Source organism: Bos grunniens, chromosome 18, assembly GCF_055505025.1.
Source record: "Bos grunniens cultivar Pamir isolate PY7600 chromosome 18, Bosgru_T2T1.0, whole genome shotgun sequence".
Classification (NCBI taxonomy): domain Eukaryota; kingdom Metazoa; phylum Chordata; class Mammalia; order Artiodactyla; family Bovidae; genus Bos; species Bos grunniens.
In genome coordinates, this window is record NC_141182.1 from 52,136,963 (window position 1) to 52,274,462 (window position 137,500).

At 50.8% G+C, this 137,500-nt stretch overlaps 8 protein-coding genes and 4 long non-coding RNA genes across 28 annotated transcripts; 5 read left to right on the forward strand and 7 right to left on the reverse strand.

Moving 5' to 3' along the window:
- Positions 1 to 389: 389 nt before the first annotated feature.
- Positions 390 to 13,726, reverse strand: PLAUR (plasminogen activator, urokinase receptor). Of its 5 annotated transcripts, none has more exons than XM_086352927.1 (7): positions 13,571 to 13,726; positions 11,652 to 11,762; positions 10,129 to 10,272; positions 4,310 to 4,462; positions 3,413 to 3,547; positions 1,840 to 1,986; positions 390 to 939 (listed from the first exon to the last, which is right to left on the reverse strand). In XM_086352927.1, exons 1-7 carry the CDS (start codon positions 13,617 to 13,619, stop codon positions 686 to 688), a joined length of 993 nt encoding a protein of 330 aa, XP_086209053.1. In that variant the 5' UTR covers positions 13,620 to 13,726; the 3' UTR covers positions 390 to 685. The 5 variants fall into 5 exon arrangements, with proteins under 5 accessions (XP_086209053.1, XP_086209054.1, XP_086209055.1 ...); XM_086352928.1 differs by lacking the exon at positions 13,571 to 13,726 and adding an exon at positions 12,261 to 12,410; XM_086352929.1 differs by lacking the exon at positions 13,571 to 13,726 and adding an exon at positions 11,864 to 12,393.
- Positions 13,727 to 15,493: 1,767 nt separating this feature from the next.
- LOC147353979 (uncharacterized) lies at positions 15,494 to 40,072 on the forward strand. Its single transcript, XM_086352924.1, has 10 exons — positions 15,494 to 15,660; positions 25,145 to 25,276; positions 27,126 to 27,224; positions 27,531 to 27,677; positions 30,071 to 30,214; positions 32,855 to 32,995; positions 34,807 to 34,932; positions 35,579 to 35,743; positions 36,000 to 36,146; positions 39,119 to 40,072. The coding sequence occupies exons 2-10, from the start codon at positions 25,222 to 25,224 to the stop codon at positions 39,334 to 39,336; spliced, it is 1,242 nt and encodes a 413-aa protein (XP_086209050.1). The 5' UTR covers positions 15,494 to 15,660; positions 25,145 to 25,221; the 3' UTR covers positions 39,337 to 40,072.
- Positions 40,073 to 45,670: 5,598 nt separating this feature from the next.
- On the reverse strand, positions 45,671 to 46,158 carry LOC147353980 (histone H2B type 1-H-like). Its single transcript, XM_086352931.1, has one exon. It carries the CDS (start codon positions 46,156 to 46,158, stop codon positions 45,781 to 45,783), a length of 378 nt encoding a protein of 125 aa, XP_086209057.1. The 3' UTR covers positions 45,671 to 45,780.
- Positions 46,159 to 51,743: 5,585 nt separating this feature from the next.
- IRGC (immunity related GTPase cinema) lies at positions 51,744 to 62,886 on the forward strand. Its single transcript, XM_086352937.1, has 2 exons — positions 51,744 to 51,882; positions 61,332 to 62,886. The coding sequence occupies exon 2, from the start codon at positions 61,401 to 61,403 to the stop codon at positions 62,796 to 62,798; it is 1,398 nt and encodes a 465-aa protein (XP_086209063.1). The 5' UTR covers positions 51,744 to 51,882; positions 61,332 to 61,400; the 3' UTR covers positions 62,799 to 62,886.
- Positions 51,757 to 69,053, forward strand: LOC147353982 (interferon-inducible GTPase 5-like). Of its 3 annotated transcripts, none has more exons than XM_086352942.1 (3): positions 51,757 to 51,882; positions 66,128 to 66,774; positions 68,285 to 69,053. In XM_086352942.1, exons 2-3 carry the CDS (start codon positions 66,171 to 66,173, stop codon positions 68,938 to 68,940), a joined length of 1,260 nt encoding a protein of 419 aa, XP_086209068.1. In that variant the 5' UTR covers positions 51,757 to 51,882; positions 66,128 to 66,170; the 3' UTR covers positions 68,941 to 69,053. The 3 variants fall into 3 exon arrangements, with proteins under 3 accessions (XP_086209068.1, XP_086209070.1, XP_086209069.1); XM_086352944.1 differs by lacking the exon at positions 51,757 to 51,882 and adding an exon at positions 63,355 to 63,603; XM_086352943.1 differs by lacking the exon at positions 51,757 to 51,882 and having other exon boundaries at positions 65,985 to 66,774.
- Positions 62,473 to 68,356, reverse strand: LOC147353983 (uncharacterized). The gene is made up of 2 exons (XR_015146153.1): positions 68,261 to 68,356; positions 62,473 to 62,609 (listed from the first exon to the last, which is right to left on the reverse strand). It is a non-coding gene; the product is annotated as an uncharacterized LOC147353983 (long non-coding RNA).
- Positions 69,054 to 70,993: 1,940 nt separating the features above from the next.
- SMG9 (SMG9 nonsense mediated mRNA decay factor) lies at positions 70,994 to 91,412 on the reverse strand. Of its 4 annotated transcripts, none has more exons than XM_086352932.1 (14): positions 91,220 to 91,412; positions 87,809 to 87,964; positions 85,175 to 85,249; positions 84,816 to 85,080; positions 84,622 to 84,719; positions 82,779 to 82,891; positions 79,554 to 79,665; positions 77,438 to 77,533; positions 76,967 to 77,052; positions 74,314 to 74,420; positions 73,491 to 73,598; positions 73,163 to 73,291; positions 72,739 to 72,883; positions 70,994 to 71,500 (listed from the first exon to the last, which is right to left on the reverse strand). In XM_086352932.1, exons 2-14 carry the CDS (start codon positions 87,956 to 87,958, stop codon positions 71,422 to 71,424), a joined length of 1,563 nt encoding a protein of 520 aa, XP_086209058.1. In that variant the 5' UTR covers positions 87,959 to 87,964; positions 91,220 to 91,412; the 3' UTR covers positions 70,994 to 71,421. The 4 variants fall into 4 exon arrangements, with proteins under 4 accessions (XP_086209058.1, XP_086209059.1, XP_086209060.1 ...); XM_086352933.1 differs by having other exon boundaries at positions 87,809 to 88,380; XM_086352934.1 differs by having other exon boundaries at positions 86,633 to 88,380.
- LOC147353985 (uncharacterized) lies at positions 91,222 to 96,553 on the forward strand. The gene is made up of 2 exons (XR_015146151.1): positions 91,222 to 91,579; positions 96,308 to 96,553. It is a non-coding gene; the product is annotated as an uncharacterized LOC147353985 (long non-coding RNA).
- On the forward strand, positions 91,597 to 92,809 carry LOC147353986 (uncharacterized). Of its 2 annotated transcripts, none has more exons than XR_015146150.1 (2): positions 91,597 to 91,821; positions 92,459 to 92,809. It is a non-coding gene; the product is annotated as an uncharacterized LOC147353986 (long non-coding RNA). The 2 variants fall into 2 exon arrangements; XR_015146149.1 differs by having other exon boundaries at positions 91,638 to 91,939.
- Positions 96,554 to 99,374: 2,821 nt separating the features above from the next.
- Positions 99,375 to 100,961, reverse strand: LOC147353987 (uncharacterized). Its single transcript, XR_015146152.1, has 3 exons — positions 100,871 to 100,961; positions 100,242 to 100,321; positions 99,375 to 99,482 (listed from the first exon to the last, which is right to left on the reverse strand). It is a non-coding gene; the product is annotated as an uncharacterized LOC147353987 (long non-coding RNA).
- Positions 100,962 to 101,216: 255 nt separating this feature from the next.
- Positions 101,217 to 114,728, reverse strand: KCNN4 (potassium calcium-activated channel subfamily N member 4). 4 transcript variants are annotated; one of them, XM_086352938.1, is made up of 9 exons: positions 114,426 to 114,728; positions 111,244 to 111,339; positions 109,513 to 109,943; positions 107,202 to 107,337; positions 104,151 to 104,261; positions 103,909 to 104,027; positions 103,434 to 103,503; positions 102,052 to 102,219; positions 101,217 to 101,794 (listed from the first exon to the last, which is right to left on the reverse strand). In XM_086352938.1, exons 1-8 carry the CDS (start codon positions 114,582 to 114,584, stop codon positions 102,055 to 102,057), a joined length of 1,287 nt encoding a protein of 428 aa, XP_086209064.1. In that variant the 5' UTR covers positions 114,585 to 114,728; the 3' UTR covers positions 101,217 to 101,794; positions 102,052 to 102,054. The 4 variants fall into 4 exon arrangements, with proteins under 4 accessions (XP_086209064.1, XP_086209065.1, XP_086209067.1 ...); XM_086352939.1 differs by lacking the exon at positions 114,426 to 114,728 and adding an exon at positions 113,528 to 113,654; XM_086352941.1 differs by lacking the exons at positions 107,202 to 107,337; positions 109,513 to 109,943.
- Positions 114,729 to 128,886: 14,158 nt separating this feature from the next.
- LYPD5 (LY6/PLAUR domain containing 5) lies at positions 128,887 to 134,028 on the reverse strand. Of its 4 annotated transcripts, XM_086352950.1 has the most exons (6): positions 133,902 to 134,028; positions 133,202 to 133,298; positions 131,095 to 131,223; positions 130,345 to 130,521; positions 129,991 to 130,137; positions 128,887 to 129,727 (listed from the first exon to the last, which is right to left on the reverse strand). In XM_086352950.1, the coding sequence occupies exons 2-6, from the start codon at positions 133,287 to 133,289 to the stop codon at positions 129,468 to 129,470; spliced, it is 801 nt and encodes a 266-aa protein (XP_086209076.1). In that variant the 5' UTR covers positions 133,290 to 133,298; positions 133,902 to 134,028; the 3' UTR covers positions 128,887 to 129,467. The 4 variants fall into 4 exon arrangements, with proteins under 4 accessions (XP_086209076.1, XP_086209072.1, XP_086209074.1 ...); XM_086352946.1 differs by lacking the exon at positions 133,902 to 134,028 and having other exon boundaries at positions 133,202 to 133,356; XM_086352948.1 differs by lacking the exons at positions 131,095 to 131,223; positions 133,902 to 134,028 and having other exon boundaries at positions 133,202 to 133,356.
- Positions 134,029 to 137,500: the final 3,472 nt, after the last annotated feature.

Sequence of the window (137,500 nt, forward strand, 5' to 3'; positions counted from 1 at the left end):
CTCCTGCCCACAGAGCAGCAGGGGGATGAAGTCTTGTCCTTAGTCCTCATGGCAGGGCTCCCAGGGGTCATCTCCTATTCATCTCCTGTCTCAGAGCCCCCTAGGAAACACAGATGTGTCCCTTTAGAGCAACAAAATAGTCTTGACCTTTGGATGTGGGAGAAGAGACTGGAAGGTTAATGCCTGGGTCAGTGAGTTGGAAAGTTGAATTTGGAGGCCAGAAATAGATGTGGAGGTGGCTTTGGGTGGAAGGCTGTGTGGGACAGCTCCCAAGGCCAGGGTCTCGAATGCCTGGGTCCTACAATATGACCCCCTAATTCCAGGAGCCTGTGAAAAAGTGGCCCCCCCTCATTCATCCTCTGTTGAGAAGGGCAGATATGGCCTTGTTCGCTGGTTCAAAAATCTTTATTTCAGTATAAAATATTAAATAAAACATATATTAATTAATAATAACAATAGCCGCAACGCTATCAATAATCACATGAACTCTCTCCTGCTGGCCTGCAGCTTTTGCTAGCTTTTCTCCTCTGGTTCTCACAGCCCTCTCTCTGGACAGCTGGGAAAATTAAAGCCCAGAGAGGGCAGCCCACTGACCTGAGGTCACACAGCAATTTGGTAGGGCTGGGAACTGAGGGAAGGGCAAAGGGATCCCCTGAATCCAGCCAGTGTGGTGGGAATGTGGGGTTCAAGTGCAGAGGAGAGTGGCTCCCCAAAGTCTGGCAGTCAAGAGCAGGCTGACAAAGAAGCTGAGGTGGGCAGGGCTGGTCTTGGGGGCACCCCCCTTGCCGGGCTGGTCATCCCTGGCTGGCTGGTTACAGCCACTTCCAGTACAGCAGGAGACGTTGACGTGGGTGAGGTCGAAGGCTTCAGCCACGTGGAGGCTTTGGCACCACGAGGGGGCTGCGCAGCCTCTGATGGTGTAGCTTGGGTTCCTCAGTCCTGAAGAGAGAGAAGGACCACGTGAGACTCCGAGTTCTCGGGACTGGAAACTGGAATTCTCACTGCGTGACGCGCCACCTTGTGGTGGGTACCACCTGGAAAAGCAGCTGTTCTAAGCCTGGTCCGGGGACTCCTGGGCTTTCCCTCAGACCCTTCCAGGGGCTCTGTGAAGTCAAAATTATTCTCATAATAATGCTACAACCTCACTTGCATTTTTTCTTTTTTTGCTCTCACAAGGGGTTTCCTAGAAACCCAAGGGCATGTGATCTTGCAACAGACTGAATGCAGAGGCAGATACGAGGGTCCAGCTGTCTTCTATTAAGCCAGACATTAAAGAGATTGCAAAGAACAATGTCCATCTTCTCGCTCACTTTTTTTTTCATTTTGGAAAATGTCTCCTTTTTTCCCCCCCATAGAAATATGTTCACATGTCATGAGTTTTCAATTGTTCTTTTAAAATGAATAAGTACATTTTAAAAAGGTTCGTGGTTTTCATTTCTAGTGCAGTAAATAGCTAAAGATGTAACTGACATAAACAATAAGTTTTAAGAGCATCAAGGAATCTTGAGACCCCAAAGTTTGAAAAGCTCTGGAATAGAGGAACCTGCCCTGGACATCTCAGGATGGAATCTCATGAGGTCCACAGAAGTCCCACCCACCCACGGAAGTTCCACTCCCCCACAAAGAAATCCACTTGTCTGTAGTGAAGATATCCACTTCCTAACGAAGGAGTCCTAAGTCCTTGCTACACTTTGCACCCTCCTGAAGGAAGTCCTACCTTTTCCAACAAGACGATCCACCTCAAGTAAGTCCAGTTTCATAGGAGGTTACCTCTTGCAGAACCTCCCCCCCCGCGCCCCGCCCACTCCCCACCCACCTCAAGCATCCAAGTATCCTCACCTTTAGTGCCTGTCGCTTCCAGACATTGATTCATAGGGCCGCGGCAGTCAATGAGGAAAGTTTCTTCAGAGGAACACCTGTGGGCGCCGTTCCCCTCACAGCTGTAACACTGCAAGCCGTTTGGTGGCAGGTTTTGAAGCTCCAGGACTTGGGAGATCAGTGACAGAGAAACCAAGGAAATTAGCCCAAAGGGTTTCCCACCTTTAGGTCTCCAGGACTCCCACCTCTCAGCCAGAGATGTCATGGCGCCCCCTTGTGGTCAGACCTTGGAACAGCACCCTCTTTGGGCGGGGGTGGGGGTTGGGGTGGGGGATGGTTCTCTGAGGCTTGTGACAGAAATCTCCCCATGAGCCCTCACCTGCCTAGACTCTGGGTAAGGCGAAACAGTCCCTGCCTTCAGAGAACTTACGATTTAGAGCTACACTGTCCCCGGACTTCCCTAGTGGTCCAGTGGTTAAGAATCCACCTGCCAACGCAGGGTACCTGGGTTCGATCCCTGGTCCAAGAAGATCCCACATGCCGCGGAGCAACTAAGCGTGGGCGCCACGCTTTGGAGTCTGGGCTCTAGAGCTGGAGAACCACTGACTACTGAACCCGTGTGCCCTAGAGCCCGTGCCCCGCAACAGAAGAAGCCACTGCAAGGAGAAGCCCACACACTGGAACTAGAGAGTAGCCCTCTCTCTGCAGCTAGAGAAAGCCCATGGGTAGCAACAAAGATCCAGTGCGGCCATAAAAAGAAATAATAAATAGATAATAGAGCTACACTGTCCCATATGATAGGCACTAGCCACCTGTGGTTATTTACACTGACACTAAAATGAATATGGAATGAAATCCAAAATTCAGTTCAACTGCTCAATAGCCATATGTAGTAGAGGCTACTCTATTGGGCAATACAGATACAGAAATTTCCATCACCATCGAAAGTCCTGTTGGCCAATCATTGTTTGCAGAGACAGAGAAACACAAAGGATCTAGATTATACTTAGGAGGGCAGAGTTAGGGACATCTTTCCTGAGAATGATGCTTTAAAGCTGAGACCTGATGAAGGAGAAATAGCCAGCCAGGCAAACTCCTAGGGGAGATGTGTTCCTGGTGGAGGGTACTGTATGTGCAAAGGCCATGAGGCAGACACATGCTGGGTTACAGAGAGCATAATAGAACCTGCGGATAGCATTTTAAAAGCAAGCGGAAGGCATTGAAATGTTTGAGGAAGAGGGACGTGCTTTGATTTATATAAAAAAAAAATCACTCTTGCTGCTGTGTTGAATGTAGGGTAGCAGGAGGGCTAGCAAGGTCATTGCAACAATCTAGGTGAGAGGCCATGATGGCGGGGACCAGCGTGGTGAGCAGCAGAAGGATTCAAGATGTAGAAGCATAAAGCACAGGTCTTGGTGAGGCTTTGATGGTCTCCTTGAATTCCCACAAAATCTTTCTTGAGAAAGGGCTTAATAGGTCCTTTTTTTTTTTTTCCAGAGGAGAAAGCAGAGTGGAGGGATAAGCAAGCAGCCTGAATGCACCTCTCTGCCCCCAGTCCTAGGTAGGTCTTATGCCAGGTCCCCTGCCCCCTTACCTGAGCCTGCATTGCATTTGGTGGTGTTGCAGCACCGCAGGAAGTGGAAGGTGTGGTTGTTGTGGAATCCGGTGGGGCCTGGGCAGCCAGGAAGGATGCCACAGCCTCTGATGTGGCGCTCATCACCTGGATTCTCTGTGGGGACAGAGGAGGTTAGACTGTTGCTGAGGAGCTGGGACTGGATTTGTCACCTGTCCATCTTCTGCTTCATCCTTCACTATAGGACTCTCACTGTATGAGGGCAGCCATATATCTAACCAAGAGACACAGATTCCAGCCTCCGTGGGTATAGTCAGGGCTTCCCAAGTGGCACTAGTGGTAAAGAACCCGCCTGGCAATGCAAGAGATATAAGAGATGTGGGTTCGATCCCTGGGTTGGGAAAATCCCCTGAAGGAGGGCACAGCAACCCACTCCAGTATTCATGCCTAGAGACTCCCAAGGACAGAGGAGCCTGGCGGGCTACGGTCCATAGGGTAGCCAAGAGTCAGACGTGACTGAAGTGACTTAGCGTGCACACATGGGTATAGTCATGTGGCTAAGTTCTGGTCAATATGATCTAAGTAAAAAGGCTTATGGGACTTGCAGAAAGGAGAAGCTTTACAAAAGCAGGGCCACCCCGCTTTTGCCCTTTCTTTGGGGCACAAGGTCTGGTGCTCAGGCAACCATCTGGGACTGTGAGGCAATCTTGCAAATGGAAGCCGCATGTAAGAAATGAGAAGGCATCTGGTGACTGTGGAACTGTCTTAGTGGCCCTAGACTTCCCTTCACTGGGCTTCCTGTGTGAGTACTAACTTTCAACCTTGCTTACCTCCCTGTTATTCGGGGGGTTGTTGTTAAGAGCAGCCTTTGGGAGGAACAAAGCTGGGAAGGGGAGTTGCTGGCACGTTGGGGCTCACCTTTCAGGCTCCGGTGGGTTATCACATCCACGCACTGATCTCTAGATTTGAGGCATTGCATGGTCTGGTCCCAGCCCCTCTCACAGCTGAGGTCTGTCGAGGAACAGGAAGCACATTCGAGGTAGCGGTTTCTGGAAACAGTAGCATCTCGGCCTGTTTTGAGAGGAGCAGGAGGGTGAGACCCCACGGGAGGAGTCCTAGAGACCTGTCTTGCTAGAGGACTCACCTGCACATCAGTTCTTCCTTATCCCACTCTTCAGCCAGTCAGCAAGTTCTGCCCATCCTATCTCCTAAATCTTCCTAGGGTCCATCCCTTCCTTTGCAGCTCCATGACCAGGTCAGACCTCCTTCAATACCAGCTTCCTCCCTGGCCTCCTGGTTTCCATTCTGGCCCTTCCCGCCCCAGTGCCTCCCACATGGCCCTAGAAGGATGCTTCTAATACTCAAATTGAACCCAGTCTCTCCTCTGCTCAGCTCTTCCATGGGTCTCCAGTGCCTTCAGAATAAAATCCAAGAAACTCAGCGTGGCATTCAAGGCCCATCAAAGACTGGTTCCTGGCCACCCTTCCTGCCTCATTTCTCTCCATCTCCTCAGACTCTATACCAGCTTCCCTCAGTCCCCAAGTGTAAGTGCTGAGTCCCACCCAGCCTTTGCTTCTGCACAACACTTTACCCTGCTCCCTAATTTCCCTATCTCCTACTCATTCTTCAGGAGTCATCTTCCCTAATTTTTACCTCCTCCAAGAAGCCCTCCTTGACCTCCCGGGCTGGATTAGGTGCCCCTCTGGGCTCTCCAATCCCAGCTCCGTCTACTTTGGATCATCTCTGTTTGTACTAAGTCCCAGGTAGAGCCTGGGCTATCTTGTGTGCCAACATGACCCAGCACAGGGCCAGGGCCAGATAAAATAGTCAATAAATGTTTATTAATTATTATTATTATTTTTTGGCTGTGCTATCAGCATATGAGATCTTAGTTCCCCGAACAAGGATCAAACCCGCATTCCAAGCACTGGAAGCACAGAGTCTTAACCACTGAACCATCAAGGAAGTCCTACAGCAATAGGACTTCCCAATCATGTGGTAGGTCAAAGTCTCACTTGACTAATCGGTGATAACTTTGCCTCCCACATGGACCTTCCCGTCCAGGCCAAGTGGATGAATTAGTTTTTCCTGGAAACACCAGAGTCATTCCTCTGCCCAGACCTTGGCTCACACCATCCCCAAGCCTGGCATGCCCTCTCCTTCCTGACCCCAGATATCCAAGTTTGAGTTTGAGCCAAGTCTTAGAGAAATTAGAGGGCTCTCTCAGCCAAGACACTTAACCGGCAGGCCAGCAGCTGTAATTAGGTGAAGCACTTACCTTCAAAGCCAAATCTTCCCCACCCCCCTCCGCAAAGAAAAATAACTTAAAAGGCCAACAACCCACGTCTTCTCATATGAACCACCATGAAAAGGAAAATACAAATTGCCATCATTGCCAACATAGCTGTCTCACATCACCCATGGGTCTCCTTTGTGAGTTCTTCTTCTTACGTCACTCTTCTAAATGTGGATGATACCCAGGCTCTGTCTGAGGTCCTCTTTTCATTTCTCATGGTATATACTCTCTCCCATTGGATGTTATCCACTGACATTGCGTCATCTCCACCTATCTGTGGAGAAATCACGAATCTCTCTCCAGGCAAGACTTTCCTCTGCACTCCACACCTGTACGCCCACGGGCCTCCTGGCGGTCCCCTGGCTATCTGTCAAACACCTGAATGTCTACCTGGCCCCAACACGACTCTCCATCTTCTCCAAACTGCTGCTTCTCCTGAATTCCACGTCTCTGAGGTAGCCCCATCTGGTCTCCCAGGGTAGACACTTGGCAGACTCCTTGATCTTCCATATCTAGGCATCAATCTAATTACTCCAACTTCCCTATCTTCTGTAATCCTTTTGCCATATTGCTTCTGATCTCCATTAAGCATGTTCTATTGAGATCTTAATTTTAGACCCTGTTCTCTATTTCCTGTTGGACTCATTTTAAAATGGTTTCCAGATTTCTGCTAAAAATTATCCTTTCTTCTGTTTTCTTAAAGATATTGATCATAGCTATTTTAGACCTCCCCTGTCTAATAACTCCAATATCGGATTCACGACAAGTCTGTTTTTGTTGCAGGATTTTTCTCTTGGTTTCCCCAGTCGATTTGTCCTGTTTATTTTCTTCAGGATACCTTGTATGTTTTGATTAGATGCCAGACATAGATAACAACTTGTAAAGGCTTTAAATGATTTTATCTTCTGCCAAAGAGAGATTAGGTTTTCTTCCTGTAGAAATTGGATGTAGGCATTTTTGTGCTGTGCTTAGGTCATTCAGTCATGTCCGACTCTTTGCGAATCCCACGTACTGCAGCCCACCAGGCTCCTCTGTCCACGGGGATTCTTCAGGCTGGAGTGGGTTGCCATGTCCGCTTCCAGGGGATCTTCCCAACCCAGGGATCGAACCCAGGTCTCCTGCATTGCAGGCGGATTCTTTACTGACCGAGGCTGGTCAATTTCTGGTTTTGCCCTTATTCTTAGGGTGTGGTCTCAGAGGAAAGCCTGAGACTTCTCTTTCCAATTTGGCAGCTTCAGTCTCCCAGCATCACATGCTCGCTGGAATTCCTTTTTGGTTCTGTAGTTTCCCAGATACTATTTTCTGTAGAGTTTCTTGGAGTCTAATGCTATGCATGTACGGCTTGCCAATGAGTTGAAGGAAATCTGCAGATTTGGGGACTCCCTTTTCTGTGGTTCCATGCATTCCATGATTTTACTTCTCGTTTTCCAGACACTCTGGCAGCCCCAGATTTCAACCTCTGCCTTCTCAGTCTAGCGACAATCTCTTTCTATCTGCGTTCTACTTCCCTTCCAGAGCAGTGAATTGGCAAGTGCACTCAAGGTAAAAGCCAGCTTGTCTCTGGAATTCAATTTCTGTGCTTCCCTTATTTCAAGGATTGGAGCACCTCTACTTCCTCTCTCCATTTGCTGCTCTTGAGTGACTTCAATGATTGTTTATAATTCATCCAGCTTTTGTAACTATCATTGGTGGTGGAGAGTGGGGAGCGGGGGAGTTGGTCTGAGACAAGTAACTCCACATGACCAGAACTGCATATCTGCCCTCACCATCTAACCCATCATTAAGTTATGCTTATCTGCCTGCTAAATAGCTCTTAAATCCATCCACTTTTCTCCATCTGCTGATCAGACAGATACTGTCTTCTTCTTTTTTTGTTTTTAGCCACGCCATGTGGCATATGGAATCTTAGTTCCCGGACCAAGGATTGAGCCCATATCCTCTGCAGTGGAAACATGAGGTCTTAACCACTGGATTGCCAAGGAAGTCGTACACTCCCTTCTTTATCTGGACAACCTCACACACCTCCAGGTTGGTCTCCCTTAATCTACCTTCCCTCTATCATTTCTTCCTTCCAATCTGTCTTCCCCTCTGAGGTCAGAATGCGTGCCTGCTAAGTCGCTTCAGTCTTGTCCTACTCTTTGCAACCTAATGGACTGTAGCCCACCAGGCTCCTCTGTCCATGGGATTCTCCAGGCAAGAATACTGGAGTGGGCTGTCATGTTCTCCTTCAAGGGATCTTCCCGACCCAGGGATTGAACCCACATCTCTTACGTCTCCTGCATCGGCAGTTGGGTTCTTTACCAATAGTGCCACCTGGGAAGCCAGAGGTCAGAATAACTTGTGCACAAATACAAATCTGATAGTGACCCTGTAGCCTTTCATGACCTCCCAGTGTTCCCCGGATGAAGTCTACATTCCCCACCACAGTCTAGAAGGCCTTGTATATGTGACCTTGCCGATTTCATCAGTTCCTCTTGCCCTATCTTGTCCTTCCTTCAGCCATGCTAGTTTCACTCTCTTCTGTTGCTTTTGTATCTGTTGCTCCTTCTGTCTGGATAAACCCTTTCCACCATCTTTTTAACAGCCTGACTCCTCCTCCCTCAAGATCCAGCTTAGCTGTTGCTTCCTGTAGGAAACCTCCTCTGACCTGAGTCATTTATCTCCTCTAGGGTCCTACAGCCCCTACTCATAGTTATCCCAGCTCTGATCACTCTCTGGTCTCTGTTTGCCCCATCTCAGCCCTGATGATTCTGGACTGTGCTTCCCTATTACAGCTCTGACCTCTCTGGTCTGTTTCCTCTGTCAGGGTCCTGACACCTTTCTCCGTGCTTCCCTGATCCCAGCTCTGACTGGGGGCAGGGCAGTCACTGTCTGGTGATGGTCTATCCTGCCCCTCCCCCACCTCCCACCCCTGCCATATAGACACACATTACCGGACTATGAGCCCCAGAGGGGCAGGGTTCAAGGCTGTCTTGGCCATTGCTATGTCCCCAGCATCACAGAAGAACAGTTGTGTCTGACTCTTGTGATACCATGGACTGTAACCCTCCAGGCTCCTGTGTCCATGGGATTCTCCAGGCAAGAAAAATGGGTTGCCATTTCCTCCTCTGGGGAATCGTCCCGATCCAGGGATTGAACCCATGTCTGTTACATCTCCTGCACTGACAGGTGGGTTCTTTACCACTATCTCCCCTGGGAAGCCCATTAAAATCCCTAAAGGGGAACACCAGACCCAGTAGGAGGCCTTGAGGGAAATAGGTCCCGACTGGTCAAAGTCCTCTGCACTGACCAGTGCTGTTAACTATTTTGGTTGTTATCTCTGATTACAAGTGTTCCTGAGACTCAACTGTTACTGCTTTCCTTTGGCACATCTAACAGAAAGAGGAAGCCAACATCCTCTCTCTTGTCACTTCCTTGAAAATAAACATCTGACTCAATTCCCACCAACGGATGAAAGTCTGAGGTCAGAATCAGTGAAAATCTAGCAGAATCAGGGCAGATGCAAAACAGGGCAAAACTGAGTGCAGACGCAGGTGCTCTATTTTCTGACGTCATTGTGACTGGACTGGTCTTAACACATTTCCTTTCTCCCTGGGGCCAGAAAGAGGAATCTCTGCTTGACCCTGTACCATGGTCTCCTTCCTATCCTTCCTCTCCTGTGAGAACTCGGAGGAATTTGAGCCTTTCTAAGTCTTTTTCTTACACTGACAGACCAGAGCCTAAAGTCATGAAACTCTACAAAAAGCCTTGCAAAAGTTTCTTCGCATTCTTTTTTCATTGCCCAACTCAAGAATTGAGTCTAGGGAACTTTACCAGCCCATGGAAGCCTGTCTGGCTCCCTCCTCTTTTGACTTTAAGGACTTTGAGTCACTGGCCTCACTGGTCTTTGTATCTTGGTCCCTTGCTAAGATACAAAGCATCTGTTGCCTGAACCATCTCCTGTCCCATGAGAAAAATGAGATGGCAAAATGTCAGTGAAATGACTCACCCACCACTCAAGTGGGTGTATGTATATACAGCTTCTTAAAGGCCGGTGATGCATCTTATAAATGACAACCACACACACACAGACACATAAGCAGTGCAGGATGAGATAGGAGGAGATGAGTTTGTAGTTGGGAGTGGGGCCAGTGACGGTTTGAGATGAGTTGGGATTGATTGGGGGATGGGATTAGTGATGTGTTCAGGAGGAGGATCGGTTTGAGTTGGAGAGTGTTGGGGATAAAATGAAGTTGGGGAAGGGATTGGGGTTGGGGATGGAAATGGAGTCAGGTTGGAGATTTGTTTAGGATAAGGAAAGGTTTGAGCTGGGGGATCGGTCCTGGGGTAAGGCATGGAGCTGGGGTTGGGGTGGCCCCAGATTGGGGATAAGACCAGGGTGATGTTGAGGCTGGGATGGGGATGTTTTGGGGTTGGGGATGGCAAGGGCTGCCCTACTCACCAGGGTTGGGCTTGTTGCACAAGTCTGACCTGCACACGGTCTCTGAAAGGGTGATGATCTGATCGGCAGCCCGATAGCTCATGGACCTGTTGGTCTTGTCCAGATGGGTACAGCCTTTTCTCATCACGTTCATCTCATTGCCACCTATGAGGAATGTCTCTTTGTTACCCCCAGAAGCTCCCCCGGACCCAACCAGCCTCTGACACTCCTGGTTTATAAAGTCACCTGCTCCCAGGACCGACCCCTGACAGGCCTCTTCTCTTACTTGAGTCCAACTCTGTCTTTTCTAGACTTACCCATCCTCCCCATCAACCTCTTATACCAGAAGCCTACTCTCTCCTCTTAGTGACAACACTGTACCTGGGACATTCTGGATCCATCAACTCCTCCCTCCCAGCTTGGAGATCTTAACAGAGAGAGGCCTCTAGTAGGAATCTTTAAAGGAAAATGCTTTGAGCTCACCAAAAAGTACAAGTGAATGATATAATAAATACTGTACATTAGTCATAAAACTTTATAAAATATTAATATTTTGTTATATTTGTTTCAGATTTTTTTTAAAAAAGAGAAACCAAGTTTAAAAGATAGTTAAAGCCTCCTGCTTACTGCCCTCCTCCAAATCCCATTTCTCTTATTCCCTGTCTGAAGGCAACCACTGATATAAGTAATTCTCACACCTGTGTATGCAGAATATATGTTATTGCTTATTTTGACTGTTAAATACTATTTCTAGTAAAAGGTGTCCAACTCTGTAACATGTTTTTTTTTTCTCTTTTAATCTTACATTTTTGAGATGTATCCAGGTTAATACTTACAGCCTTGTGTGTGTGTGTGTGTGTGTGTGTGTGTGTTAGTTGTTCAGTCGTGTCGACTCTTTGTGACCCCCATGGACTGTAGCTCGCCAGGCTCCTTTGTCCATGGAATTCTCCAGGCAAGAATACTGGAGTGGGTTGCCACTCCCTTCTCCAGGGGATCTTCCCAGGGATTGAACCTGGGTCTTCCACATTTCAGGCAGATTCTTTATTATCTGAGCCGCCAGGGAAGTCCCCTGTTCCTAGGACAGCCCTAGTTCCTTCATTTCAGCTGCTGTGGGGTATAATGTGTGATTATACTTTAAGGTTTCTCCTCTGCTGCCCCTAAGTTCAGTCTTTCCAGTTTTCTGTGTCACAAATACGAGGACTAGGAACATCCTTTTACATGTGTCTCAAGGCAAGTGTAGCTAAGGTTCTTTGGGGTCTCTACATTCCTTGAAGTTTAACTGCTGCTGGTAGGTTATGTTAATCTTTATTTGTATCAGATATTGCCACTTGGCTCTGTTCCGTGGATGAACAAACTTACCTCCCTAACAGCAGAGCCCGCAGTTCCACAACCTCATCGATCTCAGTACTGTCAGATTCTTAAATGCTCCTCCATCTGGTGGGCGTGTTACGGGTCTCAGTGTCTTTTTTTTTTTTTGCTATTTGCCTGATAACTCGTGAGATAAGGTTTCTCGGTCCCTCGTTTTCCCTGCCCCACACACTCACCTTCCCACACACTCAGGACCGTGGTCCTGCAGAGGTCCTGACCAGGAGTACACTCTTCAACACTGCAGCTCGTCATGTTCTTACACTGTAAGCACCGCAGGCCCCAAGAGCCTGGGGGCAGAGGGAGGAGAGGAAAGAAGAGGTGTTATTGCTCTGAGCCACCCCCGCCACCCCCACCGTCCCCCACCCCGGCCCCCTTTAAGCGGCAACACCTGGACCAAATCTCCAGGCCTTGTGCACTCAGGTTCAGGCTCCACTTTTGCCCTGCCTGGGTTCCAAGGCTGGGTTCCAGCCTGCTATGCTATCTTTAGGCCAACGTTTTGTCTTTGTCTTTTACCCTGATGTTTTTTTCCCCCTGCCCACAGGTCCTTCCTAAGTCCAGTCCTCGCTCCCTTTCCCTTTAATTCTAACGGAACGCCGGAGCCATCCGGAAAGTGAGATTCCCACCCTCTCCGCGGGTGCAGACTTGTAGCCTAGTCCTTTCCTCTACCCCCACCCGCCTGGGCCTATTCCACCTCGCGTGTTCCGACTTCCGCCGATCTTTTCGTTCTACCTTCGTGCCTGGAGCTCCCCCAACTAACGCCCACAGGTTCTCCTCCCTTTCCTAACCTCTTCCCAACTTTCTCCCGCCACGCAGAAGTCCGAGAACTTCCAACTCCGCCCATCAGCCCTGCGGAGATTCTAACCCCACCTACTGGGGCCTCCCCCGACGTTTTCCCCCGCCCCCCAGCGGCTCTTGAGCAGTTTTAACCCCGCCCACTAGGGGCTCGGGACCTGTCAGCCCCACCCACTGGTTCAGCCCCGAAGTTCTCACCCCGCCCACCACCTCCGCCCCGATGTTATAATCCCGCCCTCTAGCTCCCCAGCCAAGGCTCAACCTTGCCATCACACCTCCCTTGTGGTCCCTTGAAGTGAAGAAGTGAAGTGAAGTCGCTCAGTCTTTCCGACTCTTTGCGGCCCCGTGGACTGTAGCCTACCAGGCTTCTCCGTCCATGGGATTCTCCAGGCAAGAATACTGGAGTGGGTTACCATTTCCTTCTCCAGGGGATCTTCCCAACCCAGGGATCGAACCTGGGTCTCCCGTATTGGAGGCAGACGCTTTAACCTCTGAGCCACCAGGGTTCTTTGCCCGCTCCAAACTCGGAGTCCCCAACCGAGTTATTACTCATTCTAGGCCTCCCGCGGTTGGTTCATTACCGAACCAACTCTCAACTCCTACCCGCCCCCGCTCCGCCCTCACAGTTCCAACTCAACTTCCTTTCATTTTTCGACCCGTTTTCCATTTTCCAAAGAAGAGGTAAGAGGTCCCGTCGTCTAGAGTATAGTGAACGGGAAGGAGCCTCGGTACGAGCCCCGCTTCCCTAGCCCCAGGCTCTGCCCGACTCAGCCTGACTCTCCTTAGACCTTGTGTAAAGTGAGGCGCTGTCCTCCCTGTCTTACGAATGTGTGTGTGGCGGGGCGGGGGTTGGAGGGGGAGGGATCTGATAGAGTGGAGAGGGCTGTAGGAGCCACTGCGGGTCAGAATCCCACTTACAAAGGCTGGCTGTGTGACCTCGGACCAGTTAGTTAACCTCTCTTTGCCTGTTTCTCTGTAAAAAGGGGTTAAAATAGTTCTGCCCACCCAGTCGGAAGTTGCAGAAGCTTAGAAGAGTGTCTGGCATAAAGAGCGTATTCCCCAGATGATGGCTGTCGTTAAGCTCCTTTGCTCAATAAATATTTCCTGAGCGGCTACTGTGTGCCCGGTTCTGTACCGCGGGGGGCGGGGCGCCGAGAACAGGAGAATTATTTGATTGTGGGGTGGGGGCTGGGGATTAAGCCGCCCTTCTCCGAGTCATCAGATTCTGAGCTCTCTTCCCCTCTCCCTTTCCCGCCGTCAGACCCCAGTCCCCAGCTTAGAGGTCCGGGCACCTTGCCCCTACCTGGAATGTAGGTGTAAACCAACAGCAGTAGCAGCAGCGGTTGGCCCATGTCCGACGGTGGCTCCTGCTCGCGATCTCCCTGCACCTCTCAGTCTGGCCCCCGGAAGGAGACAGTTTTGTGGCCCTGGGGGCTCCTCCCAGAAGTTTGCGAAAGAGCGAGTCAGCCCCAGATGTGTAGGTCATTCCTTGCCTCCCCCTCCCCCGCCTCCCCTACCCACCCCTCCCGGACCTTCCTCAAAAACTTCCTTTACCAGGGTGTGGCTAGCTGGGGGTACCGGGGGCTGACCCTACTCTGACTCACGTTGGCGGTAGTCACAGCTGTCCCTGGACTGCCTGGGTGTGAATTCCACTTTTCTCTCAATGCCACATCACCTAGGGGAAGGGACCTCACTCTTTAAATTAAAACTTATCCCTTTGGGAAATGTGTGGCTATTAGATATTACAGGGCTTTCCTTAGTCTTGTTAGGAAGGATCGTGGTTATATGGGAAAGTGTCTTTCTCATTTAGAGCTGCAGGCTGAAATATTTGGGGATGAAATAATACACTGTCTCCAATTTACTTTAAAACACTTCAGCCAAGAAGCAGATATTGCTGTTATGACAATAGTTTTGTGGTTATGCGGAAAACTTGTTCTTGTATTCTACAGATGCTGAAATATTTAGAGGCTGAATGTCATTGTTGCATTCGCATTTGCCTTAAAATACTTTAGGAAAAAAAGGCAAAATATCATTGTTTAGTTGCTAAGTCGTGTCTGACTTGTTGCAACCCCACAGACTGTAGCCCACCAGGCTCCTCTGTCCATGGGATTTCCCAAGCAAGAATACTGGAGTGGGTTGCCATTTCCTCCTCCAGGGGATCTTCCCAACCCAGGGATTGAACCCAAATCTCTGCACTGGAAGGCAGATTCTTTACCACTGAGCCACAGTTGATTATTTATTTTAATATTTATTTGGCTTCACTGGGTCTTAGTTCTGGCACGCAGGATCTCCAACCTTCTGTGTGGCATGAGACTGTGGGGGTTCCAGTTTCAGCTAGTCATTAGCTGTGTGACCTTGGGTATTTTACTAAACCTCTGAGATTTTGAGTTGTAGCATGTGGGATCTAATTCCCTGACCAAGGATTGAACCCAGGCTCCCTGAATTGGGAGCATGGAGTTTTAGCCACTGAAACACCAGGGAAGTCCCCATAATAAGCTTTTAAAAGAGAAAAATAAAATACAAAACATGAAATAGCCTCTCCCTCCCAATCAGAGCAATTTAATGCGGTAGAATTAAATGCCTGAAATGGTCACTGGCCCACATGGAGTGCCTCAACAACCTCTGTCAACATTTACCAAGGACCTGCTCTCTGCCAGGCACTGGTCCAGAAGCTGTGGACCCAGCAGAAAAGTCCCTGACCTTGTGACAGTAGGGAGTAAATATGTATCACCTGGTCTATCGCTGTCAGACTGTGATAAGTAAAATGCAGAAAAACAAATTGAGTTGAAGGAGGTGCAAGGGTACAAGTGAGGTGAGATTTGTTTTAGGCCAGGTAATCCTGGAGGGCTTTCCTGAGGAGGTGACATTTGAACAGAGGCTGAATGTAGTGAGAATAGACGTTCAGACAGATGGTCCAGGAAGAGTTCCAGGGAAAGGAAACAATTAGTACAAAGGCCCTGGGGTGGGAACGGACCTGATGAGACCTAGGAACAGCAGAGAGGCCAGTGTAACTGGAACAGAATCAAGAGGGACACAGTAGTAGGCTGTAAGTAAGCAGTAGCTACCTCTACCATGGCAATAATGATTAAACTATCATTATTCTTACTAACGTATCAAAGCCTTAAGGTAATCATTTTAAGATAAGATAAGAAAAGGACTTCCCTTGTGGTCCAGTGGTTAAGAATCCGACTGCTAATGGAGGGAACATGACTTCATTCCCCGGTCCAGGAAGATTCCACATGCTTTGGGGCAACTAAGCCCTTGCCCTGCAAGTACTGAGCTCGAGTGCCACAACTGGACAGTAGCCCTGGATCTCTGCCACTGGAGAAAGCCCACGTGCAGCCACGAACACCCAGTCCAGGCAAAAATGAATGAATGAATTAAAAAGATAAGGTAAGAAAAGTCTCCAAGAAATTTTCTTTTCTAAGAGACAGTATACCTAGTGGTTCAGAGTGTGGGGGCTGAGACCAGGCTGTGGGGGTTCCAGTTTCAGCTACTCATTAGCTGTGTGGCCTTGGGCAGGTTACTTAACCTCTCTGGGCCTCAAGTCCCCTATCTGGAAAGGGAAGCTAATTGCCTCCCTCCCACAGCTGGTGAGCTAGAGACAGAAAAGTGTACATTCTTGCACAGTGCCTGGCGCCGTGCTAGTGCTCAATAATAATAATAATAGCAAGTGCTCAATAAAAGAGTCACTGCCATTGTTATCCCTGTTGGGTCCAGATTCTAGACTCTGGTCCTGCATTTCCTCTCCGTGGGTAGGATAGGGCAGGAGGTAGAACTGTCATGTTGACACATGAGGACAGCAATTGTGCTGACGACAGCAGGATAGTACAGCCCAACCGATATCCTCATCGCCAAGCGTCAGTCTCCTCATGTGGAAAATCTAGCCCCTCTTGGGGCTGGCGTGAAGACTGAATGAGATACTGATGCAGATGAGGTGGGGAGATAGAAAGTCGGGGTGTTGGCCCAGGTGGCCTTGAGACCCAGTTCAGCCCCTTGCTTCTGGGGGACCCTGGGCAGGTGGCTTCACTCCATGGATCCTTGCTTTTCCCAGCTGTGAAATGGGTCTGGGGTGGGTGGAAGCATCTCTCGGTGAAAAGTAGCTTCAGGTTCGTTAGTTCATGGAGCTTGTGGTCTGGCGCTGCCGCTTCCTGGCCAGATGATGTCATCGCTATGGACTATGAGTTCCTCTTTTATTTGAAGACAGAGAAATAACTCGGAGGCCTCCCATCCTCCCACCCCAGACTGCTCTAGTTTCCTGAAATCTGTCCATCTGTCTCTCCCTTTCTGTGTCTTTGCCTTTTTTTATTTGGCTGTGCAGCATATGGGACCATAGTTCCTGGACCTCACCCCTGCAGTGGAGGCACAGTCTTACCACTGGATGGCCAGGGGGAGTCCTTCTTTGTCTTTTTCAATATGTCCGTTTTGCTCCTGTCTTTCTTTCTTTCTTTTTAATATTGATTTATTTGGCTACACCAGGTCTTTGTTGCAGCAGGAGAACTCTTACTGTAGCATGTGGGATCCAGTTCCCTGATCAGGGATTGAACCCGGGGCCCCTGTATTAGAAGCATGGAGTCTTAACCACTGGATCACCAGGGAAGTCCCGCTCCTTTTCTTTGTCTCTCCCTGTTTCTCTGACTCCGTCCTCCAGTTGTATGTTTCTCTTTCTCCCTCGCTGTCTCTGTCTCTGACTTGCTCTCTCCAAGTGACACACACTGTGAGGTCCAGTGACGTGTTATGGGAGGAGAAGGGCAGGAGGCTGGGCTGTGGACAGTTCCAGAAAAAAAACTGCAGGAATGTCAGCTCTTTCCTCCTCTGACTCACCTGGGCCTCACCCAGCTCCTACCTGCCTGTGGGGTCCTGGGTGAGGCCCAAGGGTTTCGGGGGTTTCCCAGGGCTGGGGAGAGGAAAATCTCCTGTAGAAATATAGAGGGAGAGGGATCGAGAGAGATAGAGACAGAAAAGGAGAGAGAATGAGAGAGCTAGGGGCCAAACACAGCCAGACTCAGGGGAAATCAGAGAGGGACACAGAGACTCGACATACACTTTAAAATATGGCTTCTCTAGTGGCTCAGTGGTAAAGAATCCTCCTGCCAATGCAGGAGACCCAGGTTCAGTCCCTGGGTCGGGAAGATCCCCTGGAGAAGGAAATAGCAACCTACTCCAGTATTCTTGCCTGGAGAATTCCATGGACAGAGATGCCTGGTGGGCTATACAGTCCATGGCCTCTCAAAGGAGTCACACACGACTTAGTGACTAAACAACAACAATGTTTAAAATAGATAACCAACAAGGACTTACTGATAGCACAGGGAACTCTGTTCAGTACTCTGTAATAATCTGAATGGGAAAAGAAACTGAAAAAGAATAGATGTGTGTATCAGTTCAGTTCAGTTCAGTTGCTCAGTCGTGTCCGACTCTTTGCTACCCCATGGACTGCAGCACACCAGGCCTCCCTGTCCATCACCAACTCCCGGAGTTCACTCAAACTCACGTCCATCGAGTCGGTGATGCCATCCAGCCATCTCATCCTCTGTTGTCCCCTTTTCCTCCTGCCTTCTGTCTTTCCCAGCATCAGGGTCTTTTCAAATGAGTCAGTTCTTTGCATCGGGTGGCCAGAGTATTGAAGCTTCAGCTTCAACATCAGTCCTTCCAAAGAATATTCAGGACTGATTTCCTTTATGATGGACTGGTTGGATCTCCTTGCAGTCCAAGGGACTCTCAAGAGTCTTCTCCAACACCACAGTTCAAAAGCATCAATTGTCGGCACTCAGCTTTCTTTACAGTCCAACTCTCACGTCCATACATGACTACCAGAAAAACCATAGCCTTGACTAGATGGACCTTTGTTGGCAAAGTAATGTCTCTGCTTTTTAATATGCTGTCTAGGTTGGTCATAACTTTCCTTCCAAGGAGTAAGGTTCTTTTAATTTCATGGCTGCAGTCACCATCTGCAGTGATTTTGGAGCCCCCAAAATAAAGTCTGTCACTGTTTCCCCATTGATTTGCCATGATGTGATGGGACCAGATGTGTGTATAGGTATAAGTGAATCACGTCACTGTACCACTAAAATTAGTACAACATTATAAGTCAACTATAGCCCAATATAAAATAAAGTTTTTTAAATGCCCAGATTCTGAATATTGGCTGCACAACAATGAATGTATTTAAGGCTACTGAACAGTACCCTTAACATGACAAATTTTATGTTATATGCATTTTATCAAAATTAAATATTTTTTCATTGCAAAAGAAGACCGAAGCTGAGAGCCAAGGACAGAGGCAGAGAGAGATTAACAGACAGAGTTAGCTAGAAGGACCCTCTGTTGCCTTCAAAGAGAGAAAAGTAGAGACAGATTGACAGACACTGCCTGTGTGTGTGTGTGTGTAATCCCCTCAGCCTCTTGCCATCTGACTGAGGAAGTGACCCCCTCTGGCCTGGGCTGATGGTGGAGGTGGGGCTGTAGCTATTACCTTCCCAACTCCAGGAGGCCTGACAGGCAATACTCATGGGCTTTCCCATCCTGGCCTGGCTACCTCCCAGATGGGGGACATCTCCTTTCAGGCCCTCGCCTTTCCCTCTACAAAAATGAGGGACAAAGGAGGACCTACCCTTGGCAGAGGCAGAGCTGGGAGACCCTGAAGTCCACACTCCTTTTCCCCCCTTTTTCCAGATAGAGAAATTGAGACCCAAAGCGGGACACCATGAATGAGGACCTCCACCTCCCGGTTTGACTGGGCTCTGTAGCCATGCAGGGGAGTGGTCTGAGTCCTTTATCTATATAACCTGGTGAATCCTCCCAATCCCCCATTTTACGGTTGAGGAAATTGAGGGTTCAGAGAGGTGTAGTAGGCTTGATCAGGTGGCCTCGGCCCGAGACGGCCTGGAGCGGGGCTTGGGTTCCCAGCCAGAGACTGAGGCCAGGTCGCGGCGGTGAGAGCACCAGATCCTAACCACTAGACCGGTGGCCAGTGACAAGGGCCCTGGCCCTTTGGCTCTGCAGAAAATAATTTCCACCAAGACAGAAAGTTGTGACGCAGGTCAAGTATTTATTAAGAGGAAAAAGAGTACAGTATGTGTGGAGAGACACGCAGGTGGACTGAGAGAGAGAGTTCTTGAGTTGCACCTTCTTGCAGTTTGAATTACTTTCATGGGGCATTTCTTCTGGGTTTCCTTTGGCCAATCATTTTGACTGGCCTGGTTCACAGTCCGTAGGTGATGTATCTCAGCATCTTCCCATATGTGCACACGCATCTCTTAGCCAAGATGAATTCTACCAAAAATGTGTATGGGTAGAGAATATCTGTTATCGTAACTCCCCTTTGGCCTCCAAGGAGCAATCTCCTGACTTTGAGAAAAAGAAATATGTGGTCTAGGCAGGGCCTGACCTCCTCTCTTAATTGTCCTGCTATTCTCCTCTTGGAGTTTCAGCCCACAGGGAATGAATCTTCAATCACTTTACCCTGGGCAGGAGGGAGGCGTGCATCTATCTCTTGCTTTAGGCTGAGCAATGACCTCCCAAGAGATACAGGTCCTAAGCTCTGTAACCTGTGACGTTACCTCATGTGAACAAAGGGTCTCTGCAGATGCGACTAAGTCAAGGAGCTTAAGATGGGGACATCCCTGATCCTGAAGATCTGAGTGGGCCCTACGTGTAACCACAAGTGTCAATATAGAGGGGAGGCAGGTGGGCATGCGACTACAGACAGAGTGAAGGAAACTGGGGTCAGAGAAAGAAGATGTTTTGCTGCTGGCTTTGAAGATGGAGGAAGGGGCCACAAACCAAGGAATGGAAGAGGGGCAGCTCTAGCTACTAAAAAAAGGCAAAGAGATCACTGAGCCCCTACAGTTTCTGGAGGGAGCGCCATCCTACTAACCCCTTGGTTTGGACCCCTTAGGACTCATTTCAAGGATTTCTCATGTGGTCCAGTGGCTAAGCCTGTGCTCCCAGCGCAGGGAGCCCGGTTTCCAACCCTGGTCAGGGAACTAGATCCTGTATGCTGCAACGAAAGATCCTGCATGCCGCAACTAAGACCCAGCGCAGTCCATGAATAAAATATATAAAGTATAAATAAATATATAAATGTGTAATTACATATAAAAAAACTCATTTCAGATTTTCAACCTCCTGTGCTGTAAGAGAATATATTCCTTTTGCTTTAAAGCAGTAAGTTGGTGGTAATTTATTATGGCAACAATAGCAAATGAATACCAGAGGTTATTGGACTTCCCAGGTGGCTCAGTGGTAAAAAAATTCACCTGCAATGCAGGAGACAGAGACGTGGATTAGATCCCCTGGAGGTTGAGAAAATCCCCTGGAAGAGGAAATAGCAACCCACTCTAGTATTCTTGCCTGGAGAATCCCATGGACAAAGGCACCTGGTGGGCTACAGTCTGTGGGGTTGCAAAGAGTTGGGCACGACTTAGGGACTGGGTGCAGGTAAGAGGTTAAGTTCCCTGCCTGTGATGACTTGTAAGTACAGAGTCAGGATTTGGACCCAAGGCTCTACGGCTCATGCTCATAACTACCATACTGGGTTTGGGTAACTACCATGCTGTCCTGGGGGGACAAGAACCAGGGGCGGGGAGCCCCCAGCCTCTTCCCAGACCATCTTTCATCAGTCCTCTTTGCCACGCTTGCCCCTGGTTTCATGACATTGGGGTGGCCTGGAGAGAGGATGGGAGCCAGAGGAAAAACATTTGCTGAGTTTGTGCAACGAAAGGTTTTCCTACCTCAAGCTCTTAGCAGCTTACGTTTCCCCACTTAGGTACAGTAGCAGAAATAATCATTGTGATCTGAGAGTTAATATTGCTAATAGATTAACAGTTCCAATCAAGGGTTGAAGGGTGTGCCTATTTAAAAAAAAGAAGAAGAAGAAGCAAACAAAGAAAAAGATATGCTGAAGTTCTAACTCCCTGTACTCAGAATGTGACCTTATTTGGAAACAAGGATGTTGTTGCTGATGTAATGAGTTAAGATGAGGTCAGAGTGGAGAGTCAGGATTTGGACCCAAGGCTCTACGGCTCACGCTCATAACTACCATACTGGGTTTGGGTAACTACCATGCTGTCCTGGGGGGACAAGAACCAGGGGTAGGGAGCCCCTAGCCTCTTTCCAGACCATCCTCCATCAGTCCTCTTTGCCACACTTCCCCCTGGTTTCATGACATTGGGGTGTGTCTCCAGCACTGTAGGCAGATTCTTTACTGTCTGAGCCACCAGAGAAGACCCGTAGTAGAGTAGGGTGGACCCCCTAATCCAATGTGATTGATGTCTTTATAAGAAGGTGGTCATGTGACAACAAAGACACAGGGAGAAGACCATGTGATGCTGAAAGCAGAGATTGGAGTTATAAACTGCCAGCCAAAGACTTCTAGCAAATCACTAGAAGCTGCCAGGAGGCAAGAAAGCATCCCCTGACTGGTTGCAGAGAGAGCACTGTCCTGTTAACACCTCAGTTTTGGACTTCCAGCCTCTAGATTGCAAGATAATACATTTCTGCTCTTTCAAGTCACACAGTTTGTGGTAGTCTGCTGTGGCAGCCACAGGACATGGATATAGCTCCTGTGAATTGACAAAAAGTTAGGAAAGGATGGAAGAAGACACACAATGGCGAAACTTCCCTGGTAATCCAGTGGTTAAGAATCTGCCTGCCAATGCAGGAGATGTGGATTCAATCCCCGGGTAGGGAACATCCTCTGGAGGAGGAAATGGCAACCCACTCCAGTATTCTTGCCTGGAGAGTCCCATGGACAGAGGAGCCTGGCGAGCTGCACACAGTCCCTGGGGCTGCAAAAGAGTCCGATGCAACTGGGCACATACAGCATGGTGTCCTACCACACCCCTTTCTCCTACAGGTAGGCAAAAATAAAACACCTGGATGATGCACAAAGCTAGGGAGTCTATGGGAAACAGGCACTCCCCACACTACTGATGGGAGTGGAAACAGACGGTCGTTTCGCAATCGCTCTCAAATTTACAAATGTAGAAAACGTTCCTGATGTTGCAAAAACACTTCACCACTTCTGAAACGCAGAACTCTGTACCTACGTTTTTCACCGAAGCGGTTTGTAATTACTCAGTGAACTGTCCTAGAGGTTTGTACCAAACTGTACAAGAGGTATACTTATCCAACAGGAAAAAGAAAGAGGAAACTGTGTAATTCAGGTTACCTGATTGTCAGGTGGAAAAATCTAGGGGCAGAATTGTGTGTATCATATACTGTTGTTTGTCTATAAAAGGGGGGGTTGGGTGCGTGCTCAGTTGTGTCCAATTCTTTATGACCTCCTGGACTATAGCCTGCCAGGCTTCTCTCTCTGTGGTGCTTTCCAGGCAAGAATACTGGAATGGGTTGCCATTTCCTCCTCCAGGGCATCTTCCCAACCCAGGGATTGAACCTGCATCTTCTGCATCTCCTGCTTTGGCAGGAGGATTCTTTATCACTCAGCTACCTGGGAATATTTGCTTGGACATGCATTAGAGAATTGCCCTGAGGTCCCCCACCTCCAGGTTTTAAATTAAGGGCAGGGAGGCATGGAAGGGACATTTCCTTGCCCTTCACAATCTTTACTCAGAAAACCTCATGTTCGTGCAGTAGGTGGCCTGTTTACTCAGCCTCAGTTATCAGCTAACCTTTGAGGAGACTGGCTGCTACTCACAAAGCACCAGGAGCTGCTTCCTCCTCCAAGAACCCCAGGCTCCCTGGGGACTGTTCTCCCTTCTTCCCACTTCTCCTGAACCAAGAGGCTGGGGATCCACCTGGGAAGGAGGTGGCCTCCTCCCCAAACTCGTCTCTGCCACAGCATCCCATCCCATGGTGGGAAGAGACACCGCCCCACCCCAGCCTCCTGCCTTTCTCTTTAGGACTGGTTCCTTCCCAAGTGGCCTCCTTGACTCTACACCCTGATCGAGGGCCCCGCCCCGGAGTCTGGAAAGCCTGGCAAGGCCTGTGAAGTGACCTTGGAGTGGTCCTTTCTCTCTGCTGGGATCTCTCCTCTGAGCCGAGAGGACAGCCCAACCCCAGCCTTGCCAGGCCCACTGCCAGATGATGACGATTATAATGGGGAGATGATGATGAGACGATGATGAGATGATGATGCCATCGAGCATCTATTGTTCTCAGCATTCTTCTCTGATGCATCAGCTCGTTTTATCCTCATGGCAGCCCTATGACATAAGTCCTCCTATGTGCGCTCCTTGACAAATGAGAATACTGAGACTCAGGTGCGTGAAATGTCCAAGATCACCCAGCTTCAGGAGGCAGAACTGGAACTTGAATCCTGGCCTTCTGATTCCTCAGTGCTCACCCTCCTTGGCATGCGCGTGTGGTTTCCTTGAAGCTTGAGCATCACTAGTATACATCACCCGCACAGGAATGTAGCCAACAGAGCCTTTCCCGAGGGCTCTGGGTTGATCCCAGTTTAGTGTCACCAGGGCAGTGATATATCTCTCTTCTTATCTGCTTAGGGACTGGTAGAGCCCTGAGGGTCTAACTAATTTCCTTCCTGGGAAGTGTCAGCCAAGCTGTGGTCTCCTAAGACCAGATATAGATCCTGGGGGTAGGGCAGGGGTCCTTGACCGAGGCCCCTGAGGTAAGAGCTTGCAGGAGGATGGAACTGCCCATTGAAGACGATCAATTCTGATTTCAAATCATAAGGATTTCAGAGTTGAAAGAAATGGACCTCAGGGCTGAACACACTGGGGCCCCAAACGAGAGGGAAGGGGCAGCCCCAGAGTTACTTCTCAAAGGAGAGGCAGGTGGGACTCAAAGCTGGTGAAGAGACATTCCAAGCATTGGGACTATAAGACCCTTTGTGGGTGGTTGAGATGGATCTTATTCCCATTGAGCAGATGTGCAAATCAAGCCTTTCTTCAGAGGTGAGGGCAAGAGAGCAACGTGGGCCTCGTCAGGAGGGGCGCGATGTCTTCCCTTTCCCTTCTTGGTGGAGCCAAGTCAGTGGGGCCTGGGTTCAAATCCTGGTTGTGCCAGAATCCTCACGTTGTGGCCTCAGACAAGGGCCTGGACTGTTCTGAGCTCTAGTTTCCTTCTCTGTAAAATGGGGAAACTCAGGGCTGATTGCAACCATACCAACTGTTAAAATATTGAGACTTTAACCAGATTTGGTTGATAGAAATCTGCTCTTCCAAGACCCTGGCTGGTCCCCAACTCGTGGCATGTCTGGGTCTTCCCAGACACCCCCAAGTTCTACTAACTAAAACGGAATCACCAGGTTGGTGAAGGGGACCAGAACAGCACTCTAGTAATGGGGCTGAACTGTTACTGCTGCAGAGCCTGCCCTGTACTGACTGATGGTCAAATATTTTAAAAAGATATTTATTTATTTTTTATTTGGCTGTGTCGGGTCTTAGCTGAGGCATGTGGGCTCAGTGGCTCCTCAGCATGTGGGATCTTAGTTCCCTGATCAGGGACTGAACCTGCGTCCCCTGAACTGCCAGGTAGATTCTTAACTGCTGGACCACCAAGGGAGTCCCTGGTCAAATATTTTGGAATATGCCTCCGAGGGTTAATGATAATGGCTTGTAGGATTATTAGAAGGATCCAGTGAGTTAATGTCTCCTATAAAATGACCAGCAAACCTATTAGTAATAATATTAATAACAGCAACATGCCCAAAAAACAAACCAAAAAAAAAGCAAGGAAAAAAAGGGCGAAAAAGGAAAGAAGAAAACAAAAACAACAAAAACAGGCCAATTGTCCTTCTTTGGCTTCACTGAATAGCCTCTGGCTTGTCCCCCAGGCCCCTCAGGACTCAGTTTCCCCATCTCCAAGCTCTCTAGGCCCCTGCCCCGCTCCCAGTGGCCAGCTTGGCAGGTGGGGCTCTATCCGCCCCGCCTATTTGCTCTCCCTCTTCCAGGGCTGACACCCTAGACAAGGCCCTTGAATAAAAGGCCAGGGCACCTTGGTCCTTCTTCCTCCTCTCCAGCCTGGATCATGTTCTGGCTCCCCCCACTTCTAGTGCTCCTGGGAGCGCTGGCAGTCCCAGAAGGTAAGGTGCATTGTGTGTGGTTCCTCGGAGAGGGAGGGGGTGATGGGAGTCCGAGTGGCAGCTTCTTGTATCTTGGTTTTTTGTTCAGCAGAGGCAGCTGGATGGGGTGTTTGAGAGCATAGTTCTGAAGCCAGGCTGCCTGGGCTCAAATCCTGGCACTGCCACTTCTCAGCTGCATGACCTTGAGCAAGCCACTTAACCTCTCTATGCCTTGGTTTCCCTATCTGTGAAATGAGGATGATAGAGCCCTCAGGGGGCTCTTGGGGGCAGGGCTCTCACTGAACTTATGTGTTAGAGGGGATAGAAAAGTGGAAAATTAAATAACTTGATACTTCTGGGTTTTCTTTAATTAACAGTAACCTTTTGGTGTTCAACTATTTGTTTTCTTGTTTTTGTTTTTGCAAAAACTCCTATACTGTACTATATTCCAGAAAACTCCTCCCTTACATTTTTGAAACAGTCCCTCAGAGCTATATAAGAGGCTATATCTTGGGCTTAAGTCCTCAGGAATGCCCCAAATAAAACATAATTCTAAACTTACAAAAATTTTTGTTTAAAGAGATTTTTAAGGACTTAGAACAATATCAGGCCATAAGTGGCCTTGCCTGAAGGTGAGTTATTAATAATAACTTATTATTCCTTTACCTCACCTGACTATCTTCCCTCTGGTTATGATTCTGCTACCTTTGGCTCAGGACAGATCTTCCCTGGTGATTCAGAGGGTAAAGAATCTGCCTGCAATGTGGGAGACCAGGGTTTGATCCCTGGGTCGGGAAGATCCCCTGAAGAAGGAAATGACAACCCACTCCAGTATTCTTGCCTGGAGAATGGGGTCACAAAGAGTCAGACACAACTGAGCATCTAACACTTTCACTTTGGCTCAGGATAGGAACTAAACGGTCAAGACCCAGCCCAGGACCTCACAGTGTGATCTTGGGTAAGACTCAAACTCCATCTGGTTTCAGTTACCTCATCTATAAGTAGACGGTGTGAGTCAAGGTCAGCCATACACCTTTTCAGGGTGTGTGTCTTAGAGCCCTGAGATTTCTTGGAAGAGCCTCAGAGACGTCTTGGGGGTTAAGACCTGCTGGACAGACAGGGTGGTCCTCAGCCGATGAAGGGAAATGACACTGTTTTTAAAAAAGAAAAACGATTTATTTATTTTTGGAGGGGCCTTTGGTTGCTGCAGGAGAGTAGAGGGGCTATACTGCGGTGTGCAGGCTTTTCATTGTGGTGGCTTCTCTTGGGTGGCACTAGCAGTGTTACCCCACAAGGTCTTGGCGGCACGGGCTCTGGGGTGTCAGGACTTCAGTAGTTTTGGCTCCCCGGCCCTAGAGCACAGGCTCAATAGTTGTGGCACACGGGCTTAGTTGCTCCACGGCATGTGGGATCTTCCCAGACCAGGGATAGAACCCATGTCCCCTGCATTGACAGGTGGATTCTTAACCACTGGACCTCAAGGGGGAAGTTCAGGAAATGACTCTCTTATCTGTTCAGTTCTGGACTTGGTGGGGGAAGGGGGAGATGTTTGGAGAAAGAGTTCCATGGTGAGAACTGGTAAGTTACATGCAGACGAGATGCTGATTTCAGCTCCCAACCTTTGCCTGCAATGTTTCACCCACCTGGAATGCCATTTACCCACCACCAGGAAAATGTTCCTTGATCTCCTCCCAGCAGCCCTCCCACCACCATTAGTTCTACTGAAAGCACAGAATCTTAGTCACTGGACCGCCAGGGAAGTCCCTCTTAGCTCTATTTTTGACTTGCGTGTCTGCGTGTGAGTATATGTGTTTGTTCTCCTTCCCTCCTTCTCAAATCTCAGGGTATAATCACCCCTCTCTCCCCACAGGGACCAAGACGTGTCCAGTCTGCCCTTTGCTGGGAAACTGCATAGAGAAAACCTGTCCTCCGGCCCAGGACTCCTGCTTGCTTAGCCAGTTGCAGCTGGGTGGGGGATGGGCCGGCCGGGGTCGGGGGGTGGGTAGGGAAGATGGACAAAGTGGGTGGGCAGGGGTTGGAGGAGAGTGGCCTGGACCAGCCCCCCCGGGACTGAAGATTTCGAACTTCACCTCGTAGCTCAGCTAGCCCAGGGCTGCTGGGATGGCAGTGGGGAGGTGGGGGTGGCGGGGGGTGGTCTCAACACCATCTGAAGCCCCAGACTGATCTGTGGGGATTGCTGCAGAGGGGGCAGAGGTCCCGGAGGGCTTTGGGGCAGGGAGGTCTCTAACTTCCCATCCTCAATTTCTGTCACCAGCAAATGGGACTGTCATCAAGAATGGGTCCTGCGTGGCCCCTGGGGACTGTCGAAAAGATGTCTACTCCTTGACCTACGGTCCTGGCTTGAGTCTCTGGATCCGCACAGCCTGTTGTGAAGACAACTGTAGCAGTGTTACCCCACAAGGTCTGTTGGCCAGGCCTGAGGGATCACACACCCTGGTGGGGTGTCATGGGAACTTGGCCTTAGTCTCTGGCTCTGCTTGGCTGATGGGGACAAGAAGAACCTCAGTTTTCTCATCTGGAAAATGGGTGTGCAATAATTTGTGCAAGAGTTGCAGAGAGTGCAAAGCTAACACAGAGTAGGCACTCTATAAATTGTAGCTGTACTTACGGAGTTATTGTGGTGGGGGGCGGCACTTAACAGAAGCTCCAGACTCTTCTTTCTCCTTAGGAGAGGGGTTGCCTGAAGTCTAGTCAAACAGAACAAGATATGTCATGATTGGTGATGGGCTTCAGTCTAGGCTAAGGGGAAATGCTCGTTTTCTGGTGCTGACTCTGCACTTGCTCAACCTTGACGGTGAGCATCTCCTCGCTGGCTCCTTCCAAACTTGGCCTTGAACGGTGATAAAGATCACTTTTTGTTGCTTGGCTGTTTTTCCCAGAGAAGGAGTTTTGAATTTGGCAGGTGTATCAGTGGGGAGACTCTATAGACAGCTCCACACTTGGGGCCACTAGCCATCCGTCCAGACCCCTGGGACTTCCTTCCTCCTAAACTGTGCACATCAACCAAATACAACATCCAGGTCTGAGCCGAGAGTGGGGTATGCTAGTCAGCATATAGATTGTCAGTTAGGAGTATAACTGCATCAAACAAAGCTCCTATGTGTAAAGAAAAGTTGCAGAGACTACTTTAGAAAACTTGGAGCAATTGTCTCATTTTTTTCATTCTTTTAAATTTAAAAATAAGCATATACACATATCCATTCTTTTTCAGATTCTTCTACTGATCATTTTAATCTTATTTTTTTGTTCCTTTAAAATTTTTAAATTTTATGTTGGATTTACAACATTGTGTTAATCTCAAATGAATAGCAAAGTGATTCAGTCATACATACACATATATCTGTTTTTTTTCAGATTCTTCTACTGGTAATCTTAATTTAATTTTTATCTTTTGGCCACACTACATGGCATGTGGAATCTTAATTCCCTGACCAGGGATCGAACCCATGCCCTCTGCATTGGTAGCATGGAGTCTTAACCACTGGACCACCAGAGAAGTCCATATTTTTACTTTATTGCTCTTTAAGATTTTTAAATATTTTTATATTTCATTTTATATTGCAGTATAGTTAATTTACAATATTGTGTTAGTTTCAGGGGTACTAGAGTAATTGTCTCTTAGTAGGGCTTCCCTGGTGGTTCAGGTGGTAAAGAATTCACCTGCAATTCGGGAGATCTGGGTTTGATCCCTGGGTTGGGAAGACCCCCTGGAGGAGGACATGGCTACCCACTCCAGTATTCTTGCCTGGGGAATCCCCATGGACAGAGACGCCTGGCGGGCTACAGTCCATGGGGTCTCAAAGGGCCAGATACGACTGGCCTTTGAAGTGACTTAGCATACACACGTGCAAGATGCCCATAGCTGTCTGTAGAAATAAACTGTGAGCTACACAGAGAATGAAAGCTTTTCTAGTAGCCACATTCAAAAGTAGGAAGAAGCGGGTGAAATTAATTTTAAGAACAGATCTTCAGGTGCCATATCCAAGCTATTATTTCAACATGGTGATAATCAATATATAATTATTAATGAGATATTTTTACTTTCTTTTCCCAAATGAAACCTCTGAAAACACACCCTCTAGGGTGTGTTTTATACTCAGAGCACATCCCAAAGGGAACCACCCACAGTTTAAGTATTTAATAACCACGTGTAGAGAGAAGCCATCTATTAATCAGCACAGTTCTCTACTTTTCTGTATCTGCCAATGTTTCAGTATAAACCCATGTTAAAACAATCTGTGGCTGTTTTGACTAAGGAAAAAAAATATGCTTAAATAGCTTCCTCTTCAATGTTCCAGATCTCTAAGAAAGCTCTGAACACTAATCAGATGGTGGAGAACCTGGAATTAACCAGATGGTGGTGAACTACCCTTTTGTAAAACCCCACAATATTTAAGATATAAAATAACAGCATCGCCTTTTCATCACATTTGGAATTTGGGGTGTTAGAGGGAGGGCTTTTGTCCGTGTGGCCAATGTCTTGAAAACAGGGCCTGGCACAGGGTAGGTGCTCAAGAAATGTTTGTGGAATGAATGAAAGAACCCTTGGACTTCAGCATGAAGGTTTGCTTAGGACAAACGGACAGCATGGGGCCAACTCCACCTTTGATTCTGTTCACTGCTCCTTGGAATCAGTCTTCAAGGACCAGAAGGAGGTGTCTCAGACCAGATTGGTCTCACTTTGGAGGAAGATTGTGGTGGGTGGAAGCAGCAAGAACAGAGGGTGGGAAAAGGGGGATGAAAGGGGGGTCTCCCTCAGCCCCATCTCACTCTCATTACAACCACTCCCACCAGAAGCAAGACCCAGAGCCCAGCCCAACGGGCTACAGTGCCATTACGGTCCCGGGAATAAGTTGGCTCAGTGTGACTCCCTGTCGGTCATGAACTGCACTGGAAACCAGACTGTGTGTTTCACCCTCAGTGGGACATGGCATGGAGGTAAGGGTTCCCTTCAGGAGGTCAGTTGCATGGCCAGCCTCCACGCTGTCTGCACAAATCAGTGTTGAAGTTCATTTGCATGTGTGTTCCGGTTATTTACTGCTACTTAAATGTCTCTTACCTGTAGTGCCTTAAAAAACAATCATTTTATTAACTCTTATGGTTTCTGTAGGTTGGGAATTCAGGAAAAGCTCATCTGGAAAGTTCTGTTCTCTCACATAGATACACTTAGAGGGCTGCTGGAGCTGACACCGAGGGGCAACTAGGGGCTTAATGAGCATCTCGTACGTGTAGAATCTGGGCTTTTCCATGTGTTCTCTCCACATTGGTTACATTGGCTTTCCTTACAGCATGGCTGCCTTGGGGCTTTTTATACAGCGGCTGGAGCTCCAATACATTGATTAATGCAGCAAACAAGGCAGCAGTTGGGGCTAGTTGGCCACCTCTCTCTCCATGTAATCTCAAAGCTTCTCTGTGTGGTTTCTCTTCATTGGGCTTCCTCACATCAAGGCTGCCACCATCTTTGCATGGCAGCTGAAGAGTTCAGGGGCAAGTAGTCCAGCAAACAGGGTGGCAGCTGCATGGTCTCTTATGACCTAGCCTTGGAATTCACAGCCTGTCATGTCGTCTATGTTTTATTGATCGAAATAATCACAAAAGTCCATCTGATTTCATTGGAGAGGAGGTATCGACCCTCACCGATTGGTCTTAAAGAATGTGCACATGTAGTTTTATTTTATTTTTCACATTAAAAAAAAATAAGTTTATTATTATTAAGCCTTAGATATGCGTGCTCAGTCGCTTTAGTTGTGTTTGACTCTTTGCGACCCTATGGACTGTGTAGCCCGCCAGGCTCCTCTGTCCATGGGCTTCTCCAAGCAAGAATACTGGAGTGGGTTGCCATTTCTTACCCCAGGGAAGATTTTTTTTTTAAATGTGGACCATTTTTTAAAAAGTCTTTATTGAATTTGTTACAATATTTCTTCTGTTTTATGTTTTGGTCTTTTGGCAATGAGGCATGTGGAATCTTAGCTCCTCCATCGGAGATTGAAATGGCATCCTCTGCATTGAAAGGTGGAGTTTTAACCACCGGACCACCAGGGAAGTCCCTGCAGGTGTATTTTTAAATCATCACGTGTTTGCAAAGGGATGGAGCAGAGGCTTTTTGAACAAAAGGCTTGGAACACAACCACACTGATCAGAGACTAGATTACCTGTGAAGAGTCAAGGAGAGAAGTGGTCTGGGCTTCTGCTCCTAGCAGTCTGGTGGACTAGATCCTCTGCAGGGTCTTTCTGTTACAAACAGTGGCATGCTCAGAGGGTGGGCGTGAGAGGAACAAGAATGGTAGGAGTGGTCTGCTCCGGTGGAGAGAGGTATTTATCACTACCACTGTTTAGAAATGCTGGCATATGATGATAATAAAAAGCAGACCGACTTTCAGTTGGTTTTATTGTTTTTAACTGCTCCGCAGGCAATACACTCTAATCTTTTAGCCTGCTTCCAGGATGGATTGCTCCCACCACCCATCCCCCTTGGTTCCACTGTTTACAGATGAACTAGATGCTGTACAAAAGTTTCCCCATGATTTTGGGAGCTTGAGGGAGATTTCCAAGGGTCCCCAAAGAAAACTAAAGTGTGAGCAGAAATCAGAAGATCAGTGAGTAAACATGTAACGCACAGTGGCCCTGAGAGCAAATACTTATAACAGCCTGCTTTAAGGGCCTTCCTCGGTGGTCTTATGTCTAAGACCTCACCTTCCAGTGCAGGAGGTGTGGGTTCGATCCCTGGTCAGGGAACTAAGATCCCACATGCTTCTCAGTGTGGGCCAAAAAAAAAAAAAAAAGCCTGCTTTAAGTGACTAGATCTTGGGTCCACAGCATGGTTGGAGAATTGACTCTTTAACCCCTATGTAAGTCAGGGATCTTGGAAGGAAACTGAAATGATCCCAGGTTGGTAGAACCCCTGGCTCTCAGTATTTTGTTGTTCAGTTGCTAAGTCCTGTCTGACTGTGTGTGACCCCATGGACTGCAGCACACCAGGCTTCCCTGTCCTTCACTCTGTCCCAGAGTTTGCTCAAACTCATGACCATTGAGTTGATGATGCCATCCAACCATCTCATCCTGTCTTCCTCTTCTCCTCCTGCCCTCAATCTTTCCTAGCATCAGGGTCTTTTCCAGTGAGTCAGCTGATCTGACTTATCTGACAAAGCATAGGCCACTTGATCTCAGTATAAGCAAAGGCAAATGCTCTCCAGGGAAAAGCCTCCAGGACTCCCACGGATGACATCAACCCCATGTGAGCTCCCAATCCAGAGCCCATGAAACGCACAAGGAAACAAGCCACCATGAGTGAGAGCAGCGGCAACAAACGACGGATGTGGGCCCACAAGGAACTCAGCTATTATAGTTAGCAGCCACAGAACATAGCGTAGTTATATGTGACATATATGAAGGAATACAGTTAGAACCCTTCAAATGAGTGGGCAACAAGAGGTTGTAAGAAATGACCAGATAGATTTGATAATGAATCATACAGAACAATCAAGAGAGCTGGAAACTTTCACACAGAGAAAGACAGACATCAAGTTGGGAAGGCTCAAGCTCTGAGTCTCCCCCGCCAACTTTATCTTGTTTCTACAGGGACCCCCCAAACCCTGAAAGGCTGTGCTACACCAGAGATCTGCCACCTGCAAGCGAACACCACGCTGGGCCCGGAAGCGTCTGGATTTCGTCTCGTCACCAAGCCCGAATGCAGCCGTGTGACTCCTACCACCCAGCCAGGTGCTTTGAACCCAGACTTCCTGAGACTCTACCCTCTTTGCCCTCTCTGGGTCCCTAATGCCCTTCCTGATCTTATGTGTTCCCAAGTATCCCCTCTCCCTACCATCAAGCTCTCAGAGAATGCAATTACTCATATGTGCGCAGGCGCGTGCTCACACACACCACCACACAGATGCACACAGATGCACTCACACCACCTGACACCTGGATGCAGAAAATCCCATTGGTCCACATCCACAGACCATCTGCATTTACATCCCAGCACACAAAACACGCCTGCAGAGGAGCACTACGTCAAAACGAGAACATCCTGTTGTGTAAAGGAGATTCGAGATCTAAACTCGGTTTAGAAGAAATCTGATGGTCTTTTCATTTTCTTCACTTCCTGGATTGTGAAAGAAGACGCATTTGACAACAGCCTTCTTTTGGCTTACCAAAGAACACTGACAATAGTTTTTGTCTTCCAGAAAAGAGAGATGTTAATTTAGATAGTATTTACCAGGTTAACAGTTGTGTGTGTTTTTTTTTTTTTTGTAAAATATCTATTTAATTTATTGGGCTGTGCCAGGTCTTAGTTGCAGCATGTAGGGTTAGTTCCCTGACCAGGGATGAAATCCCAGGCCCCCCGGATTGGGAGAGTGGAATCTAAGCCATTGGATCAGCAGTATAGTCCCAGCAACAGGTTTTTAAGTGACAACTGAGCAGAATTATAGACATTTCAGAGGAGCAAAGGTAATTTTCAAACCTGGATTCAGTGTCCTGGGGGCATAGAAAATACTCTTGTTAGAACCTGCACAGCAAAGACAGTCCTGTGATAAAGAAGATATGTTTGCTGAACTTGCAGGCAAAGCAGGAACATTCTCACCTTTACTATCTCAGATTACCAGCTGTTAGGCAGTTTACTTTTCAAAACTAATTAGAGGATTAAATGAATGATGACGATGAAGAAAAAAATGGTAGACTTGAGAGCTAAAATTTACAACGTGGAAAGACGAAAAGGGCAAACTAGGATTACTGACAACTGGGAGATGGGACATGGAATTTTTGTGGGTACAGTCCTTGTGGATATATGACACATCTGTGCAGGGACACACACACGGATGTTTGTTGGTTGTCAGATCCAAGCACATGGACTGGGAAAGAGAAAGGTACAAACACACACATATTAATACACACAAGTACAAAATATACACACACACTGAAACACTTAGCTAACATACACATCTGTGCACCAACATGTATATCCAAGCACTCTAAACCTTGCTGGAAACACAGACTCCCTAGAGCAGCCTCCTACACAGACACATGGGCTTCCCAGGTGGCTCAGTGTAAAAAATCTGCCTAACAATGCAGGAGACGTGGGTCCGATTGCTTGGTGGGGAAGATCCCCTGGAGAAGGAAATGGCAACCCACTCCTGTATTCTTGGCTGGGCAATCCCATGGACAGAGGAGCCTGGCGGGCTATAGTCCATAGGATCGCAAAATGTCAGGCACGACTTAGAGACTAAACGACCACAGCAACATAGACACCCACACACAGAGGAGCTCACAAAAACAGACACACAAACATTCCTACCCTTCTTCAGACAATTCCAGAACACACAGAGTGCAACACATGCATGTATAGCCACATGACCACGTGTGCATAGAGAAACAGGCCTGGACGCTCATACACACAAACTGCCTCATCACAGAAGTGCATCCACACAGCACCGTCACACGCATATAGCTATGTGCCCAGAAACTGACACACACACGCGTGCACGCACACACACATATCCTCCAGCCAGCTCATCTTCCTCTCTCCCCAGGTCCCTACACGGCCCACAGCAAGGCTAAGGTCACCACGTGCTTCACCTGCTCAGACCTCCACCATTGCAACCCTCTCCCCTGCACTGAAGATAGGAACCACTGCCTTCAGACGGTGGGCATCACAGGTGAGCGCCCCTGGGACAGGATTGGCGAGGACAGGCAGAAGTGGGACAGAAGACATCCAAGACCTCTCCTTGCCCTCCTGTGTCTGCTGCTTCAACTCTAGCCATGGTAACCCTTTCCTGGCTATGAAGGACAGAGGTTGGTTGCAACAGAGGATGGGAGTTTAAAACCTGATGCTGCAAGTGTCATAGGAATTCCTGAATGGCAAAGCAGCTAAAAATATAGAAGCTTCACCAGACACAAGAAGATAAATACTGTATAATTCCATTTACTTGAGGTATCTAGAGTGGTCAAAATCAGGGAAAAAGAAAGCAGAATCGTGATAGATTCAATTCTGCAAAATGAAAAAATCTAGAGATGTATTATTACCGGACAATGTAATATAGTGAACACTATTGAACTGCACGCTTAAAACTGGACGAGAAGGTAAACTTTGTATTATGTATATATATACTTTTTACCACAATGATAAAAAAAACAGACTTAATGACTTAACAATGATTTGGGGAATTCCCTGGCGGTCCAGTGATCTGGACTCAGCACTTTCACAGCAGAGGGTGCTGGTAAACATGTGGGTTCAGTCCCTAGTGGGGAAATGAAGATGGCTCGTATTTGCTTCTCATGAACCCACCCTCCATATCCTTCCAGTCCTAGGCGCAACTAACTCTGTCGCTTGGAGAAATGGTTCCTGTGTGGCCTCCAAGGATTGCACACCTGCCAACTCCATCTCTGCCTTGACCTACAGCATTGGTTTCGGCTTCTGGGTCAACATCACCTGTTGCCAAGGCAACTGCCAAGAGCCCAGTCCTCTTGGTGAGCTGCCACCAGAAAGTGGTCAGATGGGAGGCCAAGGAGGTGGTGGGGTGACTTTGGAGGAGAGTTTGTCCTGGATTGAGGAGGGTAGGCACTCAATCCTCATTACCAGTCAGGTTGCCCTAAGCCACCTTGACTGCAGCTCCCTGGGAAATCCCATTAAGGTCATCCCCCTGTAGTAGAGCCTATGAGCACATGAAGGACCCTGGAAGGTCCTGAGAGTCCTCCCGGCTGACCATCACTCTCCCCTCTACAGCCGCCCTGCCAGCCTCAAGCACCCTGAGTAAGTTCCTGTGTCCTACATGTCCTGGGGGCCACTCGGGGCCCTGCAGCCCCTCCTTCTACATGCAGTGTCCCAGCAGGGAGACCGAGTGTATCCACGTAAACCTGGTGTCCGAAGTAGGTAAGATGTGTGTGTGTGTGTGTGTGCATGCACGTGTGCATGAGTGCGTCTGAACACACTGGTTTGGATACAGGCATGCCTGGGTTTGGGGGGCCCAGTTCCATCACTGACCCTGTGAGGCCCAAGCACCTTCATCTCCTTTAGCCTCATTTTTCTCTTCTGATAAGTGGGGATGCTAGAAGCATACCTGCCGGGAGCCAGCACAGGACCCCGGTACATACCTCACAGGGTTTGATGAGGATGAGAGGAGTTCATGACAGAGGTGATGGAGTAGAGGGCAGAAAGCAGGACTCTGGGGCCAGGCTGCTTGGGTTCAAATCCTAGCCCTTATGAGCTGGGTGACTCTGGGTAGGGGACTTTCTTTGTCTGTGCCTCAATTTCCCCATCTGAGAAAGAGGATAATCAAAGTCTCTTATCTGTTATGAATATTAAATAAGATAATCCATGAAGCTTCTAGATGTGTGCTGTCCAAAAGAAATACAATGTCCACATATGCAAATTAAAAATTTTTACTAGCCTTTTGCAAAAGGTAAAAGGTGAAATTCATTGAATAATATATTTTCCTCTGGCTTCTTTTTTTAACTTTAAATTGATTTATTTTTTAATTGAAGGGTAATTGCTTAACAGAATTGTGTTGGTTTCCACCAAATGAATAATATATTTTTAACCCAACTTATCCAACAGTTATCACTTCAACATGCAAATGACATAAGAAATGATAAATGAAAAATCTTACATTCATTTTTTTCCTACTAAGTCTTTGAAATCTCACATGGGTTTTATACTCATAGCCCATCCCAGTTCAAACCAACCACATGGCAGGGGCTCAAGAGCCACATACAGCTAGTGACTACTGTACTGAAGAGCATAATTCTAGAACATAGTAAGGGCTATGTATGGCATGTCAGCAAATCTAAGGTGATGGGAAGACAGGAAGACAGCTGTCTTCCAAAGTATTCAAAAATATGTGTATGTACTCAGAGGTAAAGAATCTGCCTGCCAAGACAGAAGACTCAGGTTCCATCCCTGGGTTGGGAAGATTCCCTGGAGATGGAAATGGCAACCCACTCCAGTGTTCTTGCCTGGGAAATCCTATGGACAGAGGAGCCTGGTGGGCTACAGTCCATGGGGTTGCAAAGAGTACAACACAACTGAGTGACTAAATGGTGTGTGTGTGTGTGTGTGTGTGTGTGTGTGTGTGTGTTTGTCTGTTGGGGAATAGGGATTTGCATCTTGGAATTGATGACATTCAGTGTTAGTGGTTCGGAGAAGGCAATGGCAACCCACTCCAGTACTCTTGCCTGGAAAATCACATGGGCAGAGGAGCCTGATGGGCTGCAGTCCATGGGGTCACTAAGAGTCGGACACGACTGAGCGACCTCCCTTTCACTTTTCACTTTCATGCACTGGAGAAGGAAATGGCAACCCACTCCAGTGTTCTTGCCTGGAGGATCCCAGGGACGGGGGAGTCTGGTGGGCTGCCATCTATGGGGTCGCACAGAGTCAGATACGACTGAAGCGACTTAGCAGTGGCAGCCGCAGCAGTGTTAGTGGTTATCATTGTTAAATGTGAATAAGGCTCAGGTGGACAGAATAGCTCTTTAATCGATCACTGTCCAGGGAAGAGATGAACTGGGGAAGTTAGTTTTTTTGTGCACAATGGGGTAAGTGTGTGGGTGTTTCTGGAGAAGGGGTGATATGTCAGTGAGCAGGAAGCCTGGGTGTGTTTGTGTGGTTTGTTCTCTGGTCTCTTGGGCTTCATATGGACTGGGATTGAGGTGTGTGTGTGTGTGTACATGTGTGGATGGGTGTGCATGACGGTGGGTGTGGGACCATGACTCACAAACTTGGCTCTTTGAGAAAGTGTACTCCAGTTCAGGGCAAGATGACATAAACTCAGACTGTGCTGTGAGGCTTACATTTCTTCTTAACTTTTGTATTATGGAGAAATTTCAAGGCAAATATAAGAGTAAACGGTTTAATAAGCCCTGTGGACCTTTCACCCAACTGTGATCATTACCTACTCATGTCCGATCCTGCTTCATCTCTATCCAGGCCCCATGTTATTTTGAACACATGCAGATATCCTACTACTCAACCATCAGCATTTCCACATATGGCTAAAAGATAAGGACCTAAAAATAACACCAACAGTTGTAGTTAAGTATTTTCCTGCTGGTGTGTACCTGCTGCTCAGTCAAGTCCAACTCTGTGCAACCCTATGGACCACAGTCCTCCAGGCTCCTCCGTCCATGGGATTCTCCAGGCCAGAATACTGGAGTGGGTCGCCATTTCCTCCTCCAGGGGATCCTCCCGACCCAGGGATCAAACCCTCATCTCTTGCCTCTACAGGTGCCTTGACAGGTGGTTTCTTTACCACTAGCGCTACCTGGGAAGCCAGACTATTTAACTTTCAAATTTCTCACAAGTCCTTAATAAACTGGTTACTCTGGCATATTTACGTTTTTATATAAATACGTCACATCCTGTCATACTAATCATATAGGGCTGCGAGGAGCTTAGGAAATAATTGGGAAACTGGTTGGAGGGATGTGTGAAGCCGAGTGGCCTCCAGGTGTCATAATTTTTATTAATATTGATACAAGTGAAAGAACACCTGTAACACATGAGTAACACACAAAGATTAAGGAAAGGAACGGTGGTGACCAGCTCCAGATCAAGGCTCAGAACACTGCCGGTAAGTTTTCCTGGAGGGCACAGATGGGCTTGAGGGCCGGCCATTCCCTCCGAGGTTGGCGCGCTCTGTGCTCGCCTTTCCACGTGACAGAGCCTTTTAGGAAGGCAACCCCGCGAGGCTGGAGGGAGTTTCCAGGCAGTCTGTTGCATTGGAGGAACTCCGGGAGTCTGGAGACAGCGACGCGGCGCTGATACCAGTGGCGAAGTGCGTGCGCCAGGCGCGCGCCCTCGCGGGGCGCAGCCTCACGTCCCCGTCCCCACCCTCGTCTCCGCAGGCGGCCGGAACCTGAGCGTGCGCGGCTGCGGCACCCGCGACCTGTGCCAGGAAGAGGGTTTCCCGGTGTTCCCGGGCCACCGGCTGGCCGGCCGGCCCGTCTGCAACGCCAGGCAACGCGCCATCCTGGACCCCAAGTGCCACTCGGGCGCAGCGCTTGGCCTCCGCCTCGCCCTGCCGGTGCTGACCGTCGCGCTGGGCACCGCGACCCTCTCCTGAGCCACCCCACCTGCACCCCCGACCCCCTCCTCTAAGCCTCCCTGCTTGTTCCGCCAGATGGTGCCCCTCTACTAGGGCATTTCTAGGGGTTTGGAAGCTTCCGGTGAGAAAGTAAAAAAAGCAGGGGTGCGCCTCCTCCCTCAGACTAAGAGATTCCCCAGTGCTAGTCCTCTTTCTTCACCACAGAGGCTGTGCTTCTTCCCTCGGACTAGGGCTTCCTCAAGTCTGGTCCTCTTTCCTCACCAAAGGCCTCAAAGGCTATGCCTCCTTCCTTAGACTAGGCTGTTTTTCCTCCTCAGATGAGAGATGCTTCCATGGTTACACATTCTTCTTCCTACTGGGGGGGCCAAAGACTGAATAACATCCTTCCTCAAAACTAGGAGGTTCCCAATACCTGGCTACTCCCTCAAGACTGTATCTCTTCTCAAGAAAATTAGAGAACAGCGCCTCCTTCTCTTTCCCTCTTCAGGGTCTAGCAAAGTCCTAGCAGCCAACCTGGGGCTTGAGGACAAAATACATCCCCTCCTCAGGCTTTCAGAGCAGCGCATTCCACCCCCACCATGGGCCGTCTTCAGTCCCGGCACAGTCTCTCAGCTGTGCTGTTGTTCAGTTGCTAAGTCGTGTCCAATTCTTTGCAACTCCATGGACTTCAGCATGCCAGGCTCCCCTGTCCTCCACCATCTCCTAGAGTTTGCTCAAATCCCTTCCAATAAACATTCAGAGTGGATTTCCTTTAGGACTGACTGGTTTGATCCTTGCTGTCACCAAAGCTGAATGAATCGCATTGCACAGTGCCTAGTGGTTTGGACTTCCTTTTACTGACACTGCAGCCTCAAGTGGGCCCCCCGATGTGGTCTCTATACCCTGGGGATTCAGATGACAAGGTCTGGGAGCCTTGAGATCACATGCTCAATGTGGAATGAGCATCATTTTAGAGCAAGCTTTGGATCCAAAGGACGGAGCAGAGAGGTATAATAAAATCGAGGCTCTCACCGCAGGCAGAATTCCAGGAACATTTGCTCACAGCTGAAAGTAATAGAAAGTCCAATGAGAAGAACGGAAACGATTCATTTAACAAAAATGTATTGATCACTATATACATCGAGCACGGTTGTAGACATGGGGGACATTGAGTAAACAAAATCTCCTGCTCTCAGGAAGTTCATGTTTTATGGGAGAGGAAGATAATAAACCTCTCATCTGGGTTTCCCTGGTGGCTCAGATGGTAAAGAATCCACCTGCAAGACAGGAGACCCGGATTCGATCCCCGGGTCGGGAAGATCCCCTGGAGAAGAAAATCTCAACCCACTCCAGTATTCCTGCCTGAAAAATCCCATGGACAGAGGATCCTGGTGATCTACAGTCCATGGAGTCGCAAAGACCGAGGTACTAACACTGCACTTCATGATATTCCAGACCGTAATGAGTAATCTGGAGAACACAGTTTGGGAAGAGAAGTGGGGATGCTGCCAAAGGGGTGCACTTTCTAAAAAATTGCATTTATATTTTATATTTATTATTGATTTGGCCATGCAGGGTCTTAGTGGCGGCGCATAGGATCTTCAGTCTTCCTTGGAGCACACAGGTTCTTTTCGTTGCAGCATATTAACTCATAGTTGCAGTATTTGGGATCTAGTTCCCTGACTAGGGAACCCAGGCCCCCTGCAATGGGAGCTCGGAATCTTAGCCACTGAACCACCAGGGAAGTTCTGGGGTGCACTTTTATGCAGGGAGATTTAGAGCGTCATCTGAATAAAGACCTGAAAGGGGCTGACAGAGAGGGCCAGCAGCGGTCTGGAGAGCGAGTGGGAGGAATTCCAGCAGAAGGAACGGCAAAGATGCTAGAGTAGGAGCAGTTGTGGTTCAGTTGCCAAGTTGTGTCTGACTCTGCGACCCCATGGACTGCAGCGCGCCAGGCCCCCTGTCCCTCACCATCTCCCAGAGTTTGCCCAAGTCACGTCCATTGAATCTGTGATGCCATCCAACCATCTCATCCTCTGTCACCCCCTTCTTCTCCTGCCCTCAGTCTTTCCCAGCATCAGGGTGTTTTTCCAATGAGTCGGCTCTTCGCATCAGGTGGCCAAAGCATTGGAGCTTCAGCTTCAGCATCAGTCCTTCCAGTGAGTATTCAGGGTTGATTTCCTTTAGGACTGACTGGTTTGATCTCCTTGCTGTCCAAGGGATTCTCAAGAGCAGTAAGGAATATCTAATATAATACAACAAAACAGAAAGAATGGAGATGGAGATACCCAGGGGCCATTAATTCAGCAGTTCCCACAAGTCACTGGGGACCTACCTTGCTGCCCTGCTGTCCTCAGTATGTTGGTGTTTGCACAATGATGGCCAGAGCTCCATCATCATTTCCTCGTACAACCACATCCAAAGCTGGAAGAGGGGGCTTCCCATCTCTGTCTTGTCAGGAACCCCATCATCAAGCAGACTCTGTCATGTCCCATCAGCCGATCTGTGGCAAGGTGATGGATTATCTCGACTGACTTTGCCTAATCAAGATTCAAGGGCTTCCCAGGTGGTTCAGTGATAAAGAATCCTCCTGCCAACACAGGAGACCTGGGTTCGATCCCTGGGTCAGGAAGATCCTCTGGAGAAGGAAATGGCAACCCACTCCAGTATTCTTGCCTAGGAAATCCCATGGACAGAGGAATCTGGCGGGCTAGAGTCCATGGGGTCGCAAAGAGTTGGACATGACTTAGCTTGAATGACAACAATCTCTAAATTGACAGAGGCAAATAAATGATTGAAAGATATAAAAAGTCATCAGAAGGCTCTTCACCCCCTTCACCCCACTGCACTCATTTCCTCTTTCCCTCTGGCTCCTACCCCATCTCCTTCATACCCTCCTCTTCCTCATTCTAACCCTCTCACTGAATTTCCCCTTTTCTCTGGCTCTCCAGCTGCCACTTCCTGTCTTGACACATGGTTTCTCCTAGAGTTGACAAGGCTCTGGGATTTCCTGGTAAACGCTACAGTATACCCTTAAATAGCTAAGGGGAAACAAAAATTAAAAATTAATAAGAAAACCTTGCCAAATTCCGGTAAATATTGGAGCTATACTATCTACTTTAAATCCCACATAGAACCTGTAGACAGGATCCTTAAAAAATCTGGCAGGAGCCAACAAAAGGTGAAAATTCTTACCCAAATCAGTTCTTCCGCATCTCCATCTGTAGTGGCCAGTTGAGAGAAGAATATAAAATTTCACATTGTCTCTTCCTTTCCAGATCTAGACCTCTTCCTCTCCCAGAGATAACCACTTTCTTTCTTTCCTTCCTTTTTTTTCCCCCCTTTTGCCACAGAACACGTGGGAATCTGCCTGCAATGCAGGAGACGCTGGTTCGATTCCTGGAGAATCCCCTGGAGAAGGAAATGGCAACCCACTCCAGTATTCTTGCCTGGAGAATTCCATGGACTGTATAGTCCATGGGGTCGCAAAGAGTTGGACATGGCTGGGCAACTTTCACTTTCAAGGTGGTCTGAGCCACCAGGGAAGCCCTAAATCCCAGGCCTGGTGGGCTACAGTCCGTGGGGTTGAAAGAGTCAGACATGACTTAGTGACTAAACCAGCACCACCATGTGGGATTTAGGGCTTCCCTGGTGGCTCAGACAGTAAAGAATCTGCCTGCAATGCAGGAGACTTGGTTTCGATCCCTGGATTGGGAATGTCTCCTGGAGGAGAAAATGGCAACCCACTCCAGTATTCTCACCTGGGGAATCCCATGGACAGAGGAGCCTGGTGGGCTACAGTCCATGGGGTCACAAAGAGTCAGAAACGACTGAGGTACTGAGAACGCACAAACATGGGATTTTAGTTCCCTGACCAGGGATTGAACCCACACTCTCTGCAGTGAAAGCACAGATTCTTTTATTATTATTATTATTATTATTAATTGGTTTATTTTTGGCTGTGCTCAGTCTTTATTGCTGCTCATGGGCTTTCTCTAGTTGCAATGCTTGGCTTCTCATTGCGGTGGCTTCTCTTGTTGCAGAGCACAGGCTCCAGAGCGCCGGGGCTTCAGTGGTTGTGGTGTACGGGCTTAGCTGCTCTGTGGCATGTGGAATTTTCCCGTACCAGAGATTGACCCCGTGTCCCCTGCATTGGCAGGTGGATTCTTATGCACTGGAAAGTCCATTCTTTTCCACTGGAAAGTCCCTGATATAAATTTTTTTAAGGCCCTTTCTTATTTTTTAATTTTAAATCTATTTATTTTAATTGGAGGCTAATTACTTTACAATATTGTATTGGTTCTGCCACACATCAACATGAATCTGCCATGGGTGTACACGTGTTCCCCCTCCCACCTCCCTCCCCGTACCATCCCTCCGGGTCATCCCAGTGCACCAGCCCCAAGCATCCTGTATTGAACCTGGACTGGTGATTTGTTTCTTATATGATATTATACATGTTTCAGTGTCATTCCCCCAAATCATCCCACCCTCTCCCTCTCCCATAGAGTCCAAAAGACTGTTCTATACATCTGTGTCTCTTTTGCTATCTCGCATACAGGGTTATCGTTACCATCTTTCCAAATTCCGTATATATGCGTTAGTATACTGTATTGGTGTTTTTCTTTCTGGCTTACTTCACTCTGTATAATAGGCTCCAGTTTCATCCACCTCATTAGAACTGATTCAAATGTATTCTTTTTCATGGCTGAGTAATACTCCATTGTGTATATGTACAACAGCTTTCTTATCCATTCATCTGCTGATGGACATCTAGGTTGCTTCCATGTCCTGTAAGGCCCTTTCTTTTAAGCTAAAATATACCTGGGTGGTAGAGGAGAGCTATAGCCATTTGAGAAGATAAGCTGAACTTGTTCCAACTGTCCTTTTATAACCAGTGTGTTTTGTATTATTGTACCTGATTCATGGCAGAAATTTTAAATGAAACTATTAAGGTCTCTGCATCTGTCTCTGCTTATGTGTGTCAATAAGTGTGTTATAGATGTGTGGTATTTTTTACCTTTGGGTGGTATTACAAAAATTAATGTGTAAAAGAATTCTATCGAATTAGCTTAAAGAAAATAAAGTGCTTACATAAATTAAGTATTCATAAAACTTTAGGAAATACAGTAGAACATCACCAAAATGCTTTTCAGGTTCATGTGATATGGGAAAATATTCAATATTAGAACAACTTTGTTGGTTCGATTAAAATAGACATGTCTTCGAATTATAAATATGAAGTGTAATGCAAACATACAATTTTTATTCTACTTGGGTTTATTAGTCAAATAAGTTCAGGCCACAAAATCTGTCAGTAAGAAAAGTAAGTTGGTTTGAAGAAATTTTCACAAATAATCTAAATAGTTGTTGCTATTTAGTCGCTAGGTCATGTCCAACTCTCTTGGACACTCTCATAGACAGTAGCCTGCCAGGCTTCTCTGTCCATGGGATTTCCCAGGCAAGAATACTGGAGTGGGTTGCCATTCCCTCCTCCAAAAGTAAATAGATGTAAGTAGAATAAAAAGTTTTCAGGATAATTTTACAAATAGTTTCCCCATATCTTTTGGTAACCTGGAAACCTTAGTTTTGTTAAGTTCAGTTAAGTGAAGTGAAAGTGAAGTCTTTCAGTCATATCCGACTCTTTGCGGCCCCATGGACTGAAGCCTACCAGGCTCCTCCATCCACAGAATTTTCCAGGCAAGAGTACTGGACTGGGTTGCCATTTCCTTCTCCAGGGGATCTCCCCAACCCAGGGATCGAACCCAGGTCTCCCACATTGTAGGCAGATGCCTTACCGTCTGAGCCACCAGGGAAATCAAGTTCAATTAAATAATGAGTTAAGCCAAAATCATTGAATATCCAGATGATTTCCAAATAAGATAAAACACTGAAACACTAAATATTGAACATAGGTTTATCATTTGGGGCTTCCTTTAGACATTTGGGCTTATTGGTAAATATGTTTGATGCCACACTGAGAAAATGTTCCATGAGAAAGTATGTTTCTGGAAGTTAGAAAAAGTATATCTAAATTTGCCAAGCCAGAGAATGCTAATTAGAAAAGAAAGTTCATAATTCTTTACTCTTTTATAGTCACTAAAAGTTGAGGTTTCTAAGGGTTTTTTGAAAGTCGCTCAGTCATATCCAACTCTTTGCAACCCCATGGACTATACAGCCCATGGAGTTCTCCAGGCCAGAATACTGGAGTGGGTAGCCTTTCCCTTCTCCAGGGGATCTTCCCAACCCAGGGATCGAACCCAGGTCTCCTGCATTGCAGGCTGATTCTTTACCAGCTGAGCCACAAGGGAAGCCCTTCTAAGGGTAAAGTGAAGTGAAGTGAAGTTGCTCAGTCGTGTCCGACTCTTAGCGACCCCATGGACTACAGCCCACCAGGCCCTCCGTCCATGGGATTTTCCGGGCAAGAGTACTGGAGTGGGGTGCCATTGCCTTCTCCGTTAACAGCGGCTAGGCATATTATATTTACTTGGAGCTGGTATACTTGGTGACAGCCTTAGTGCCCTCGGACACAGCGTGCTTGGCCAGCTCCCCAGGTAGCAGCAAGAGCACAGCGGTCTGGATCTCTCTGGATGTGATAGTCGAGCGCTTGTTGTAATGCGCCAGGTGCCATGCCTCGCCAGCGATGCGCTCGAAAATGTCGTTGACGAAGGAGTTCATGATTCCCATGGCCTTGCACGAGATGCCGGTGTCTGGATGGACTTGCTTCAGCACCTTGTACACGTACACGGAGTAGCTCTCCTTGCGGCTGCGCTTGCGCTTCTTGCCGTCCTTCTGGGCCTTGGTCATAGCTTTTTTAGAGCCCTTTTTAGGGGCAGGAGCAGACTTAGCCGGTTCAGGCATGTCTATAATGACAACACCCAACAACACAGAAAGATCTAAGGGTAAAGAATTCTAATTAATATATGCAATTAAAGCTACTGGAAATGATAAGGGAAATAACTCAGTATGCAAGAAAAGTAAGATATGGGTTTGTTGTTATTGTTATTGTTAGAAAGGGTATGAGAGGACTTCCCTAGTGGCCCAGTGGTTAAGAATCCACCTGCCAATGCAGGGGACACGGGTTCTATCCCTGGTCTGGGGAGATCCCATGTGCTGAGGAGCAACCAGGCCTGTGAACCACAACGAGCACCTTAGGGCCTGTGCTCTGCAACAAGAGAAGCCACTGCATTGAGAAGCCTGAGCACCGCAGCTAGAGAGCAGCTCCCGTTCCCCACAACTAGAGAAGGCCCGTGTGCAGCAACGAAGACCCAGCGCAGCCAAAAAAATAAATAAAATACAAAAGTGTACGAGGTGTGCAGATGCATTTTTGTTGAGGGAAATGAAAGTGATTTTGTCTTAAAATAAAGCTGGTTGTTTTGGAAAGGGAAAGAAATGAAAATGAACACAGGAATCCGAAGATTTGTGGAAAAGGAATCTGGGAAAGAAATCTTACGGTGTGATCAAGCTGGATAAGATTGAAAAAAAAGTTGGTTATAAAAGGTTTTTTTTAAAATAAGCTTTAATATCAATAGTGTACTTATGTGTAAAATTGGAACTTAACCTTCTTTCTTCTGCTAAAATGACAGCTTCTTGGAGAATGGGTCTGCTTCTGAGAGGGGCTTGTTAAAGGTTTCCGTTTTTTTAAAAAAATTTTTAATTGAAGGAAATTTTCTTTACAATGTTGTGTTGGTTTCTGCTGTACAAAAATGTGAATCAGTTTCCCTTACTTTTTAAGTAATATGCCTAGAAAGCAAAGATTCTGTGTTTTATTAAAATTATTTCCTGGCCTTCGTGTCATCTTAATCGGATCTTTGATTACTTAAGGAAAACAGAGACTCCTCAATATTTAAAGAGTAAGTTTTGCGCAGAACTATGAAACTTCCTACATTTACCTTAGAAGTCTTTTTGTCACTTTGGTAAAGTAGATAATTATCATTTCATGATAGTCTGTGACCCAATTTAGTCAAGTGTCTAAAATCTTTTGATATTTTTGCCAAACTTCCCCAAAACCAAATTCTAAAGAAAGTCTTTTTGATCTAAAGTAACTCTGGGGATTTCCAGAGGGCCTCTGGAACATTGCAAAAAAATTGTTCTCTTTATGGAAAATAGAATTTTAAATTAACTAGGCTTCTTTGGTATGTTAAATGACATGACAAGCAATGTCAAGTAAGTGATGATAAAAGTTCTTAAGTTATATTGCATGGGTGAATATTATTAATATGTGTTCTAGAAACTGTATAAAACCCTAACATTCTGATATGTTCTGGCATAATGTTTTCAGTTGTAATTCTAGTTACTGTCTTAAAACGCGTGTCACAGAAACAACGGCATTTTCTTGTCAATTGCATTGTACTAAACTCTCATCAGATATCTAGCCATTGCCATTTTTAAGCCTTTGTCATTGATAGACAGTTATTCTTTTATCCTCATGCTTTCACAAAAGCATTCCTGTGGAAGTACTTCATATTCAAAGAGATTCAAGGAAAGGGCTTTTCACAAGTACAGGTTTCTGATAGCTTGAAGATCATCAAACTGAACTAGGGAAGAATTTCCAGAGCTAAAGGAAAAACCGGATTCAAGAAGCACAAGTGTTAATCAGATAGGATCGAATGAATGAGAGGATTATAATTTTTAAATCACTTTTCATTTGAAACCATACTGTTCCTTAGTGGGTTTCTTTTCCAAGTTTAAGAAAGTCTTTTGTCTTCGGCCCGGCTTCCCAGGTGGCGTGAGTGGTGAAGACCTCGCTTGCCAAGGCAGGAGAATCAGGAGATGTAGGTTCAATCCCTAGGTCAGGAAGATCCCCTGGAGGAGGGCTTGGCAACCCATTCCCGTATTCTTGCCTGGCAAAAATCCCATGGAGAGGAGCCTGGCAGGCTATAGTCTATGAGGGTCACAAAGAGTCAGACACAACTGAGAGACTAACATATACATTTTTGTCTTAAGCTATCATGACATATAGCAACTTGGCAAAGTATAACTTTGTAAACAAAAATGAAACATTTACTTTCTCTTTCTACTTGATCTTTCCAGAATTTGGAAATCCTTGCACATTATTCTCGTGGCAATATAGTTAGCTATTTACATAAGCTCAATAAAAATCTGTCCTCCCTGGCACTTCCTTGGTGGTTCAGTGGTTAAGACTCTGTGCTTCCCCTGAAGAAGGCATGAGTTCGATCCCTTGTTGGGAAACTAAAATCCCACATACCATGCAGCAACCCACTCCCTCCCCACCAAAAAACTATTCTCCTAGTAACAGGATAATTAGAGACACTGGATGTTTACCAAGATGTTGACTGGAATATTGTAGTCAAGAGAGATATGCATAGGCTTAAATATGACCAGACAGCTTTAAGGAGTGACTTTAACTTTGGTATGACTTCCTGGCCTTGAGAGTTCTTTTTAAGCATTTAATCTGAGACTCCCTATAAACATTTCCAACAAAGCAGTCTTAAAAAGAGCTTATTAATATTTGGTCAATCACTGCTCTTGCTGTATTTATGTCAACAATTGGGCAACATTTCATGCAAATAAATTTATTTTGACTGTGTGTGGGTTTTGGGGTCTTGTTTGTTTGTGTGTATGTGTGTGGCTTGTGAGATCTTAGTTCCCCAACCAGGGATTGAACCTGGGGCCCCAGCAGTGAAAGTGCTTAGTCCTAACCACTGGAATGCCAGGGGATTCCCTGTGTATCTTTGATAAAAATGAGGGCAACTGTAGAGAGAAATTATGTTTGCACCTTTGTATATATTCTAATCTTGTCAACAGTCTCTGAGGTTTTATTATATACCTATAAACTGAACTGGATGTTGGAAATTCTTCTGTGTGTGTACGTGTGTGTGTGGTCAGCATATTTGCAACCCCATGTACTGTGGCCCGCCAGGCTCTTCTGTCTATGGGATCCTCCAGGCAAGAATACTGGAGTGGGTTGCCATGCCCTCCTCCAGGGAATCTTCAAAACCCAGGGATCAAACCCTCATCTCTTGCATCTCCTGCCTTGGCAGGCGGATTCTTTCCCACTGTGCCACCTGGGAAGCCCCTGAATTCTGCTGGTTTCCACAGATATCTGGCTATTAATCCCCAAACGAATGTTTCAATCAGTAGACACAAAGGATCCACTGGCCTTGGATCTCCTTGGAAGGGACTACACCAGGTCTTCCTCATTACCTGGATGGCAGCCAAACTTCAGGCACGGGAAACTTGGCCACACATTTCACAGCTGAAATGGCCCTGCCTGGCATCTGATCCTGTGAAAATGCTAGAGACCTCCGAATCAAATTGACTGGGAAGAGATGTAGCTGACACTGCGGTGGACTGCTCCCTCCCAAGATGCCAGATAAAGACTTTGTACTTGAGCTAAACAGAAAACACTTTCTTTCTTCTTGCCTTTCTTTCCTTTACTCTGTCCCAGGTCTGGAAAGATAATGCCATCATCCATTTCTCCCAGGCCATCACTATAACCTTTCAGACTGTGCCGGATTTGTCATCCAAAACTGTGATCTGGTGAAGCAAGTCAGAAAGAGGAAAACAAATATCCTATATTCACGCATATATGTGGAATCTAGAAAAATGGGAGAGACGAGAACTTCTTTGCAGGGCAGGAATAGAGATGCAGATGGAGAGGGAATGGACATGTGGACCTAGAGGGAAAAGGGGAGGGTGGGATGAATTGGGGGAGGAGGCTTGACATATATACACTATGATGTGAAAAATAGCTAACTAGTGGGAAGCTGCGGCGCAGCCCAGGGAGCCCAGCTCAGGGCTCTGTGATGACCTGGAGGGGTGGGATGGAGGCTCAGGAGGAAAGGAATGTATGTTTACATACAGCTGCATGATTGTTGTGCAACAGAAACCAACATAATATTGTAAAGCATTGGCGATGGAAGGCAAAGTCCTAACCGCTGGACTGCCAGGGAAGTCCCTTTGGGTTACCCATCCTTCCTGGGAGAGAGGATTAACTAAAACAAACCTGATGAGAGCCAAGCATGACCTGCCCCCATCCCTGCCCATTAGCAAAAGGCTCCAGAATGTCCTTCACCTTCAGATATCTATCTCATTTCACCCCTGGAATAGTGACATTCTTCTAAAGTCTTCATAGAAAAATCATGTCAAAAGTTCAATTTGCAGTAAGGAGACACAATCAAAGAGAGAGTCCAGCGCAGTAGTTAAGAATATGGACTCTGATACCAGTCTGTCTTAGGCTAGAAGTCCAGCTTAGCCAGTTACCAGTTTTATCACATTGGGTGAGCCCTTATACCTCAGTTTTTCCATTGGTGAAATGGGGTGATCATGCTTCCTACTCAAGAGTTGATACGTGTACAGAAATCAGAAAAGCACATGTGGAAAGAGTTTCTTGTAAGTAACCAAGAGCATTTACTACTATTACTTGGGAGGGAGAATGCCCTTTGGCTCTAAAAATCCCTTTCTTGGGCTTCCCTGGTGGTCTAGTGGTTAAGAATCCACCCGCCAGTGCAGGGGACACGGATTCCATCCCTGGTCTGGGAAGATCGCACACGCCCCAGAGCAACTAAGCCCGTGCGCCACCTCGACTGAAGCCACGGCAATGAGAAGCCCACACACCACAACGAGGAGTGTGGTGTGCACACCACGCCTGCTTGCTGCAACTAGAGAAAGCAGGCACAAAGCAGCGAAGACCCCGCATAGCCAAAACATTAAATAAAAAATAAAATAGATAAATCTTTAAAAAAGAACGCACACTGTTTATTGGTGGTGGGATAGCATCACCGACTCAATGGACATGAACTTGGGCAAACTCCAGGAGGTAGTAAGGGACAGGGAGGCCTGGCGTGCTGCAGCCCGTGGGGTCGCAAAGAGTCGGACATGACTTAGCGACTGAACAACAACAACAACATACACTATTTAAAAAAATAAAGTCCCTTTCTTTCTGCTCCCCAACATGGCCTGTCTAGAGGATGCCTGCCCTGAGGTGTGGGTGTGGAGTGACCTGGGGTGGCAGGGAGGGGAGAGGAAGGAAGGAAGTGTTTCTGTGAGATCAGAGGTCCCCAGGGATGAGGCCAGGATATGATCCACCTGGGCTGAGCTGGAGCCCATGGCAGGTGGTCAGGATCTGCTCATAGAAGGAAACAATCATTGAATGACCCTAACCCTGGAGTCCTGAGAAGGCAATGGCACCCCACTCCAGTACTCTTGCCTGGAAAATCCCATGGGTGGAGGAGCCTGGTAGGCTGCAGTCCATGGGATCGCTAAGATTCCGACATGACTGAGCGACTTCACTTTCACTTTTCACTTTCATGCATTGGAGAAGGAAATGGCACCCCACTCCAGTACTCTTGCCTGGAAAATCCCATGGACGGAGGAGCCTGGTGGGCTGCAGTCCATGGGATCGCTAAGATTCCGACACGACTGAGCGACTTCACTTTCACTTTTTACTTTCATGCATTGGAGAAGGAAATGACAACCCACTCCAGTGTTCTTGCCTGAAGAATCCCAGGGACAGGGGAGCCTGGTGGGCTGTAACTCTATGGGGTCACACAGAGTTGGACACGACTGAAGCAACTTAGCAGCAGCAGCAGCAGCAACCCTGGAGTCTGCAGGAAGAGAAAGGTACTTTGGGAGCGGGGTGGGGCTGACCTGGGCAGAAGCTTGAATTTTATTGTTCAGGTCTTTTTATTGTCAAGTCTTTTAATTTCCACTTTTCTGTAACAGCATACATGTGGGTCCATGATTCAAGGTAAAATCTTTACTATTAATTATTTAAAGCTTACATAAGCAAACAAAATGTTTTAAATAATTTTAAAAATAAACAAAAAACAAAATCAACCTACAAAAACAAATAAAGAAATGGGTAGTGTTTCTCACGGCTCAGCTAAAAGGCAGAAAGAATTAACAAAACAGTTGAAATCTCCTGCGCCCCTTTCCCTGGCCGCTTGCCTTTCCTCTCTCTTCGCCTGAGATAAATTCTGCCCCAAACACGATAGTGGCAGTTTTGCTACCTGTGTCCATGCTTTGAGTTTTCTGAATCATGCCTTTTCCTTTTGCATTTTCTCTTTTCTCCCCAGAGATTTTCCCCAGGGAAGCTCATCCCAGGAATCTCATGCTAACAATCTCAGATATCTCTTCCTGTTTTCATTTCCCAAACTCAGACAATCCTATACAGACATTCTGTTGATTGAAGCAAGTTACAAGGTCAGCTCAGACTCTGGAGAGGACAAAGACTCCCCCTCTTGTGGGGAAGAGTGGCGTGTGTGTAAGGAGATGGAGAGATGGTCAGCAGTCATAGTTGCAGGCGATCCACCAACCCCTCAATCCATCCCTTACACTTGCTGCCTTGTTCTTCTCTTTTCTTATTGCTATTGGACAGTATCTTGCTTTTGTTTATTATCTATATCTTTCAAAAAATATAAACTCCATGAGTGCAAAGGTCATCTGTGGGTTGTTCGCCCGTGTGTCAGTGCCCAGAACTCTGTCTAGATCCAGAAGGCAGACAATACCTATCTGAATGAATGAATGAATCCTTGGGGGCTAGCTTCAGGTTTTCCCAGGATGATGGCAAATGGAGAGAAGGTGGGGGCTTCCCTGGTAGCTCAGTGGTAAAGAATCCGCCTGCCAGTGCAGGAGACACGGGTTCGATCCCTGATATGAGAAGATCCCATATGACCTCGGAGCAACTGAGGCCATGTGCCACAGTTACTGAACCTGTGCTCTAGAGCCTGGGAGTTGCAACTACTGACCCTGTGTGCTGCACCCTAGAGCTCGGGCTCCCCAACAGAGAAGCCACCACTATGAGACCTGTCAACCAACAGCTTTGGCCCACAGTCAGCGTCTATTGCACAAACTTCCTCCCTGCAGGAAGTACCATCTGCGTCATCGCTGTGTTCCCGGACTAGCAGACGCAGAGCAAACACACAGGAAGCACTTTCATCGATTCTAAGATGCACCCTTCATCCCCCGCACCCACCCTGCATTTTAGTAATTCTGAGATCAGGAAGAGTCATAGAGGTTGACACCTTACAGCCAGGCAGTCATTGTGACGCAGCTGTCACTGACTGGGTGTGCATACGGAGATTCCCCCCCCCTCCCCCGCCCCAGATGGTTATCATTATTTTCACCAGAGAGCATTTTTTAAAATTTATTTTCTTACTGAAGTGTAGTTGACTTACAATGCTGTGTTAATTTCTGCTATATAGCAAAGTGATTCAGTATACACATATGTATGCTTCCTTGGTGGCTCAGTGGTAAAGAATCTGCCAGCAATACAGGAGACTCGGGTTTGATCCCTGGGTTGGGAAGATTCCCTGGGGAAGGAATGGCAACCCACTCCAGTATTCTTGCCTGGAGAATTCCATGGACAGAGGAGCCTGGCGGGCTACAGTCTGTGGGGTTGCGAAGAGTTGGACACGACTGAATGACTCACACACACACACATTTTTTTTTTAATATTCCTTTCTAATATGAGGTATCACAGGATATTGAATATAGTTTTCTCTGCTACCCAGCAGGACTTTGCTGTTTATCCATTCCACATATAATAACTTACATCTGCTGATTCCAGACTGCCACTTCATCCCTCTCCCATCTGCCCCTCTGGGCAACCACAAGTCTTCTCTATGTCCATGAGTAGGTTTCTGTTTCATAAATAAGCTCATTTGTGTCACATTTTACTACTTTTAACATTTTTATTTATTTATTTATTTATGGCTCTGCTGAGTCTTCACTGGGCTTCCCTGGTGGCTCAGATGGTAAAGAATCCACCTGCAATGCGGGAGGCTCGGTTTGATCTCTGGATCAGGAAGATCCCCTGGAGAAAGGAATGGCAACCCACTCCGGTATTCTTGCCTGGAGAATTCCATGGATGGAGGAGACTGGAGGGCTACAGTTCACGGGGTCACAAAGAATCGGACATGACTGCGTGACTAACACTTGCACTGCATCTGCACTGTTGCACGCGGGCTTTCTCTAGTTGTGGCGAGTGGGGGCTACTCTCTGGTTGCCGTGAGCAGCTTCTCATTGAGGTGGCTTCTCTTATAGCAGAGCACAGGTTCTAGGGTACACGGGCTCAGTTTAGTTGTGGCTGTGTCATATTTTAGATTCCACATATAGGTGATAAAACATGTCTTTCTCTTTTTGACTTACTTCACTTAGTATGATAATCATTAAATGCATCCATGTTGCTGCCAATGGCACTCTTTCATTCTTTTTTATGGCTGAGTAGAATTCCATTGTATATATGTACCACATCTTCTTTACCCATAATTGAGCTGCTTTTAATAGCCTCATGGCTGTGCCTGTTGGCATGGAGGAGAGAAGATGTGTTGTGTGAGAAAGTGTGGACATCCACTGCTTGGAGCAGAAGTGACTCCACAGAGTCAGAGTCTGTGATTTTAGGCTCAGCTTAGCTAACTTATTTCTCTTGTATTTTCCTAGTTAGATGCACACACGGATAGTATAAGATACAAACCTATATTTTCTAAGTAAATCTACCAAGCGCTCTTGCATTTAATTTTATTTTCTGTTTTTTGGCCACCTCATGTGATATTCGGGATCTAAGTTCCCCAACAGGATCAAACCCATACCCGCTCCAGTGGAAGTGCCATGTCTTAACCACTGGATCGCCAGGGAATTTCCTAAACATTTTAAGTGATAGTGAAATACATCATAATTTTATTGGCAGCACTTTAAAAATTTTGTTAATGGGATAGAAAACGGTGCATCTGACAACCATGGTACCTCAGATTGGATGAGCTGGGGAACCCACAGAAGGAGAGGATGAATTGGTATGTTTGTCTCTATCTTTCTCTCTATTCCAGTCTCAGCTCCTGGGTTGTGTCTATCTTGGGATGATAGGTGGCAGAACAGAATTTTAGTCTGGGCTAAATGAGTTACCCCACCTGACAGGCTTCACACATCTTGTTGTTGTTTAGTCACTAAGTCATGTCTGACTCTCTGCAACCCCATGGACTGTAGCCCAGCAGGCTCCTCTGTCCATGGGATTTCCCAGTAAGAATGCTGGAGTGGGTTGCTATTTCCTTCTCTGGGGGATCTTCCTGACCCTAGGATTGAACTTGCATCTCCTGCATTGGCAGCCAGATATTTTTACCACTGAGCCACCAGGGGAGTCCATGCACACCTGGTGTATCAAAAATGTCCCGTAAGTGAGCATCTGGCTTTAGCATGTGAGCACGATAGTGCCCCCACCAGCCTGGGAGGTCTGTAGGAGCCGGGATGTGTGAGTCACATCTTGGGGCCAGCACAGGGACTGGTGAGGTCTACACAAATGTCTGTGGGATGACCACACAGCTGAGTCAGTTACAAGACTAACGAGAGCTCTCTCTCAGCTCGGGGTCTTTGCCTAGGTTCTTTAGGGCTGGGATGCAACTTCCTAGCTGACCATCTGGCTCACTCCTACTCATCCTTCAGTTCTCAGCTCAGGTGCCAGTTCCTCCAGGAAGCCCTCCTTGACCCCTGAGCTAGTTCAGGTGGTCCCTTGGTGCTCTCACAGTCCTCTGGGCCACCCTCCCCATCCCAGTCTGGCCCACTCCGGGTCATCATTGCCTGGGGATGGATCTGACTCCCCCACTACATGGGCTTCCCTGGTGGCTCAGATGGTACAGAATCCGTCGGCAATACAGGAGACCCGGGTTCAATCCCTGGGTTGGGAAGGTCCCCTGGAGGAAGAAATGGCAACCCACTCCAGTATTCTTGCATGGAGAATCCCATGGACAGAGGAGCGTGACTGGCTACAGTCCATGGGATCGCAAAGAGTCAGACACAACTGAGCAGCTAACGCTCTAACTGCACTATGAATCAGTCCTGCGGGAACAGAGCCGGGGGCCGGGGGTGTTGGTCTTGTCTGTGTTCCCAGCATCTAGCCCAGGACAGGGCCTTGGAGAGGTGCTGAGTGTTTGATGAATGAAGACAGAGAGGAGGTTTGGCGGACAGGCACAGGCGCAGCCTCCCATGGGCTGGCACTCTCCAGAGCCGGGAGAAGCGCCCCTGGCAGTGTGCCAGCCTGCATTAGACACATTTGCGCAGGTGTCCTGCGTCCTGGTCTTGGTCCAGAGTTACCCTCGGCCATGACCATCCCCCTCCTTTCCTCCAACCGGGAGCTCCCAAGGGCAGAGCCTGATATATCTACTTTGGAGACCCTGGCTCGTGGCTGCTCACACAGCTTAGGAGCTGGAGCAGAATGAATGGACGTGGAGGGTTTCAGTGGCTGCCATCTGAATATGCTAGTGTGACTGCGTCTCCTCCGGTCTGCTAGTCTGTGTGTGCCTGCGTGTGAGTGGCTTGCGAGGCTGTTCTAAGTCTGCCTGCTTTGGGCTTGTCTGTAATGACTCGTACTTGAGGCTCTGTGTCTTTCCTTTCCCTCCTGGGCCAGGCTTTGGGTCTGGATTTGCGGGGAGAGACCTTAGTGCATGTGTTTGCCGTCTGGGAATGTCTGAGGATCTTTTTTCAGCTCTTGGTCTCTGTGTCTGTGTCAGTCGTGAGGATGTGGAAGAGTTTGTGTGCTGACCTGCATTTCTGTCTCGCCTGTGGTTTAAGAACTCAGTGTAGTCAGCAGAGTACCCTTTTCCCATTCTCAGTGTGGTCTTCAACTAGTCTCTTCCCTTTTTTTTTTTTTTTGGTGAGGGGGGAGTCCCCTCTCGTTCCTTTCTGGGGCTTCCTTAGAACAGCTCTTCCTCAGCTGTTCTTTTGGAGGATTCTTTCCAGAATTGAGCTTCAGATTGTCAGCAAAACCCTTTGAGTATGCAGGGCCTCTGGCTGTGTGCGTGCTAAGTTGCTCAGTCATGTCCAACCCTTTGCAACCCCATGGACTATAGTCTGCCAGGCTCCTTTGTCCATAGGATTTCCCGGGCAAGAATACTGGAGTGGGTTGCCATGCCCTCCTCCAGGGGATCTTCCTGACTCAGGGATCGAACCTGCATCTCTTATGTCTCCTGCATTGGCAGGCAGGTTCTTTACCCCTAGTGCCACCTTGGAAGCAGGGGCCTCTGGGTAGTGGGGGCTTCTGGCTACATCCCAGGAAATGGGAGTAAGGGTGGGACACATGGCCTGGGCAGAGAGGGGGTTGGGAGGAGAGCCAGGGTGGAGACTGTCATAAAAGATTCCCTAGACTGGAAGGGAGGCTTGGAAGCTGCAGAGATGGGGGCTGGAATTGAGGAGAGCCAGAGATATCCCCCAGAAGGCTGGCGTTCTTGTGTCCTGGTCTCTAGACCTTCGGCTTCTTCCCTGTGTGCATCTGGGTCCACGCCTTGCTTTCCATCTCTGTGGTTCTGCATCTTTTTGCTGTCTGTAACTTGTGCCTCTGAGAGTATCTTTGGTGGTTTTCTGACTCAGTCTCTCATCCCTGAATTCCTGCCTGACTCTCCCTCTGTTTCCTCCTTAAGGAGTCTCTTTTCCATTCCAACTCTTTCTCTCTCTTTTTTAAAATTTATTTTAAATTGGAGGATAATTGCTTTACAATGTTGTGTTAGTTTCTGCTGTACATATACAAGTGTATATATATCCTCCCCTTCTTGAGCCTCCCTCCCACCATCCCCCTCAACTTTCTTTTCTCATTCACATCTTCCCCTGCTTCCATCTCCCTCTTTGTCATACTAAAAGATGCTGTTTTATTTTTTTTAATTTATTTTTATTTTTTGGCCATGCCATGCAGCATGCAGGATCTTACTTCCCCGACCAGGAAATGAACCCATGACTTCTGCACTGGGACTGTGGAGTCTTAACCACTGAACAACCAGGGAAGCCCCCTCAATGCCATTTTAAATGGTTGTGAGGAAGCAGGGGAGGGAGACAGGAGAAAGGAGGAAAGTGTTATGAAGTCAGCACCTGAGCTGGGATTTGAAGGATGGGCTGAGGGTACACTGCTGTTAATGTTCAGCCACTCAGTCATGTCTGATTCTTTGAGACCCCGTGAACTGCAGCGCTCCAGGCTCCTGTCCTTCACTGTCTCCTGGAGTTTGCTCAAGTTCATGTCCGTTGAGTCAGTGATGCTATCTAGCCATCTCATCCTCTGCCGCCCTCTTCTCCTTTGGCCTTCAATCTTTCCCAGCATCAGAGGATGTTAAAATGCCAGGGAAGAAGGAAGCCCAAAAGGGAGCTTGGAAACCAGATACTGAATTGGGGTGTGGGTGCTGCCCCACTGCCCCATGGACCACCAGTCCCGGCCAGGACCAGGCCAAATTGCACGGGGCTCTCCCAGCCCTTCCTCCCAACTCAGCCAGAGCTGGCTGAGCTTAATCACCACCCACAGAGCCTACACCACCCTTGGTGAGGTGGGTGAATGGGTAGACAGTGCAAAGGAGGGAGAGTGAATGACTTGTTTGGGAAACAGTCCTGGGATGGAGGAGAAATAGAGGGTGGGATGGTGAGCAGGGCCAGATTCTCAGATGCCAGAGCTCGGATTGTGTGCTGGGGGTGATGGAGACCACGGGCGGGTTTTGAACAAGTCTTGGTGTCAGAAAGCTCTCTCTGGGTCCCTGGAGGGGTAGAGGGGGCTAAGGGCCCGAGACTACCCAGTGATGGTCCCATGAGCAGCGAGGGGCAGGGTCCCACAGCGGGGCTGGGACCCCGCCCCCTGACATCACCCTCACATTATTGCACCAGGGCTGGCTGACCAATAAGCTGTGGTTTGCTACTATAATGGGTCCTAGCAACAGGCCCTGATCCTGTGCTAACAGGAGAGGAGGCCCCACCAGCGGGGAGAGTGAAGGGGAGAGGGAGAGCCCGCAGGGCAGGTGAGTCCCCCCGAGGGCAGCTCCCCTTGTCCAGTCCCAGGCCCAGCTCCCTCAGCCCCTCGGTCCACCCCAGTGGCCACTGGCCTGTCCGCCCCTTGCACTGAGACCTGTTCAAGGATTCCCCTTCTCCTCTACCCAGACCACGCTCTGAGATGGGTTAGGGGTCGGGACGCAGGAGGGACTGGGTTGAGCCCCAGGGTGAAATGCCCCCACCTGGGATGGGTGATCAGATCTGGCGGGAACAATGAAATAAGGACTGTCTTCCTGCAGAAGGTTGGGTGAGGATGGGGCCAGGTGCAGCTGAGGGGAGAAAGGAGAGGTAAAGACACGTGATTGAAGGGAGAGCAGCTCTTCAGAAGGACCTGGGTTGGAGCCCTGGCTGTGCCTCTGAGTGGGGACCTCTCATGTCTAGTCTGAACCTCAGTCCATCTCCATCTGATGGGGACACTGATCCCTGACCTGAGCATCTCTCCCAGGGTTCTCTGAAGAGTCTTTAGTCAATGAGGAAGTGTATTTTAGAGGCGATAGACAAGGAGAGTGTGAGATCGGGAAGAGGGAGGGCCAGGGAAGCTCCCAGGTGAGGAGGAAGGATCTCAGGAGAGACCACCATGACAGGCTCATGGAGGAGAGAGGGGACTTAGCCTAGCCAGCCCTGCCAAACAGGGCTGGGTGTTTAAGGAGATGCCCAGGGTGGGGGCACCCCTCCCATGCCTGGCTGAATCCAAGAATATCTTCAAAGGTGACCTAGAGACAGACAGGTGATGGGGCTCATGATGGTCACAGAAGCCCTGTGACGTGGGCAAGGTTATCTTCCACCATGCAGGTGCTACAGCAGAGGCTCAGAGAGGGCAGGGATGTCACACAGCCAGGAATATTAATAATGATGGTAACAGTGATGCTGATAATGCAGACCACCTGCTCTGAGTCGGGCACTAATTTTTTTTCCAGAGAAGTTTTTATTTGGGCCTTAAGCTTTTGAAAATAAAGTTTAGAGACATAGCATATGAATACCACTGTAATACACATGAAATATTCTATCAGACCCTAAAAATTAACATAAACTTCCTCATAGTCAACAAAATAGTGGCTGGGTGCTGATTTCATTTGATAAGTTGGCTACAGCACTTTAATTATCATTTTACATCTATCTAGGTGTAGCTGAAATTCAAAATGCACATCAAAGTAAAACTATATCACAGCTCAATGCCAGGCTAAACGTACTTGGCCTCTGCAGTAAAATTCACAATGGGTTCTGTTGGACAGATACCGGGTTGGGCACTATGTTAAGTGCTTTTTCTGGATGAACTCATTTCATTCTCAAAAGCTCTAGGAAGTGGTCTGCTATAAGGCTTGCAGATCGCTTTGATCTGTAAGATGAGGAAAGTGAGGCAGCGGTCAGGAACTTGCCCCAAGTCTCTCAGCTGGTGGGCGGTAGGGCCCGCCTGGATGGAATCCCAGGCAGTGTGGCTCCAGGGTCTGGGTCCCTTTGGCCATCACTTCTTGCTGCTTCTAATCACCGCAGAGGCAGCAGCGGGAGATCCACTGCTCCCTTTTCCTGGGCCCAGGAGCTGAGTAAAGCCCCTTCCACTGCAGGCCTGGCTACATACACAAATTGCAGGGCCCAGTCGAAAGTGAAAATGTAGCACCCTTGCTTCGAATGTTTAGAATATTAGTCAATGTCAAAAGAGCATTAAGGCAAGAGCTGGGTTTTGTTTTTTATTTATTTTAAAGTGTTATTTATTTTATTTATCTGGTTGTGTCGGGTCAATTGGGCTTTCTAGAGGTGGCACGCAGGCTTAGTTGCCCAGCAGCATGCGAGATCTGTTTCCCAACCAGGGATCGAACCCCATTCCCTGCTTTGCAAGGTGGATTCTTAACCACTGGACCACCAGGGAAGTCCCAGGAGAGCTGGGCCTTTTAACGTGGGGCCCCATGTGACGGCATGGGTCTCAAGCTGCCCACAAAACGGTGGGAGTTCCTAGGGTTATCCCGAAGACTCCTCAGTGCCCTGGAAGGCAGGTCAGTCATTACACTCATTAAGCAAGAATCGAACAGGCTCAGAGAGGTGTGCTTCGTTTTACCCCAGGTCACACGGCAGGTTAGTGGCAGAGATAGGATGGGAACCTGGGGCCACCGACTACAAAGCCCCCTCCCTACCTCCTGTCTAAAAGGTATCCCGGGTTTGTTTTTTTTTAAAGGAGAGGGCTGTGGGGCTCCAGAGAGACTTCCTTTATAGCCCTGGTGTGTCTCTCCCTGCCCCACGCCACGTTCCAGGAGGCCTGAACGGCTGGCTCCCTTCTGCTCTCCCCTCCGCAGACACTGAGGACCACGCGTCCGTCCGTGACTCTCCCCCACCCCCCCGCACCCTCTGACCCGCCAGTCACCATGGCTACTTCGAAGTTGCCAGCGGTGTCCGGGGAGGAGGAGACCACCATCCTCATGGCCAAGGAAGAGCTGGAGGCCCTGCGCACTGCCTTCGAGTCGGGAGACATCCCGCAGGCCGCTTCCCGCCTCCGGGAGCTGCTGGCCTCCTCGGACTGCACCCGGCTGGAGGTGGGCGTCACAGGCGAATCGGGGGCCGGCAAGTCGTCCCTCATCAACGCCCTTCGCGGCCTGGGCGCCGAGGACCCCGACGCGGCCCTCACCGGCGTCGTGGAGACCACAATAGAGCCCTCGCCCTACCCGCACCCGCAGTTTCCAGACGTGACCCTGTGGGACCTGCCAGGGGCCGGCTCTCCCGGCTGCTCGGCCGACAAGTACCTGAAGCAGGTGGACTTCGGCCGCTACGATTTCTTCCTACTTGTCTCACCCCGCCGCTGCGGCGCGGTGGAGACCCGCCTGGCCTCCGAGATCCTGCGCCAGGGCAAGAAGTTCTATTTCGTGCGCACCAAGGTGGACGAGGACCTGGCGGCCACGCGCATGCAGCGGCCCTCGGGCTTCAGCGAGGGGGCGGTCCTGCACGAGATCCGCGAGCACTGCGTCGAGCGGCTGCGCGGGGCCGGCGTCCACGACCCGCGCGTCTTCCTTGTGTCCAACCTCTCGCCCGCGCGCTACGACTTCCCGCTGCTCATGTCCACCTGGGAGCGCGATCTGCCCGCGCATCGGCGCCACGCCGGCCTGCTGTCGCTGCCGGACATCTCGCTGGAGGCCCTGCAGAAGAAGAAGGACATGCTCCAGGAGCAGGTGCTCAAGACGGCCCTGGTGTCCGGCGTCATCCAGGCCCTGCCCGTGCCCGGGCTGGCGGCCGCCTACGACGACGCGCTGCTCATCCGCTCGCTGCGCGGCTACCACCGCAGCTTCGGCCTGGACGATGACTCGCTGGCCAAGCTGGCCGAGCAGGTGGGCAAACAGGCGGGGGACCTGCGCTCCGTCATCCGCTCCCCGCTGGCCAACGAGGTCTCCCCTGAGACGGTCCTGCGGCTCTACTCCCAGTCGTCCGACGGTGCCATGAGGGTGGCCCGGGCCTTTGAGAAGGGTATCCCCGTGTTCGGGACGCTGGTGGCGGGGGGCATCAGCTTCGGCACCGTCTACACCATGCTCCAGGGCTGCCTGAACGAGATGGCCGAGGATGCCCAGCGCGTCCGCATCAAGGCTCTGGAGGAAGAGGAGGACACTCAGCCCGATGTCAGCCTGGAGGCGGCTGGTGACAACGGAGTGGAGAAACGGGGATCCGGGGAGGGGAGCATGGAGGAAGCCCCCCTCTCGACCCGCCGGAAGCTTGGCCTCCTCCTTAAGTACATTCTGGACAGCTGGAAGAAGCGAGACTTGGCCGAAGACAAATGAAAGTGCAGCCCTTACCCACTGCCTCACCCACAAACCAAGCCTTTTGAAAACCCACCAAACAATCAAAAAAGGCCTAATGTGGTGAAAATGAGAGATGCAGTTGCTGAGTGGGGACGGGGTGGGGCGGGCTGAGGGAGGCGGGTGGAGGGAGGCCCAGGGCCAAGTCCCTAACTGAGGATAGGAATTTATCTTGGGAGCCAGAGGTTCAAGGTGTGGATGCGGGTGGGCAGGACTCTTAAAAAAAAAAAAAGCCTCTCTCTCCTCTGATCCCCAAGTGGCCATGGCGGGTGGAGGGGGGGTGTTGGGGGCAACAGGACAGCCTGGCCTGGAGCCAAGCCAGGAGCCCACTGTCAACGTAGGTGGGTGGCTGAATGGGCCCTGGGGCCTGCATTCTCGTGTCCCTTTCTGAGAACTCCAAAGGTCTGCTCTGGTGGGGGAGGGGCAGCCAATTGGTACTCGGGCTGGGCACAATAGTGCCTAGCAACCAACTGAGTGAAACAGATGCCAGGGAGATGGGACATCCTGAGCCAGCTCTGCTGCCTGTGAGTGATGGGGGGGTGGGGGAGGTGTGGGGAGCAGGGAGGGTGCAGCCAGGTGGCCACTGGACTGGCCTCTGTGCAGAACCTGGGGACACAGAATGAGAGCGGGGGTGGGTGGGCGCGTCTATGAGCATCCACGGAGAAAGGAGGCGGGGACGGCACCAGCCCCCTGGAACAAACCTCATTTCAGAAAGATTGCCAGCGTGTCTGCATGTGGATGCGTGCGGGAATGAGCTTGCTGGTGTGCCTGACTGGGAGGGATCTTGGTAAGCCTTGGTGATTTGGATGCTGCGGGTGGGTCTAAGATTGTGAGTGATTGGCTGAGACTGGGATTCCAGGTCTGTGTGTGCCTAGCTTCATGGCTGGGAACAAATTTTGGGGATGGTGCTGTAAGGCCGTGGGTCTGACAGGGCACCTGTTGGGATTTCTGAAGCTGCACGAGGTTTCAAAAGACACGGGGTGTATAACACAGTGAGGCGGCCCTGGGACCTCAACTGCTTGCCACAGCCCCTCGGCTCTGTGCTGGGCTCTCCAGCTGGATACAGAAGTGAATCTGACACCCTTATCTGCTCAAACCAAAACTCACATGCTGAGTCGAGGGTCACGCATGTTTAAAAAGGAATCACCAGACTGGGGCACTTGGACAGGACAGGGGCTGCCCCAAGAGCATCCGTGGACTGGGACGAGGGTCCAAGGAAGGGTGGGATTTGAGGAATTCACAGGGTGGTTCTGGTGCAGTGGAGATGGCCTCACTAACACTCCCTGAGCTGTTCCAGGACCTGATGATGGTTCTAGCCTCATTGTACATATGTGTATGTGCATGCGTGCTCAGTCATATATGATGCTTTGCGACCCCATGGACTGCAGCCCGCCAGGCTCCTCTGTTCATGGAATTTTCCAGACAAGAATACTGGAGCGGGTTGCCATTTCCTACTCCAGGGCATTTTCCTGACCCAGGGATCGAACCCACATCTCCTGCGTCTCCAGCATTAGTAGGCAGAGTCTTTACCATTGCGCCACCTGGGAAGCTCCTCTCGCCCCATCTAGGGGCCTCAAATCACCCCTGACTCTGGGAAATGGACTAAGAGGGTCCACTTTTACCTGGGGTGTTAAAATTTCTTTGTTGAAGAACTCTCTGCTTTGCAAAAAAGATTCCTGTCTTCCCAGAAGGCCTCCCATTGGCTCTGCGAGGACTATTTGGGGTTCACATGGACCTTTCTGCACCAAAGAGGGTACAAACGATCATGGTAGGGATATTCCAGATGCCCAAGGGGAAATCCCCATGGTAGGCATTTCTCAGATGCATAAGAAAGATGGTCTCTTTCAAATCCATTCTCAAAAGGCACAGCCCACATCCCTATACCTGAGGACCCTCGGACTCACTGGCCCCAAGTGGCTGGGATGGAAAGGTTGGGCATGCTCTCAATACAATGGGCCTGAGGCTAAAAGAGAGAGCCTAGGTGACCACTGTCCCCTGCTTCCAACTGGTGGCCTCATTCTGTCCTGTCCCTTCTGCCTCTGTCTCTCCCTTCCCCCATCTCCACCCCCAGCCCCTGTTCCAGCTCTTGGCCCTGCCCACCTAGGTCCTGCCCCCACCCCTCCCCTTGTCTCCCAGGCCCCAGTCTCCTGCACCTTAAGGTCATGGAGGGCTCTTTGGAAAAAATTACTGGCTTCACCACGAGACTTATGGGATCTTAGTTCCCCAACCAGGGATCGAACCTGGGCCCTCGGCAGTGAAAGCGTGGTATCCTAACCACTGGACCACCAAGGAATTCCCAGGAGGGCTCTTGGTAACGTCCCCAGTGGACCTCTCCCTTCCCTGCTCAGAACCCTTCCACAGCTACCCACAGATAACGATCAAGTGCAGCTGGATGCTCCACGCCCTTCCCAAGCTGGCCTCTGCCTGAATCTCGTCAGCAGTAAGACCCCGAGTCTTCCTAAAACAGTAGGGCTTGGAGGGTTCTGAGGAGTCATCTTTCCAATCCACAGGTGAGGAAACTGGCGCCCCCCCACCCTTCACGGAGGGGAAAATAAAAGCCCCGGAGGGGCTGTGACTTGGCTGGTGTCACCTCTGCAAATCCCTGGCACGGCTGGGACCAGACACAGTCACACAATCCCAGGATGTGAGCATGGCTGCCCCACCCATCATATGGACTTGACAAAATCATGCGTGTGGTTAGAAGAGTGGCTGGCCCCTAGTAAACCTCAAATAAACCCGAGCTATGACTACCAGTGATGAAGGTTCCAGCTCTTAATCCTGGTGCTGGGCGCGTGGTAAAACCCCTGCCCCCTTCCTCAAAGTTAAGACTTTGAATTCTAGGGCCAGAAGACCTTAGCCCCATTCCCAGTTTTCCCACGCATTAGCTGGAGGACCTTGAAGTGAAGTCGCTCAGTCGTATCCCACTCTTTGCGACCCCATGGACTGTAGCCTACCAGGCTCCTCTGTCCATGGAATTTTCCAGGCAAGAGTACTGAATGGGTTGCCATTTCCTTCGCCAGGGGAGGACCTTGGGCCTCATTTATTTTCTCAATGCCAAATGTGGATAAGAAGGGAGGGAAATTTCTTCTCCAGCTGGTTTGAGGATTTGTAGTATTTGAGGATACTTCAGGAGAAGCTGGCGGTGATGAGTAAATGTGAATTAAAATAAAGTGCTTAGCACCAGACTTGGCATCTTGTAACACCCTCAGCGCTATTACTGGTGATGCCACAAATACTCTGGGAAAGCTGAGGGATGTAGAGAAGATAGGGCAACTCAGAGTGAAAACACTCCTTTCCCTTCCCTGTCCAAGGTCATCAAGTCCTGAAGACGGAGAACTGGGGGTCCGGCAGCTGATGGCCAGCGAGGTCTTCCAATCATGCCTCAGCCAATGCAAGATCCTGGAGCTCTCAAAGGACACCAGGGCCCTGAAGGAGGCCTTTGAGGCGGGGGATCTGCCAGCAGTTGCCGCCAAGTTACAATCTACGCTTCATTCTCTGGAGAACGTCCGGCTGGACGTCGGCGTCACCGGGGGGATGGGCTCAGGCAAGTCCACCTTCGTCAATGCTATCCGGGGGCTGGGGGATGAGGACCCCAACTCGGCCTGCACGGGCGTGGTGGAAATGACCGTGGACCCCACACCGTACCCACATCCCAAGTACCCCAGCGTCGTCTTCTGGGACCTGCCGGGTGTCGGCACCCCCGCCTTCCGGGCTGACAAATACTTCCAGCGGGTACAGCTCTTCCGGTATGACTTCTTCCTCATCATTACCTCCGAGAGCTTCACCACCGACCTCGCTGAGCTGGCTCTCGAGATCCTGCGGCGGGGCAAGCATTTCTACTGCGTCCGCTCCAAGGTGGACGTGGACATCGCCGCCTCCCGCAGCCGCCGCCCCAGCTCCTTCTCGGAGGAGAGGGTGCTCAACCAGATCCGGGACGACTGTGCGCAGCGGCTGGAGGGTGAGGGGCAGGCTCTGGGGGGCTGGGTTATTTATTTATTTATTTTGGACGCACAATGCGGCTTGCAGGATCTTAGTTCCCTGAACAGGGATTGAACTCCGGCCCTTGGCAGCGAAAGCATTGAGTCCTAACCACTGGACTGCCTGGAAATTCCTATCTTATTTTTAATTATTTTATTTATTCATTGATTGGGGGGGGGCTTAATTCTTGAGGGATTACCCCGGTTCCCCTGCATCTTCCCACTGAGGCCCAAGGTGGGGTTAAGGCCACCCAGTTATGTGGCCCCTGTTGGTGAAATGCCGCTTACAGCTGCCATTTCAGTCACAGATGATAGAGACCAGTCACTTGCATTAAAGAAAAGAAAGGGTGTGTGCGTGCTAAGTCGCTCAGTCATGTCTGACTCTTTGCAACCCCATGGACTGTAGCTTGCCTGGCTCCTCTGTCCATGGGGCTTCTCCAGGCAAGAGTCTTGGCATGGGTTGCCATGCCCTCCTCCAGGAGATCTTCCCAACCCAGGGATCGAACCCTCAGTCTCTTACTAAATCTCCTGCATTGGCAGGCCGGTTCTTTACCACTAGGGCCACCCAGGAAGTCCCACTGGCCAATGCAAATGCTACGCACCCACGGCCATGCTGACACACCTCTGGGCCGGGGCCCCGGGGGCAGCTAACACTTCTTGGGGGCTCACCAGAGGCCAGGCACCATGTTCACAGCTCATTTCACCAGCGTGACATCCCTAGGAGGAAGGTACCCCCATCCTCTTGTTTTACAGATAAGTACATGGACTTCCCTGGTGGCTCAGACAGTAAAGCGTCTGTCTACAATGCGGGAGACCTGGGTTTGATCCCTGGGTCGGAAAGATCCACTGGAGAAGGAAATGGCAATCCACTCCAGTACTATTGCCTGGAAAATCCCATGGACAGAGGAGCCTGGTAGGCTACAGTCCATGGGGTCGCAAAGAGTCGGACACAACTGAGCAGCTTCACTCACTTATTTACTTACAGGGAAGCCCAGAGAGGTAGGTGTGGTAACTAGCCTGAGGCCACACAGCGAATAGGAGGGAGGCTGGGATCTGACGGAGAAGGCAATGGCACCCCACTCCAGTACTCTTGCCTGGAAAATCCCATGGACGGAGGAGCCTGGTGGGCTGCAGTCCATGGGGTCGCTAAGAGTCGGACACAACTGAGCGACTTCACTTTCACTTTTCACTTTCACGCATTGGAGAAGGAAATGGCAACCCACTCCAGTATTCTTGCCTGGAGAATCCCAGGGATGGGGGAGCCTGGTGGGCTGCCGTCTATGGGGTCGCACAGAGTCGGACACGACTGAAGCGACTTAGCAGCTGGGATCTGAACTCAAGCAGCCTGGCTCCAGGGCTGATGCTCTTAAGCCACGTGCTATGTAGACACAGCTTATCACCCCCCCCAACCCCCCTCCCCACAGGCAGCTGTCAGGACACCTGGGTCTGCTCAGTGGGGGAACTCACCCAAGGTGCCCTTGTCTCCTGCAGCACAGGGACTCAGGGACCCCAAGGTCTTCCTGCTGTCCATGTTCGAGCTGGGCAAGTACGACTTCCACCTGCTGGAGGAGTCGATGGTGAGGGACCTGGAGAGTCACAAGCGGCATGCATTCCTGGTGGCCCTGCCCAATGTCTCCAAGCCCACACTGGAGCGGAAGGCGGCCTCGCTGAGGCAGCACACCTGGCTTGTGGCCACGGTGGCCTGCGGGGCCAACCCAAGGCCCATGCCAGGCCTGCCGGAGGTGGCGTGTGACCTGTACATGCTTACCCGGGCCCTGGAGGGCTACCGCCACAGCTTCGGCCTGGATGGGGGATCTCTCATCAGGCTGGCAGAGCAGACGGGCCAGCCCTTGCACAAGATCCTGCAGGTGCTCCAGGGCCCGAAGACCAAGGTCACCGAGGCGCTGGTGGCAGAGCTGCTGGGTCAGGCCTTCGGGGATGCCTCAGCCTTCAGTCAGAAGCTCCTCAACGTGCCCATCCTGGGCTCCCTGGCCTCCTGTGGCCTGTCTTTCGCCGCCGTCTACCGGATGCTCCGCACCTCCCTGGACGTGGCTGTCAGTGATGCCCAGAGCGTGCTGGTTCAGGCCTCCCTCGACAACCCCGACCGCAGGCTCCCGGATGGTCAGTGGTCCCAGCCCAGCGCTTAGGCCAGCCAGAGGTGGCAGCGAGGGGCTGGGAGCCTGCAGGCTCTGTCTGTGCTCAGGCTGGGGGGGTGTTGGGGGAGGGGAAAGAAGAAACTCCAGCTCCTAACTGTCCTGGACTGAGCCGTGTGCTGTCTCATGCTTTTGCGCCCTGGGTCTTGTGCCTCTCTGGCCATGGCCCCTACTTTCCCTCTTCTGGTGAACCCCGCATCAACCAGCAGTCCCATGGGAATCGCGGGGAGGGGACAGACACGGGCATGCTAAGTTGTGACAAGGCAGGGAAAAGCCAGTTGCCTGGCTGGGGAGGGCAGTCAGGAGGGTGTCCACCACGCAGGTCAGGGTAGGGGGACGGGATAAGGCAAAGGGTTCAGAAGCATTTCTGTAAGAGGGCAGTGAACAGTTCTCAGTAATCTTGGGGGTCACAAAGGGAGATCCTGCTTAAGGTCTTAGGCAGTGTGTGGCAGGGCCAGAGCCTGCCCTGGGCCTCGTAACTCTTAGACTTCTGGCTAGACCTGCTCTGAGTCTGCGGCTTCCAGTCAGACTTGCTCTGAATCTGCAGATTCCCCACTTTCGGCCAGGCCTGCTCTGAGGCCAGAAGTTTGCTTTCTTCCCTGTCCCCCTACCTTCTTCAGGCTTCCCAGGTGGCTCAGATGGTAAAGAATCCGCCTGCAGTTCAGAAGACCCGGGTTTGATCCCTGGGTCGGGGTGGGAAGATCCTCTGAAGAAGGGCATGGCAACCTACTCCAGTATTCTTGCCTGGAGAGTTCCATGGACAGAGGAGCCTGGCGGGCTACAGCCCATGGGGCCGCAAAGGGTCGGACATGACTGAGCGACTATCACTTTAATTCACCCTCTTCAGCTGTACCTTTTCCTCCAGAGGCCAGTGCCCCCGGGGCCGCCATGACCTGCACACCAGGACTGTGTACAGGCTATCCCCCAGAGCAAGGGGAAGCCAGGGAGACCAAAGTGGCACGGGGGGCGGGCTGGGCAGGCTGGCTCAAGCCACTTAGACTGGAACCAAGCGCTTTACTCAAAGGTGGAGTGGCATCATTGGAGGGTCAGGACTAGTTTGGGATTAGGGTGTGGTGACCAGACCAATTCGGAGACGTATTTTGGGAAACACTGAACTAGGATGGTGTGCTGTATTTAACTGAGTAGGGGAGGGCAGGTACTATAATGAACTGAATGGTGTATTTAATTGAGGGTTAGGTTCTGGCTTTGAAGGGAGGGGCCATTTTTCAAAGAGTAGTTGAGGTACACAGGGGAAGCCATCATGTCTAACAGTTAATAATGTATGAGCGTTTGACAAGGGTAGCGCCTGTTTTGACTAAGGGGAAGGGCAGTTGGCCCTCTGTACTGGAGGGTTCCACGTGTGCGGATTCAACCACTCTTGAAAATAGTAAAAAAAAAAAAAAAACAACAAAAACCCAGAAAGTTCAAAAAGCAAAACTTGACTTTACCAAGGGCTGGCAACTGTTTACATACAATTTACACTGTATTTACATTTATAGCATTGACAGTGGATTAGGTGCTTTAAGCAGTCTAGAAGACGACGTAGGTAGACGGGAGCACGTGTGTAGGTTCTAAGAACATGCCGTGCTATCTAACCTAAGGGACTTGAGCCGCCACGATTTGGGGATCTGCAAGGGTCCTGGGACCAATCCCTCGTGGACACTGAGTGACTCTGTATGGTATTTAACTAGGGACCTGTCCTACTTTTTAACGTACTGAATTAGGCACTGCGCTTAGCTAGGCCGTATCACCAAAGGCTGGCACCATCTTTAAGAGAACAGATGAAACGCGAGGGCCTGCACGTTCTTCTCCATGACAGACAGGAGGCTTGACAGCACCTCACAAAACAGAAAGCCCCTCTCTACAGAGGCTTCCTCCTCAGCAGACTTGTCTTTATCTGCTGACAACTCTGATTTCAGTGGACATGTCCCCACAGGAAGTTCAATGGGAGGCCACGGCTCCTCTGTCCCCAAGGGCTGGGACCAGAAATTTCGGGGCTTGTCAGGACAGCATGCTGGGGAGGAGGAAGAGAAGCACTGGAACAGACTTGTGTGACTGCGTTTATTCCAACCACCAGACACTCCGATGAAGAGCTCCCCAGATGCCTCACCTTCCAGGCAGGAGCCTGGAGTCAGGGCAGAGGGACCTGCTGCTCTGGTCCCTGCAGAGGGAGGCCGGCACGGAGCAGGGCTTCCTGGTGACCACGCAGGCTCCTCCCACCGCCTGGCCCTGGGGGCTGAGGATGGACTGCCCGCCCAGCTGCCGGGCTGGATCTCAGTCGCCCCCTGAACAATGCTCCCTGGAGGGTAGGGACCTGGCCCTGGACCCCTCATGTCTCCAGACGAGGAAGTCGCGGTCCCTCGTCCATCAGGCCTGCTGCCCTTCTCCACCCTGTGGGGGGAGAACGAGGGAGCCCGTCACCACCCACCGGGGGCCCGGAAGGGGGTTTTCTGTGTGACATTCCTCCCCTCGGTCTCAGGCCAGCAAGCGGCTGTACTCTGCCAGGGCGGAGGACTTCTTCACCCCGTCCCAGATCCGGGCGGCATAGTGGAACCTGTGAGGGGAGGTCAAGAGTCAGCGCTGCCCTGGCTGCAGGCCCTGCACGACCGACCCCATCGCCTGGGATACGGAGAATGTGAGGTGGCCCAAGCCCCTCACCTCCCCGGGGGAAGCAAGGCTGAAGTCCGCAAGCCCCCAGCTGTGAGCCCAAACTGCTTCCCACTCCCCTCAGTGCTGGCCTTCATGGGTATGGGTCTATCCCTTCAGCCCCCCGAGTCTTGTGATGATCAGAAATGTCTTGTGTTGTCATTTAGTCTCTAAGCTGTGTCTGACTCTTGTGACCCCATGGACTAGACTGGCAGGCTCCTCTGTCCATGGGATTTCCCAGCCAAGAATACTGGAGTGGGTTGCCATTTCCTTCTCCAGGGGATCTTCCCGGCCCGGGGACTGAACCTGAGTCTCCTGCATTGGGAGGTGTGTTCTTTTCCACTGAGTCACCACGGAAGACCCTTAGGAATGTCCAGCAGCAGCATAACCCTACCACCTCCCCAGTTCTCTTCTCCCTGCTGGGTCCTGGTTCAGACCAACAAGAGGAGCAGACCTCCGATCCCCCAGGCCGTGCACCCGCCAAGTGGTATCCTGCTATGCCCACACTCCCTGCCCCTTCTGCCCACAGCCGACTGGACAGACCCAGGGAACCAAGCTAAAGCTACTTCTCAAGTTCTTGTTTCCCTTGGAAATGAGGCAGTCCTGGATCTGTGGCAGCCCTGCTGTGGGCTCTGGCCATAGAAAGTCACGTAGAGTCAGGGGTGGGAGGTGGTGCAGGGCTCTATGAGGGCAGATGAAGAAAGCCTGAGGGCAGAGGTGGGAAAGTGGAGGGGACCACGGGACCCGCGAGCCAGTGGGAGCTGGAGAACGCGGCGCCCATGGTTCCTGACAGCTTTCTGCTTTCCTCTCCGGTGCTACTATGCTTTCTGCACTCAGGGTCTTAGAATAAATCCTTTAACTTGACCAGGCTCACTGCTCCTACTCCTTGCAGTCAAGTGACACCTAATTACAGGTATGTGACCTCACTATACAACACTTCCTTTCTTTGAGCCTAACCTTCCCCACTAGTAAAACGGGTAACGAGACCTACACACTACCAGCTCATGAGGATTCAAAATCACACAGAATAGCAGCAAGATGGCGGCGATCAATGTTCTGGGACAGGTGCTGAGGTGTGGAGAGATCCCCGAGACCCTCGACATGGGGCCCTCACACTGACCCCCTCCCTCTGCCAAGCACTCTTACCAGTTCTTCTCGGTGAGGATCGTGTGTGACAGCTGCGGCCGGGCCATGGACATCACCTGGCTCCGAAGCTTGCTCACCAAGGACTGGAAGCTGGGGTGGCCTCGGTACCCAGGGAGCAGGGAGAAGAGGGGGCTGGAACCAGGTCCTGGAAAGTTAGAGGTTAGGAGGGGAGTGGGGGAGCCTGCCAAGAGAGGGCCAGCCTCCCCGTCAACAGCGCCCTGGCCTCCCAGGAGCACCTCTGAATTCAGCCTCGGTGCAGGTCCTCCCATTCTTCCACGACTTGGAAACACACTCCCAAGAAAGGGTCTGAGCAACTCAGGGACAGGCCTGCATCTCTGCTCAGACCAGGAAGAGTCTCTCTCACACTCAAACCAGGGCAGCCCGTGTCTCCCCATGGCCCAGATCCCCTCGGGGGGAATCGTACCTGCGCGAGGTGGGGTTTCACTCTCTGTCTCGCTGTCCATGAAGGGCATCAGGAACAGGTTGACCTCAGAGTCCAGGAAGTCAGGCGGGAGCCCAGGGAAGACGTTGCACTGCAACATGGACAGAGTACCTGGTGGAGAGAACCCGTGAGAGGCTGCAGGCACCGCGGTGCAGGGCCAGGGAGTGGGGAGGGAGATCTGTGCTGGGTGGTCAAGTTGGGGTCAGGCGACCACGTCTGACCTCCCTCCCAAGTCTGGGAGAAGGGCCGTGGGACTGGACCAGGAGCCAGGCGGCCACGGGCCAGCTTGGGGGTGGCCAGGGACCCTCACCCTTGTACCGCAGGTGGGAGTGGGCCATGAGCTGGTCGATCATCAGGTGCATCTGACGTAGCTTGCGGGGACAGAAATCCTCCCGGCGAGCTTTATTCTGCAGGAAGACTTGGGGCGGGGGGCGCGCGGGTGTTGGGGGGGAGGCGCAGTCTGAGAGGCAGCTGGTGCTCTGCCACGCGGACTCCCCTCCTCACTCCAAAGACCTGCCCTGACCCAGAGTTCTGATCATGGCTAAGTATTCAGTACCAGGCCCCTGTGCTGATTGATGCTGGGGACCTGGAGAAATGAGTTAGATCTGGCTTCTGCACTCAGGAAGCCCCTAGTCTGATGGAAAAGATGAAGAGTAGATGGGCATGTGATCAGGACTGAGCCAGAAAGACCAGGGGCCAGGCCAGGTGGAAGAATAGGGAAGAGCCTGTCTGGGGCGTCATAAATGAGCCGTATCTTTACAGGAGAGCAGGGCAGGGACACAGCAGGCCAAGGACATGCGTGCAGGGGCCCCAGGCAGTGTGGCCAGGGTGCACGGCGCCACTCAGGCCAACTTGACACTTGCTCCCTAAGCCCCAGGCCAGGGATCCAGATATGGGAAGACTAGGGTCCTGCCCCCAAGAGGTTCCCGTTCTGATCAAAGAGCCAAAGTCAGACTTGGGGGTCGAGCCCTTGATGCCTGAGGGGGCCTTCAGAGGAAGTGGCAGACAGTCCTGGCCCCCCTCCTCACAGCTCTCGCAGGCGCTCTCCCGGCGCCCCCTTCCCCAGAGCGCTCCTGGTTTCTGCCCCAACTCTCCCCCCGTCCACCCCTCCAGCCCCCGGGGAAGCGGCTCACCCAGGTGGGGGTAGTACTCAGCGCCTTCCTCGGAGCCTGACGAGCTGCTGGACTCGTGGCTGGGAGATGGGGTGGAGGGTTTCACCATCTCTGCTGTCTGGAGGAACCTGCGGGTTTGGGGTGAGAGGTTGGCGCTCCAGCTCCGGCCCTCTGTATCCCACTGTCTGGGGAAGGAGGGGGCTCCCTTTGCCGATCTGATTAAAGCGAGAGCCACGCTGGGAAAAAACACCACACAGACACCACATTCCTCACACAATTTCAGGGAATCCAGAAACAATCCTTAGACACCAATTCATGGACCCACATCAACATGTTACGTATTTTTTAACAAATTCATGCCATCCAGAAGGACTTTATTTTTTGAGAGTTTTGGATTCACAGCAAAATTGAGTGGAAAGTACAGAGGTTTCCCATAGATTGCCTGCCCCCGCCGCGCCCCCAACTTAGCAACATTCTTAGGTGACATTCCACTGTCACCCAAAGCCCCTGATTTACATGTGGGTTCACTCCTGCTGTTAGTCTGTTCTATGGGTTTTGACAAAAAAAAAAATCACGTGAGCACACCGCAGAGCGTCACACTGAGTAGCTGCCAGGCCCTAAGCTGTCTCTGCCCCGCCTCCGCCTCCCAATCCTGGCAGCCACTGGTATTCTCACTGGTCTCCATGGTTTGCCTTTTCCAGAATGTCACAGAGTTGGAATCGTACAGTATGAAGCCTTTTCAAACTGGCTTCTTTCACTTAATTATATGCATTTGAAGCTGCTGCATGTCTTTCATGGCATGACAGTGCATCTCTTTTCAACACTGAATAATGTGGTTAGACAGCATCACTGACTCAATGGATATGAATTTGAGCAAACTCCAGGAGACAGTGGAGGACAGAGGAGCCTGGTGTGGCGCAGTCCATGGGGTCGCAGAGAGTCAGACACAACTGAGCGACTGAACAACAACAACATGTGGATGTACGACAACTCACGGATCCATTTATCTACTGAACGACATCCTGGCTGCCCCAGTTTTGGCAACCATGAATAAAGCTGTGCAGGTTTTTGCATCAATATAAGTTCTCAGTTTATGCGATTTTAAAGTAAATTTTTCCAAACATATGTAAATAAAGGTAAATAAAATAAACCTATTACCTGAGATAAGAGATAACGGGGTCTGATTAACTCTGGCTATTCTCCTCATACAGACACACGCACAAGTATGTTGCCCACAGTTTCCAGTGATTCACCCACTCTGGGAAGCCCACCTTGAAGACACTGACTTAAAACTGAGGCTCTGCGTGGGCCAGGTCAGCCCACAACGCACCCCCCACCCCACCAAGAATGGGAACTCCCCAGGGCAGCCTGTGTTATCTGTTCCATCACACCTGTATCCCCAGGGCAAAGGACAGCGACTGGCCTAAACAACGTCCAATACACTTGTCCCTGAACCAACAGACAATGGTGGGAGGAGGGGGATGTTTCAGAATAAAGCCACTTAGATCCGGTCATGTCAGCCGGCTCTCCCAACAAGTTGTTTTTTTACTGTTGGCCAGACCCTCAGCCTATCTCCATCCCCAGAGTTGCTAGCACACACATTAAGCTCCTACTTGTCAATATCTTACTATGTACCAGGTACTGCGCTGAACGCTTAACATTCTTTAACTCACTTCAGGTACTGCGCTGAACGCTTTACATTCTTTAACTCACTTCATCGCAGGACACCGTGTGCTTACAAGAAGCTGTGGAAAAAGCAGCCACCACCTAACAAGGACACAGATTCAAACCCAGGGCTGCCTGACTCTGGGGACATCTGCTGCCTTCAGCTTGGCTCCCCCTCCCTGTGAGCGCCCGTTCCTTCCATCTGTCTGCCTGGGCCTTGAGCCCAGGGCTGCTGGCCAACCCACAGCTACCTCCTGGGACCTACGGATGGGAGCCAGTCCTATCTGGGGGCATTTCTGGAACCTCCAGCTGCTTTAGGCAGCACTCCTGCCAGATCCTGGCTCCTTCCCCTCCCAGCCCAGCAGGGTACTTCGGGGACAGCACCCGTGCCTGGAGGAGATGGACCATGAGGCTTGAAGAATCAGACATGCCAGCTCCTCAGCACGCTGTTCATTCAACAAACTAGGGTTAAACGTCCACCTTGTGCCAGGCAGTGTGCGAGGCACTGGGATTAAGGAGGGAGAAAGACCATAAAGAAGGCTGTGTCATCGGTGCAAAGAAGTACACAGCAGGGTCACAGGAGACTCAGTGGGTCAGGGGAGGCCTCGGGTTGACCTCAAGGACATGAGGGGGGGCCTGGAACCCGGGGAGAATGTTTCTGGCTGCGGGATGAGGAGTGCAGAGGTTCAAAGTAGCAAGAACAGCAGCTATGGGGCCACTATACCCTTGATGGAAGGAGTGAGGGACGTGGTGGGAGAGGTCAATAGGGTGACCAGGACCACATTACACTGGACCTTGTAAACCACGCAGGGGAAGGGCTTCGGATTTTACCGGGAGTGACAGGCGCAGTCTACGTGCGTGCGCTGAGGGGGGATTCAGTGGCAGTGACCCTCTCTGGCTTAAATTTTCAGAGGGTCCCTTGGCTGCTGTATGGGAGTGGTGAGAGCTGGGCAGATCGCGGAGTCTGAGGGCCCGTCCTTCCCCTGGCTCACCCCCCCAAGTGCCTCACCTGTACAGACTGAGGTCCGTGAACCAGTCCTGGACGACTATCACCACGTGGCAGACCGTGAAGAGGAAGGCAGCGATCTGGAGTGACTGAGGGGGCAGGAAGGGACAACAGGGTTGAAGGTCCCCAGGTCCAGAATGGGATCCCTGATCTCAGGACTCAGCTGAGGGGGCCGCAGGACAAAGGCCTCTGAGCCTATAAGCACCTACTGTGTGCCCAGACTGCAGTGGTACTTCCCTTCCAAGCTGTCCCTAGATCGGGCCAGACGGCAATGATCAGCCCCTAGTCATACAGGCGGATGTGGAGGCTTAAGGGCGGGGGTTACTTTCCCGAGGGGCAGAGCCAGACCCGACTCTTGATGCCATCTTCTCCCACCAGCTCTCGGGGTATCAGGGCTCTTTGCAAGTAGAAGTGGCAAACCCATACCCATGAGCTCTCTGCCCCGGGTCCCCAGGCCTGGCTTGGTCCCCTCACCTGCATCTCAACGTAGGTGTGGGGCAGGTTGTACTCTGGAGGCAGCTTGCGGTCATTGTTGATGAGATGGTCCAAGATGGAGGGACTCAGGATGGGCTGGGGTAGGAAGAAAGAGGACTGTCAGGGTGGGCGTAGGGATCCCAGGGTACACAGTCACCCAAGTTCCACTTGGTGATGGCAAGTACACTGCCTCTCAGGACAAAGAAAGTTTGGAAACACAGGCAGCTTCCTTCTAATTAGTACACAGCTAATCAGCCAGAGGAAGTGAAAGAAAAAAGTCTCAAAGCAGTTTCACCTTCCCCAGCTCTTTTGCAAATCCTCACTGCTCTCAAGTGTCGCCTGTCCTAGAAGAACACTTCCAGGGCTAATAAATCTAACATCTACATGAATGAGTCATGTCCCTACAACACCCTTGTTTTGTTGTTTCAAATGCCTTCAAAATTTCACTAAGACAATTACTTAGGTCAAATAACCATGATTAATGTGAAGATTGGTGAGGATTTTAAAAACGGTATCAGTGGGTGTGCAAGAATCCGCGGTGAGCTCATCACCTCTTCTTAAAGGAACATTCCATTTAGAAAAACAAGAGCCTAAATTAGTGGCTGGGCTATCTATTTCTTATTGCACTTGGTGGAATCCTTTAAGAAAGAGGTTTTCCCAAGGGCTCACTTTCTATAACTGGATCCAGACACCACAGTGGTATTTGGATCTTAACTTCTGTTCTGCTCCACAGAGCTCCCAGCCCCGCCCACAGCCATGTCACTGTGTCTCTAGGTGCCGGGGGTCCTAGCACGCAGGCCTCATCCCACATTTGTGCAAGGGTTCCCACTCTCCCGTCACCCATGTGTGCGGCGGCCAGAACTCTGCTGCACTAACGCTCCCTGAGGAACCAGACCGCGGTCAGTCACGAGCGGTGCTGGGACGGCCACATGGGCACCAGCAGGCGCTCAGAGGTGGTGGCTCCTGGGAGGAGGCATTTCCCCCCAAGCAGTCTTCAGGGAGAAGGCAGTGGCCAGGGAACAGAGCAGGGGCAGAGAGTGTGTTCTGCTGGTGCCGGTCCTGACGGCCAACAGTACTGAGAACCCTCTTCCTGCCAGGCCCTGACAGGACTTCACTTGTGCTCACTCACTGACACCTCACAGAAGCGCCATGAGGGAGGTAACGTTGTCTATCCTGCTTCAGAAAACTAAGGAATGGAAATGTTAAGTAACTTGGTCGAGGTGGCGCAGCTCGGGAGCGAGCCCATGGCGAGCCTGAGGGAAGCTAGCCACACGGGCCCTGGATGCCAGGCTGAGGAACGGCGAACCCGGAGGAGCTGAGGAAAGCTGCCGGGCATCACAGGACAGGCCAGCTCCCATGACGCTTTCCCACGTGCCGGCTCCTGTGCCCAGCATGCTGCCTGGACTGGTCCACTGACTATGAAGCTGAAAACCACCATCAACCCCATTCACAGATGAACAAACTGAGGTGTATGGGGGGAGTTAAAACTTAGTCACCCAGCTGGTGAGAATTAAAGGTCAGACCTGGCTTCAGACTGACTCCAGGGCCCCCACTTTTAACCAACAGGCTACAGCAGGGGTCCCCAACCCCTGGGGGAACCAGGCCACAGAGCCGGAGGTGAGCGGTAAGCAACCGAATGAAGCTTCACCTGTATTTACAGCCGCTCCCCATGTGCGCATTACTGCCTGAGCTCCACCTTCTGTCAGATCAGCAGCGGCATTAAACTCTCATAGGAGCGTGAATCCTATTGTGAACCTCCCATGTGAGGGTCTAGCTCGTGAGCTCCTTATGAGAAATCATCCCCAAACCATTCCACCGTCTGCCCAGCCTGTGGAAAAACTGTCTTCCACGAAACTGATCCCCAGTGCCAAAAAGGTTGGGGACCACTGATTCTTGAGGCGCCTCTGTACACAACGGACGGGAGGAGAGGGGGATAAAATCTGACAAGAGGAGACTAAGGGCCAAGAAGAGACACAACTTGCCCAAAGGCATGAGCATGTCCACGGCTTGGCTGGAGCCACGGGGAACACAGGCAAAGTTGTGGCTTAGACACTTGCAGGGAAGGAGCTTAACATGGCATGTGGCGGGGTAGGGTGGGGTGGGTGGGGGCCAGCACCTGTGTGTCCAGGAAAACAATCCGCTCTTGGGTAATAAAGAAGTCGATGCCACTGGTCTGGTTGCCCCCTCGCTCCTTCATTTCGGCGCTCTGGGCCCGGAAAACATACGCCCTGCGGAGGAGCAGGTAGGGTCATCAGGGGTCAGGTTCTCGGCCTCTGCCGCCTCCAGAGTGAGGCCATGAGTGAGCCTGTGGGACTTGATTCCCCACCCATCTGTGAAGCTTTCCATCCATGGCCCTGCTGTCTGGGGGCTACGTTTTATATCATGTGACTTCACCCCAACCCATAAGTGGACCTGCGAATTCTCAACAAAATTACTAGACTGAGGTGTTTCAGAGCAGAGATTCCCCCAGGCTGCCCGGATTCAAACCCTAGCTCTGCCTCTTCCTGGCTGTGTGGCTTTGAGCAAGTTCCTTAATCTTTCTTCTGTTTCCTCGTTTGTAAAATGGGGACAGTAGTGTCAACCTCTCAGGGTGACTGTGAGGTTAACATACGTAAAGCCCGTAGAAGAGTGGCTGACACACGGCGATATGAAATCGCTAGCTATTCACTACCAAGCGTACCCACCATACGCCAGGCACAGGACACGCAGACCTGAAAACTCTCCACCCCACGGTGAGAGGATGTGGGTGTCTCGGTGCCTCGTTCCTGCCCTGACTGGAATGCTTTCCCTGCTCCCCTCCTCCAAGTCTGCTTGTTCTCAAATGTCTCCTGGACCACCTGATTTAAAACAGTAACCTGGCTCCAATGCCGCCTCCCTATATCCCTTCCCCGTTCAGTTACCATCTAACGTGCTTGTTTACCATCTCCTTCATTAAAATGCAAGCTCCATAAGAACAGGGATTTCTGCCAGTTTTTGTTTATTGCTGTAGCCCCAACGTGAAGAACAGGGCCTGACCCATGGCAAGTGCCTCGTAAATACTGATTGAATTGAAGTGAAGCAGTGAGACCAGTTAGGAGATTCCTGGCCTCCTCCAGGGAAGGTGGCAGTGGCCTGGGCCAGGAGGTGGGTGTGGAGGAGGAAAGGAGCAGATGAATTCTCAAGGTTCTGACTCTGTAAGACCCCATGGACTGTAGCCTGCCAGCCTCCTCTGTCCATGGGATTCTCCAGGCAAGAATACTCGAGTGGGGTGCCATTTCCTTCTCCAGGGGATCTTCCCAACCGAGGGATCAAACCTGGGTCTCCTGCATTGCGGATTCTTTACCATCTGAGTCACCTGGGAAGCCTATTCTCAAGATAATTAGGAGTAAACCTTATGAGATCTGGACTTCTTTGGCGGTCCAGTGGTGAGACTCTGCACTTTCAATGCACAGGGCACAATCGTGGGTTGGGGAATGAAGATTCCACATGTGTGGTATGACCAAAAAAAAATCCCAAACAAAAAAATGTTAAGTATCTCCAAAAGATACACACACCCCAATATTCATTGCAGCACTGTTTACAAAAGCATAAGACACAGAAACCACCTAAATGCCCATCAACAGATGAATGGATAAAGAAGATGCTGCACATATATACAATGGAGTATTACTCAGCCATTAAGAAGAATGAAATAATGCCATTTGCAACAACACGGACGGACCTAGAGAGTGTCACTGACTGAAGTAAGTCAGACAGAGAAGCAGAAACCCTGTATGACGTTCTTTAAATGTAGCATCTAAAAAGAAATGATACAAATGAACTTACAAAAAGAAAGGGACTCACAGACTTAGAACATGAACTAATGGGTGCTGGGGGGAAGGGATAGTTAGAGTGTTTGGGATTAGCATGTACACACTGCTATCCTTATAACAGCCAGCCAGCAAGGACCTACTGTATAGCACATGGAACTCTGCTCAACGTTATGCGGCAGCCTACACTGGATGGGAGTGGGGTCTGGGGAGAATGAATACATGTGTATGTATGGCTGAGCCTCTTTGCTGTTCACCTAAAACTAACAACATTGTTAACTGGCTGTACCCCAATACAAAATAAAAAATTTAAAAAAGCCTTATGAGACCTGATGACAAAAGTTGGTAGCAACGTCTACCACACCACAGGCTGAGCTGCCTCAGAAAGACATGTCAGGCTGATGGGAGTCTAGCTGAGGACTCTGAGCCAAGAGCTGGGGGTGGAAGCTGAGATGGAAAGAATGCCAGCCAAGAGAGCTGCAGCTGTGCCAGATCGGAGCTGACGTTGTGAGCAAGAAGAGCAGGATGGAGCCAGCCGGGAGGCAGAGCGCCTGCAGCTCTGGGTCTGGGGGTGTATGTTCTTGCCACAGGGAAACTTAACCCGTTCTGGGCTTCCCTCGGGCCCCTCTGAGATCTGCCAGGAACTATGGAGCCTCTCCCTAGAAGAAAAGCCTGGCTGTAGATGTATGCAAAACCCTAGATACACCACTGGGGGGTTCATGGACCCCTGAGGCCCATCCATGGAGTTCACAGCAAAATCACTGGTTTCATAAAAAAACAGACCCCTACTGTTTCAAAGAAATCCCCAATGGCTACTACTTCTGCTCACCACCCCCCATCTTGATTCTTCCTGAATTAAGACTGACTATGTCCCCTACTCTTATTCCTTATAATCCCTGCCTGTCTCTCTTCCTTGCCCTGAGTTTGGAGCCCTAATTCTTAAACTCTGCCCTCCCCCACATCCTCTCCCACAACTCCATCCTCTGCCTTCACAATCATACCCCATCCTTCCTAACAAGGCAGGCAAGAGGCTAGTCTAGAAGCCACAGCCTTCTTCCAGGTCTCTCTCCTCACTGTGGCTTTCCAGGCCAAAACAGCCACATCCTGGGAGCGTTTGCTCTGTGCCAGGTTCATGCTCAAGTTTGCCTCCCCAATCTTGTCTCACCCTCCCAAAACTCACTTGACAGATGAGGAACTGAGGTACCAAGAGGTGAAGGGGCTTGCCCGAGGTCAACCAGCTGGCGCAGGGCTCAGACCAAGGTGGACCTAAATCCAGACTTAATGAATGGGCCATCCCAGTTCCTGGCTGGCCCTGCACCATTTCCAGGAGTAAGGCAGGAAGGGAGGGAGGAACAGGACTGGTTTCCTTGGAGCTGCATAAGAGGAGAGTGTGGTCCAGCCCATCATCACCCTCTTCTGACAGAGACACTGAGGTTAAGGGAGAGGAAGTGATTCCCAAAGCCCTTGGTGATGCCACGTGCAACACCCCGGCTGATAAGGTGGGTGTCCACCTCCCCACGGCCTTCCACACCCCTACCCAATGCCCCCCTCACCTCTGGTCCTCCTCCGGAGTGTTGGCTGACAACAACGACATGACCATGGACTTGCCCGTCCCCTGGAGGCCCAGCACACCAACCACCAGGACATCGGTCTGATCCAACAGGTACTGTGGGGAGATGCCGGAATACAACCTTCATAAATCTGCCCATTGCTAATGCGGGAGACGGGGGCCCTACAGACTTCCGTGGCTGCCCCCCTGCCTTGTCAGATATAGAAGTGTTTATGGCCCCAAATCCCCTCACATGGGCACAGAGACTCTGTGTGTGTGTGGTGGTGGAGGCACACATGGAATGTTCCTGCTACAAAGAACAGCACTTGTGAGAGCTCCAAAGTGGACGAGAGCCTGTCTGGTTGAGAGGCTAACAGGAAGTCCGTGTGGCTGGAACACAGTGGACAAGGGGCACCTGACTTTGGCGATGAAAAGGGAGAGGCTCAGGAACAAAAAGACAGGTGGAAGAAAGCACCAGGTAGCTGTGGGCCACTACAGTGGCCCCTGGGAGGCCCTGGGCTTCAGGGAAGTTGGGGAAACTGGGAAAGCGTGAGAAAGGGAGCAGCAAGCAGGAAGGGGAGCCAGGCCGGTCCTGGCTCTTGTCTGTGGGATTTAAGAGTCCTGTGGAGTCTGGAGACCTTCGCCTCTGGGCTGCCAGCGACGCTGACTTTCACCACCAGGGGGTGTGAGAGACACACTCCTCAAGGAAAACAGTCATGCCCTCCATGCGGCTATTGCACCTCAGAATCACCCGGAGAGCTCTTAAAAAAAAAAAAGAATCTAATCCTGGGCCGAACTCTGGACCCATCAAAGTAGAATATCAAGGGCTAGCGCTATTCAATATGGTAGACGCTGACCACATGTGACGACTTAACTTTAATTAAAATGAAACAAAACTACAAATTTAGTTCTTCAGTTATCCATATTTGGGGATTTGTGGGTAAGATAGCAGGGCCTGGACAGTGATCTTTTTTTTCCCCATGCCCCAGTTGATATCAACATGACAGTGGACCCAGCAAGGCAGCAGGGGCCAGGAAACAGATGGGCTGGCATGCTGTCCTACTCAGGCCAAGCTGGGAAGGAGGGGATCAGCTGGGAGAATTCGAGAAGAGAAGTGATGTGTCAGGTGTGGGGGAAGCACATCAGAAGAGGGGAAACAAAGACTGGGACGCTGGAAGTAGGTATGACAGCCAGGAGTGTGAGGTGAGAACCAGAGTGGGGGCTCCTGGGACGGAGCGGGGAGCCTCGGAGGGCTGACACTCAACCCAGTTTGCACCGGTCCAGCACGGGGTTCAACCATCCAGGAGGACTGGTGCAGGCCCTGGAGGCTGCCCTGCTGTGGGAGCGGGGAGATCCCAGGGACTCTGCAGTGCTAGTGGAGCCCTCTTGGCCAACCAGTATCCAAGTATTTCAGTAAATGAACCACCAGCACAGCTGAGCCATTGAGATTCTGCCCAGCTAGGTGAAAACTCTCTCATCCCTTCCCTCTCACCCCTGCGTGGACGCGCTCAGTCGTGTCTGATTCTGTGACTCAATGGACTGGAGCCCGTCAGACTCCCCTTTCCCTGGAGTTTCCCAGGCAAGAATACTGGAGTGGGTGGCCATTTCCTTGTCCAGGGGATCTTCCCGACCCAGGGATGGAACCCGAGTCTTCTGTGTCTCCTGCATTGGCTAGCAGGTTCTTTACCAGCTGAGCCACCGGAGAATCCCTCTCACTGCTGCCACTGCCCAAAAGCCGTCTAGGCTGGTGTTGCCTGCCAAGAGGGTGAGAGTGGAGGGCACCGGGGAGGGGAGGGGAGGGTGGAACCCAGAGAAGCTAGAGCAGGAGTCGCCCAGCCCCCTAGTACCTCAATGGCACTGTCGCACCAATTCATCTGGTCATCCACCAACTTGATGCTGTGCTTCATGCGCTCTGGGGGCAGCAGTTTGGCCTGGCCCACGACAGCTGCAGGCGAGAGAAAGCAGGAGGCAGAGGACTTGGTGAGGCTCTGTGCGAAGGGGTGTCGGCTCCCAACCAGATCCCACCCTGCCCCCAACTCACGGTCCATGGCTGCTGGGGCGGCAGTGCCCATGCCCCGGTTCTGGATCTGGTACACGGGCTGTGTGGGTCTCTGCCCCTCCTTCTCCCCCTTGGGTGGCACGGGGGCCGCCGGGGGTGGTGGGGCAGTGCCCTCGGGGGTTGAGGCGCTCGTGGTGGCCGCCGGCCCTTTCCCCTCCTCCCGGGGCTTCATGAGCACAATGGGCTTCTCCAGAGGGGCCGGGGCAGGCGGGGCGGCAGGGGCTGCTGGAGGCGGGGGCTGCTTTGACTGCGGGAGCGAGAAGGTGCTGGTCAGCGGAAGAGATCCTTGCCCTAACTGCTCCCAGCCTCCCCTTTCAAAGAAAAGGGTCTGCCCTGCTCACCCGCTCTGCTGGAGGCTTTGAGAGGATGATGGGGGTTTTCTGCATGACCGCCGTGCTGGTCTCTTCGCTGCCATCCTGTGGTGAGGGAGGGCAGTTACTCAGCAATGATGCCCTGGACACTCGGTAAGTGCCAAGTGCCCCTCTAAATGCCTTCAGACATGAACCCCCCCGAACCTACCAAGATAGCGCTGTCAGAGAGGTACCTTGAGCCCCACATTTTGAATGAAGTAACTGAGATCCAGAGAGGTTAACCGGCTTGCCCAAGGTCACACAGCCATTAAGTGGTGGAGCCAGATCCCAGTTCTGGATCTGGCTCCAGAACCACGCTGCCAGCTGCTCTGCTGGACAAGCCTGGGTGGGAGGAGCTGGGGCTCAGGAGAGGGAACCGCGTTCAACTTGGCCCTGGCTTTTGTTGGTTGTGTAAACCTGGACCAGGAACCACCCTCACTTAGGCCTGTGTGCTCATCTGGCGAATGGGGACAGGAACTCCTTCCTCACAGGACTGTTAGGAGGCTGAAAGACAGGACTCCCCAACTGTCCACGTGGCATCAGGCTCGTGGCAGGAGCAAGCTACCTAGAGCTGCTATCTGACAGCCCTGCGGTCCCCTTCTCCTCCCCAGACCTGCGAGCTGATTCCCACGCCTTGCCCTCTTCAGGCCTCTTCTGACTCACCCCAAATCTGTCTAAGAAAGGGGAGAGACCTGGGTTAGAGTCCTGTTCCTTCTCGGGTGCCCTAAGTAACCTTGGGAGGGGCCTGACCCCTCACTGGATCTGTTTCTTCACCCACATATTGAGGACACATTTAAATCCTGCTCACTCACTGGCCTATGACGGACAAACCAAAGGATATCCAAGTGCTTTGAAAGAAGAGGTGAGGGGGATGTCCCTGGAGGAAAAGTGGTTAAGAATCTGCCTTCCAGTGCAGGGAGCGCATGTTTGATCCCTGGTTGGCAACTAAGCCCAAGTGCTGTAACTATGGATCCCTTGGGCTTTCAAGACTGCATGCCACCAGGAAAGATTCCGTATGTTGCAACTAAGACCTGATGCGGCCAAGTAATTAAATAAATGAACTAAAAAATGAATATTAAAATAAAAAAAAAAAGAAGAGGTGAGGGTGGGGAGATGATGATGGATTGGAGACAGAGTCAGAAGGCACCTTGTACAGCAACAGGTGCAGGGCGGGTGGGGGTGGGGAGTGTCCACGATGAGGCCTGATGGGCTGTCAGTGATCCTGAGAGGAAGAGAAATGGCAGGAAGACACTCAGGTCAGCGGGAGATGTGGAGGCTGTGAGGAGTCCACTGGCCAGTTAGCAGACTGCGGGGCTCAGCAGCGAAGTCAGAGTCACAGACCAGAGATCTGGGAGTTGCCTGTTCAAGGACTGAAGCTGAAAGTTCAGGAAGATGGTAACGCTCCCCAGAAGGATGTGTGTGGGAGGGGAGACTGTTGTTACCACTTACCCTGAGACCCAAGGGAAGGAGCAAGAGCCAAGCTCACTGTGAAGAAATTTCCTTCATGTGTACCATTTTAGGGCTCAGAAACTGTCCCAACTGTTACCTTCTTCCACCTCCCCACAAACAGCCCTCAGAGGTGGGCAGGGCGCTGGAGAAAGAACCTGGGAGTGTGGTTCTGGCAGTGAGAGGAGCAGGGTGGGGCGGGGCCCAGGCTGAAGTTCCCAAGTCCTGAATCCCAGGACAGGACAGTCTCTAGACTGGGCATGAGGGTGCTATGCCTTAGGCTCCCTTGGATTTGGGTTCGAGTTCTGGCTCCATAGGTTATTGACCTGTGACTTTGGGGGTGTCCCTTCCCCTCTAAGACTCAACTCCTCATTAGTGAAAATCAGGTCAAATGTAGGCTCCACTTCACAGGGCAGCTGCAGGAGTTCAAGAAGAACCAAAGGACGGAAAGCACTTTGCAGAGCGCCAGCACACTGCTCAGCAAACAGAAATGGCCACTACAATTACACAACTCTGGAAGACAGGAGCTCTGGCACCTCTCAGCTCCAACTCCAATGCCAATCCCACCGAGTTCAGTTCAGTTCAGTCGCTCAGTCTTGTCCAACTCTTTGCGACTCCATGAATTGCAGCACGCCAGGCCTCCCTGTCCATCATCAACTCCCGGAGTTCACTCAGACGCACGTCCATCGAGTCAGTGATGCCATCCAGCCATCTCATCCTCTGTCGTCCCCTTCTCCTCCTGCCCCCAATCCCTCCCAGCATCAGATCCAAAGTGCTTCCCAAGGCCGAGCAGGTCCCACACGGCCTGGCCCCAGTGTCCTCTGACCTCATCTTCTATCGCTCTCCCTTCTTCATCCACTGCAGTCACTGGTGCCCCCCAGGCTCCTCTTTGAACACACCAGATAAAGGCATCAGGGCCTTCACACTGGCTGTTTTTCTGTTTTGAAGGCTCTTCACTCAGACTCTGTCAGGGCTTGTCCTCTCACCTCAGGTCTCTGCTCATGAGTCAGCTCTTCAAAGAAGCCTCCTCTCACCACTTCATCTAAGACAGCCCCTTTATCGTTCTCTGAGGACCGTTCGTCTTGTCCACAGATACATCCCTGGCACAAGGCAGGCGCTTAACAAACCTTTGTGGAATGAGGAGACACATGAACGCCGCCCTTGGACCCAGACACTCACCCGTCTCTCTCTTTCCCAGGGTGCGATGTAATCCCTCTCCCGACCTCCGGGCCCGGAGAGATTCTGGGGGCCGCCAGGGCCCGGCTCCTTCCAGCGCCGCCGCCTCTCTATCCCATAGAGCCCCGGTTGACTGTGCCCAGACTCAGACATGGTCACCTGCGGGGAGAATGAGGTTGATTCCAGGGTGAAGAGAGTCTCTCCTCACTCCATCTGGCTTACCCTGGAATACAAGAAAGCACATCCTTTCAAGAGAGCTCTGTGGCTGCGGCAGTGATTGCCAGTGGGCTTCCAGCATCCATGCTTCACTTCTTTCAAAGAAATAAAACCCGCAGTTCTGAGCCGGGTACATGGTTATCCAGGATACACTTCTCGGGCTGGTCTACAGTTAGGTGTGGCCATGTGACTAAATTCTTTCTGGTCAACAGTATGGCAGTAGAAGTGTGTTTTGGCAGCGCTGGGAAACTCTTCTTCACAGATGCTGGCACATGCCGTTTGTCCCCTTCTCCTCCTGGCTGAAAGGACTGTGGGTCTGGAGGCTGGAGTTTAAGCAGCTATTTTGGCCTGTGAGGCAACTGAATGGAAAGAAGGCAGGACAGAACAAAACACGAGGTTCGGAGATTCCCTATTAACCTTAAACTGAACGTTAACCTTAAATTGGCTATCTCTGGATGCAGAGACAAATAATATCCCCTTCTCTTGAAGCCAAAACTATTCCCAACTACTCATCACTTTGCTCAGCATAAATAGTAACACATAGCAGGAGGGTCACATAAAGATGAGATATTGTTGTTGTTCAGTCGCTCAGTCGTGTCAGACTCTTCTGTGACTCCACGGACTGTAGCCCATCAGGTTCCTCCGTCCTTAGGATTTCCCAGGCAAGAATACTGGAGTGGATTGCCATTTCCTTCTCCAGGGGATCTTCCTGACCCGGGGATTGAACTCTTGTCTCCTGCATTGCAGGTGGATTCTTTATCACTGAGGCACCAGGGAAACCCCCCAAAATGGGACACACTCTTTCCCAAAGTGTAGCAAATCCTGTCCAAACATATTTGTAACGTGATTTCCAGTTTGACAACTACTCTTCTGATAAGCCAACAGCACGTTTGGGGGGTGGGGGGGCTCCAATACTCAAGGACCCATTTTCATCTGGTGTCCCTCTGCTTTCAGTGTGTTTACCTTCCATTTCTGATGGTCTGCCACCCCTCAAACTCCAAGCTCTCACCAGGGTTTAATCTAAGACATTATAAAATATACGGTTACCTCCATGACCCACTCTCTAGCCCTGGTGGCTCAGATGGTAAAGCGTCTGCCTGCAATGCAGGAGACCTGGGCTCAATCCCTGGGTTGGCAAGATCCCCCGGAGAAGGAGATGGAAACCCACTCCAGTACTCTTGCCTGGAAAATCCCACAGACGGGGGAGCCTGGTAGGCTATAGTCCATGGGGTTGCAAAGAGTCAGACAGGACTGAGTGACTTCACTTTCTTTCTTTCTTTTATAGGTCCCTAGGGAGTTTATCCCAGAGAAGGCAATGGCACCCCACTCCAGTACTCTTGCTGGAAAATCCCACGGACAGAGGGGCCTAGTGGGCTGCAGTCCATGGGGTCCCTAGGAGTCAGACACGACTGAGTGACTTCACTTTATTTTTTCACTTTCATGCACTGGAGAAGGAAATGGCAACCCACTCCAGTGTTCTTGCCTGGAGAATCCCAGGGACTGGGGAGCCTGGTGGGCTGCAGTCCATGGGGTGGCACAGAGTCGGACACGACTGAAGCGACTTAGCAGTACCAGTAGCAGAGAGTTTATCCAGCTGTTTACACCTCATTCCAGGGAAATCTCTGAGTAGCTCACAGGGCCACAGCTGGTCTGCCTTCTGTTTTGGGGAATAGTTTTATTGAAATACGGCCACATCCATCAATTTATAAACAGTCTATGGCTGGCTTCTTGAAACAATGGCAGAGCAGTCCAGACTGCCGAGTTTAAAATAACTACCCTCTGGACCTTTACAGAAAAAGTATGCTGACCTTTGCTTAGCTCTTAGGTGCCTTCAAATCATTCTATGAATCGCTCCACCTCCTACCCCATTACACAGTGACATTAACAGGTCTCTGTGTGAGACACTTTCGCTAGAACAGAAATAACTGTTTACTGGATGCAGGAGTAATTTTGCTAGCTAGTAATTTTGTCTAGCTCCTCTCCCACTGCTTTACATGACCTCTTCCCCAGCCACAAACTAGATGGAAGACTGCCTTCTGAGACAAAGGAGGGCAAGGCCAGTTTAAAGATGCTTATAGAAACTGATTCAGCACTTAAATGACTGTTTACAGTCATGGAGAGTCCCCTCAGAAACTGGGACTCTTGTGCAATTAAGGGTCTGTTTACACTTTATCCTGGAGACCTTCCCTGCACTTAAGTGTCTGTTTTCTTGTCTCAATGGGGATTCTGCCTGAGCAGGATCCTCTTCCTATGCATGTTATTCTGGGAACTCACACAGAATTTGAGTCAATTCTACAGCCCTGAAGGGGAGTTCCCCAGAGTTTAAGAGTTCACCTACAAGTATTCTGGGGACTCGCAACATTGTCTCTAGGCTCCTCTGGGGATTCGACCCCCAAAAAAGTATAAAGCCAGTCTATTTGTGTTTATTTACAGGACTCTTAAGGCGACCTTCCAGAAATTAAGAGCCTAATTAAATTAAGGCTCTTTGAGGAACTTCCTCAGTACTCAGGCATCTCTTAACAAGCCCCTTTTGGGGGATCTCCCAGAATCAAAGTGTCCATCTCCAAGTTGTCTGGAGAGTCTCCCAATTCCTAACCCTGTATTTATGGTATAATGAAGCAACACCACCCCAGTACTTGAGTCTATTCACACTTTTTCTAAAAGACTCTCTAACAATTACATATATATGTACAGTCTTTTATATGGGGTCTCCCCTGGAACTAGAGTCTAGAATGTTTTACTCAGGGGACGTCCTCATAATTATGAATCTGTTTAGAAGCCTCCCACGGGAGAACCCCAGAACTTAAATTTCTATTTATGCAGTATCTGTTGTCATTTGGAAGACAAAAGTCAAGGATCCGTTTGCAGGCCCTCTACGAGTGTCCCCAGGACTTAAATTTCTCTTTGCACGTTATTAAAGGGATTTCGCAGTACTTTGCCGCTAGTTTACAGGCCCTCACTATTAATCGTCCCCCAGAACTGAAATTGCTATACACATATCATCTGTCTCCTCTCCACCGAACTCCCGCCAACCCAGCCAGCATTTAATGGGTTGCTTTAGCTGGGTACTCAGTGACACACAGCCGCCGGGAGTCCGGGCAGCCAGTTAGCGGTCGAGGAAGGGGCGGGCCCCGAAACACGCCCCGCGCCCCGCCCCGGTAGGGGCGCCCGCCTCGAGCGGACACGCGGGCCTCTTACCTAAGGCGGCTGCTGATTGGTTCCTGGGGCGCAGCGGGCTCTCCGAGATGGGGTAGGGTAGGGGTGAGCAGGGTCCACCGGAAGCCACCGGCCTGTAAATGGAGTCTGGGGTCCCAGGAGCTTCGCAGGAGAGAAGTAAGAGAACCGGTACCGGTCAACCCAGGACAGGTCGGGGCATCCCGGAAGCAGCACCGAAGGAAGGCCAGCCGGAGGGAGGAACAGCTGGATGAAATATCGCGAGGCCAAACTGAAATCGGGTCTCACGGGCTCGCGGGCTGGGCGCGCAAGAATCGAGCGTGAGCGCCAGACTGAGCATGCGTCGATGGAGGTGGCCTCAACGGGCTCGCCGATTTTGCTTTGGTGCGCGTGCGCGTCGCAGGGAGCATGCGTGGGCTTGCAGAGACGGGTGGGGTGGGGGTGGGGGTGGCGCCGAAGAATTTAGGTTCGAGTTCTTCCTCAGTAGTGTCGGCGAGACGCTGTGGGGTGAGACAGCAAGGGAGAATTTAAGTGTCCTGGGCTGACTGAGTGTTGAGAACACAGGGATGAATCAGACCTGGCGCATACGCTGGAAGGGATCCCGGCCTGTGGAAAGAGACTGTTGGGTAATCAAATCACTTAGGAAAGGGCGCGGGTCTTGAAGGTCGGGCAAGGACACTTCAGGCGAGGGAACCGGGGGAGAAAGGTCCAGCCAGACTGGCTTGGACTCCGGGAGTTGCACAGGTGAGAGACAGACTGGTGGGAAGAAGACCAAGTATTAAACCCTTCGCGAGCCGCGGTGGAGGAGGAATAGTGCTAAAGGTCGAAAATTCAAACGCCTGCGTGCGCAGCCCACTGCGCGCCAAAAAGGAATGCCAGGCGGAGCGTTGTGTGCAGAGGGTGCGTGCGCAGTTAGTCCAAAGGGCTCCGCGACTTAGATGGAGCTGATGGTTACTCATGGGAACGCTAGATACTTCAAGAGAAAAGTGTATGTGTATTCATAGCTATGTAGATAAGTGGAGAATTTACCCTTTTTCATGTAAAAATTCTATTTGGACAGGGAATACATGTACTTTTTGACAAAATTCGAGCAGCCCATGGGGTACACGAGAAAAGTCTTTCTCCACGCTGGTTCCCATATTCCATTCCTAGTGCCCCGCTTCCCAGTGTCCTGGAGCTGCTGTTACACCAAAGCATTGGAGCTGAGAACTTGAGCCTGGCCAGGTTCTTTAACCCTTTCTGCCTTTTCGTCTGTTTCTACAGTGGAGGACTTCCCTGGCGGTCCAGTGGTTAAAACTCCATGCTTCCAGTGCAGGGGGCACGGGATGGATCCCTGCTTGGGAAACGAAGGTCCTGCATCCAGCTTTGCAAGGCCAAAGAAAGAAAAAGGGAGTGCTGGATCACCACTTCCCTGGTGGTCCAGTGGCTAATTCACTGCACTCCCAATGCAAGGGGCTTGGATTCCATCCCTGGTCAGGGAACTAGATCCCACATGCCTCAGCTAAGAGTTCATGTGCACCAACTAAGGTTTCCAAATGCCCCAATAAAGAGCAAAGGTCCAGAGTGCCACAACTAAGACCCAGTACAGCCAAATAAAGGTGCAATGGAGATGGACTTGCCTGGTGGCACAGTGAATAAGAATCCACCTACCAACGCAGGAGACACAGTTTGATCCTTGGGTTGGGAAGATCCCATGGAGTAGGAAATGGCAACACACTCCAATAAGCTTACCTGGGGAAAATCCTATGGACCGAAGAGCCTGGCAGGCTACAGTGCATGGGATCCCAAAGAGTGGGACCCAACGGAGGGGCTGAGCACTCATGCAGAGGGGTACTGTGTTATGATTTTGTGGTTTACAATGACAGTGATAGTGACTGAACTGCTCCCCTCCCCTCCAGGCCTCATCCCTGCTGCCATTTTCTCAGCACAGGTGGCAGGTGGAATTCTTGCTCCAGGCCGTTAACAGTCTGGGTGAAAACAACCATCACACAGGCTGAGTTGAGAGTCCTGTTGTTTATGATTCTCCAGACGATTGTGGGTGTTTGGCAGAGATACACATGACAGGACACCTTCGTGTTATGTCTGTCGGTATCCCTTTTTAGCATCTTCATCTGTTAGGTTGCATCTGTTTTTATTACCTGAATTTCTCAACCCCAGGGGAGCCTCCATGCCAGTATCACCTCTGGGAAACCCTTAGAGGTGGAAGTTTGAGTTAAGGGGAAAGGAGAGGCTTGGCATTGGGCCGTGGGCCCACTGTAACCACCTTTCCTCCTCATTTAACACATGCAGAATACAAGTCTGAGAAGAAGGGCCTTACTGAAGCCCCCATAGCCAGGAGGCATCAAGGCCTGGATTCAAACTCCAGCCTGTCTCATTCTAGGGCGAGCCCATATTTTTTTCTCAGGCAATGGGCACCCTGCCTAGCGGTGAGTCACAATTGAGCACCCAGAGAGCTGCCTTTGGTATTAGTAGGATGGTATGCAGTTGTGTGGATGTGCAGGATTTAACCATTGCCCTAGTGATAAACACTCAGGTTCTTTCTGAACTTTTGCTGTTACAAACATTCATCACAATGAATATTGTTGTACATCAGATTGCATGTAGGTGATAGTATTATCAATAGAGTACCTCATTTGAAGTAGAATTGCTGGGTCAAAGAGTACATGAACTGGGAATTTTAAGAGCCCTTTGCCAAATGATCTGTTCATTTCTCAAGGCACTTCTCTGTTGGTTTCATTCATTTGTTTATATCTAGTGAATGAATTCTAGAACTCTAGTCATCTGCCAGATGTGGTGTAAGTTGGAGATCCTGTAGTGCAGGGGTCCCCAACCTCTGGGATCTAATGCCTGATGATCTGAGCTGGAGCTCGTGTAATAATGGAAATCCAGTGCGCAATACATGTAACACGCTTGAATCATTCCCAAACCACCCCATGCCATCTGTGGAAAAATTGTCTTCCACAAAACTGGTCTCTGGTGCCAAAAAGGTTGGGGACCACTGCTTTAGTGATAGGACAGAGCACCTGCCCTCCTGGAACAGATCTTCTCATGGGGTGGATGATGTCAGGTAAAAGATGCTTGGAAGGAAGAATCAGGATAAGGGAATTGAGAGTGACAGAGGTCACAGAAAGTGACAGGTCGTCGGGGAAGGCTCCTCTGAGAAGGTGACATTTGAACAGAGGCCTGAAAGATGGTAAGGGGATGAACCATAGGCAGATGCTGAAAAACAGATTGAACATCCCAAAGTGATAACGGACCAGGGTGTTCAAGGATTATCAAGTTGAAGGATTATCAGCCAGAGTGGCTGAAGCATAGTGAAATAGGGATAGGATTATTTAGGGATACAGCTATAGAGAGGGCCAAGTTACATGAGGCCTTGTAGGCCATGGTAAAGGCTTTTGAATTTACTTCTGAGTGAAACAGGAAGCCTTTGGAGCAAGGACCAGCGTGTTGTGATGTACGTTTTCTTAAGACTTTTACATTTCTGAACTATGAGACTGTTATGAACATGCAAAAAAGTTAAAGCAGTGCTGGTTGCCATGAGGAGAGTGGGCTGCAGCTGGGCAGCAGTGGAAGCAGGAGATGAGGAAGCCACTGTCCCTTCCCTGGGCGAGAGAGGATGATGACTCAGGAGGAGGGTTGTGAGAGGAAGCATGAATCAGGGATGACTTAAAAGTCATCCTGGAGGTTTGGGCTGACCCACTGGGTGAAGAGTGATGCTTTTTGAAGATGGGAACGAGCAGACTTGGTGGGACCAAGCTTTGAGGTGCACGTTGGTCCAAGTAAGTGGTCACAGTAGAGAGAAGCCAGCATTTGTAGATTCAGAATTTTTTTACTGACTTTTCATTGTGGAGTTTCAAAAACACACACAAAAGTTTTTCTGGTATGAAGAACTCGAAACCCACCACCCAGTATGGCCAGTCAGCCCATTTTACTTAACTTTTTTCTTCTGTTTTCTTTCTAATTTTATAAGTACACTTTCTCCTGGAGTTTCTGTTTTATTTTTTAAGCTTTTAAGCAGACTTTCAGATGTCCTGTCATTTTATCAATAACGATACAAGTATGCTAAATTTTGAGCTGTTAATATATAGATGGCATTTAAAGCCTGGGGATTTGCTGAAACCATCCAGACTGAGGGAGTAGATTGAGCAGAGACTGGGCCCTGGGCCTCCCACATTTAGGAATCAGAGAAAGGACCACTGTCCTAGAGAAGGAGCAGGAACATCAGGAGAGGTGATAACCTAGGGCCAAGGGAAAGAAGAGTTCCTAAAAGCTGGTGATCAACTGGGGAGCAGAGATAACAGAGCAGTAGCTGGAGGTAGATGTGGGTCCACCATGAAGAAAACATGGCTGTCTTATCTCCCAGTCTTGTTGCAGGATAATTGTCTGGAAGAGGATCAAGTGAGGGTCCTTGGCTTCACACAGAAAAGAATTCAAGAGTGAGCCATAGTGTAAAGTGAAAGTCAGTTTATTTAGAGAGAGACACATTCCGTAGTCAGAAAGGAGACCATCTCAGAAAGCAAGAGTGGCCAGTGGGTGTGGGGATGGTTAGTTTTTATGGGCTGGATAATTTCATAAGCTAACAAGTGGGAGTATTATTCCAACTATTTTGGGGTAGCAGCGAGAATTTCCAGGAATTGGGCCACCACCCACTTTTTGGCCTTCTGTGGTCAGCTTCAGAACTGTCATGGCGTGTGTGGTGTGTCACTTAGCATATGCTGATATATTACAATGAGCGTATAATGAGGCTCAGGGTCTAGGGAAGTTGTATCTTCTGTCATCTTGGGCCTAGTAGGCCTAGTTTTAATTGTATCATCAAGATCTGCATCATTCTTTTAAAGGTTGGGTCCTGTCCCCTTCCCTCCTGTCTTGGTCTCACTCTGTTGTGGAAACTTCTCAATACCGTAATAGAGAATCTATAAGGAAAAGTTTATAGGCACTTATTTTTCTTTATCTTTTTTTGTCTCAGTGTAACTTAAATGTGGCCAAGTGCAGAAAAGGGTCATTAAATGTTTACAAATATGTATATGTACTCATGTAACCACTAACCAGGTCAAGATAGAGAACATTTCTGAAACCCCAGAGATTTCTGATGGGCTGTTTCCCTGTCAGCTCCCCTGCTCCAGAAACAGCCTCTGATCTGATTCCAGTCATTACAGATGAGTTGCGGCTGCTCTTGAACTTGATAGAAATCTGACAGCAGGTCTTCTGGGTTGTCTGCCTTCTTTAGCTCTTTGGTCTGTGAGAGTCTTCCCTGTTGTTGAGTGTATCAGGAGCTTGTTTTGTAAGAACTTGGAAAGGATTTCTACATGAAGGTTGTTTTACAATGTAGAAAATAAAGACTCAAGTTGAATTCCAGCTGCTTTGCAGTGTGGTGAGTACGTGGTGGGCTTTAAGGATAGTGGAGGATGGAAAGTGCTTAAAGTTCCGGGGGGCCAGTTTTAAGATGGGAGGAAAGACAGCATGTTTGTGTGCTGCTGGGAGGGACAGTGAAACCATGCCACTCAAACTGAAACTTGAACCCATGGGCCAGGACTCACACCCGGCCAAATCCAGACTGGGACTCGAACCCACGGTCCTTTAATTGAGATCCCACACCTGGCCTCAGCACTTAATGAAGCTCAGGTTCTAGATGTCCCCTTGCAGGAAGAATTCAGTGAAAGACAAAGTGACGGGTAAGAAATAGATTTATCTAGAGAGAAACACACCCCACAGACAGAACGTGGGCCGTCTCAGAAGGTGACAGGCCCTGGAAATTTTGGAGTTGTGAGTTTTTTATGGACTGGGGCTAATGAATGGGAGGATTAGTCCAGCTATTTCTAGGAAGGGGCAGGGATTGCCAGGAATTGCACCACAGCCCACTTTTTGACCTTTTATCATTGGCCCTGAAACTGTCATGGAGCTGGTGGGTGTGTCGTTTAGCTCATGTATTACAGTGAGTGAATAATGAGACTCAGGTCTACTGGAAGTCGAGTCTCCAGCCATCTTGGCTCTAGTTGGTTCTAGTTTGTCATGTCCTATGGCAGTGTCTTTCTTTTAAAGGTTGCCCCCTGCCCCTTCCCTTCTATTTCAATAGCAGGGAAAATGGATGAGGGAAGAAACTTAGGACTCTGGCCCTTGAGGAAGTGAGAAAGGGCGCAGCCAGGGTACACCCTTGGCTGGACTAGAAGAAGGGCCAGTTCATTCTGGTAGAAGAAAGAAAAGACATTGCTTCCAAGTTGCAAAAGCACTCTCCTGGTTTTTACATGTTAGCAGCTGTCCCACACAGCAGAAAACCTAAAAACAAGTCTTTAGTCTGCAGTCTGGTATTGATGTAGATGATATGGCTTCCTTCATGGACCCTCATAAAGAACTGGAAAAATACTGGTGATATTTGTTCTACATGGGTGGGGAAAAGGGGACAGGAGAGTCCAGGAAAGATGACCAGTTTTGACAATTCTTGGGAAGAAAGAGGAGCCCTGTGGCTGGAGCAGCTGTGATACTTGGTTTATAATAAATATGGATTTGGTCTTTATCCCGGAGTCTGGCACAGAGCTCCTAAAACCTTTGGAACTTCCAGTGAAGAGAGTAATAAGGGTGTCTTTTGTAATGAGGTGGCTTTGCGAAGCATCTCGGTAATCTGAGGATAGGGGCTGGGTGCCAGGGGCCCCAAGAGGTGATTAGAGGTTTAGAACTTCCAGATCTACAGGAAGGGGAGAGGGGTTGGAGGTTGGATTAGTCACCAAAGTTTGATGATTTAATCAGTCATGGCTATGAAATGAAGCCTCCATAATAACCCCCAAAGGACAGGGCTTGGAGAACTTCCAGGTTGGTGAACACTTGGAGATTTGGGGAGAGCAGTGCCAAGAGAGGGCATGGAAACTCCCTGCCCCTTCCCCAACCCTTGCCCTGTGCCTCTCTTCCGTCTGGCTGTTCCCCAATTACATCATTTTATAAGAAACCTATAATCCAGTAAATAAAACGTGTATCTGAGTTCTGTGAGTCACTCATTGAACCCAAGGAAGGGGCTGTTGGATCTGTAGCCAGTTGGTCAGACACACAGGTGACAATCTGGACTTGAAATTGGCATCTGAAGGGGTAGGGGTTGGGGGCAGTCTTGTAGGACCCAACCCTTAACCTGTGTAATCTGATGCTGTCTCTGGGTAGACAGTGTCAGGGCTGAGTTGAATTGTGATGTCTGAGAATTGCTTGGGGGGAGGAAAAAAACCCAAACCACAACACTGGAATTGGGTGCAGAATCATTATCTGCTGTGACAGGGAGGGGATAGGGAGGCTGGAGGAGGGGTTGGGCCACAGCCTGAAGAGCACCCCAGGTGAGGCCTGTGGGGTATTAACACCATTCTGTAGGGAAAAAGAACACAGCACTGGCTGATACCTGGAAGCCGGTACACACCAGGGTGCGCAGCAGGTTTCTTTTCAAAGTTCAGAATTGGGCAAAAGAAAATCAAGATGGGAAGGAAGAGTTTTTAGGGTCATGGAAACTTCAAGCTTGAGCTGAGTGGTATTTGCTCGGGTGAATGCATTTGTAAAAAAAATCTACTGAGGCTGCTTTTAAACTCTGTGTCATTTATGTAAAATAAATCTCAATAAAAGAAAAAGTGAGTGGGGACTTGCCTGGCGGTCCAGTGGCTGAGAATCTGCACTTCCATTGCTGGGAGCATGGGTTCCATCCCTGGTGGGGGGCTAGGATCCCACGTGCCACAGGGCTAGGTCTAGGAGCTGGACTTTGACGGAAATACAGGTGGGAATCATGGCAGGGTTTTGAGCAAGGGAAGGGCCCGGTCATGTCTTGGATGGTGGCCCCAACCCCTGACTGGCCCTCGAACCCCAGTAATCCCCCAGCCCTTTCTGGACCCACTTTTCCCCACCCTGTCCTCTTACAGGCATGGAGGCAAAACCAAAGTAGGAGGGGGAAGTTGCCAAAATCACCGTGAAACCAAGTCCCTCGGGAGCAGAGCCCTCTGACTCATGCCTGCAGCCCCCACGCCGGTGCAGGGCAGTCAGGAAGTGGTGATGGTGTGAGGGGGTGAGCAAAGACTGCTGGAAGCGGGGCGTCGGGACCCATGCTCCACAGTGAATGGCAGCAGAGTGGCGGGGGCAGATCCGAGCATTCAGAACGGCAGTGCTCTCCCGTGCTTTTAGTGCCTTAGGCAAAAAGCCCCTTCTCACCAGTGCCTACCTTGTCGCAGGAGAAACCAAGCCATAGAAGGTGCGGCGCTTCCGGCCACCCCAGGTAGGCAGTGTGTTCATTCAGTGGTAACTCACTGAGGCCCAGCATATGCAGGCCCTCGACAATGAAGACACAATATAGAGAGCAAAAATGAAAGGAGGGTATAATGATCCCTAAATGAATGAGCTGGCTGGCTAAGCGCTGGGCCTTCAGAGCCAGGCCATCTGGGTCAAATCCCAGCTTTGCCATCTCCTTGCTGCGGGTTCAGGTAGGGTTCTTAATCTCTGTGCCTCGGATTCCTCATCTGTATAATGGGGCCAGTAATACCACCTTCCTTCTGTAGAGATTTTGTGAGATCATTTATATAAAGGATTTAATGTGGGACTTGGCACAATAAATATTACTGTGATAGAGACAGGTTCAGGGGGTCTGTGGGAGCTTCAGAGAGGGCTTCCTGGCGGAGGGGACACGTAAGCTGGGGCCCAAAGGAGTTGGAAGGAGTTTGCCCAGTGAAGCCAAGTAGAACTAGGAAAGGGTGGTCCCAGTAAGGGATCTGGCAGCACTGAGGAGGGCTCACTGGAGGGGAGGGTGTTGGAAGTGTTCCTGTTTCCTCTGCCCCCCAGGTGGGCTGGTGTCCAGAGGAAGGGGCAGTGGGTGGGGCAAGCCCCAGTTTAGCTCTGGGGGCTGAGGGACGGGGCTGGCTGAGGACTTGCAGGGAAATCCAAAGATAGCTCAGCAGAGAAGGATGACTCGCAGCCCGGGCTTCCCCACAAGTCAAGGGAAGCGGGGATGAATCAGCCTCTCAAAGTGGAAGGCAGCGGCTGTGGGAAGTGAGATCCAGGTTCAGGATCCAAGGCCACTCTGTCTCTGACTCACCTCAAGCCAGGCTCAGTCTCAGGATGCACTGGGTGTGAAGCCAGACCCTTGAAGCCTTCCTCCTCTAGAAACTTCAGTCTCTGTATTTGTACAGTGGGGTGGGGCGGGGCAGGCAGAGGTGGTGGTGACTTACAAAATGGGACCGCAGAGCTGGGCATACAGGAGGACCTCCATAAGCGCCAGCCCCCTTCCCATTTCCTGGCCAAGTCCTAGCAGATACGAGAAATGAGTACAGGGGATAGTTTGGGGTTCCCGTTACTCTCCTGATGGACGAGTTGTCATCTGGGTTCTGGTGGGCTATGATTAGAGGGGGGCAGAGGAAAGAGCAGCCATATACTGATTGTGTCTGAAAATCAATAGCACTGATAAAAATGATTAAGTTATCTCTCATGAATTCTTACTAAATGCCCAACCCTCTGTGCCCCTCCCTGTGGGAAGGTGACCCCATCTCACAGGTGAAGTGAAATGTTTGGAGAGATGAAGCCACTTGCCCGAAGTCACACAACCAGTGGATGGCAGATCCAGGGTTTGAACCCCAATCTGTCTGAATTCAAAGCCCTTGCTCTTAGCCTAAGATCTGGGCTGGGGCAGGGGTAGGGACAGTGTTGAGGACTCTTCAGCTTACAGACCTGGGGAGGATACTTCTCGGAGCCTTCCTTTATAGTTGCAGAAGCTGGTTCAGCTGGGCTTCCTCGGCGACTCAGGAGGTAAAGAATCTGCCTGTAATGCGGGAGACTCAGGTTTGATCCCTGGGTCGGGAAGATCCCTGGGAGGAGGGCACAGCAACCCTCTGCAGTGTTTTTGCCTGGAGAATCCCTGTGGACAGAGGAGCCTGGAGGGCTACAGTCCATAGAGTCGCAAAGAGCCAAACAACTGTAGCGACTGAGCACGCAAGCAGGTTCAGACAGGGAAAGGGCCTTCCACTGGCTGACCTGCCTGTTTGGAGTGTGGGTGTGTTTAGAAAGAAACAACAACTTCTGGCTTTGTTTAACATTTATTGCAAAGTATAAGAGCAGAGACTGGTGGGCTGCACCCTGGCCCCTCCCATCTTCTCCCACCAGATAGTTCTCTGCACCTCTGGAGAAACAGTGTCCTCCTCGCTCTACCACCAGGGAGCGCTGCCTCCTGCCTCGTCCCGGCTTCGGGCCTGGTTCCTTTAGCTCTGCCGGCCGGCCGGCGGGTCACTGAGGCAGCCCTGGATCCTGGACCCTGGGCCTCTGGGACCCAGGAGTCCCGGCCCCCAAGCACCTCCACGTCCAACTGAAAGCTGGTGGCCATCTACAGCAGCAGAGTGAGGATGTTTTTGTCGAGGGTATGTGGGGCAGGGGTGACCGTTTTCCCATTTGGGGCCTTGGTGGGGGGTGGGCCACGGCCTCCCTCCTTAATCCAGCATCCCCTCCGGCATCCTTCAGCATCCACCATCCAAGGTGGGGCCCCCAGCAGTCCTCACACTTAGGGGGGGCTTTATATGTGCGGCTGGGTCAGGAGTAGCAGAGAGAATGTCCTTGACCTCAATCCTGGGGAAGGGTAGCCTGGTTCTTCCCAGATGGGTCCTGGGGAGACGAACAGAGAGTTGGATAGAAAGGCAGGCCAGACACCAGAGGAAGAGACAAACCAAGCAAAGAAAGAGGGCGGGGGCCGGTCCAGCCCCAAACTTGGTGTTCCTCACTGCAGGCAGAGCCAGAGCAGAAGAGATCGGGTGGCCTCAACTCCAGCCCCTCCGTCCCCCTCCCCTTTAGCCACATGGGGTGCTGGCCACAGGGCACCCTTCCCCCAGGAGGTTCTCTTGCCCAAGTCCCAGCCCCCTCACCAGCTACGTGGCCTCCTGGCTTGGTTCTGGAAGCTGCTGCGGCCCCAGCGCAGCGCTGAGCAACTCGCTCAGGGTGTCCAGCCTCCCTGCTAGTGCGTCAATCTGCTTCTCCAGGGCCTGGTGAGAGCTGCTCAGACGGAGCTGCAGGTCGCACAGGATCATGTGCATCTGGGCAGAGGTCAGAGGAATCAGGGGGCTGGGGGAGACTCCCTGCCCTGCCCTGCAGAGTAAGGCAGTGGAACCAGCATTTCCTAAGTCCTTACAGGCCCAGGAGATTATCCTCAATAATAACAGTTACCATTTATCAACCACCTGCCCAGCGACTGGGCCACGTGATCCTCATATGCAGTTTAAAATCCTCCTAAAAGTGTGGGAATGGGAATCCTGTTTCCATTTTTAACAGCTGAGGAAACAGGCCTGGAGAAGATAAGTTGACATGCCCAAGGCAGCGCCCGGATCAGGGTGACCCGAGAACGTAGTGGGTGCTCACTTAGATCTTTGTGGCCTTGATGGCCGCCTGACTTTAAAACCCACAGAGCGCTTTCTCTGCCTTCTCAAACTAGGATTCACAGCTTCGTCCTTCAGGGCGTGGGAGCTTTCTATGAAAACTCTTGACTTCCGCGTTTGGGGCCAGGTGGCTAATCTTAGAAATCACGACCTGCCAATTCCGGCAGATCTAGGCCACTGCCATGCAGTTTAGGGGCCCGGCACCTGCGGCTGTGTTTACCATGGCATCAGGGCCCAGGGCCACTGTTTGAGTTGTCGCGGGCTAATGAGAAAAAAGCAAAGGCTACCGGATAAGCAAGAGGAGCTGCTAACCAAGCCAGTGGGGCGCGACATCACTGACCCTGAGCACTTCAGAGTCAAGGAGACCCAGCAGAAGGAGGGCAAGCCCTCGACCAGGCAAGCCTGCCCGGCGCTCCTGGCCACCTTCCTCCTCTTCACAGCAGCAGCACAGATTGAGTTTTCCCGGAACAATGTCACTCGTCTGTATGTTGGTGCTGTTAATTCACATTTTATTGCTTTGCACTTTGTGTTTGAACTTTGTTTGTCAATTTGCTTTGGTTTTATGGTTGTATAAGAGTCATAGTTGAAAGGAATTTTATATCTACCCACATGTAGGGAACTTGATAATGGAAATAATTTCACATCAAACACTGGAGTTCTTTGCACAAGTAAGTTCCTTAAGCTTCAAAGGAAGCTGCACCTTTCACGAGAAGCTCTATTGCATCATTCACTTATTCATTTGTTTGTTCCTTCAACCACAAGAGCTTTCTTGAGTGCCCGTGTGTGCCAGCGTCCCTGATTCCAGGCCTAGAGCTCCTTACCAGCCACCCCTACCTCCCTCTTCTCCTAGACCCCCTCTCACAGGATCCCAGTACCTTGGAGATGTCCACCATAGAGTTCACTTGCTCCCGGAGCTTTCTGTGTTTCAGCCGCACCTGGCGGAACCTGGGGGTTAAAAAGAACAGCAAGGGGTGGGGGTCAGAGCGGCCTTAGCACAGGGGTGGGATGAGGGGAGGAGAGACTCACAAAGATAAGAATATAATGAGGAAAAGTTGCCAGAGAACTGAAGGGGTGGGAGTGAGTGGCTGCACCCATGAGCCCACCTCCCACATAGAGAACCAGGTAGCCAGACCCACAGGCACTCTGAAACATGCAGACGAAACCATCACACACACACAGAGTCACTGTGATGTCCAGGTGGGCATCTGTTTAGTGGGACCACACGCGGGCATCCTGACCTGGGTATGCATTCATACTCACACACGGACACACACACACACTCACACCCTGCAGAGAGGTGTAGACTCAGACAGGGCTGTACACGGCGTGTGCACACACAGAGGTCCTCACCTGTTGATGGCAGCCAGCAGCCGGCGCTGGTGCTTGCGGGCGGCTCCAGACTCCTTCCTGCGTGTATGTTTGTACAACATCCAGGACTCCTGCAGCACTCGGGCAGCTGACTCCCTCATCTGGGTGTGGGGGTCACATTGTCAGGGGAGATGGACTCCCTAGGGCTCTGGGAGGAGGGGCTGGGGGCTTGGACTGCTGGGTCTGAGAGAGGGTGTGTTCTGGGTGCTGGAGGCCCCCCTCACCTCTTTGGCATACTGAATATCCATCATGAAGTTGTGCACATGCTTCTCTGCCTTATTAAACTCCAGCTTCCGGGCCACCACGGCCACCAGCAGGGCTGTGCAGCAGACCCCCTGTGGGCACAGCAGGTGTTATGACACAGGGGCCCTGGGGCTCTGAGTGCCAGCTGTGTGCCACCAACTCTCTCTATCTCTCCTTGAATCCTCCCAACAGCCACAGCTGGCAGGCACCACCCTCCTAGTTGACAAACAAGCAAACCCACTGGGAGAGAACCAGGGTCCCAGAGGTCCCAGAGGTGGAACTGAGGTCAAAATCACACATCTGAGGTGTTTACACCTCACCATGTCCTGTTTTGTTAAGGGTGTGATCGGAGATGGGGGAGAAGGGCTGGTGCTGGGTGATGGGCAGACCTCAGGCTCCGGCAGGACCCCTGCCTCCCCACGTTCCAGTCGGCCATCAGGTCATCAGGGGTGTTCTTCCCCCTCCTCCCCACCCCTATAGACGCTGCCCAGCTCTGGCCACATCTTCTCCCTCCTGGGCAATTTCTAGCCTCCCCTTCACCCCACCCTGACCCAGCTGTGACCCTGACCCCCTCACCCTAATCTCCTTCTGGACTCCCACTGCCCCAAACTTCTTAGCCCGGCTCTCAGGGCCTGCTAAGGTCCAGGCCACTCCTTCTTCTCTGCCCAGCCTCCCTCTCAGGCAATTCATCCTTCACCTGCCTGAGCACCTTGTTCCAAACCCTCACTCTCATCCCTTCCTTCTCGAGGCCTCTGATCCATCAAGGCCCCATCAAATCCCGACTGCCCTGTACCACCTGCTCACTGTCCCTGAAGTTAGAATGAATCGTCTGAAGTCTGTTCCCATCCCATTCTGTTTCAGCTCTTGACCCTCGGAACAATTTACTAGCTACAGGGACCACTTGGGTTCCAAGCCCAGCTTGGAGCAAGTTATCTAATCTCAGTGCCTGAGCTTCTTATTTGTGCAATGTGCACGCCCTCACAGAATTACTCCAGGGATTCCGTCAGTTAGCACCTTGAGAGCAGAGCCTGGCAGAGTACAGACCCAATAAAAGTTAGCCATTATTATTTCATTGCACCTGGAACCTCTCGGCCGGGAGTAGGCTGTGAACTCTAGTGCAAAGCTAGTGCAAAACTCACCATGAGAGAGCCTTCTGTCTCAGGTTCTCCCTTTCTCAAATGAGGGAGGAGGTCCCAGGCAGCCCTGAGGGCCTCTGACCCTTTGGGAGTGTGTCCCTGGCTGCATCCCTGCCCCTCTTTCCTAGTCACAGAGACTCACCACTGTGTGTGTGTGTGTGTGTATGTGTGTGTGTGTGAGCCACATTTCCCTGCCACCCCATGCATCACCTGTGGACCCAGGACTCGGGGGTTCAGCATGTCCTTCCTGGGACAAATCAGGGCTGGGGGCTGTTGGCTTGAATTCCTGAGCTTGAAGGGAGCCAGATCTCATAGGGAGGTGGAGGCCAAGGCATTGGGTGCTGGGTCTACGAAGGGAAGGGGGTGGGTGTCTAGATTCAGAGGGAGGCTGACTCTGGGGTACAGGCTCGGGTCTAAGGCTTAGGGAGCCCTCTGTCTCATCCTTGAGGGCACAGGAGCTAGGATAGCAGACAGCCACATGCTTGGAACCAGCTACAATAACAGCTTCCCCATTGCCACCCCTGACCCATTTTCTGAGCCTTTCTTATGCTTGAGACCCTTTGTGTGCTGTGCTGTGCTATGCTCAGTTGCTTCAGTCATGACCAACTTTTTGCAACCTGTCAGGCTCCTCTGTCCATGGGATTCTTCAGGCAAGAATACTGGAGTGGGTTGCCATGCCCTTCTCCAGGGGATCTTCCTGACCCAGGGATCGAACTGGTGTCTCGTGTCTCCTGCATTGCAGGCAGATTCTTTACCCACTGAGCCACCTGGGAAGCCCTTTTGAGACCCTTTACATGGTTTAATTCATTTAGTCTTCTCAGAAGCTCCTTGAGCAGTACACTGGTATCATCATCCCCATTTTATAGATGAGAAAACTGAGGCCCAGAAAGATTATATGGCTGACTCCCAGCTAGGAAGTGGCAGAAACAGAATTTGAACTTGAGCAGCCCAAGCCCACAGGCAAGCTCCTGATATCTATATGCAATAGCCTTAATGGAGACTGGGAAACTGGATCCCTGGGTCCTGAAGGAACCTGGAGCTGGGAAACCAGGTACCCTGAGTCCTAGATGATTGAGAGGGTAAAGAGGGGAGAGAGCAAGATCCTGAGCCTTGGGGGAACTCAGGGCTGGATTCCTGAATTCTGGGAGGAAAAAGGGAAAAAGGACTGGGAGGTTCCCAAGGAGGATGAGGTCTGGGGTGCTAGATTCCAGAGAGAGTTAGGGCTTTAGGGGATGGATTCCTGGGATTTTCAAAGGAAATAGGGCTGGTGTCTGTGTTCTGAGCAAAGATCCATGTAGTCAGAGCTATGGTTTTTCCAGCAGTCATGTACAGATGTGAGAGCTGGATCATTAAGAAGGCTGAGAGCTAAGAATTGATGCTTTTGAACTGTGGTGCTGGAGAAGACTCGAGAGTCCCCTTGGACAGCAAGATCAAGCCAGTCAATCCTAAAGGAAATCAACTCTGAATATTCATTGGAAGGACTCTTGTTGAAGCTGAAGCTCCAATACTTTTGATCACTGGATGGGAAGAGCCAACTCATTGGAAAAGACCCTGATGCTAGGAGAGACTGTAGGCAATAGGAAAAGGGGACAACAGAGGATGAGATGGTCAGATAGCATCACCAACTCAATGGACATGAATTTGAGCAAACTCTAGGAGACAGTAGAGGACAGAAGAGCCTGGCATGCTACAGTCCATGGGGTTGCAAAGAGTTGGACATGACTTAGCATCTGAACAACAGCAACGACTGTGTCCTGGACAGGCAGTGAGGCTGTAGGGGTCCAGACACCCATGTTTCCTGGGGTGTCCCTGAGTGCTTCAGTTGGCTCCATGGTTTCCTGGGGCCCGGGGGATGAGCAGTGTGCAATACAGGAGTCCCTGAATGGATGTACTCACCATGACGCCAGTGCAGAGGCAGACAATCTTGCCCCACATGGTGCCTGGCACCACATCACCATAGCCAATGGTCAGGAATGTGATGGGGATCAGCCACAGTGTGTCTGAAAGGTGCCCAGTGGCATTCACGGCCTGCCTATAGGGGAAGAGCGGGTTAGTTCTGGGGTTCCTGTGGTGTTTGATACCCTCTTTCTTAGCACACACCCACACTCAAAAAAAGCACTCAAAGCTTGCCTGGCTTTGGCAAGCCTGCCTGGCCTCCTCTTTGCTGTGTGACCTAGACAAAATGCTCAACCACTGTGGGCTATGGGCTTTGAACCTGGATCCTGTCAATTCCAAAGCCCATTTGGTTTCAGCTAGGCTACCAGGGCTGCTGCATTTAATGTGGTTGAGGGGTTGAAAGGGGGAAGAAACCCAACCTGAAGTTCACTTGTCAGTCCCTGGCAGGGAACTGCCTCCACCCAGAGAAAGAGTGGGTTTTCTGATTTCCACAAAGATTCTATGTGGCCTAGAGGTGGCTCTGTCAGGACTAAAAAGATGGGACTCTAAAAAGGCTTGAGCGAGGGGATTCTCTTCTTTCCCCACACTTCATGGAAGGGGATATTTAGGTCTAGTCATAGAAAGGACTGAAAATCAGGATGTGTCTAACTCTGACCCATAGTTAGGCCAGAGCAAAGAAAGCATCATTCACCAGGGTCCCAGAAACCTCAAAACCACTAAGTTAGTGCCCTGAGGTGGGGACTGAATCTGTATGGTTAAGCCCCACCCCCTTCATCCCAAAGTACACTCAAGTTTGTGGACTTCGCCTTTCAGAGGCTCAGAGAGGAGAAATCTCAGGGCAGATGGTCCCATTCTCTACCTCCCCTCAAGAATCCTTGGCTCGATGTACTAAACTAGAGGTTCTCAAACTTGGGCCAGCATCAGAATCAACTGTTAAAAACAGATTGCTGGGTCCCGCCCCTTAGAGTCTTGGATTCCATAAATATGGGTGGGGCCTGCGAATTTGGATTTGCAACCAGTTCCCAGGAGATAGAGAGCATACTAAAAAGCAGAGACATTACTTTGCCAGCAAAGGTCCGTCTAGTTAAAGCTATGGTTTTTCCAGTGGTCATGTATGGATGTGAGAGCTGGACTATAAAGAAGGCTGAGTGCTGAAGAATTGAGGCTTTGAATTGTGATGTTGGAGAAGACTCTTGAGAGTCCCTTGGACTGCAAGGAGATCCAACCAGTCCATCCTAAAGAAATAAGTCCTGAATATTCATTGGAAGGACTGATGCTGAAGCTGAAACTCCAATATTTTGGCCACCTGATGCAAAGAACTGACTCATTGGAAAAGACCCCGATGCTGGGAAAGATTGAGGGCAGAAGGTGAAGGAGACGACAGAAGATGAGATGGTTGGATGGCATCACCGACTCAATGGACATAAGTTTGAGTAAACTCCAGGAGTTGGTGATGGACAGGGAGGCCTGGCGTGTTGCAGTCCATGGGGTCACAAAGAGTCGGACACAACTGAGCAACTGAACTAAATCCAGGAGATGCTGCTGGTCCCAGAACCACTGGCTAAGATTACCCCTAATTTTTTTTATCTGTAAGATAAATGGGGCTTCCCTGGTGGCTCAGTGGTAAAGAATCCACCTGCTAATGCAGGAGACGTGGGTTCAATTTCTGGATTGGGAAGATCCCTGGAGAAGGAAATAGCAACCTACTCTAGTATTCTTGCCTGGGAAATCCCAGGGACAGAGGAGGCTGACAGTCTACAGTCCATGGGGTCGCAAAGAGTCAGACAGGACTTGGTGACTAAAACAACAACAAAGATAAGTGGAGGCCCTGATGGGGTACAGTTCCAGCATCAGGTCAGAGTCCAGCAGGCAGCTGGGAATTTCTTCCAGGGCAGCCCTGGGGTGGTTAGGAGCACCTACCAGTGCATCTGTGCTTATTTGGAAAGGCAGAAAGTCTCCTTCCTTCAAAGCAGGTGCAACCCTTGGCCAGCCAGGCCCCAGGGCCTGCATTATACCTGGATTCCGGAGGCAGGAGAGATTTGAGGCAGGAAGGGCGGGGCTTCCTAGGGTATATGTGTGTTGGGAGGTTGGGGTGGGGGAGACAGGAGGCTGCAAGTGGACGAAAGGCTTTGGGGCTGGTCTGTCTCGGTTCTTCCCACCCCGCTGCATAAGAGTGTGGACAGATAGCTTTCTCCACGGCTTGGTCCCGGGGAGTCCTGATCTGCACCACCCTGCAGGGCAAGCGTGGTTGTAAGCGGCTCCTCCAGAGGCTTCAGGTACCCTCCATCCCCACCCGCCCTGGCACCCTCACCTCTCGGCTACCGACAGCACCCAGGCGGTGGTGAGCCAGAGGCCAAGCGTGAGGCAGAGCAGCAGGCGGCCGGGGTGCGTGTTCATGTACAGCTTGGCCACGAACCAGTGGCGGAAGCGGACCTGGTTGAGCGCGCCGATGCTGCGGTAGGAGGCGTTGAGCAGGACGCCGCTGCGCAGGAGCAGGGCGCGGGGCACCAGGTACAGGCGCAGCAGCATGGCCAGCGACAGCAGCGCCTCCCCCTGGTCCAGGAAGCTGGGCCAGGACTGCGTGGCCGCGGTCTTCGGGAACCCCGAGCTCAGCACGCACGGCGGACCCGGCACCGGCGGCGGGTGCAGCCCGCACACCACCAGCTCCAGCACGATCTGCGCCACCTGCCGCCCGGTCAGCGCCACGCGCCAGTCCCGGAGCCCGTTGTCCGTCATGAACAGCTGCGGGGAGGAGGACGGACGGAGAAGGAGGGAGTCACGCGAAGGTCAGGCGCCCGCTCCCCAGCCTGCGCGAGGAGATAAGGGGGGCGCACCCGCGGGGCCGCAGAGGAGGCAGATAGCGCAGGGCCTGGGGCCGGGAAGGGTGGGGAAGGGACACGGCAGGACCAGAGGAAGACATCTCTCCGCCTTCACTCTTGTGTTCCGTGCAGCCTACTTCCAGAACCTCCAGCCCAGGAACACTTATTGAGTGCCTACTGTGTGCCCGACGTTGAGATATGTTGGGGATATGGGTGAACAGGACAAAAACGCCTTCCTCCCTGGAGCCTACATTCTACATCCACGGAGCCAGGCCTTACTCCTGTCTCTGGGGACCCAGCAGTGTAACGGGCATCATCCCATTACAGTGACAATAGCCAACACGTGCGGGGCACCTGGGGGGTGCCCGGCATTGCGGTATCCTCTTTGGTGTTGTGACTCCCGGAATGCTCACAAGACAGTGAGAATGAAGGTATTCCTACTCCCACTTTATAGATGTGGAAACTGAGGCCCAGGGCGCTCAGGTGCAGCTGCACAGCTGGGCTATGAAATCAGGCCGCTTAACTACTTGAATGACTGCTATGAATGATAAGGTCTACTTCTTACTGAGCTTGTCTTGTATGCCAGTCTCTGCAAGGGGCATACCACATTCGGCCAATAACCTCCGTTTTATACGCCAAGTGGTGGGGCAAGGATCTAGGGGTATGGAAGATGGGAGGAGAGGGGAAGGGGTGGGTGTGGAGCCCAGTGTGGATTGAGACATGCGATGGGAGGGGGGATCCATGTGGGGGAGAGGGCGCCCTTCCATGTGATGGGAAGGGCGCCTGGATCTGGGGGTCATTGGCACAGAGGTGGGGAGCTCAGGCATGGGGAAGGACTTCAGGCACATAACTAGGATCTGAGTTGTTGGGACCGGAATAGGTGGGGGCCCAAGGGTTGAAGAAGGGAGATCTGGGAGGCTGGGCCTGGTGTGAGGTAGCCTGGAGCTAGAGTGGACAGAGAGGCCTGGGGGTGGGAACTCTCGGCACCTACAGGTGTGCCTGCCAGGTGAGTCAGAGGGCAGCAGGTGGAGGAAGGTCAGGGCTGCTCCGGGAGGCTCTGTCTGTTGTCCACGGTTCATCCCCTCCAGGTAGATCAGGGCGTGGATGCATCTCAGGGTGGAGGAAGCTCATTACTCAGCTCAGCAGGCTGGAAAGTGTGAGCTGACAGGGCGTGGTGGGGGCTTAGGGGAGCAAGAAGGGGCTGGGGGTGGGGCCTGCCCTACCTGGACCTCTTTGGCGTGAAAGGCCACGATAAGGGAGAGGAGCAGGAACGTGGAAATGCTGATCATGCATTTAACCAGGAACAGGTAGAGCACCCACTGTTGGGAGGGAGAGAGAAAGGGGTGAGATCCTAGGTCTCCACCTGCTCTGCCCCCTCTACCCTCCTCCCAAACCACCATCCCTTCTCCCTTCCCACTGATTCCTAGCCTCCTAACCCCACGTCCAGTCCAGCCCTCTACTGATGCCTCCAGGTCTGAGGAAGCCTCAAAACTGTCATCGGGTCCCCAAGGAGAGCACCCTCTTCCTTCCTAAGGGGACAGCCCTGGCCCAGATGCAGGGTTCACCCTCCTCCTCAGCCTCTCCTAAGACCACACCCCTGAGAGAAGACCTCAAAATGCACATTCCTTCCTAACTGCCGCATATGGATCCCCATCGAAAATAGTTCTCAGTTGGCGGAGGGGTGTCTAGAAACAGATATTTAGCCTCTAAAGAGTGTCCCTCCTCTTCCCTTCCTCCCCAGCTGGTCTCTGCCCTAGAAAGCAACTTCAAGTCTCCCCCCACCCCAGCAACCCAATTCCTAAGGAGCCTAGAAACTGGTACTCAGTCCCCAAGGAATGAATGACACCCTCCCTTGCCCTCATTCAGGAGCTGGGTCCCTGAGACCCCAGCCCCAGCTCTGAGAAAGGCCTCCAGTCCTGCCCAGAATGGCCTTTCTCCCCCCTCCCTCCTGCCCTCTCTCCTGGCTCCAAGCCCAGGGCAGATCTGGCCGGAAGCACATGGCCTCCAGAAACCAGGGGAAGTTTTTTTCCCTCTCTTTGTGCGTCTATACCTTGGAGGAATCTAGAATTCTTAAGGGAGAGATTTAGAGGGGAATGGGACTGCTGGATTCCCTAGGAGGGGGTGCCTGCCTGGAAGGTGGTGTCGGGGGAAAGGGCCACCTGGGCGCCCGCAATGAGCTCAGCACCTGTTTCTTCTAGAACACTGCCAGCTCTCCCCGCCGGCCAGGGCCCCACCTCTGTGCAGGGGAAAAGGGCCAGTTTCCTGCCCCGGGGGGCCTCCCCCCCCAACCCTCCCCGAACAATGGTGCTGTTGTCCCTAGCCCTCCCCCACCCCCTCATCCTTCTACGGCTCCCCAGTTCCCTCTCCCTTTCTTTAGTTTGTCTCAACCAGCACCCCACCTGGCCCAGCCCTCTCCCAGCTCTGTCGTCCGCTTCTCTGGTGGTCCTCTCTCCTTTGCAATTCCTTTTGCCCCGAATCCTGCACCCCCTTGTCTGTCTGTAGCACGCTGTCTCTCACTGCATCTTTGCCTTGGTCTCTCTCTATGTCTTTCTGTGTATCTCTGCCTCTGTGTGTTTGTGCGTGTGTTGAGTCGCTTCAGTCGTGTCCGACTCTGTGTGACCCTTTGGACTGTAGCCCGCCAGGCTCCTCTGTCCACGGGATTCTCCAGGCAAGAATACTGGAATGGATTGCCATGCCCTCCTCCAGGGTATCTTCCCAACCCAGGGATGAAAACAGTGTCTCTTATGTCTCCTGCATTGGCAGGCGGGTTCTTTACCACTAGCACCACCTGGGTAGCCTCTCTGTACCCCTCACCACCCTCCCTCTCCTGCCCGGCTGCATCGGTCACGTTCCCCTGTCTCAGTGGGCTCTGGCCCCTGCCTCTCCTCCAGCCCCTCCCTGCTACCAGCAGGTGTCTGGATCCCTGCAGAATGAATTCATTAGACTGTGATGGATTGTGATGGAGGTGGGGAGGGGACATGGGTATTGTCAAGGTGGTCATAGAAAGGGGGCTGAGGATGACCCTTCGGGTCATCTATTTCAACCCTCACCCCCAATTTCCAGTTGACAAAACGGGCCCAGAGAGCTGCAGCAGATGCCAGAGTCGCCCTGCTGGAGGCAGCAGCCTGGTGGGCAGTGGAGGGAAGCAGGGGGAGGTGAGAGGGTAGAGAGACTGGATGGTGAAGGAAAGACCCCCGACCCATAGCATCTGCCCCCTTAGCCTCACCTCCCCTGCTGGGCGGGGTGCTGAAGCCTGGGAGCGGCGGGTCAGCTGGGCCATGCTTCCTGTTGGCCTGGGCTTCGGCGGCCCCACCCCCTCAGTGCCCGCTGCCCTCACCCGGCCAGAGGAAGCCAGTCTGCCCCGACCCTCCGTGGGGCTCCTGGGTACTTCAAAGCTGCCTGCCTCTCCCACTCCCAAATCCAAGCCTGAGCCTTGTCCCCGGGAATGCCCCCACCTCAACCCTCAAATCGAGGGCCCCCCGACGAGCCCAGTTCCACACCCCTTACCCCAGACAGATCTGCAGCCCCTCCTTTCCTGTTGAGCAATTCCGTCCCGTCCTGCAGCTGCCAGTTCTGACCCATGTCCTTCATCTGCCCCCATCATAGCCCGGACCCGGGCTGGAATGTGCTGGAAGCCTGCTCAGACCTGTCCCGGCCCCACCTGTCCTTTCCTTCCCTACGCACACTATCCTCAAAGTCAGCCCCTCTTCCCCTACACACACTCTAAGGTGCCCTCCCCTTCAAACCCAGGAGCCCAGGCCCCCAGCCTCTCCTCCCCGGGACCCAGGAGCTCAGCCTGCGAGAAACCTACCTCTCCCTTATTTCTCAGACTAAATAGATTCTGAGGAAGCTGAGCTTCTCAAGGATGGAGATGAATTGACGGGGGGTGGGGGGGGGGATGCTTCTCCCCCCCCACCAACCCCCCCCTCCCCAACCCCAGCCAGTTTTTTCTGTCTCTGCCCTTTGCCTCTGAGATACTGGGCAAACATTTGAGTTCAGATAAGGACCAAGGAGCCTCCACCTAGTGGAAGTCAGCCTTTCTCCTCACCCTCCCTACACTGAACCTGGGGCTACCCCTCCCCTAATCTGCTCTTGGGAGACTCCAGTATCTGACCAGCCACCCCTTGGACCTCCAACTGTCTGACTGCAGTATCTTCAAATTGACACCCTGTGACCCCTCTTCCCTTCCTTTTGCAGAGGGGACCCCCTACCATTTCCCTCCCTGCATCCCAGGAGTCCAGCGCTCAACCTCCTCCACTCTTAGACCCGGGGGTCCCCGGCCCCACCTCCCTCTGACCCTGGAGTCTCAGCCCCCAGCGCCTCCTCCTCCCTTAGACCCAGGAGTCCTGGCCCCCAGCCCCTCCTCCTTCAAGACTAGAAGTCTCTGCCTCTACCCTCCACTCACCGGGCACCCCCCGAACCACAGCATCTCCGCATGCAGGACCATGAGTCCAATGCCAGTTCCTGCCAGTGCCAGTGTCCAGCCGGCCAGACTCTTCTCCTGCTCCAGCAGGCGCTTTCGCCGCCGCAGGGCCCCCAAGCCCGGCACCAGCTCCCCGCCCATGGCTCCCGGGGTCTTGGGGCCCAGCCAGTTTCCTGCCCAGGGTCCCCCACCTCGCAGCACGCAAAGGGCAGCCACAGTGGCTTGAGGCCCCCGGCCCGCTCTGCTCCCTCGCTCTGGGCTTGTGCTTTGAGGCACAGCAGAGTCTGTGCCCTCTGGGAGGTGGTGACTGCTGGGCAGGGCGGGGAGGTGCTGGGGAGGCCCCCGGGCAGAGGGGAGGCTCCCCAACCCCCCTTCTCAGACTAAGGAGGAGCGGGGGTGTGTCTTAGGGCAGAGCAAGGAAGAGGCGTGCGTCCACGTGGATTAAGACACACACACACCAACACACAATGGGCTTTGTCACACACAACGGTCTGCAGCGTATAATACACACCTACACTGGGCCACACCCGGACACCACTCAACATGCAGTGATTACACCCTGAACCATGGCATGGCCAGAGACGGAACCTAACACCCATGGGCACACAACACTACTGACACCGAGTGACTCACAATTCCCGACAAGCTCTGAAACCCACAGCCACACCCAGACACCACACACACGGTGTGACACACGCCGGCACTTAGCGAGCAGGCAGCGCCCCGTGGCACACAGGGCCACCCAAATATTGTCCACACAGAAGCACGGACATCACGGTCAAAACTGGCACAACATTGTCTGACACAAACAGCCACACCCAGACACGGCACAGGGGATGATGCCCGTCCGTAGCTACACAAATACGACCTATACAAGTGTTCCACAAACACGCACTCTGTATTGACTTAGCAATCCCCCTGTGCCACGCACAGCATATCTGTATGAACAAGGCACGCAGCCATCACACACCCGTGGAACAGTACCCAATACATGCAGACACACGGCATTTAGTGACACACCCATGGCAGTCACCACTCACCTAGCACACTGTCTCCAGCACATATGCTCATAGAATGATTCACAACATACACGGATTCACCTCAACACACAATGTAACCCAAGTACACGCTGCCATTCAAATATACAGTCAGAGAACAGTAGGAATGGATGCGTGTGGGAAAAGCCTACAGGCACAGTGACACACGCAGAAACCCAGGGGGCACCTGCCCCTATAAGACGTCCTGAGCTGTTTTGTTGCATCACCCAGGACACAACAGAATGGTGCCCGGGGGAGGGAGGCCGGGCACACAGGCTGCATAGGCCCTGATGCCCAAGAGCCACATACACGGAATAGAACACCACCATTGCCTCAGACTGACAGACAGCACGTACCACCCCACGCACATGATACACTCCAACACCAGCGGCCACACAAACACCACATATACAGGGTAATACGCAAAGACACCATGACCCCAAACACGGATGCAGTCTGCCCAGCACAGACACTGTGTCCCGTGAACCGGCGGATGTGGCCCACTGACACATCCGTCACGTAGGCCAGCACCAACACCCACACAGCACCAGAGGGACACCCTCTGGTACAGTGTGATACACAGCCACACAGTCACAACACTCTGAGTGTGGTCGCCGGGCTGTGTCCCTGGCAGGGAAAGGAGAGACCCCCAACATGGACATACACCTTGAAAGGAGAGCACAGTGTCACATCACTGAGTGAGACACAACTGTTACACACACACAACCTATAAAGAGACACAGCACGTGCGCTGCTGTACAGAACAGCAGATGCAATGCAGAATGATGCGTGATGACTCCCAGAGTGACAGCCGCATGGCGTGTGTCACATGCCCGCGTGCAGCAACACAGAAGTCACTCACGGGTCTCTACTGTATACAGCTGGACACAGATCAAAGCCCTCCCGCAGCAACGCACGAGGACTTGCTGGCGGGGTGACACAAAACCCCTCTCAAGGTGTGGCCCACGGACCCATGGACACCACTCTGGGTGGGGAGGAGGGACACACAAGACATTAGCCCCTCTCCCTTCCCCGGAGTCACGTGTCAAGCAGGACCATGGACCGGCCAGCCACAGGGCAACGAGACACACACAGACATGCCTGGCGTCACACCAACACAACCCACACAGACACGCCCAGAGGCACCAAACCGCAAACGCAGACACACCCGGTGACAAAAACACAACCTAGGCTGGGGCCCTGCCCCGTGCGGCGCGTGTGATCCCCACTCAGGATGGGAGGCGGAGACGCGGCGGGAGCGCGATGGAGACGCACGCGTGTGCCGGCTCTGAGGAGACGCTGCCGCCTCTGGGCGATCACAAGACTGCAGCCCGCACCCCAGCCGCCCACCTGCAGCCCTCCGTTTCTCCTCTCCTCCCTCTCGGCTTCCCCGGGGCCTCGCCTCTGACTCCTCTTGTCTCTCCCACTCTGGAAGCCTCTGGGCTCGTCTTTATCTCTGTCTCCGGCTGTCTTTCTCGGTCTCTGTTTTCCTCTGTTCTAAGCCCCTCTGTCTCTTCCGGCTCTCTCTCTCTGAGCACCTCTGACTCTGTGCATTTGTGTGGTTCCGTTTCTCTCTCTCACCCTGCTTCTCTTTGTGTCTCTGTGTCTCTCAGCATCTCTGTCTCTGCATCCCACTGCTTTTTAAAATTTTTACGAAGTATAGTTGATTTACAATGATTCTGGTGTACAGCAAGTAATTCAGTTATATATGTGTGTGTGTGCGTGTATAAATGTATATTTTCTTTCAGATTCTTTTCCATGATAGGTTATTACAAGATATTGAATGTAGTTCCCTATGCTATACAGTAGGTCCTTTTTGTTTCTCTATTTTATATACAGTAGTGGGTATCCGTTAATCCCAAATTCCCAATTTATCCCACCCCCTTTTGCCTGCAATGCGGGAGACCAGAGTTCCATCCCTGGGTGGGGAAGATCCCCTGAAGAAGGAAATGGCAACCCGCTCCAGTATTCTTGCCTGGAAAATCCCTTGGACGGAGGAGCCTGGTAGGCTACAGTCCATGGGGTCGCAAAGGGTCGAACGCAACTGAGCAACTTCGCTTTCCTTTTACCTTGGTGACCATAAGTTCGTTTTCTGTGTCTCTGACTCTATATCTGTTTTGTAAGTAAGTTTATTTGTGCCATGTTTTTAGACTCCATATATAGGTGATACCCGATGACCCCTCTGCTTTTCTATTTCGCTCTCTCTCCCTGTCCTCGTCCTTCTGCTTCCATGCCCCTCTTCTGTGTTCTCACTGTCTGTGTCTCTAACAGGCTCTGTCTCTCCTTTTTCTTTTTTGGTTGTGCCAAGTGATTTGCGGGGTATTAGTTCCCTGACCAGGGATTGAACCCAGGTCCTCCACAGGGAAAGCGCAGAGTCCTAACCACTGAACATCCAGAGAATCCCCACCCCAACTCCGGGTCTCTGTCTCTTGCTCTCTGTCTCATCCTTTCTCTGTCTCTAGAGCTCTGTGTCTCTGGACCTCTCTAAGCTCATCTCTGCTTCACTTTCCCTCTCCTGTTCAGGGACACAGCTGGGGACAGCCTTGCCTCCCCCCCCCCACCCCGCCCCGTTCCACCCCCGCCTCGCTTCAGGGGCCAAAGGCCAGAGACATCCAGACTGCAGCTGCCTGAGAGGGTCGGTAGCCACAGAACGGGCCCCTAGCCCCAGGCCCTCCACTGCCTCCCTGCATGCATGCGGGCAACTGTGAAACACTGAGGGAAGAGAGGCAATAAGGGAGACCTTGAAAGTTGTAGCCAGAGGAGAGGGAGACAGAGAGACTGACAGACAGACAGAGAAGGAACAGAGGGGAGGGGATGGTGGGAGAGAAAGGGGTGGGAACTTTTTTTTATAAACTCAAAGAGATGGAGACAGAAGAGACCCAAAGGTAAGGAGAAAGCAGGAGTCAGAATCAAAGACTTGGAAGTTGGAGTAGAGGGGAATTTTGCCTCCAAAGAGACTAAAACCAAAAGAGAAAAGTGGAGAGACGCAGGCGGGGGAGATGCCAGGGTGGGCGTCGAGGTTCAGTGGGAAGGGCACCTGCCTCCACAGGGAAGTTCTGGGCTGTGGGGGTCAGCTGGTAGGACACGCGGCTCCAGAGCCAGCTCCCTGCAGCCCGGAGAGGGGGTTGGTGACTCAGGGCCCCGGCGCTTCCTGTGACTCAGCCTTGTTCTCAAGCCTGGAGGGGGGAGTGCAGAGGGAGAGGGGTCTCTGAAGAGAGTGGGAGGGGGAGCCCCAGAGGAGGTCTCTGCCCGGAGGAGGGGTGGGGCAGCGGCCTGGGACTTTGAGGGGAGGGGCTGGGGCCTGGACCCCTGGGTCTGAGGGAGGAGGGGCTGGGGCCTGGACCCCTGGGTCTGAGGGAGGAGGGGCTGGGGGTCTGGACCCCTGGGTCTGGGGGAGGAAGGGCTGGGGGTCTGGACCCCTGGGTCTGAGGGAGGAGGGGCTGGGGGTCTGGACCCCTGGGTCTGAGGGAGGAGCGGGCCTGAATCCCACAGCGCCGGTCCGGGAAGACTAGAACTTATTTGCAAGTCCTTAGGACTTTCACTTGGCCTCCTCCCAGCTGCCCCACCTTCATCCCAGCCCCATCTCCGGGCCTGGAAAGGACCCACATGCCTTGGGGCCCAGCCGGAAGGGGCCAAGACAAAGAGGTGTTTAACTCGGCGGAGCGGGTGAAGAGGTTGTCTCAGACGGAAAGGTCACTCGTCGCCCAGGGCTCGTGCAGGGAAAGGCGGGGCTCAGCCCGGGGGGAAGACATCCTGAAAGTCCGAGGCCTGTAGCGTCAAATCCTCCAACCGCTGTCTTTTGGATTTACACATTAGGAGGCGTCAGGGCCTTGGGATCCTGCCACCTGGTGGTATTTTGGGGGAACTGCATGCTCTCTGTTCTTCAGTCTCAGTTCAGTTCAGTCGCTCAGTCGTGTCCGACTCTTTGCGACCCCATGGACTGCAGCATGCCAGGCCTCCCTGTGCATCACCAACTCCTGGAGTTTACCCGAACTCATTTCCAGTATAATGTTCATCTGTTGGGCTTGCCTATTGGCTCAGATGGTAAAGAGAAAAAAAAAAAGTGTTAGTTGCTCTGTCATGTCCGACTCTTTGTAACCCCATGGGCTGTAGCCCGCCAGGTTCCTCTATCCATGGAATTCTCCAGACAAGAATACCGGAGTGGGTAGCCATCCCCTTCAGAGGATCGTCCAGGGATGGAACCTGGGTCTCCTACATTGCAGGCGGATTCTTTATGATCTAAGCCACCAGGGAAAGAACCTGCCTGGAATGCAGGAGAGGAGAGTTTGATCCCTGGGTCAGGAAGATGCCCTGGAGAAGGAAATGGCAACCCACTCCACTCTTGCCTAGGAAATCCCATGGACAGAGGAGCCTGGCAGGCTAGAGTCCATAGGGTCACAAAAGAGTCAGACACGACTTGACTAAACAATCCATCTATTGAGTACCTACTGAGTGTCAGATACTGCTGTAAGCATTCGGGGTACAGTAATAACAACACAGACAAAATCCCTGCCCCAGGGATCCCTGGCTAAAGGAGGGAGACCCTGTGGTTCTGTCAACCTCTCTCTTGTTTTTGCCTTGTCTGTGTGAATCTGCTTCTCTCTCTCTGTACTCACTGGCCTTGCTTCTGAGTTTCTGTCTCCTGGTATTTGTCGCCAAATGCATGCCTCTCTGTTTTTATTCTATCCTTTGTATTTCTGTGTTCTCTACCAATTAAAAACAATTTGTTTTCTTAAGTCATGTATATGTATATATAAAGAATCCGCCTGCAAAGCAGCAGAGCAGGGTTCGATCTCTGGGTCAGAAAGATCCCCTGGAAAAGGAAGTGGCAACCCACTCCAGTATTCTTGCCTGGGAAATCCCATGGGAAGAGGAGCCTGGCAGGCTAGAGTCCAAAAGAAGCCGCAAAGAATCAGACAGGACTTAACAACTAAACTATCAGTCTCACAATATTGGTGTCTAGAGACTTTGGGTCAGTTGGGTTAAATCTTGACATGGTCACCGTTACTGACTTTTTTGGGTGGAACATAATAACGTAACACATATATGGCCTGGTTTAGAGACAGACCCAAGTTCATGTCCAGCTCTGCTGCCCCTAGCTGTTTGTGCTGTGAGAGCTGTGAAATTAGGATGATTATACCCTGTGTCACAATCCCAAAGAAAGGCAATGCCAAAGAATGCTCAAACTACCACACAATTGCACTCATCTCACACGCTAGTAAAGTAATGCTCAAAATTCTCCAAGCCAGGCTTCAGCAATACGTTAATCGTGAACTTCCAGATGTTCAAGCTGGTTTTAGAAAAGGCAGAGGAACCAGAGATCAAATTGCCAACATCCGCTGGATCATCAAAAAAGCAAGAGAATTCCAGAAAAATATCTATTTCTGCTTTATTGACTATGTCAAAGCCTTTGACTGTGTGGATCACAATAAACTGTGGAAAATTCTGAAAGGGATGGGCATACCAGACCACCTGCCCTGCCTCTTGAGAAACCTATATGCAGGTCAGGAGGCAACAGTTAGAACTGGACATGGAACAACAGACTGGTTCCAAATAGGAAAAGGAGTACGTCAAGGCTGTATATTGTCACCCTGCTTATTAAACTTATATACAGAGTACATCATGAGAAACGCTGGGCTGGAAGAAGCACAAGCTGGAATCAAGGTTGCCAGGAGAAATATCAATAACCTCAGATATGTAGATGACACCACCCTTATGGCAGAAAGTGAGAAGGAAGTAAAAAGCCTGTTGATGAAAGTAAAAGAAGAGAGTGAAAAAGTTGGCTTAAAGCTCAACATTCAGAAAACTAAGATCATGGCATCTGGTCCCATCACTTCATGAGAAGTAGATGGGGAAACAGTGGAAACAGTGTCAGACTTTATTTTTTGGGGCTCCAAAATCACTGCAGATGGTGACTCCAGCCATGAAATTAAAAGATGCTTACTCCTTGGAAGAAGAGTTATGACCAACCTAGATAGCATATTCAAAAGCAGAGACATTACTTTGCCAACAAAGGTCCGTCTAGTCAAGGCTATGGTTTTTCCAGTAGTCATGTATGGATGTGAGAGTTGGACTGTGAAGAAGGCTGAGCGCCGAAGAATTGATACTTTTGAACTGTGAACTGTGGTGTTGGAGAAGACTCTTGAGAGTCCCTTGGACTGCAAGGAGATCCAACCAGTCCATTCTGAAGGAGATCAGCCCTGGGATTTCTTTGGAAGGAATGATGCTAAAGCTGAAACTCCAGTACTTTGGCCACCTCATGTGAAGAGTTGACTCATTGGAAAAGACTCTGATGCTGGGAGGGATTGGGGGCAGGAGGAAGAGGGGACAACAGAGGATGAGATGGCTGGGTGGCATCACCGACTCGATGGATGTGAGTTTGAGTGAACTCTGGGAGATGGTGCTGGACAGGGACGCCTGGCGTGCTGGGATTCATGGGGTTGCAAAGAGTCGGACACGACTGAGCAACTGAACTGAACTGAACTGATACCCTGTGTCATAAGGTTGCTTGAGGATTAGGTGCAGTGCCCCATGGCTCAGTGGTAAAGAGTCTGCCTACCAGTGCAAGACATAGATGCAGGTTTGATCCCTGGGTTGGGAAGATCCCCTGGAGAAGGAAATGGCAACCCACTCCAGTATTCTTGCCTGGGAAATGTATGGAGCCTGGCAGGTTATATAGTCAATGGGGTCACAAAGAGTCAGACACAACTGAGCGACTAATTACACACACACACACACACACACACACACAAAGGGCCTGGCATATGTTAAGCCCTTGTGGCACTTTGTCTCCCAAGCTGGCTCCAGTAATTCCTCCTCCTTTGTGCTGGCAGGTGGCTTCTCCCTCCAACAGGTAGACTCTGCGTCCTTTCTCTTTCCATCTGGCTGGCTTGTGACTTGCTTTGACTCATGGCAATGTAGCAGAAATGATGCTGGGCCAGATCCAGGTCCAGTTCGTAAGAGAACTAAAGGCTGGAACTCTAAGACTCCATGCTGAAAGGAAGCCCAAGCTTGTCACATGGAGTGGCCACGCAGAGGAGAAACAAAGCACCCTGGCCACAAGTCCCAGTCCCGCCCCATCTGTTGCAGTTGCATGAGTAAATTCCAGAGAAATCAGCAGGATTGCCTTGTCAACCCCCAGAATCATGAGAAGTAACTTTTTTGTTTTACGGCACTAAATGTTGGTACTCTCTCAATTCATTCCACCCCCTCCCCTTTCCCCCCAGCTGTGTCCACAAATATGTCTGCATCTTCATTGCCGCCCTGCAGATTCGGATACGGAGAAGGCAATGGCACCCCACTCCTGTACTCTTGCCTGGAAAATCCAACGGATGGAGGAGCCTGGTAGGCTGCAGTCCATGGGGTCCCTAAGAGTCGGACACGACCGAGCGACTTCACTTTCACTTTTCACTTTCATGCATTGGAGAAGGAAATGGCAACCCACTCCAGTGTTCTTGCCTGGAGAATCCCAGGGACGGGCGAGCCTGGTAGGCTACCGTCTATGGGGTCACACATAGCATAGATTCAGATAGGCTCATTAGTACCATCTTTCTAGAGGGAGTGAACATATGTAACCTATGGCTGAATCCTGTTGATATATGGCAGAAACCAACACTAAAACAATTATCCTCCATTTAAAAATAAATAAGTTTTTTAAATAGAAGATACAATAATAAAAATACAATGAATTATCAGAAAGAAGACACTAAATTTTGAAGTGGTTCGTTATACAATAAACAATATTACACTTTTCTGTTTGAAGTTTTTCATCATAAAAAGTATGTATATATGAATATGCTGTGTGCTGTGCTTAGTCACTCAGTCATGTGACGCTCACTCTTTGCAACCCCATGGACTGTAGCCTGCCAGGCTTCTCTGTTCATGGGGATTCTCCAGGCAGCAATACTGGAGTGGGTTGCCATGCCCTCCTCCAGGGGATCTTCCCAACCCAGGGACTGAACCTGAACAGGACTGAACCTGAACAAGGGAAGCCCATAAATATGTATATGTGGATAGGTAATACAATAGATAATAGAATAGTGTTATTTTACTTCTCTCTTTTTTAAAACTTATTTTTATTTTTTGGCAACACTGTGCAACATGTGGGATCTTAGTTCCCCTACCAAGGATCCATCCTGTGCCCCCTGCATTGCAAATGCAGAGTCTTAACCACTGGACCACCAGGGAAGTCCTTAATTTCTTTTTGCCTCTGGGTCTTTTTTTATTCTTTCAGGCTCTGCTTGTCTTTCCTATTTTCCTGTCTCTCTTTATCTTTTTCTCTCTGTATGTCTATTCCTATCTTGTCTATCTTACTAACAACTCCTCTGGCCACTGTCCCTTCCACTTTGCTCCCCTACATTGACCTTCTTGCTGATCCTCAAACATGCCATGCTGTTTCCTGCCTCAGCATCTTGGTGCTTACTTTTCTCTGCCTGAATGCTTTTATCTTCAGTCTCCTCTTGGATCATTTCTTTACTTCATCCAGTTCTCTGTTCAATATAGTCTCTTCCTTGACCACTTCTTCAGAAATGGTCCTTGGACTTCCTGGTAGTCCAGTGGTTAAGATTCTGTGCTTCCACTGCAAGGGTTTGATTCGGGTGGGTTTGATTCCTGGTCGGGGAAGTTCAGCATGCTGTCCAGTGCAACCTAAAAAAAAGATCCACTTCCCTTTGGGACTTACCAGATGGTCCAGTGATTAAGACTCCAAGCTTCCAATGCAAGTGGCATGGTCAGGGAACTAGGATTCCACAGGGCCTCCTCCCTGCCACAAAAATACCAGAAAACAAAATACAACCCAGAAATGGTTCTCTCCTGCCCCATAAATAACTCTATATCACATCTCACTACTATGTCTTTATCATGGCCCTTAGGATTATTAAATGATCCTGTTTTCTTCTCTTTCAAGTTGTTCAGGACAGGGATTTTGCCATCCCGAATGTTTAGAACAGTGGTGGGCACAGGAGATGCTCAGTGGCTATTGGTTGAAGGACTGCTCTTATTCAATAGTACTGATTGGCTGTGCTTTGACTCTGCCCTCTCACCCTGTTCCACACTGCCCTGGAAGTGGGAAGGATGTCATTTCCTCATTGCCCTGTCCTTTGTCCCACTTATTAGTTGAGTTGCTGTCTGTGGTTCTGAGACCCAGTGTGTGGATCTATCCTTGGTGCTGACCTAAGCTCCATTTGCATTAACCTGGGGAGGGCAAGGGACTCACAGGAGAAGGGCGATTGATGTGAGCAGGATCCAGACACTGGACCATGTAGACCATTGAGAGGAGGCAGGCATCTGAGTTCTGAAGGGAGGGCGTGCCTGGGTCACTGGGCTCAAATGGTAGTTGTTCTGTCCATCTATCAGTTCATGTATACACACACAGAGACATGTATATTATTATGGAAAACTTCAAACAAACAGAAGTGAACAGAAGAGTATAATAAGCTTCCACGTACCCGTCTAACAAATACCAACTCATGGTTAATTGCATTTCATCAGTGCCTCCACCCATTTCCTCACTTCCTATATTATTTTCATGCAAATCCCAGACATGAGATCATTTAATTATATGTCATACTTTTAAGTTTCCTTTTGTGGAGGTATGGCTTACGCATTGCAAAGGTCACACATCTTAAGTGTCCGGATTGATGCAGTTCTACCTGTGTGTAGACATGAATGACTGTCACCTCAAGCTAGTCATAGAGCAATTCCATTATCTCAAGAGGTTCTCCTGTCCCCTCTTCCAACTGATGCACCAGAGACAGCCAGTATCCTGACCTCTGTCACTAAAGATTGAAGAGCCACAATGTGGGGGTCTTAGGCTCTAGGTCTGACTTTACTGTTGTCATTAGTATTTTTTTATGCAGTATACCATACATGCATAAAGTACATACAATATAGAGATACATATTGGTCAAATAGGAGCTTCCCTGCTAGCTCATCTGGCAAAGAATCCATCTGCAATGCAGGCAACCCTGGTTTGATTCCTGGGTTGGGAAGATCCCCTGGAGAAGGGATAGACTACCCATTCCAGTATTCTTGGGCTTCCCTGGTGACTCAGATTCTTTACAGAAAAAATCGGCCTGCAACGCTGGAGACCTGAGTTCGATCCCTGGGTTGGGAAGATCCCCTGGAGGAGGGCATGTCTACCCACTCCAGTGTTCTTGCCTGGAGAATCCTATAGACAGAGAAGCCTGGCGGGCTACAGTCCATGGAGTTGGAAAGAGCCAGACACGACTGAGCGACTAAGCACACTGGACAAATTACATTCATGGGGGAGGTGGGCGGGGGGTTCACGATGACGGGGACACATGTATACCTGTGGCCAATTCATGTTGATGTGTGGCAAAAACCATCACAATATTGTAATTTTCCTCCAATTAAATTCATTGAAAAAAATTACATTTGTGGACCCCCAGGAAATCACCACACACATAGAGAGAAAGCCACCACTCCCCAGAATCTTTCTGTGTGCTTTTTAAATTTTTAAACATTTTAATTTACTTATTTATTATTTTTGGTCATGCTGAATCTTTGTTGCTGTGCATGGGCTTTCTCTAGTTGCAGCCAGCCGAGGTTACTCTCTAGTTTTCGCCCACAGGTCTCTCATTGCAGTGGTTTCTCCTGTTGCAGAGCATGGGCTTTAAGCATGAAGGCTTCAGTAGTTGTGGGATGAGGGCTCAGAGCACGGGCTCAGTAAATTGCAGTGCATGGGTTTAGTTGCTCCGCCAAATGTGGGATCTTCCTGGACCAGGGATTGAACCATGTCCCCTGCATTGGCAGGCGGGTTCTGAACCACTGAGCCACCAGGGAAGTCTCACCTAGGTAGATTTCTTTTGCAGGGAAGCCTTACCTCTGCTTTTGATGTCTTTGAACTGATTGAATCAGACCCAGCCAGATGATTTTAGGGTAATCTACTGAACTTAAAGTCAACTGATCACAGACTTTAATCACATCTAAAAAATACCTCCCAGGCAGCACTGAGATTAGCATTTGAATGACTAACTGGTACTGTAGCCTAGCCTAGCCAAGTCCGCATCAGACTGAACCAGCCCAGGTTTAAACCACATTTGTAATAAAATTCCAATTCTGCACCCCCCACGAGAAAAATCATTACCTTGAAGGTAGAGATGTTTGCCTGTTTTGTTCACTGCTGTATGTCCAGCAGCGAGAATGGTGCCTGGCACACAGTTCAGTTCAGTTCAGTTGCTCAGTCGTATCCGACTCTGCGACCTCATCGACTATAGCACACCAGGCTTCCTTGTCTTTCACTGTCTCTCTGAGTTTGCTCAAACTCATGTCCATTGAGTGGGTGATGCCATCCAACCATCTCATCCTCTGTCACCCGCTTCTCCTCCTGCCCTCAATCTTTCCCAGCATCGAGGTCTTTTCCAGTGAGTCACTATTCACATCAGGTGGCACACAGAAGGTGCTCAGTAAAGGAGATGAATGAATAGATAATGACATTCAGCTTCCCTGCCTAAGTCAGGATGTACAGGCATTGAGAGCCCTTCTCCCCATGACCTCAGAGGAGTGTAGGAGTGTTTCTGAGATGCCCACCTCCCCACAAGGCTGCCTGTTGGGGTGAAGTTGAAGATACGAGGATACATTCTTGCTACATCACTTACTCTGAAAATTACTCTCATTGTGCCTTGGGCAAGTTCTCTGCAAAATGGGCATGCAGTTCCCTTTTTTTGCTTCCTCATTGGGTCATTGGGAGGATTCAGTTTGTGGGGAAATGATGTGAAGGGACTTTGTAAAACCTGTGTGCAAACAGATGTGCTGGAGGGTTCCATTTCTATGAAGTTCACGAGCTTGTGTAAATGTCCCACACACCCTGAGTCCCTTGCTATCTCCAGATCTGTCCAGGCTATCTCCTCCACCTAGAATGCCCTTCCTCCTACTTTGCCAGTTCCTCTTTATCTTTTGGGCTTCCCTGGTGGCTCAGAGGTAAAGAATCCTCCTGCAATGCAGGAGACATGGGTTGGATCCTGGGTCAGGAAGAACCCCTGGAGAAGGAAATGGAAACCCACTCCAGTATTCTCGCCTGGGAAATCCCATGGACAGAGGAGCCTGGCAGGCTACAGTCCATGGGATCCCAGAGTCAGACACGACTGAGCTCGCACGCTTTATCCTTTATGAGTTTGCCTAAGGCTTACTTCCTTCAGGATATCTTCCCTGATCCCCATAGGTTAGACAGTTTTGCCTGGTTCAGCTTTGTTTCAAGTGTTTTTCTTTCTTTCTTTTTTAAATTTTGATTTTTTTTTTTCATCGGAGTAGAATTGCTTTACAATGTTGTGTTGGTTTCTGCTGTTTAACAAAGTGAATCAGCCACATGTATACATATATCCTTTCCCTCTGGAGCCTCCCTCCCACCCCATCTCCCACCCCACCCCTCTAAGTCATCACGGAGCACAAGCTGAACTCCCTGTGCTATACAGTAGCTTCCCAGTAGCTATATGTTTTACACATGGACACTACTTAATGCTACTCTCTCAATTCGTCCCACCCTCCCCTTCCCTGCCCTGTGTCTACAAGCCCATTCTCTACATCTTTGTCTCTATTCCTGCCCTGCAAACAGGTTCATCAGCACCATTTTTCTACATTCCATATATATGTGTTAATATATGATTTTTTTTTCTCTTTTTTTTTTTCTCTTTTCACTTTTCTCTGAAGTGATTTACTTCACTCTGAATGACAGACTCTAGGTCAGCTAGAGTCGTGCTAAGACTCTTCATTCGTGCTAAGTCGCTTCAGTTGTGTCTGACTCTTTGAGACCCTAAGGGCCATAGCCTGCCAGGCTCCTCCATCCATGGGATTCCCCATGCAAGAATACCAGAGTGGGTTGCCAAGCCCTCCTCCAGGGGATCTTCCCTATGCAGGGATTGAACCTGTGTGTCTTAAGTCTCCTGAATTGGCAGGCTGGTTCTTTACCACTGGCGCCACCTGGGAAGCCCAAATCCACGTCACTACAAATGACCCAATTTTGTTCCTTTTTATGAATGAGTGATAAAGATGTGCCACATCTTCTTTATCTATTCATCTGTAAAGAACACTTAGGTTGCTTCCACATCTTGACTACTGTAAATAGCGCTGCAGTGAACACCGGGGTACAGATCTTTTTCAGTTATGGTTTCCTCAGGGTATATGCCCAGGAGTGGGATTGAGGGGTCTCAAGTGTTTTTCTATCAAGTCAATCAACATTCATATGTTTGTGAGGCAGAGTTGCCTAGGGGTTCACAGGGCTTGGAGTCACGCTCCCCACTCATGCGATACACGAGGTCAGTCAAGTGCCTTTGGAAGCATCACGTCTGCTCGTCTGTGACGTGAGGACCATGATAGTGGGTGGCAGTTTTGTCCTTGGTACTCCACGTTCATCTCGTTAAATTCTGCCCACAACCACGGTGAAGTAGGTCTTGTCTTTATCGTAGGCTTTATTTTCACCTCTGCCCAACAGGTGAGGAAACACAGTCTCAGCGAGGTTAAGTAACCACCCAAGGTCACCCACAGGCTAAACAGTAGAGGTGGGATTTGAACCCATGTAGCCTGGCTTCAGGGTCTGGGCTCCTAATGTCTAGGATATGCTGGTTATATTGCCTTTCAAGTCTCCCATGATGGTACTAGTAAAGACATCCTTGTAGCTCCCTGCTGGAGCTGGTTAGGTTCTGGGAGAGCCTCAGACCAGGAAACCCACAACAGGAAATGGGCTGCGGGGAGGCTGGGCCTGTTTGGTGCTCAGCACGGGATCAGATTTGCTCTTTATGTGGAATGTGGCCATTTCTCCCCACCCTGGGGTTCTGGGGACCTTGCCCAGTTTCTTCCAGGCCTGCTGACCAGGTAAGGGCTAGGCATCAGTAGGGAAGCAGGAGGGAGGGAGGGAGAGAGAGAGACAGGTGTGTAACTCTGATTTTCCACATTCCAGGGAGTGAAGCAATCAGAAGTGGATGTGTGTCCCCTGCCCCCAGCATCCCACTCAGGAAGAGGCTGGAGGGCCTGACTATGAGGAGAGCCCGAGGGGTCCTCCCAGAGCACCACCCAGCAGGGAGACCACAAGGAGCAGGACTGTGACATGGGGCACCCGGGGAGCGGCGGTGTCCGAGGCGCTGGTGAAGGGCTGGGTCAGGGAGTCCCTGTTGCAGAGGTCCCCCTCACAGCAGGAGCCCTGCAAGTCGATGTTTGTCCAGGGGCTGGTGGTGCCTTTGATGGTGCAGGAGGGCCGCTGGCAGGTTCGGATGTACACAGGGGCTGAGAAATTGCCTGGGAAAGGGGTGGTGAGGAGGGGTCAGGACCGAGGGAGGCAGCCACACCTGAACCTCCACCTCAGAGGCCAAGGCCATGACTGGGTCCTCGGACTTCCTTCCAGTCCCCTCCTTAGACCAGGGCCATGCCTCCTTCTTCAGACCAGGGCCATGCCTCCTCCCCCAGGCCAGGGCCAAGCCTCCTTCCTCAGACCAGGGCCGTGTCTCAGTCAGTCCTGCCCTGCCTCCACGCCCCTTGCTCAGGCCCTCCCAGCCCCTCACCAAGGGTCATTCGTCCATTGCCCTGGAAGCAGACGCTCTGGTCCTGGTGACACTGGACCCGCCGGGACTTCTCCGGGGTGCAGTCCTCTGGGTGGATCCCCACGCAGGCGTAGCATTCGGTGCCGCTGAGCGTCGGCGGGTTGGGCGCTGCCAAGAGAGCGTGGAGGCACACTCAGGTCACCCACCGTCCGCCGTCCGGGCGTGGGGCGCGCGCACTGCGCCAGGCGGCCCACCTTGCTCGACTGGAAGGCTGGAATGCCTGCGCGCCGGGGAGGAGGAGCCCAGCGGAGGCCACGCCCCCGCACGCCGCGGAGGGCCGTCCCGCCCCATGCCCAGCCCCGCCCTCTCGCCTACCCGGGCTCAGATTGGGGAGGGAGTCGTGGGTCTGGAGGTTCGCGTTGCACAAGTCGGTGGCACAGCGGCGCACCACCGAGTAGTCAGGCGGCAGCGACTTGTCATCCGACAGCATCTGGCCCGTAAGCGGGCCTCTCCAGCAGCCCTTCTGTACCAAGGTCACTGAGGAGCGGTACCCTGGGGGCGAGGGGATGGAGTCTGGGGCGCTGCTTCTCCAACCCGCCCTCCTCTCCCACACCCATTCCTCTCCCTGTAGTCTCAAGTCTCTTCCTCCGGTCTCCTCTCCTCCTCCACTCTCCTCTCAGCCTGGCTTCTCTTCTCCCTGCTGCCCTGCCCTTCTCTTCCTCCTTCGCTTCTCTGTCAAACTCCGCTCTCCCTACGTCCCTCCCCCGCCGCGCCCCCCGCCCTCCGCCCCACACCACCAGCCCTTTTCTCCTCCTTTTCTCTCTCTCCGGTCTGCTCTCTGTCGCCTCTTCCTGGCTCCGCACGGTCTCCTCCTCCCACCTCCCACCCCTTCACTCCACCACTCCTCCCTCCTCCCACCTCCCACTCCTTCATTCTCTCCCGCTTCCTCTTCCCTCCACCTCCCCACCTCTACCGCCGTCTTTCCTCTCCTCTTCTACCCAGTTCCTCCCCATCCTTTGTCTCCTACTGCATCCCCCTTTTCCCACCCCACCTGGCTGATGTTTCACCCCCGTCCCCGTGCCCTGTCCCCCGTCCCTTTCTTATCCTGCGTTTCCTGCCCCTCACCAGTGTTCAGGGACAAGACAGCCTCAGAGCATCCCTGCGGACAGGAGACACTGCTGAAGTTCACATTACTAAGGTCAAAGGGCCCGAAGTAGATGTGTTGGAAGCTGTAGCATTGCTGGGCCTGGGAGCCTGGGGAGAGCAGGGATACGGTGAGAGGAACAGGCCCGCGATGAGCTTGGGCCAGGCACTTGGGGGGCTCCGTCCTAAAGATGACAACCAGGCCCTTCTGCTCTGAGAGGTGACAGGCCTTGTTGCCTTGAGAGAAGCAGGGTCTGCTGGTGTGGCTGCTCATGACTATGCCTGACTCTTGGCAAGGGTATTGGCCTCTGCACCTGCCAGTCCAGTTTTTCCCCCCAGGCTGTTCCAAATTTCCACCCTCTTCCAGGAAGTCCTCTAAGATTTTGATAAAGGAGGAAGCAATTCACTCCTGCTCGGCCTTCCCCTCTCCCAACAAAACGCACAATATCCAGTAGTACTAAAAGGCTGCTGATGGAAAACAAGCACTCTAGTACAAGTACCGGGATGCACACAAATACACACACACAGCCAGTCCCTGCAGTACCTGGACAGAACATGGAAACACTGCTGTAAACGCAAAATAACAAAATTGACACAGGCTCATGCCAATCTCAGAAATGTACACAGAGTACCCTGTATGCGTTCATGTAGAGTTCTACATTCACACACAAGTACCACCCAGACCCTCCGATAGAAACTCTCTAAACCAAGGTATCTCATACATACAAAATTCAGACTCTCAGACAGAAATATGTGTGGATACAGAAACAGTCACAACACACAGACCCAGGAACACAGGAACTCATACCCAGAGAGAGACAAATACAGACCCAAGAATCACAAAGAAAATCAGAGCCTACAATTAGGCGAAGATAGAGACATACAAAAAAAGAGACCTACAAAATCAGGCAACTTAAAATCATATTCAGATACAAGATTCATAGAGACACACAAGAGACACACAGAGAGACAGACACGCGTCATAATACCCAAACACACATACACAGGGAGAAATACAGGCCAACCTGTCATAGAGATGCACAAAGAGAAGCAGAGATGCAAAATTATACTCACATCTCTTTTACAAAGAAAAGTGAGGATCAAAGATGAACAGACCCATGAAAATATTTGTTCAAATACCCAGACACTAAAACCTGCTATAGATGTACACACACACAAGCACAGAGACCCACAGCACATGTTGACTCATGGACACGCACAGAAATAGTACTCTCTTCTTTCTGTGGATGAGCACACGCACACACACAAAGTTGTGTGCAGGCATAACCCCCTTCCCATCTCTCAAATATCTCAAATTTGTAGCCACTTCAATCCTGATATGACTGTGTCCCTGTAGGGGAAGAGGTTGCCTGAGTCAAGGTTTCCTGCCAGTTCTAAAAAGAGCCTCCATGCCTCCCCAGAAGTACCTTTGAATGAATGGGGACATGGGCAAAGAGGATGAGAAAGGCTGGAGTAGTGAACCAGAGATAATGGAGCAAGTGAGTGGTGTAGGAAGACCAGAGGAGGGGAAGAGAAGGGAGAGGACACAGTCTCTCTGACCAAGACCCAGGGGTCCAGGCCCCTAGTCCCTGCTCCCCCAGACCCAGGGGTCCAGGCCCCCAACCCCTGCTCCCCCAGACCAAGGGGTCCAGGCCCCCAGCCCCTCCTCCCCCAGACCCAGGGGTCCAAGCCCCCAGTCCCTCCTCCCCCAGACCCAGGGGTCCAGGCCCCCAGCCCCTGCTCCCCCAGACCCAGGGGTCCAGGCCCCCAGCCCCTACTCCCCCAGACCCAGGGGTCCAGGCCCCCAGCCCCTCCTCCCCCAGACCCAGAAGTCCAGACCCCCAGCCCCTTCTCCCTCAGACCCAGGGGTCCCGGCCCCCAGGCCCTCCTCCCCCGGACCCAGGGGTCCAGACCCCCAGCCCCTGCTCCCTCAGACCCAGGGGTCCAGGCCCCCAGCCCCTCCTCCCTCAGACCAGGAGTCAGGGCCTCCAGTTCACTTTTCCCTGTGTCCCTGGAATCTGGCCCCCACTCTCTTGGCTCCCTCGGACCTAGAAGAGTCCTGCTTCCGCCCACCCAACTGCCTTCTTACCACTGGACTCAGAAGTCTGGACATCGGTCAGGCAGAGGACAGGCCCAAAGAGGCCCAGCAGGATGACTCTGGCGACTCCCACTGCCATGTTGTGGACCTGAGTGGAGACACGGAGGACAGCTCCTCCCGCTCTGACTTCTGCCTGGCTGGTTCTCCAAGCCAAGCCCCAGGCATCCTGGCTACCCAGGCAGGCTGGCATTCCTCCACCCCCGCCCTCCCCTTCTTGGGCTAGTCTCCTCCTAGATAATCATGATGGGGACCTGGACACTGGGTCTGGGGGAGGAGGGGCTGGGGGCCTGGACTCCTGGGTCTGAGGGAGGAGGGGCTGGGGCCTTGTAACCCTTCATTTTGGGGGACTTGTGTTTTGGGGACTGTCTACCCCCCACTCCCCCAGCACTGTGTTCTAGTCTGAGCTGGGCACACGTGGCCTCCAACTTCTTTTCCTTTACCCTGATACATGCCACCAGTAGGGGACCATGCCTCCCGACCCAGAGAAGCAAACATCACCTCCTCCCTGAAGCCTTCCCTGACCTGCACCCCCGCCCCAACCATCATCCCCTCACCCTCGGCCTCAAGCACCTCCCTGTCTCCCAGCCTTGGTCACTCTGGGTTAGGCTAACGTCTGTCTCCTCCATCAGGCTGTGAATTCCTCAGGGGTCTCAGGGGATGTTTGTGATGATGTAGGAATGAGTGTTCTTGCCTGGAGAATCCCAGGGACGGGGGAGCCTGGTGGGCTGCCGTCTATGGGGTCGCACAGAGTCGGACACGACTGAAGTGACTTAGCAGCAGCAGCAGCAGCAGCAGCAGGAATGAGTGAATCAAAGGCCTGACAAACTGACAGGGAGATAGAGCCTCCCAGAGAGGCAGTTACTCACGCGATGCAGAAAAACAGACACACCCGGTGAGAACTGATGCAAATCTAGACAGACAAATCAACCCAGACCTGATGAGCCAGACATGCCCACAGAAGGTATTTGATAGATTTTTATTAGATTGTTTTAAATGTTTTATTTATTTGGCAGTGTTGGATCTTAGTTGCATCACGTGGGATCTTTGGTTGTGGCGCATGGACTCTCCAGTCATGGCACAACTGCTCTGTGGGATGTGGGATCTTAGTTCCTGGCCAGGGATCGAACCCATGTCCCCTGAATTGCAAGTCAGATTCTTTTTTTTTTTTTTTTCCCCCTAATTTGGCTGTGCTGGGTCTTAGTTGTGGCACACGGGATCTTTAATGGCTGCATATGGGGTCTAATTCCCTGACCAGGGATCCAACCCAGGCCCTGCAAGAGAGTGGAGTCTTAGTCAGTGGACCACCAGGGAAGTCCCTAGATTGTTAAATGAATAAATTTGAAAACACTGGAGGGGACAGACACAGTCAGATGATTGGACACATACACTGTTGCCCAAGGATGCGGACACACCCACGTGGACGCTCAGACATTGGGCAGATGGGGACTTCCAGATGGGCAGTGGGGCCTGTGACAGAGACCCCAGGTCCTCACCGCCTGATCCGCCTTGCTTCTCACTGCTTGAAGACACTGCTTGCTGGGGTCATACCCACTCAGTGTGCTATATGGGGTGGGCACCAGGCAGATGCAGAGACCTAGAGTCATAAGCCCACAGATGGACGGGCAGAGGCAGTGACCAGGACAGCCTTAATGGTTTCCTAAGCTTGACTATAACTTGACACGGGGTTTTTTCCTGACTGCAGGAAACCCCAGCCTCCCTTTTCTTAGAGCATTTACTTTAGAAAACTTGTCATTGCCGATTCTTTCCCTGTCCCTTTGAAATGTAGGTAGATCCTCTCCCAGCTGCTTGCCAGTTTTACAGCCCAGGAATATCTTTCTCAGGGACCTGGGAGCCATCCCTTCAAAATGTCATCATTAAGGAAGATAGTACCCCTGTCCCCCAGGCTCTGTGTATGGTGGGGCAGGAGCCAAATTAGCAACAGCAGATGCCTGATCACAGCAAAGAACATTTGCAAACACAGGAGTAAGTCATTGTGCTGGGCCATCCCTTGGACCAACCTCCCCTCTGTTCTCCGGCACTTTCCCACTAGTTTGTCCAGCGCTGAAAACCCCTCTCTCATTTTATTTCAGTGGAACTGAGTTCAGTCTCTCTGCTTTGGGAACACAGAGTCTTAGCCACTAGACCACCAGGGAAGTCCCTTCCAGTTTTCATATTCTGCATAAATGTTCTTCACATACATTATCACAACTGTGGAGTTTTCTTCTAGGACTTTAGTCACAGCCTTACCCAAAGCTGAACTGTGCATTCTGTGTGCCAGTATTTTCTTACTTCACATAGACTCTGCTACATCACTATTTCTTTTTCAGATCAGACCTTAATTTTTTTAAACAGTTCAGTAGTGTTAAACATATTTACATCGTTGTGCAACCAATCTCTAGACCCTTTTTATCCTGCAAAACTGAAGATTCAGACTCATTAAACGGTATCTTCTCTACCCTCTCCTCCCAAACTCTGGCATTGGCCATTTAACTTTGTGTTTCTTTGAATCTGACTACTTTGTATGAGTGAAGTCAAACAGTGTTTATCTTGTACACTTGTTATTTCACATAGTTCTCAAGGTTCATGCATGTTGTAGCATGTGTCAGAATTTCCTTTCTTTTTAAGGATGAGTAACAGCCCATTGTATTTATCTATTTCATTTTGTTTATTCATCCATCCGTCGACGTGCACATAGATTGCTTCCGCTTATTGGCTGTTGTGAATGCAGCTGCAATGAATATGGGTGTACAAACATCAGTTGGGGACTTTCTTTCAATTCTTTGGTATTTATACTAAGTCCGATCCTAACTTTGAATATTGCAAACCGTTGTGGATTGTTCCCCTCACTTTCTTGTTTTCAAATACGTGATCCAGGCTGTCTGTCAATTTCTGTGTGACTCCTTGAGAGGCAAGTGCTCAAGACTGTGGGACTCTACAGCTGTGGAAAGGAAGCCAAGGGGGCAGAGCTGGGCAGGGGGAAAAGCTGGGCTGTGGTTCAGCCCCACGAAGGGCTCAGGCCACCTTGGGGAAGCTCTAGTGTGTGGGTTCTTAGCAGCTTCTTCATGAACCTGCTAAGATGAGAAGCAAGTTCTTCATCCCTAAAAAGATCTTAGTGATAAATCACAGCAACTACCATCCTCTACTCATTCTCTTTTTAGTGTATTTTTTTTTCCATCTCCAGAGCTTGAAATAAAGATAAATTTTAAGAATCTTTGAGATGAAATAAACTCACCTGAATCTGATCATTGATTCCACAGCGGGAAGGATTTGGTGAAACAACATTTCTGTCTTTTGGAAGTTAAACATCCTTATCTTAATTAATTAAATGACATTATTTTAATTAATTTATTTAGCTGTGTTGGGTCTTAGCTGCAGCATGCAGGATCATCGCTGTATCATTCAGGATCTTTCCTTACAGCACACAGGCTCTCTAGTTGTGGCTTGAGGGCTCAGTAGTTGCTGCAAGCGGGCTTAGTTGCTCTGAGGCACATAGGATCTTAGTTCCCCGGCCAGGGATTGAACTGTCATCTCCAGCCTTGCAAGGTGAATTTACCAGGGAAGTCCCAATGTTCCTACTTAAAGCGAATAATTTTTAAGAATTTAAATTTGCGTTTAATATCCAAAGATTCAAGTTTCTAGAGTTTAGATTTGAGTCCCATATTCAAATTACACGGCTAGGTCCATGGGTTGAATTAAGAATGCAAAACAAAGTTAGATGAAAGGATTCTTCGTTTTCCTCCTCTTCTAGTTATTTCTTGACATTTTTCCTTCATAGTTTAAATGGAGGTAGAAGATAAATTCAGACCAATAATTAATGGGTCTGGATTCATCTATGTTCACCTGAAGTAACACCTGGGACAGTCCCTCCAACCCACCACCTTATTTTTCACAAAAATGTATTCAGTGATCCAATTAGTTTTGTAATAGCTTTCCATGTTCTGGCCCTGATTATTTTTCTTTTTTTGACTTTTCAGGGTTTTAGTTCCCTGACCAGTTTGAACCTGGGGCTACAGCAGTGAAAGCACTGAGTCCTAACCACTGGACTGCCAAGGAATTCCCTGTGTTTCCTTCTTGATAGATGTCAGATAGGATTAATTTTTTAAAAATTTTAACACCTTAAAACAACATGTACATAACAAGTAATTAATTTTTCGAATAGTTTTTATGCTGATGAAATTTCTAAAGCAATAATTAGCAACTACTGTAATATAGTTAACAGACTATTGTGTAATACTCTTTCATTTCCACCCACCTACATTCTTTGTGGATTACTAACACCCTAATCAAGAG

Excerpts from the sequence above, each read along its gene's own strand:
- PLAUR (XM_086352925.1), bottom strand. The coding sequence starts at position 12,316 with ATGGGCGGAGTTGGAAGTTCTCGGACTTCTGCGTGGCGGGAGAAAGTT. Across the intron at positions 10,273-11,651 it reads GGTCCTGAGTGTGTGGGAAG|GTGGCAATGAGATGAACGTG; the intron begins GTGAGTGTGTGG and ends CATTCCTCATAG. Across the intron at positions 3,548-4,309 it reads AACCCACCGGAGCCTGAAAG|AGAATCCAGGTGATGAGCGC; the intron begins GTGAGCCCCAAC and ends CTGTCCCCACAG.
- LOC147353979 (XM_086352924.1), top strand. The coding sequence starts at position 25,222 with ATGTTCTGGCTCCCCCCACTTCTAGTGCTCCTGGGAGCGCTGGCAGTC. Across the intron at positions 27,678-30,070 it reads TAGCAGTGTTACCCCACAAG|AAGCAAGACCCAGAGCCCAG; the intron begins GTCTGTTGGCCA and ends CACTCCCACCAG. Across the intron at positions 36,147-39,118 it reads AAACCTGGTGTCCGAAGTAG|GCGGCCGGAACCTGAGCGTG; the intron begins GTAAGATGTGTG and ends TCGTCTCCGCAG.
- LOC147353980 (XM_086352931.1), bottom strand. The coding sequence starts at position 46,158 with ATGCCTGAACCGGCTAAGTCTGCTCCTGCCCCTAAAAAGGGCTCTAAA.
- IRGC (XM_086352937.1), top strand. The coding sequence starts at position 61,401 with ATGGCTACTTCGAAGTTGCCAGCGGTGTCCGGGGAGGAGGAGACCACC.
- LOC147353982 (XM_086352944.1), top strand. The coding sequence starts at position 63,464 with ATGAGCATCCACGGAGAAAGGAGGCGGGGACGGCACCAGCCCCCTGGA. Across the intron at positions 63,604-66,127 it reads CCTGACTGGGAGGGATCTTG|GTCATCAAGTCCTGAAGACG; the intron begins GTAAGCCTTGGT and ends TCCCTGTCCAAG. Across the intron at positions 66,775-68,284 it reads CTGTGCGCAGCGGCTGGAGG|CACAGGGACTCAGGGACCCC; the intron begins GTGAGGGGCAGG and ends TGTCTCCTGCAG.
- SMG9 (XM_086352932.1), bottom strand. The coding sequence starts at position 87,958 with ATGTCTGAGTCTGGGCACAGTCAACCGGGGCTCTATGGGATAGAGAGG. Across the intron at positions 73,292-73,490 it reads CTCCCACCTGCGGTACAAGG|GTACTCTGTCCATGTTGCAG; the intron begins GTGAGGGTCCCT and ends TCTCTCCACCAG. Across the intron at positions 71,501-72,738 it reads ATCCTCACCGAGAAGAACTG|GTTCCACTATGCCGCCCGGA; the intron begins GTAAGAGTGCTT and ends CTCCCCTCACAG.
- KCNN4 (XM_086352938.1), bottom strand. The coding sequence starts at position 114,584 with ATGGGCGGGGAGCTGGTGCCGGGCTTGGGGGCCCTGCGGCGGCGAAAG. Across the intron at positions 104,262-107,201 it reads GCCTCTGCACTGGCGTCATG|GGGGTCTGCTGCACAGCCCT; the intron begins GTGAGTACATCC and ends CTGTGCCCACAG. Across the intron at positions 103,504-103,908 it reads CTGCTGGCTGCCATCAACAG|GTTCCGCCAGGTGCGGCTGA; the intron begins GTGAGGACCTCT and ends TTTAACCCCCAG.
- LYPD5 (XM_086352950.1), bottom strand. The coding sequence starts at position 133,289 with ATGGCAGTGGGAGTCGCCAGAGTCATCCTGCTGGGCCTCTTTGGGCCT. Across the intron at positions 131,224-133,201 it reads CCAGACTTCTGAGTCCAGTG|GCTCCCAGGCCCAGCAATGC; the intron begins GTAAGAAGGCAG and ends TGCTCTCCCCAG. Across the intron at positions 130,522-131,094 it reads TGTCTTGTCCCTGAACACTG|GGTACCGCTCCTCAGTGACC; the intron begins GTGAGGGGCAGG and ends CCTCGCCCCCAG.